The sequence below is a fragment of the Centruroides vittatus genome, unplaced genomic scaffold (genome assembly GCF_030686945.1).
Source record: "Centruroides vittatus isolate TY-2023 unplaced genomic scaffold, ASM3068694v2 scaffold_752, whole genome shotgun sequence".
Lineage (NCBI taxonomy): Eukaryota > Metazoa > Arthropoda > Arachnida > Scorpiones > Buthidae > Centruroides > Centruroides vittatus.
In genome coordinates this window covers 1-114,074 of record NW_027122716.1, presented here as the reverse complement: position 1 = coordinate 114,074, position 114,074 = coordinate 1, and the positions used below count along the sequence as shown (strand labels likewise).

Here is a 114,074-nt window from a genome sequence, read left to right as displayed (position 1 = left end):
TCATGAAGAGAGCTCTGGTGTACAGTTTTTTGAAGTTGACAATGATTGCTGATCCATTGGCTGAAGGATGGCAGTGGTATTTGCTGGCAGATACTGCACCTTGATGAAAGGATAGCTTTCTTCCAGGATCTCCTCCAGGTCTTTCAAGTGACCAGGGCCATTGTCCAGTATCAGTAGGGCTTTGAGTGGCAGCTTTTTGTCCAGCAGGTATTTCTTTACAGCAGGAGCAAAGGTTTCCAGGATCCATTCCTTGAAGACAACCTGGGTCATCCAGGCCTTTTGGTTAGACTTTCAATGGACAGGCAGGTTGGACAAAGAAGAAGACGGAAAAAAAAACAGCTTACTCTTCTGCAGCCAAAGAGCAACTGTTTTCAAAGGCTCCCAAAATACCTACACCAAGAAACTATTCTAGGAAGCCAAGAAGGAAAAAACATCTAAAAAAAAAAAACAGCAGATTGTCATTGGCAACAGCAAAAGAGTGGAAACATCATTTGCACTTGTTCGCAGAATGTCCGTTGTTCACCTCACATATCTGCCAAACGAAAACCTCCATTATACGAGGCACCACTGTAATTGTTTTTGACAGTTATAAACATCTAAAAAATTTTAACTTTCAAAGTAAATTTTCTACTCAATAACAGATTTAATTTAATATGTTCTAAAAATATCAACTTAAGCTTTCATAATTATTACAAATAATTTTATTTCTCACTGTTAATTTTATTTTAGTGAAACATATCACAGTTCTATCCACTATTTTTAAAAATTTTTTAGAGACGGCAGAATATAAATTTTCAGAATACATTTTTACTAAAATAAATTATATTTGAAAAATAATTCTGACTTTTTTAATAACATGTATTAAATTTCATTTTCTTGAATATTTTGTATTTGCAAAGAACTTTCTTCAATTGTTAGATTGCTTATAACTTTCATTAGATCAGAGCTCCTGAAATTTAATAAAAACATTTTAGATATAATAATTATCATAAAACTATAGCAATTGTATTTTTATAGAAATTTATCATTGCTACCATTTCTTATGAAATAAGTACATGGTTAAATATAAACTTATTTCTTTTTAACCTTGAATATAATTACTGAAATATAAATTACAATGAACTTAATTGTATTCTTGGCATTAATAAAATACATTAAAATTTTATTAAGTAACTATTTTTTTAATATTTATACAGTAGAGCGTCGATAAGTGGAACCAATTGGGGACTGGGGTCCTTCCAGTTAATGATTTGTTCCAGTTTCCGACTTTGTACGAAAAAATACATTAACCTGTCCGATGTTCAAATTTTTCTCCGTTGCGTATCGCTTCCTGTTGAATTTTTCTCCGTTGCGTGTCGCTTCGTGTTGAATTTTCGTCGATTTTAAGCCTAACAAAAATTTTTATAATAATCATCGAGGCTATCGTATCGTTAAAAATTATTTCTGCATTTTGTACAAACAAAATAAATATATTAAAGAATATAAAAAACATGAAAATTATACTTTAGAAGTAAATTTAATATCAAAAACATTCAATTCAGCACGACACAGTGCGACTGAAAATCGTTCCACTTTCCGGCCATTCCACTTACCGACGCTCTACTGTATTATAAAATCATATAAGTTTATATACATAATCTTCACAAAGAGTATACAGAAAACTTCAACTAGAAATTACCAAAAGTTCAGTCAATTATACCTGATTCTAAATTATTTAAAATTATTTGGCTGGAACAATTAAGATATACAATTTACTACACACAGTGTTATTTTTTTAAATATTTGTTACAATTAAAACAATGACTTCAGCTTATTGCCCTTTTTACTTTATAAGTTTTTAAGTTTTTTTTATTTATATTTCTTATGTGAAATATATTTTTTGAATCCAATTATAGAAATTCCATCATAAATAATATGAAATATAACATTACAAAAATGCAAAATAAATGGCACTTAAAATTTGCATTATCTAAATATTTCAATTGTTAAATAGAAATGTAAATGTGAAACATGAATGTGTTCTATCATTGAAGTATTGTTTTGTGTTTGTCTCAAAACATTCCTATTCTTTTCAATGGTGAAATATTCTATTTATACGAGGTTTTTTTTTTTTTAAACTGACGGTACTCAGAGACATCTGTAGAGCAATCTAACAGCCGGACTGTTGCCAAATTTGGGAGAGTGACTAAGGACGACATGGGAAAGAGATTCCGTGATGAAAAAATAGTAGTACTGAAATTTGCCAGTAAGGGTGGATTTGGCACTGTTTTAGCGAAACTGCTAAGAATTTGTTGAAGGTTCACAGATTGCACTTGTTGAAGGTTCACAGGGGACCATTGCTGGTAGTAGCAGTGCCTGGGGAGTGGCACAACAATTGGAAATGATGCCTTCAATGGTATGGCAAGTTCTGCAAAAAGTTCTCAAGTTCTATTTGTACAAGATAAGTCACCTGCAAGAATTAAAACCAAACGACCATGCTACACGGTTGACATTTGCTCTGACATTTTTTGCCAGGATAGACGTGGATGATGCTTGTCCATGGATAATTCTCTGGGGAGATAAGGGCCATTTTTACCTGAATTTAGGTAAAATGTCAGAGCAAATGCCAACCATGTAGCATGGTTGTTTGGTTTTAATTCTTGCAGGTGGCTTATCTTGTATGGATAGAACTTGAGAACTTTTTGCAGAAGTTGCCATACCATTGAAGGCATCATTTCCAATTGTTGTGCCACTCCCCAGGCACTGCTATCACCAGCAATGGTCCCCTGTGAACCTTCAACAAGTGCAATCTGTGAACCTTCAACAAATTCTTAGCAGTTTCGCTACAACAGCGCCAAATCCACCCTTACCGGCGAATTTCAGTACTACTTTTCTTTCTTCACGGAATCTCTTTCCCATGTCGTCCTTAGTCACTCTTCCAAATTTGGCAACAGTCCGGCTGTTAGATTGCTCTACAGATGTCTCTGAGTACCGTCAGTTTAAAAAAAAAAAAACACCTTGTATATCAAAATTCAAAACAGTTTCACTTAACAGATGGTTTCCTTTCTGATAATGATAATAAATGATGCAATACATTTTAAAAAACATACTTAAAATATTTAGAACATGCTCTTTGTTTTATTCTCACATCTCTTATTCATATTCTAGAAATTAAATAGTTAAAAAATGATTCCAATAAGTGTGTTATCTAAGTGAAAAAGGATTAGTGATAGATTATCAACTAATAGGTGTGAAACAATAACAATATAGAGAAAGTCTCACATTGAGGTCAAATGATAAAAGGCAAAAGAAAAAATATTTTATAATACTTATTGTTTTAAACTTTTTCTGAAAAGCAACTTTAGTTTTTATTTTATAGCAGTTCCCCTCTTCTTTGCAACCATGTAAAGTTATCTGTTTATTGAGAATTTATAAAGCAATATATAGGAAGTGAGTGAGATCATATTTATACAGCCAACAATGAAATATGCAACATGGACCATGAGTATGAGAATCAACCTTTACCCAGTAACATTAAAGAAGAAATCATCAAACTGAATACATTTTGATATTCTGGAAAATGCCTTACATACAATTTTCCTTGTAATTTAAATAAAGACATTCAAACCCCCAGTGTGGCTTCCTAATTTACAGAACATATCCATTTACTAAAAATTTCTAAAATAATCATTTTTATTCTTATTGTTTATATTAGCTGTATAATAAATAATGTAAAAAATGTTTTAAAATTATATTAGTTTAAATTCACTAACGTATGAGAACAAGACAATATAAAACTTTTATATTTGTAATATTTATTCCAAAATTGTCATGATTGTATGTTTTATCCAAGTTTTCAATTATCTGAGGCAACACTGGTCTACATTACCTTGAAAAATCAAGGTTCTGCTGTACATGGATGCATAGATCCATATTTTTTGTATATATGTGTGTTTTATTGATATATATGTATATCAATAAAAGTTCTGATTCTGATAAAGTTATAGCTGACATAAAATGTATTTACTAACTCAAAAATTATAATATGAAAAGAAATGTTTTGAGTATAGTGAACACATTGACTGGAAAAAAAATTTTTCTAATAAAAAACTGCAGAAACCAATTTCAGAACATGCTAATATATTCTGTTTTTTTTAATATTGTTTATGTGTTTGTGCATGTGTATGATATTTCGAAATATAGCATGATTTCAAGAAAGAAATTTTGTCATAGTCTAGAAACAGTCTGAAATAATATTTGATTGAAATTTCTTTTTAATTTCATATTTTCATTGTTTTCAGGAATATATTTCAGGTATATTTCAGGTATATTTATATAAAATAAAGTTAATTCTAAAAAAGTGGCTTATTTCATAAGAAATTATGCAAATGATTTATAAGAAAATATCTTACTTTTTTAATTCTTTCATTTCTGTTTCCATGGTGTGTTCAATATTTGTTAAGATAGATGCTAAATCTATAAGGGATTCTTCACTAGGTTTCAAAGAATTGACCATCAGTTCAGTTAAATATTCAGTTTCATCCAAAGTACATGCTAAATCTGTTGTTTTATAATAAAAGTAATAAAAATTTAATTTGAATATAAATTATAACACACAAAACCATATTGAAATACCTTTCATATCAGGTAAAAATATATCTTTTATGGGTAGTTGATGCCTAGTAGTATCAATTGCTTTAGCTAAATTTTCACATTCCTGCTCCAGATCGAAGAGAATGTTTGTTACAGGCTCTAATCTTTCTTCCTGAAATATATATATAATTTTATCTTTAGATATGTGAAATTTTAAAGATAACTTTCATTAAAAATTTTCTTTAAAACACTAAATCTTCTAACATGAATTACACTGAATACTGTTACTGTCTAATTATCAATTATTAAAAGTTAATTTGGATATTAAATACAAAATAAAAAACAAATAATTCTAATCTATTAATTAAACATTATAATATACAACACACAAATTTTAAAATATTTTAAATTTACTTTAAAAACTTTTAAATTATGGTTTCACATTTTACAACGATTAGAATGAAAAAAATGAAAATATAATACATATTATTATATAATAATACATTATATATTAAATTATTTGCTGTCTTACATAAGAGTCACATGCAATATGACAATCATTCCTTGGAATGTATCAGCCAATATTATAATTCAGAATAAAAGTATATGCCGTTTTCTTTGTTTCATTTAAATACTAAATTAATAATTTAAGATATGCATACCTGCTTTTGCCAAAAAAAATTCATTTATGTTACTTTTTTTATTATTAAATTCATAATGTGCCAATTAATGACATTTTTACATATTTTTTTAAAAGATGAACTTTGTTAATTAATACAATATAAAATTAAATATAAATATTTTTTTCGGCCAAAATTTAAAATTTTATTTGCATTTATAAATTATAGAGTAGTTTCTGTTACCTTTAAATTTAAAAAATTGTTTAGTAGTTGAGAATATTTTTAATATCTGATTTTAAAAGTTTTAGAATAAATCAACCCTGAACATAAATTTCTCTCATATTTCAAGTCTCAAACTACTAGATGACATAATTTTCAAGTTTTAAAAATATTTATAAAATAACGAAAAAAAAAAAAAATTCCACTAGAGCATATCCATATCTCAGATTAACACTATACCAGAATTTTTTCATTGAGGTATGCATTTGAATAAATTTTGTAGATCATTTTCTTATACAGATTATGTAGAGAAAATGTGTTTAGCCCTTTGTTGCATTTATATATATACAGTGAAAACTGCTTAGGCGACCACCTGCATTCGATGGCACCTGTCAAAACAGGCAAAAATTTCTGGCACAGAATAATTTATACATAGAGTCTTTGTATAAGTTACCCATATTAAACAACGACTTGTAAAATGCAAATGCGGGCATCGATTTTTGGTCCGAAACAACATACAACATACAACAACTGCAATAAGCGACCACTTCTGCGAATATATCTGGTCTAAACTATTGTTCGAACCCATCTCAACAATGCTTCCCCCACCTAGTATAATGAATTAGTCTAAACTCTTGTTTGAACCCTCGGGTACTTCTCTCACCCTTGAAATTAGGAGCAGGTGTTAATGAATTAGTCTAGCAACAAAGGAATTCATTTCAGTTTGTTCAAAATTGTCCAAAAAATGAAAGAAATGCAAAGTGCTGTTGTTAGAAAATCATGTTAAAGTTATCAGAAAAAGTGAAAACGGTTTATCACAATAGCAATTAACAGCAAAGTTTAACTGTGGGAAAACGAAATTTATTTTAACGTAGATCTACAGTTTTCCTTAGAGGTATAAAATATTGTACACGATACAGTTAATCGGCTGATCTCATCATTTAATAAAATTTATTTTATTTTTTTTTTACGCTCATATACAGTACATGTGCAATAAATAGTTTCTGTATCAACCTACCTTATTTCTATGATATTTTTAGAAAAATAATATCCAAGTAATTTTCGGATGTAAAATATTCAAAAAACAATAAACGCATTAATGCAAAAATCAGTTTTACAGGCAACCTTCCTTTTTTGATTCCGCTATTGTCATTGGACAATCTCAGAATGTAATGAAATCATACTATGAGAAAAAATAATAAAATCGTTTTATTATTAATTAATAATTTTTCTTATTGTACTTAAGAAAATATTAAATATTAAAAAAATACAGTATTTTTAAAGTTAAAATAAGATTAAACTAATGAAAACCAAAATCAAAGTGATGGAGAGATACGACAGGCTTGTATATTAATGATGTAATACACGTAACTGAGGAGTGAATAAAAAGAACTGAGTTGAATTAAGTTGAAAAAAAGAAAGTGTGCATTATAATCGAGAAAATGCGAGTATTGTATTAATCTTTAAAATATATGGTATTAAATCTGTCTTATAAAATCACGATGACTCCTGTAAATCGAGTTATCCGATAAGAATAAAATACAATACCAATATAGCTCTATCATTGAAAAAATTTGCTTATTTTTGCTCACCTCAAGTTTTGCTTAGTAGAAATGGCTAAAAAGTGCACAAAATATGTACGAAAATATGGTATTACAGCGATTGGACCTGTATTGGACGACCATCTGTCTAAAAGATCACTTTTTGAAGGAACTGTGGGTGGTTACCATAGACAAGTTTTACTGTATATATATAAAAACTAGAAAAGTTTCTTATCATTGACTTTAAATTGTAAAAAGTTTATTTTGTTAACAAAATTTATAAATAATTATATGCGATGTAACTTAATATTTCTGTTTTGTATTTATCTTTATCTTGTAAGATTCTGACCACAAAATATTTTTAAGAAAGTAATAAACTAATTTTAAAAATATTCACAGAAGTTTGTTATTAATTCCCATTATTATTGTTATTATTATTATTATTATTAACAAAAATAAAATTGAAGTATTTTAAATAGTTAAAGTACAAATATAATAATGAATTATCTAATATACTTTACCTGAGAATATAAATGTGAATTAACATGAATCACATTATCAGTTAATGCTATTTGTAAATCTAATTTATTTTCCTCTTCAGAAAGTTCTTGATTTAGTTCCCATAAACCATATAACTGTTCCTGTGAATAAAGTGAATTCAACTTAGAATAATAATGCTACATTTAAGTATTAAACAACAGAAATTATTTTATTCAATTTATAAAAATAAAATTTAAGTATACTTATAGAAAAGTGTCACTCTGAAATCAAAGTTATAGGACTTTTGTCAGATCAATATTTAAACTAATTACAAAAAGAGAATATAGTACTGCAAATAGACACGTGAAAAGCAGTTTTAACATTTACCTATTTAATGATTGAATAATATATTTTAATTTTTTAATTAATAACTTTGGAGTTAAAAAAAAAATTAAACTGGAACAGAATTTAAACCTGCAGTTTCCACATATCAAGTGGATTATATTATTAGTTATAATGAGCTGCAAACCAAATGCTCTTGTAGACAAAAATAATTTAGAAACTAATACATAACAACACAGATTACATTTCATCTCACTGACTCCAAGTTAAACGAGGTTCTATGGGTTCTATGACAGTAATCAGCATTACCTTACTAAATTACATATCTGTCAGTACATAACCAAAATTATTAAACTCAGATTTTAGCTATACTTAGAAGAAACTGAAAATATTGGATGATTATTTTTATCATATATTGATTTATATATTATGCTAATAAAAACTTGCTATTCCTGTTAAACACAATAAAATGTAAACTATAAAATATCTTTTTAAGATTCTAAAATTATTTGCAAGTCTAGAGAAGAATTTAGTTTGAGATTCAAAAAGCATGGCAAATAATATACCAACTGTACAATGTAGGAATTTGTATAAATGAGCCAAAATATTCATCAGATATATTTAACTATTATTTAAGTAATTTAAATCTAATTAATTTTTAGACTTTGAATTAAGAATGCAAATTGAGAAATGAATTTAAATTGAATTTTTCAATTTAAATTTGCATTCTTATAGTTCTTCATTTTGCATTCAATCAATACTTTTAATTATTAAAATACCTCACTATTTACTATTGCAAGAGTTTTTTTTTTTTTTTAAATTTACAAAATTTAAGAAAACTCTTAAAAAGACAACACAAAAAAAAATGTCTTCTCACTTGTTTTTCATATGCACATGAACAATTTTTATCAAATGTATTTATTTTTTAATCGATTAACATTAAAAGATCCCTCTGCCATCACCAGAGGGATCTTTTAATGTTTTGCATATAGAGGGGGACAAATAGCCTAAAATAAAAGATTGACTCTGCTGTGGAACTGCTATTTACCTCGTGTGTGTGTGTGAAAGAACAAGTGAGAGTAAGAAGACACATTTTTTGTATTGTCTTTTTAAGAATTTTTTAAAATTTTGTAAATTTAAAGAACTTTTTTTTGTCCTGGCAATTTTTATATGTTTAAATATGCAGCTTGCAACAATAAACTCTAACAAGTTAGTTAAGTGATAACTTTAAATATTTTCTTTCTAATACAATAGAAATAATTTTAAATTCTATTTAAATTTCAGATACTCACAAGTGCATTTTCAGATTTCTTTCTCAAAGAGTTTTTTGCTTTGGTTTCCAGAAACAGAGCTTGAAGATATTGGCAATATAAAATTTCCGATGGATTAAAGGCTGAGGCCTATAAAAATTATAATTTTTAATAAATTAAAAGTTCTGTCCATTAGATACATATATAACTAAATATCCTGCTTGTATATTTTTGCTTAAATAGGGTGAGCCAATAATAAGTTTCAATAGGAGAGCATTGCCATCAGAACATGCATTATGTAACACAAATGTATATGGAATTTTCATTCCAAAATTATGAATTAAGGCTGTTATGGAAAATTAATTCCAACAACAAAACTTATTAAAGCTGACTAATTTCTTTGTTATGCATGCAAACCCCAGCAGATGATATTAAAAAATTTAATGTTTTTTTTCTATGGAAAAATTCTTTTCCAAAAGTTCTCAAAAATGGAAATAGATAGAACCAAACAGTATTTTGTGTTTGGTTCTATTAACTCTTCTATTTGTATAAGGTTCAAAATTTTGAAAATTGAAATAGTTAATTTTCTATAAATTTTTAAAGTTGTAGAAATAAATGAATTTGATTTTTGAAATTCTGAACTGTAATTTAATGGAAGAATTAAACAGGATTCTAACAGGATGTAACATAATAAAATGTGGACAACAGAGGTCTTACTCAACCCAGCCTTTTGAGCAACTGAATATATAATTGTTTGGGTCTGTACAATAGCAGCAAGGACAGCTATCTGAGTATGTCTTTGCTACTAGATGTTGACAGTTTGGTTTCATTAATTTATTCACACTTTGCTAGTTGCCTGTCCTTGGGAGCTTGGAAGAATGTTTTAAACCAGCACATGGCTACTAATACTGTCTTTAATTGTATTTTGCTCATTTATAGTGCTTTTTTTTTATGTATTCATTTTATTTATCTATTCTCTCTTCATCTCTGAAGCCATTCTAAAACTTTGTAATTTTTTTAAATGTTTATGTATTATATATTCCATATTCCAATCCATTAACTGTTTGATCCTGAGGATGGCTGTCCAGTCAGTCAAAAATATTTGATAAATAAAATATTTCAGCTGGAATAGACTAAAACTGTTATAATTTATTCATACTTCATTTCACAAAATTGATAATTTTTTTATTGTAATAATGCAATACGAGGAGGTTTCAGTCAGTTTGGATAAATTTCATAAAAATGATTCGGATGTACTGTACATTGTGCAATACTATTTTCTTTTGCTTACCCATGCAGAACTTATTTTTCTGTAAAGTTAAAAATTGTAAATGCCATTTTTAACTTCAAGTCTACCTAATAGCCTTATTAACATGACCATTTTCTAGCAGTAAATCTTATCCCAATATTTAAATCAGCTCTGTACTTTCACAGATTATTTACATAAAGACCTAGTATTAAAATAAGAATAAAATTTACTGTAATCAATGTTCATACTGAACACCAAAACAGATGAAGAAAATGTGTAAAATTTTTTTCAGTTTTAATAGAATCTAAAAAAATTATCACTTATAAAAATAAAATAATAATAGTACTGAGAAGAAAAACTGCAATCTTCAGCATCTCCCAGAGTATATCTGCCATTATTCTGCTACAGTTCCCTCAAACACACTACTGACAAGAGAAATGGAACATTTTCCTGCAATGTTCTCCTACAGAAACTTGAGGTTTATATACATGGCAAGTTAGAAAAAAAGTGTGTATTTGGTTATATTTGTTTAAATATACAAGGGTTGTTCAGATAGTAGTACCTGTTTGCACATCATTTCCATGCAAGTCATGACCCCAAACAATTCAAAGTCAGCCAGTCTCAGACACTAGTTTGTCATATTTCTTTGCGAGTTTTATTAAGTTATTAGAATTTCTGTTGTTTCTATGAGTGTTTAAAATAAACAAGCAAATAAGAAATTCCTGTGTGGGAAATAAAATCTGTGATTCAATTCCTTAATGCAAAAAATATGTGACCACAGGAGGTTCATCATCAAATCAAGGTAGTTTATGAAGATGACATTATGAATAATCAACAGTATGGCAAGGGGTTAAATGTTTACAGTTCACTCAAACAGTTTAATGCAGGGAGGGAGAACATCTATGACGATGAATGAACTGAACACCCATCTAACATTACAGATGATTTTCTGTCATGTCAACAAATTCATCAAGCAGGATCAGTATCACATATTTGATGAAATCCATGAAAAATTCCCATATATTCCTCATATCATAATCTGTGAAACACTCAAATTTTTATCTTGCATATCAAAAAATTTGTGTGTGTGTGTGTGTTCCATCCAAGCTTGTGTGATCAACAAAAATGGGTGTTAATAATGGGTAATGATGTCATAAATCAAATGGGTGCTGCATTGTCTTTTTTCAGAGTGATATCCAAGGAAAAGGGAGATGAATTAATGACACACATCATAACACAAAACTTGGGTTTTCTAATTTATGACGGGAACAAACATTGATCAATAAAATGGCACTACCCTTGTTCACCATCCAAACCAAAGAGGTTCAAGCAAATATTCTCATGCTAAAAAAATTAAAGTCAAAATTTTGTTTTAGGATTTTTCCATTTCATCATCAGATCCAAAAAGTTTGAGTCATAAATTTGAACGAGAACATATGTATGAGAACATCTATTGAGCTTTCTGAGGAATTCAAAAGTGTGAATAGTTTCTGAAAAATTAAAACAAAACTTTTGTTTGGTTTAAAACATCTCAGTGTAATAGCATTTGTTTGTGATCATCATCAATTTTGTAAAATAAAGGATTAATGTAGTAATGAAATAAAATAATATACAGTAAAAAAAGAATAAAAATGAAAATAATAATGAAATAAAATAAACTAAAATAAAGCAAATATAATATCACAGTATCCTTAAAAATCTTTTTTAGTCCCAATTAAAAGTCCAAAAGAAGCATGATGAAAGCTCAGATCCCCAAGGGATGCATAGTGAGTAGTTTGTTATGGAGAAATGATCAAGTACAAAACCACAACTTCATCTCAAACTTATAGAAACTTTTTTGTCTATGATGATGAGACAGAAATCTCAAAAAACATTTAACCAAGTAAAAAGCTTTGACTCCAAAAATTAGCATTTGTGTTTCTCCTGATATTACATGGAATCAACACTCTGAAACTTGAGATATTCTCACCTGGAAAGCCATGCAATTGTTTTCTGAGACAAGAAAGATCCAGTCTTTCTTGAATACATCATGTCCAAAGGAATCACAATAAACATTCATGCATGTTGTGATGTACTGAAGTTATGTAGTGGGCCATTCAAAATTGCAGAAGAGGTCTATTTTCTAGTTGTGTCATTCTCTTCTACAATAGAGTACCAGATCATGTTGCTGAGAAAAAAAAAAAAGATCGTCCACTGTAAAGCCTGAATCTGTTTTATGAAACTAAAGAACTTTTTTGGAAGGAAAATGTTTTGTGACTTAGGAAGAGTTGAAGCAGTCACATTTTTGAATGGACTGGTAGCTAAACGTGTATGACAAGAGATACTGTCACACAGTACAATAAGTGCCTAGACATCCAGGGTAACTAAGAAGAAAAACAGCCTATAGTATGTAAATGTAAATTATAAAAATTTATTTTTATAAATCTTTATTAGTTATTTTTTATTGATGGTGTATTAAAACAGGTGCTACTTTTTGAAACAACATCATGCATAATTTTTTCAAATTATTATTTTAGTATAAATGAAAATGTGTTGAACAACCTCAACTAAGAATTTCACTTGTAGCATATTTTGCAGATAAAAATTAATTTCTGCATTATATTTTCTATATTTATATGAATTTTTGTGTATTTATAACATTACTTTACACTATATCATTACATTCTGTATAGTGATTTGATATTAAATTGAATTCTGTTTTATTCATGCCATACTATATTAAAAAAATTCTTTTATCAAAAATGTTTTTTCATGTATAAAGTGTTATACATACTTACCTTTCCTGAAGAAGGAAGTGCCACAACAGGATTGGTTTTCTGAGAATTTAAATGAGCAGAACTTATTTTATTTTTTACATTTCCTAATAATGGCTTATCTAAAAGAAAAACAATAATAATTTAAATAATTTTACACATATATAATATATATATTTTTGATTTAGGCATTCTATTGCAAAGAAAACAGATGAAGACTATATAAACAATTAAAAACTTCAAACAAAAGACGTAGAACTGGAATTATCAAAATGCCTGAATAATTGAGTAATATGAATGGTTAAATATATAAGTAATCATTCATAAACAAGTTTAAATAAATTTATATATTGGGTTGTTTGGAAAGTAATTTTGTTTTTTTTATTACAAGAGGAATTAGTTGTATTTTTACCAACCGATTTCATTTTAAACCACATTTTCATTATATATTTTGACAGCCGACATTTTAAGGCTTATTTGGAAAAAATTTTGTTTGATTCTGTACAATTGTTTTATTTTGGTGTCCCATCAAATATGGAAAATCAAAAGCACCATTTTCGGCATATTTTGCTTTTTTATTACCAAAAAATCAGAATGCTGTTCAAGCAAGAAAAAGTTGTGGTACATGTATGGAGATGTGTTGAGAGAAAGACAGTGCCAAAACTGGTTCACAAAATTTTCTTCTGGCAATTTCAATATTGAAAATGGCCTATTGAAGCCAATGAAAACAAAATAAAGGTACCGATTGAAGCAAACTGCCGAATAACAATATGTGAAATCACTGAGATTAAATTTGTTGAATTGAACCGTTTATGATTACTTGAAATGAATTGGTTTCATTTCAAAGCTCGATATGTGGGTTCCACATGTTCTTAAAGAGAGATGCTCTCTTTGGTGGGATTTTAAGAAATTTTTTTTTTTTGAGCTATTACCAGACAATTTAACAACTGATTCGAAAGTGTACTGCCATCGAGTAAACAAATTGAGTAATATCATCAAACAGAAAAGGCCAGAATTAATCAACAAAAAAGGTGTAGTGTTTTACCATGATAATGCCAAATTTCACACAAGTTTGGTAACTCGTCAGAAACTTACAGCTTGGATGGGATGTACTACCACACCCATCATACTTGCCAGATCTGAAACTCTCGTATTATTACTTGTTCCGGTCTTTACAAAAGTTTTTAAACAGTAAAACATTTACTTCAAATGAAGATGTCAAAAATCACTTGGATCAGTTTTTTGTAAGCAAAAATCAAAACTTTTATGAATCTGGAATCATGCTACTACCAGAAAGATGGCAACAGGTATTTGACCAAAATGGTCAATATATAATTCAATAAAATATTTATATATTATAAGAAAATTGTTTTTCCCCCACGAAAAAAATGAAATTACTTTCTGAACAACCCAATAGTTTACACAGGAATTTTCTAATAGACTATTATATTATCTTAATGCTAACACCTATTTATTAATTTAAAAAAGAAAATCTCAATGTCTAATAATAATAATAACTCTCCCATGGTCACCACCTGGTCGTGGTGGGAGAGCCCAGTAATTTTACTGATCCATAGGGCGTGCGTGGGTTAGGCAGAGGCTCACGTTCGAAAAATAGGCCACAGTCTCCCCTGGTTACCGGTGGCGAAAGCAGCACCGGCCCAAGCATGGCTACTGCAATGCCCTCAACAGATGTGAGGAACCAACCCAGCCTTGGTGTTTCTGTGGCAATGCATCCACAGACCACAAAGGCTGGAAAACCACGCCAACGGATGAAATGGACAGTAGAAATGAACGAGTTTATCATCCGTACTTATTACACAATCACAAAACTTGAAACAAACATGACAGCATACAGACAACAACTACACCATAAATTCACACAACAATATCCTCACCTCACTGTCACCAAACAAAGGGTTGTTGATCAAAAAAGAACAATTATACACAACAACCTTATTCCACAAACAACACTTGAACTTATCAAACAACAGGTTGCTGATCAAATACCTCAACAGACAGAAACATTTAACATTAATGAAGATCATGTAACCTGTCAGGATAATCCAGCAACAAGCATTGATAATAACACACACACAACAATTACCACTAATGATACTATAGACACTTCCTCATCCATCACTGATAACATAGACATGGATTTAGTTAATACGCTCTCACATATATTTCAGGAAACACTCACTAAATATACAGGCACAGATCCCACACAACGACCACGAATACCAAAAATCAACACGTCAAAAGAAGTAGGAAAAACACTAAATTATGTAAACACTCACTTACTACCACACTACATTCATTCAATTTCTACACTTGCAGACATTCATACATTAGTTTATGCTGGGGCAGTCACAGTAGTGACACACCATGGACTGAAAGTACAATCACAGACAAATACACAGAAAACACAATTCTATCACAAGCCTGCCTGGCAGAGAAGAATAGAAACACAAATAAATGACATTAGACAGCAATTAGGCAGGCTGACACAATACACTAAAAACAACATAACACCCAAATTAAGGAAACAGCTCACAAACATTTTCAAGAAAATAAAAACACACACAAAACATGAACATCACAACACACGCATCACAGAATACATTGATACACTAAAACAAAAACTTGCTGCCAAAGCACGTAGACTCAAACGATACAAAACATGTACACTACGAAAACAACAAAATAAATTATTTACAAACAATGAAAAACTCTTTTACAGACAAATTAATAACAAAGCAAACACTGATACACAGCACAGTGGCACACCAACAGAAGAAGAACTCACAACATATTGGTCTTCTCTTTGGTCCAATGCTGTCACGCATAATGCTGATGCAGGCTGGATCGAGGAGGAGAACAGAAACTTGCACAACATACAAACTATGCCCTGTGCTGAAATAAACATACATGATTTCCAATACACTGTTAACAGAGCACACAACTGGAAGACACCTGGTGTAGACAACATTCACAATTTCTGGTACAAAAAGTTTACATCACTGCACCAGGAACTAGCTAAACACCTAACACATATCATCATCAATCCACAAGACATGCCAAATTTTCTTACTCAGGGCATCACCTACATGAAACCTAAAAACAACAATACCACAGACCCCACACAATACAGACCAATTACATGTCTTCCAACACTCTACAAATTATTGACATCCTGTATCGCAAACAAAATATACAAACATATTGAAGAACACGACATTCTAACAGAACAACAAAAAGGTTGCCGTAGAAATCACACGGGATGCAAAGAACAGTTACTCATAGATTCAGTCATTCTACAGCAAGCACACAAACAACACAGAAACATACACATGGCATATATAGACTACAGAAAAGCATTCGACAGCGTTCCACACAGTTGGCTGCTACATATTCTACACATGTACAAAATACATCCATCACTCATTACATTCTTCCAAAACACTATGCAGCACTGGAGAACAACACTACATCTCAGGGTTCATAACACTTCCATACAAACAAACCAAATTTTTATTAGGCGAGGAATTTTTCAAGGAGATTCCTTGAGTCCTCTCTGGTTCTGCCTAGCCCTGAACCCATTATCCAACATGTTAAACAACACGCAATATGGTTACAATATCAGACATGAAAAAACAACACAGTTTACACTGTCACATCTCATGTACATGGATGACATAAAACTTTATGCATCCACACAAAAACAACTTCATCAACTCCTACAAATCACACATTCATACACCAAGGACATACAAATGGAATTTGGCCTAGATAAATGCAAAACACTTCACATAGAAAAAGGAATCCTGAAGAAAGAAGATTTTGCGCTTGGAAATGGAGGGACATTATTGAATCCATGGAAGAGGGCGAGTTCTACAAGTATTTAGGATTCCAACAGGCCAAACTAACAGAACATACACAAATAAAGCAAAGATTAATTAAAGAATACCAAAGTAGGCTAAATGCTATTCTCAGAACACAGTTAAATGCAAAACACACAGTTAAAGCAATAAACACATATGTCATCTCCAGTACTCACATATTCTTTTGGAGTTATACATTGGACTCACACAGATCTTGAGCAACTCCAAAGGAAAACAAGAACAACACTTACTAAGCATAAACAACATCATCCTAAATCTGCCACAGAAAGATTAACCCTTCCACGTAAAGATGGCGGACGTGGCCTGATTGACATAGTAACCTCACTACAAACAAATACAGTCACTGCGAGAGTTTTTCTACAAGAAACAAGAAACATCACAATTACATAAAGCAGTAACTCTAGCAGACTCAAATAACACACCATTAAACTTACACTCACATCATATGGACACAACACAACATATAAAAAGCATAGACACCATTAAGCAATCGTGGGCTCGAAAGGCACTCCATGGCAGGCATCCTTACGACCTGGCCCAGGATTTTGTTGACAAAACTGCGTCAAACAGCTGGTTAGCTCGGGGATGCCTCTTTGGGGAGATGGAAGGATTCATGATTGCCATACAGGATCAGGTCATAAATACTAAAAACTACAGAAAACACATACTCAAAGATGCAACACTCACAAATGACACATGCAGAAAATGTCACATCATGCCAGAAACTATACAACACATCACCTCTGGTTGCAAGCTCTTGGCACAGACAGATTATTTACAGACATAATCAAATAGCAAATATAATACACCAAGAGCTTGCAAAGAAACACAAATTAGTAGACATCCATGAACCATACTACAAATACATTCCCACAGACAGTATTGGAAAACAACACGCACAAAATGTACTACGACAGAGCCATAATCACAGATAAAACAATTTACCACAACAGACCAGACATCACACTCATTGACAAACACAATAAAATCACATACATTATAGACATATCCATTCCAAACACTCACAATATACAAAACGCATGCACTGAAAAAATTAGCAAGTACACAGAACTCGCCCAGGAAATAAGGCATCTGTGGAGGATGGATAGGGTGCTTATTGTACCTGTTGTTCTCTCCTCTACAGGTGTGATACCACACACACTACACAAAAGCCTGGGTACATTAGAACTGAATAAAAACACATACATCACACTACAGAAGGCCACTATATTGAATACATATCATATTGTGAGAAAATTCCTGAATACAGACACACACACTGATAAACTTCTTTAATTTCTGTTTTGGTTACTATGCCTTGACTTTGGTCCGGCATAGTACACAGCCACCGGTGTTAACCAAGTATATCTCACTTAACCCAACATAATAATAATAATGATGATGATAGTTACAAGGACAAGAAAGAATGCAAATATTTTCTGAATATACATCATAAATGCAGATCCAGGTAAATTTCATGAGCATTTATTTTAAAAAATATCAATTTGTAAATATACTATATATTTTTTTCTAGCTGTAAGAAATAAATATCATAAAAGATGATAAATGAAGCATTTATATTTACAACTAATAAAAAAATCTTACATAAATTAGTGTTTTCAGAGTCATTGATTCTCTTTAAAGGTGCAAACTTTTATCTATATATTTAAACTATTACATAAAAGTCATGAAATTTTCAAAAATGCAATTTATTGCCTTCTGGTAATTCAATTGATAAACAAATAGAATATATAAGACTATGTGAAATTCATCTATACTGTAAACTAATCATCATTTTCTTCAGTTTAATATTTTTTTCTCTATCAATCATGATTAGTATTACAAGACAATTTTGATGTCCATAATATTTAAAAGTATACATCGTCTTATTCAGGATCTTATTTTATAATTGTTATATAACTAACAATAAGAAAGTGTAAAACTAATAAATAATAAAAAGAGTTTTACATAACTGCACTTTTCTTATAAATTATATAAAAATGCAATATAAATAAACAACAACTAACTCGTTATAAAGCTATACGTCCACCAAAGCCGAATTATCGGGCTAGAGTCGGCTATAATAAATAAATAATTAATAAGACAATTTGGCACTAGAGCTTGGTGTTAGGCGCCATCTCTTACTAAATTTAATGCTCTAGTGCCAAATTGTCTTATTAATTATTTATTTATTACAGCCGACTCTAGCCCGATAATTCGGCTTTGGTGGATGTATAAAAATGCAATATTGAAATAAGAAGATACACAGATGAATGATAAGAGAAATATTACATTTTCAGAAATTTGTGAGTTTTAAAGAAATTTAAACATACTGTCTTAACATTAATATTTAGCTAAAAATTTTTGGGCTTGCATTAATCAGTTAAGATTTTCAAATAACATTAATTGATAGCTTAGTAAAGCAGTGGTATAATAACATGTACAGATCTAATTAGGAACTGTTTAAATAAGACTATAAATCTATATATCATCTTGTAATTAACCTTAATACCTAAACAACCAAACTGATTTGTTATTTACAAAAATATTAATTTTAAAATCTGAAAACTATATTGTTACATTTATTAGTACCATTATTTATTTTTTAAGTTAGCATTTGTATATTTTATTTAGTTGTTCTTTATTTTATAAAATATCCAAATTTAAATTTTAATCCGTAAATATATTCAAATTTTTCAATTAAATACATTTAAAAACCTTTTCCAATCACAAAATGAAGTGTGACTATTTCAAGCAGTTAAAATATGATTTTTTAATACATACCTTGTATATATTATTAAAAGTAAACCTGAAGAATAAATTAAGTTTAAAAAATTAGCATGTAGAAGGAACACAAGGTCTTCCCATTTGTGATTCTCGCACCACATGAGCAACAATATCGTATATTAAAAATTTTTATTTTGAGGTTCTTTTCTGCCTCAATATGTAAAAAATTATCTAAAATGTCCCTTTGCTTGTAGTACAATTTAAAAATTGCAATTATTAAATGTAAATCTGGGTGTTAAATTCATTTAACATTTAACAAGGTCTTCATTCCGCTTCAAAATAAAAGTTGACTTCATTATGAATAATGTTCCAGTAATGGGATTAATGTGAAGATCTTGTGTTTTTTCTATTTGTAAATTTATTTATATATTATATCACTTATTGAGCTGTAATTTGAAAAAATTGTAGGCCTATAAAATTCCCACTGTCATTAATTTGTCTGTTATCTTTCCTTAATTTCAAGAATGGCATTAGATAGATGAAAGATGAGATCACATATAGAAACCTTTGGGGCAGGAGGCCCCAATTAACTATATACGAACTTCTGATGCAAACCTGAAGTCATGTTATTTCAATTCTAAGATTTTTTCCAGAAGTGATAGATGACCAGCACGACTATTATTAAAAGGAAAAGTATGATATACAGAGACAAGCCAGTACTAATTTGAGGTGAGAGCATATATTTTAAATTAAATTAATTAAAAATTGCAACCCAGCATTGTGACAATGTCACAATAAATAATTGCTCAGTGTAATTAGAAACCATTTATAATTATCATTATGTTACTAAAATATTGAGTTTGAATTTAATTAAACAATAACAGCCAACTGACAAAACACACAACAGTTACAAGTCATATCATTTCAACAAAAATACTAGCACAATGATTAGAATCAATTTAAATTAAATCATCTAATTATAAAATATGTTTACTCCTAATAAGTTAAATGTTCATTTTCACCTTGCACTCAATACTATAATTTCAATTTCAATTTCTGGCACTTGTTACTTCATTTATATACAGGCTAGATGTTTGCTGTTGTTGAACACTGACCTTTGGTACTATTTAATTAAAGTACAATACAACACAGTTGTGCGATATGTAGAGGACAGGGGTTAATCCCTTCTGACCACTTACACTGCACAGGTTGTTGAAACCCGACCTCAGAGTCGTCAGATGGCTAAATTTGATAGGAGGGCAAATTGTTGAGTGGAGAGTGAGTGATAAGCTGATAGGTGTCCATTTGTCAAATAAGACAGGTTGACAGGTATTAACATAACAAAATAAAAGTTTATTCTATAACTAAATCTAAGATACACAGATCTATATAAGGTTAAATATGGTTACTTATACTCCTATTGAGTGGAGTGACAGAAGGTTCTATTTAGCTCACAAAGCACATGCTTGTCCTATTGCCCTAGTTCTGATGATTTTCTCGCAGAGAGAGAGTTTACAATAATCTACTTATACCTCAATATTCATTATTCAAGAATATGACGTTGCTCTATTGGAGGTCAATGACTGACAAGTCTTCGTGTCCGAGACTTGTATGGACCGGGATTTCTGTTAATGGAGATCTGCTGAAAGTGGCACCTTGTCATCGTATTCCTGGGCACTAATTAATTTCTTCTATGCAACATTGCCTTTCTTCTGACTGTGTATGGGCCGAATACACTCCTTCCAATGTTGTATGGGACAAACACCTGCTTCCGACTTTGTATGGGACGAACGCCCGGAACTTCGGCATCTCCACCTTTTATGCTGTTGGCCTGGAAAAATGATTACATGATTGACTGTTGATGGAGTTGAAGGTTAATTCCCAGGTGCGAGCACAAGTCTCTTCTGATGACTGCAATGACGTTTAATTGCAGCAGTCCCTCTTTCACAATTGGATGTTTCCTTTTGACACCTTGTTGTTACAATTCCCCTCAGTTTGTTTATAGAGAACGTCATTTGATCCTTCCTGTTGTGATCGTTTTTTTTTCTCATGCTTGCTTTAAGGCATTTAGTTACAAATGCGTAAATTAGTGCAGAATTAGCTCATTCTAGCTCTCAGAGTCGTGCTCGGGCTCATGGTCAAGCCCGTGGGCTCACACAGTACTATATTTATTAGTATAATGAAAGAGGCAAATAAATATAGATTTGTTCCTAAAAGATAGACTTAAAATTTTAGATTGTTATGAAAGTAATCAAAAATGAGCTAATGCAATGCTACTGCAAGTTGAAAATTTCAACTTGCAGTAGTTCTGCACAAATTTTAACAAATAAAATGAATCTAGTTTTGCGCAAATTTTAACAAATAAAATTAATATTGAAATGTTAACAGGAAAAAATGAAAACATGATTTGCAAGAGAAACTGAACTAGAAAACATAGTGAAATTGAGTTAGATTTAAAGCTTTGGTTTAATAATGTTCATGAAAAAATGCACCTGTTAATAGATCACTTATTTGTCATAAAGTAGATGAACTAGCCAAAAATATGGAAAAAAATATTTTATTTCTACTGATGGGTGAAGAAAATGAAAAAAATTTACTCATCAATCGCACACTGCGCTAAATAAACACTAACTTCACACAAAAACCAACAACGGAAATGGAGGGATTACCAACTGTCAACGCAAACCAACCAGCATGAGCAAGTAACAACAGATCATAAAGACAATATTCCGCTCACCTACAATCCATATTTAAGGAAGCTTTATTTGGAGATTGCCAGGAAGAAACAAGTCAGCATCACATATAAAAGATGCCCTAATATATATCAGCTGCTACGGAATGCTAAAGATGCCCCCAACCAAAACAAGCTATCTGGAGTGTATGCCATTCCGCTGAAAGACCACAGGTGTGATGAAGACTTATGGTACATTGGCTCCACTAAAAGATCGCTAGGAGCGAGAATTAAAGAACATAAAGCAGACATCCGTCACCAAAGATGTACAACCGCTTTGGCACGTTACGCCACGGAACCGGATATTCAGCCAAGGTTTGACGAAGCCAGGATCATCCACACCACACCCCATATACACCATTTGAGATAGATGGAGGCAATTCACATACACAAAACCGCCCGGGATAAACAATGTATTAACAGCAAAGAGGAGTTATCGTTATCCGTTGCATGGCAAATGCTCATATATGACGGATGACATTACAGAAGATTCCACTTTCACCCATGCGCAGCGATGACGACATCCACACGAGTAACATTTCGAATCTTTCGCATGGCTCTTTCGAAAACTGTTCCATCAAACGTTTTTTATAAGTTGTCCTTTTTTTCACCTGATGACGAACTTTTATGTTCGAAAACGTTTGTGAAAATGGTAATTATATGTGATAATGCACCGTTGTTGGTTTTTGTGTGAAGTTATTGTTTAAAATGAAAAAAATATTGTGTAAAGACATGCTTATAGTGAGAAGAAAAGTTCTGATTCTGATTCCATGGATAAACACAGAATGATCAATTGAATTTCCACCAATTGTGGTCTAATTACTTTCATTGCATAGTGTTATCATTTGATAGTGTTTCCAGTACAGACTAGTCCCAAAGTGATTACAATAAGTGGCACCTATTGTATATTGTCTTGTTAAAATTTGTTTCTTTGATTTTGTATAAATATTTTCAACAAAACAAAATACACCTATCCCTCGATTTACACGGAAGATAGGTTCCTGAGAAAAATGTGTAAATCGAATTTGTATCTTTTTGAATGTAAAATCGTGTAAATCGAAAAGTATGCAAAAAAAGCATAATTTCGTTGTTTATTAATTATGAATTTTTTTTTCAATTTTTTAAAGGTACATAAATCAAACAAAAATATTGAAAGGCAAAAAAATATATTCTTTTATTAATTAAATACAAAGCACAAAGGAACAAAAAATAAAATCTGAAAGATTCATAAAAATGTAATGTAATTGTGTAATGTAATGTAAAAAATGTAATTAAAAATAATGTAATCGTTTGTTACTTATGAATATGAAAAATTAAAATTTTCTGGTTTAAAACTATGTGCAACAAATGCAACTTCGTGCGTATGGGGGAGTACCCTATATCGGTTTATCGGTTACTATTTGATGGATTGAAATAAAACTGTCACCTAGTATCCTAAATATCAACTATAACATATAATTAAGGTAGATTGGAATATAGATGTAGATTAGAGTTAAAAATTGTTCTTTTTGATTATAGTCAGTTTATTTTCTACATATATTTTTTAAACCGTGTAAAAGCGAAAACGTGTAAAAAAGTACCGTGTAAAACGAGGGATAGGTGTAGTTTAAAATATGTCATAAAGAAATGATACAAAAATAGTTTAATAAAATAAAGTTCAATCAAAATTATAAACAGCCATGTATCTAAATTCCATCAATGCTTTTACAAATCCTGAATTAGTAAAGATGCTATAAATTAAAAAAATCATTAAATGTCAAAATTTCAATAAACAATGAAATAATATGTGAAATAAATCAAGAATAAATGCAAATTTAAGTAAATCTTTAAATTAAAATGTGGACACAAATATCATCAGCAACTTGCATTCTACATTGTGAATACATAATCATTCATACAGTTATGTTCAATCCAAGTACAAGTGTTGGCAATTAAATATTGTCCCACAAGTCATTTGACATCCAAGCTGTCTCTACTCCCAATCTAGTCAGTTGTTCACCCTTGCATTTGTTCCTGACTGCTTATAGCGGGGGTCTTCAACCTTTCAACCCTTCTAGTTTATAATATTCTTCAAGGAACCCTACATTTAAATAACAATTTAAGACAGTGTTTTCAAACTTCGGTTATCTACTCAAGTTCCACCTAAACATTCTTTTACGTATCATGAAAAGTTTGCAGAGACCTTCCACTATAAAAACCCGGGAACACAGCTCAAAAGCTCTATCTTACCACTAGGGGCATTCTAACACCTTGGTTAAACTTTAGCTATTCGAAGTTCTATTTACTGATGGTAAATAGAACTTTTGAAAATTTGGTACAAAGTGGTCTGCGAATGACAAACTAAGGATGTTGTCACATTTTACTGGTGATTGAATATTTATTTAATTTACTTTAGGGAAAAATTATCAACCGTGGCCGTGTCCAGCTATCGGCAATGCCATCTCTTAAGTTTTTGTTGAATTGCAAAGAAAGGCAAGTATGACATGAAGGAAACCTTAAAAACTTTTGCAAAACCACGACTGAAGAACCCTGGCTTATAATATAGCATGGAGTCATTGTTTTCTTGCATAAATTGTATTAAATCAATCTTATTAATTAAAATTTACCTAGTTTATGTTTGTTTATGTCATCAAAAACCAAAGTTTCTGCCACAATTGATGACATGTCATTAGATAATGGCAACAAATTTGTGCTAGGTGTTGATGTTACTTGGGTCTTTTTACTAGATGAGGATGTTGTATTTTTCTTAACATCTGGAGTATTTACATTATTATTTCCTGATGAATTAGGTTGATCAGATGAATCCTTCAAAACAAAAATCAAAATTTTAAATATTAAAATAATATTTAGTAAATAATAAATTATAATTAACAAAAACAATTTCTTAAAATATAAGCTAAAAAAATTTATGAAAAAATGGATCTAGCATATAGCATAAAACAAAGATTTTTCCAAAAATAAATCCAATAGTAGTTCATCAACAATTATAGTCACACTAATATTTTTGGAGTAAAACTTTGTTCTTCACTTTTCTCTTCCTCATTATTACCAATGTGTATTTCAAGTAGAGATTAACTCAAAATACACTATAACATAAAACTAAATCCAGGTTCATTCTGAATTACAATTCCATACAAATTCATTGAAAAAGCACAGTTTTTATTCAATTTAAATTTTCATATGATATGATTTTCTATTTTAGTAATTTAGTTTTAATTTTAAAACAGATGAAAACACTATGAAACTTGTATTTATAGAATTGAAATATAAAAATTATAGCAAAATTTGAAGCTATCGAGAAAAAAGTAACATTTTAATTATATTATTTAAATAGAGCTAATAAAGGTCAGTGTGATGGAAATATAAATTAAAGTGAAAATCCTTTTCTTTTAGAATTATTATTAAAAATATAATCAACTGACCTTTCTATCTTTCAATTTTTTAGTCAAAACTGGAGCTGCATGTCTGGATTTTTGTTTCGATGTAAGCATATATCTAGAAGATATCACTTTCACTTTATCTATAAATAATTGTAATATATTTATTATTTGTAAGAATTCAAAATTGTGTGTGTGAATGTACAGTACATACACATTATTACAATTAGAAAGAAAAATTAATATTTACCTTGTTTGATTTTGTTGTCATTTGGTAAATCATTTTGTGCACTATACATTTAAATAATAAAAAAGTTTGTTTTAAAAACAAATAAAATTTAAAACTTTATTTAAAAAATACCACATATGTTTATTAATAACAAAAAATAAAATTTCTCATGCCAAACTATATTTTCTAAATATTCAAGATCAAATATTTGCAAATTAGATCTGTAAATCACTGAATTACTATTGAAATTTGAAATTAATTGAACTATTTTTTCTGAACTATTAATAATATAGAGTTCTTTAGTGTTAATACAAAATTCGAAATGTTGAGTGGTAATACACACACACACAAGAGTAATGTCTAACATGAAAATCTGATTAACAATGATTTTTTCAAAATTTAAAATGATTCGTATTCTATAAATAGTAATTTTGACTATACATTAAAATTTTCATTCACAATTGAGTTTACAATAGTTAATAAAATCAACAAAAATAAAAAAAACGAAAGTTTTAAATTTCACAATTTTTTTAAGTGAAGCTGATTACTGTTGCATTCATTTAATTATGTAGATACTAATAAATTTGCTACAAATTTTAAGATTTTAAAAGTATAAATCGGTATGTAAAACATAATTATTTTATAGAATTCTAATATATTTTATATATTTTAAAATTTTATATTTGTCGATAAATCAAACATATTTTCACACATCTGTTCAATTTTTTATAATTTTAAGTAATTATTTTTGTTAGGAAGGTTTAAAAAGATTTCTTGCATAATCTTTATTTAATAGAAAGCAAATAATAAAATATCAGACAAGACATCAAATTTCATGCAAAATAAATAATATAATTTCTATAATAAAATGATTATAAAAGATCTGTTTTATAATTAAGTGATTATTTATTATAAAATAATTTCAATATTCTATAATAAAGTTATTTTTAAATCTATAACTTAAACAATCTAATCTTTGTCATTTTTAACTCAATCCATTTTGAGTCTAAATTACATATATCAAACAAGACCTGAACAATACATTTATCACAATTCTTTGATGCAAAAGCAATAAATTCTTTTATAGTTTTTTTAGTGCAATATCATGATTTATCATCAGTTTGCTCACAACAACTGTGTCTCTATTATCTTCTTGTTTCATTTTTCATCCAAAAAATTTTGATTCTTTAAATAAAAATTTTTTTGTTTATGAACTCTTACTGTTACAGAATGCCATAAATATGCAGACTTCTACATTGTGATTGCTTCACATCCATTAGTAAATTTACTACTACTAATCCCCTATCTTGAGAGACTTAGTAGGATCAATTTTAAGCCATTTATCTCTAAGAAAGTGAAGAGAGAGTGCAGAAATGAAAGAATAAATGTGTTCTAGAAATTCTGAGTATGTTTTCTCCAAGTATATTGTGATTTCTATATTCTTTATCAGAAAGGAATTAAATATAAATGAAATTCTGTAATGAATTTAGAAATATAAACAAAATATTTACCACTGAAAAAAATGGGAGTATTTTGGAATCAATGTAAAATATCGTATAAATGTGGAATATATAAATGGTACTCTGCCATACATGCAAAACTGTGTAATATTTATAAATATATTCTGTTTCTATAATTTATATCTGAAAATATATAGATATTACTTTTCTGTAATAATAATAATAATAAAAAAAGCTCAATCATTGCTAAAATGGAGAGTACTGAAATAAATCATAATTAAAATATCGAGTAGAAATTAATCATAAATATTAGATATATAAATATTTGAAAATAGTTACTTTGTCTCTTTCAAATTTTCTACACTTAGGCTATTTTTATTTCTTGGAAATTCAGTTTTACTTGATAAGACATCAGTGTTATCTACAAAAAAAATATATTTATCTGATCAAAAATTTTTCTTTATATCATGTAACTGATAATTAATAACATAGAAATTTGCTCTAAGACTTACGTATATCGTTAATACTATGATATTCTGAATGAATAATATTCACTAAATTATTATTTTCTGATACTTACGGAACATAAATAAAATGTAATTTAACTTTCTCATAAAAACTGATTTTATCAAATACTGAATATAAAAATTGAAAACTATTAAGTTAAAGATTTAAAGTACTACCAATGACTTTTAAAAAGCTCATTAACCAAATGCAATTTATCTTTGGTTAGCAGACATATAAAGGCCAAAGGATGAATTTTCTTGAAGAGAGATTGCAAAAAGATGAAAAATATTTTTCTATATTATAAACTATCATAAAAATGTATTATTTATTAATAAATGAAACTTTATACAAAATATAATTTATAAACCTTGCAATTGTATACAAGTTGCAGAATTGACTTTTATATATATATATATATTGTTAATTCTGAAATTTCAAGTATTGATCTTAGATATTTAAATTTATATAATATGACTATTCAGATACTATATAAAATAGTAAGACATCAAATACCATTTTCATCAGATTTCAGTTTTTCTTCCAGCTTGTTCTTGTTTGTCGCTACTTGAAAACCTGATTTCTAATAAATAATAATTTTATCAATTAAAAGCACAACTTTTAAATTTTTTAATATGTAGATAAAATAATATAAAACAATATACACAATTTTTTTTTAGATATTAATTTATAATATATCCAATTTGTTATTTTATTGCAAACAATAGTGTGTTTTTACCATTTGTTTTAATAATTTTATGTTCTTGTTATTTTGAATTTTATAAACAACCATTAACAAACCTTTAAACCTGGTAACAAAATGTTTAATAAAACATCCAACGAACGCTTTTTCCCTTACCCAAAGTCTGCTTCAGGTTAGAGAACCAATCGTATTCCAAAATTGGAATGCAGAACGTTTTTAAAACATTAATTTTAAACATTTGGAACATCAGGTTTCTAGTTCAGGTGTCACAAAAATCATCATCATCATGTGACAGCATAACCACATTAACTGTGACATTTTACAATAAATACTGGTATGCCATCAGTTTTTGCATCTTAATTCTTTCTTCTTGTATTACACATTACATTTCAAACTTTACAGTGCTCTCTATTGGCAACTTTTTAAGCTACTTTTCCCCTTGTTCCATTCTTCTTCTCTCTTCTTAAATAGTACATGTACAGTAAGACCTTGTTTAGCAGGATGTGTTCCTAGAAGACAAAGAACTAAATAAAACAGCATTAATTGAGGTCATTTTAACACACAGTAAATAGGGAAAGGGGAACATGTGACCAAAAATAAAACAAATTTTACTTTAATTTTAAGTTACTTTTATATTAATTTGTGTAATAATATATGTTACATAACACATAAACATATGCAAACAAAAATATAAAGTTCATTTTTGTGATGAAGGTCCTGTTTCTTCTGAAATTCTTGATTTTTTTTTGCAATGAAATCATCTAGTGTCATTTGTCACTTTCTTTTTCTTTTTTTAAGCAAATGTTGGTAGCAGAAGATCACATCCAAAATGCCTCATCTTGCTTTTGCACTGCTTTCAAAATCTAGATCATTTGCTACAATCTGATCAACAATTTTGGTTATCATTACCAAACATTTACAAAAAAAATCTGTAGCAAGTACTTTGGGTTCTTCGTTTTCAGAATCACTATTTTCCAATTCTACATGAATTCCTTGATCTGCAGGTTTTCGAAGGTCGTTGTTGGCAAGACTCACCAGAAACTGCAGTAACTCCTCAATATCCTGCTCATCTACATCTCCTAGTCTTGTTGTATTGATTAAGTTGACAATTTGGTCAATGATAGGCTCTTCTTGTGAAAATCCTTGAATACCTCTGGCCATACCTTCTTCCACACACTGTTCATGCATTTATCAGTTAATTCTTTTCAAGCAAAGTTGATATTGCCTATGGCATCCATAATGTTATATTTTTTCTAAAATTGCATCAAACAAACATAGATTTAAGGAAAGTACAGCATTACAATGAATTACCATCTTTTGCTGATTGGTTTGTGTTTGGGAATAATTGTATTATATATGAATCAATAAAATGCTGCAATAATTTAAATAAGCATGAATTTTGAGCTGTTTTTAAGGCTTCAGACTGCATTATATCAAATCAGCATTCATCAAGAAAGTGCTAAATGCGATCTTACTGTACCAATTTTGATTTTATTTGGGTTATTCCTTCAAGCTACTGACAGCTCCAAATAGAGATACAGTGGTACCTCGGTAAACGTCTGCTTTAGAATACGTCCAATTCAGAATATGTCCTGTTTGGACGAAACAAATTTTGCTCAGTATATGACTTTTGTTTGGTATACGACTTAATTCAATTATATGCACCATCTATGAACAAGTAGCACTATCGGTGTACTAGACCAGACTAGACGTTCGCAGTGCCACGGTCTATAACTTTGTTAAATTTCTTCTGATTTTAATTTGTAAGTAAAACTTTATTATTTTTATTAATCATGAATTGCAAAAAGGCAAATGAAAAGCAACAGAAAACTAAAAACATGACTAGAATCACAATGGAACTGAAAAAACAGATTGTTGAGAAATATGAAAGTAGCATGCGTGTTCGAGATTTAGCTGTTGCATACCGTATTCTGAGAACGACGATATCAACAACCGTGAAAAATAAGGACATTATTAAATCTGCTAACGTTGCAAAAAGGGTTAAATCAATTTCTAAACAGAGATCGGAGACATTAGATTATGTTGAGAAATTGCTTTTGCTTTCGATAACTGAAAAACAATGTGCTGGCGACAGCGTATCAGAAGCAATTATTTGCGATTATTACTGTAATAACTTTAAAAATCTATAATAAAATTTATTTTTTTATTAATGTGCTCAAATAGTGTTTCAATTATTTTAAAATCCCATTAATATACCATATCAAGAGGAGATTTTTTTACATGAGAACTGATTAATCATTTTTACATTACTTCTTATGGGAAAGGTTGGTTTGGTATATGTCCTATTTGGTATAAGTCTAAACATCAGGAATGGATTAAGGTCGTATACCGAGGTTGCACTGTACTTATTTTATAACTACCTGATACATGAACAAGTTTTTGGCTTTTAAATTATCTTGTAAACAATAAATTTCACACATTGCAAAAACAATTACATAATTCCAAACTAAAGAAAACTTCAGAATTCATGTTACAAGAACTATGTAAATTACTTATTTATAACTTTTATTTATGACATAACATGAATGAATTAATAAAATTAATTCATTCCCATTATATCTCCCATTCATAATTCATTCTTTAATTTCACCTTGACAAGAACTTCAAAGTTAAACTAACTCCAAAAAGTTATTAGTAAGTCAAACTTTTATCATATGATTACAGGAAAATGTTTCAGGATAAAATACTTCCACTTTCACAATGTTAGTTAGGGGGAAAAACAACAATTTTATCACCTGGCAAAATTGTTAAAACTAACAAAAATTCAATACTATGTTATTAACACGAATAACAAAAATTAATTTCTAAACATTATTCTTATAGATGTTACAGTCAAAACCCGTTTTTAGTTAGAACGTGTTTTAACTAGTTGAAACTAATTTATACTGGATATCTTTGTTAAAACCCGTTTTGTCTAGTTAATTTACTGCTGTACATGTTTTGATTTTAGATAAAATTAGTTTTAACTTTTAACATTAGTTAGAACTAATTTTAGCTACATAAATATGTTTGGGGGAAATAAATAAAGTTATGTGTAGTGATTCGGGGGAAGATACCTAACATTATGCTTATAAAGGAAATTATAGCAATAATTTGGGTTTTGGAGGCCTCTAACGAAAATATCATTTTCTTGAGCATGTTTTTCAAATAAAACTTTGGAGTATATGAAAAATAATTGTATATTGTGTTTGCAATGATGACTATTTTACCGTCTGGCATTTTAGGCATCCCACCCTAAGTATCCGGGTGAGATCCCAAATGCCATTAGGCTATGATAACAAATATTATTGCATAAAATTAATTTTCGAATATCTTAACCAAATTTAATTTATTGCATATGTAGTACAAAGTACTTCATAGTAAGTATAACAGCGCAGTATAAGTATTGTTAAGTTTCCGCCTGTTCTAACGTGCTCTATACCTAGCTGAAAGCTTTTTTCAGTCCAAAAACCTTTTTGAGAAGTCCTTATATAATTTCTATGCATGTCCTGCAATAAAACGAGAAAACAAAAATTTATTAAAAATAGGCATATTGGAATTCAATTAACAAAAAATAGGCATGTTACCCCATGAAAAATGTGGCATTTTTCAAATTTTTCAGGGTAAGATGCCTTGTGGAGTTACGTGTTCTAGCATGTCTGATCGGGATCGGCGGTAGCTCACAATAGAAACTTTAGAACCTTAACTACATCACATATTAATTTCGCAATTTTTAATAAATTCTATTTTAACTTTTAGTTTTAAAATGATTCTAGAAACATTTCACAACAAAAACTTCGTCCTTATCTTGCTTTTATTCTTCTCAGATGTAGAAAATGAAATAACGGTAGCCAACTACAGCTTTCTGCACTCAATATTGGTCCAATGATTCATCATACAAACACATGACAATATCTGATGTCAGTGTTTGAAAATATCAAAAAGTAGGCATCTTCCCCCGCTTACCATCTTACCCCGAATCACTCTATATGTTGCAGTCAAAACCAGTTTTTAGTTAGGATGCGTTTTAACTAGTTTATACTGGATGTCTTTGTTAAAACCCATTTTGTCTGGTTAAAACTAGAATTTACTGCTAGTCAAAATTGAATTTGAGTTAAAACTAGTTTTAACTAGACAAAACGGGTTTTAACAAAGACATCCAGTATAAACTAGTTTCAACTAGTTAAAACGCGTTCTAACTAAAAACGAGTTTTAACTGTAACATATACAATATATACAATACAAGAATAATTAAAAATTAAAAGTTCTATATTAGTATAATCCTGTGGTTCCTAACTTTTTATCAAGGTGAAAAGGGCTCCACAATTAAGTTTTAAAACCCTGACAATTTTTACTGATTATAAATTAAACAACAAATCCAAAATAATTTATTCAACATGCAAAAAAACTTAATGTTGGAAAAGTAAATAATACTAATTCAAACTGGTAATTTATGCAAATGATTAATTTTCACAGATTATTTCATATGTAGATGTGGTGGAAACTCAACTAGTGAGAGAATCAAATTGCTAAACACACACTCAAACACTAGATTATCATTACCCTCTAGGCCAGTGTTTCTCAAACTTTTTGGACTGCAACCCTCCTTCTGCACTTAAAATTTCAAAGGACCCCGATGTTACGATATGTACTGGTGGCGACACCAGCGGTCAACGAGGTCAGTCGTAGAAGTCAGTCGTAGTCGTCAGTCATGCAATTCACCACGTGTGTATTCACTTGTAGAATATCTAATAGTTAATAATAAATAGTTCTTAAATACTGATCGTCATATATATATCCAAGAGTCAACAACATAACACCCGAAGAATGAGTATGTGTCGAAAAACATCCCGGAGGGAGGGGGTTAGGCTCGTATTTAAATATTTATATTGTTTTTATTATTTATATGTGCAATTTATTAAGTAAAAATTATTTTATATACCTTTTTATTTCTATTATTTCTAAACATGAATCCATAGTAAATTTATAAAATATTTGAAAAACTTGATCTGCATCAATTTTTCAGCGACCCCCAAATATTGTTCACCAACCCCCACTTTGAGAATCACTGCTCTAGGCAATAGTTTCTCTGACAGGAATAAACAGTTTAATTTTTGAATACAAAAAATATTGAATACACAGGAAAGAATCAAATTTTACTGTCCAAATTTACTGTCCAAAATTAAGGCAACATGGACAAATTGTAGGATATTTGAAAAAGTATTTGGTGAATTAGGGAGAATGTTTGCAAACAGATACTTCATGCCATGAGGAATTAGTCAGTTATATGAAATGTAAACAAAAAATTAATTCTCAGAGATTTGCCAAAAATATTCAATATATGATTTAGCAGATTCCCAGGAAAAAAAAGGTTAATAGGGAGTGTGATTATCCCTGACAGCTGTACATTACCCATGATGGGTAGTCATGCTGTTTACAAGGTTCTGGAGAAGGCTTTGGGGCAATAAATTCCTTTCCTCTACAAGAATGGATTTAATTACATCAGCCCCTTTCCATGGTGAGTCTTGGAAAGGGGCTGATTTGATGTAATGGCCCTCCTCAGAACATCGCAGACATGATCAATGAAGTTTAGGTCGAGATTATTCCATCTTGTGAATATCCTCATCTTCAAGGAAATCCATAACTAGCTGAATTCTACATGGTCTAATTTTATCATCTATAAAAATAAACTGGGGTCAATGACACTTCAAAAAGTATCGCATATAGCTCACAAATCTCATGTCTATAGTGCTGAATAGTCAAAGTTCCTCCCTTGAAGACATTCAGGGGCATACAGCCATCCAACATGATACCTCCCCACACTAGAACACCAGCTCCACCAAGCAGTTGTTTTCCGTGATGTTTGAGGATTGATAGCATGTCCTCTGCTCTTTCTAGATGTTAATGTGTCAAGAATCAGTTAAAACTGATTCTTGACACATTAACATCTAGAAAGAGCAGAGGACATGCTATCAATCCTCAAACATCTTGACTCTAATGAGTAACTTGTATCTTGACTCATTAGAGAACATAACATGACCCACTGGTTCTGCATTCAGAGATGATGCTCACAACACCAGGAAAGATGGACTCTCCTTTGGGAAGGACTGAAAGGGACACATCATTGGTCATCTAGAATAAAGCCCTTTCTCTGTAAACCATCTATATATAGTTTGTCTCAATACCAATAAATGTTCCAATGGCAGCAGCAAGCTCACAAGACAACTGTCTGACTGTCATCTATGGTGCAAGGCAGTTAAAGTAAGTTGACCGTTTTATGAGTTGTTGTTGATCTTGGTCAATCTTGTCTGCTCTTCTGGTAATGGTTCCTGTTTCTTGGAATTTTTTCAATAGCATGCACATCACTTTTCTGGACACCTGCAACTATGTGACCACCTCCACTTTGGTCAAGTCTACTAACTGTCCTCAATCTCAATGCATCATCTAAATGACAACTGAATGTCAAAATTTTTATCAAAATTTAATTGACCTGAGCACATTCACTACTCAAAAACAGTCAAATCACAGCTTTACAGAACTCCAATTTTCCTTTTACTTTGTAATTTGCATGTCTTCTCAGATGCCATTTTCAACTGAAATGATAATTCAATTTGTCAAGCAAAATTGTTTATATGTTAATATTTTTAGAACTTTTACTGGTACCGGTTTGATTTATTGTGCTAAATGCATTTGTTGCCTTAATTATGGACACCAGTGTACATGACTCAATTCTACTACCATTTGACTCAATGGATTTTACTTTCCACAAACGTGTCATGCAGAATCTGTGCATAGATCCCTTTTTCTTATGGAATATTAATATTAATTTTTGAAATTTCATTTCAATAAATTTTTCACACATATTTTAACTATTAATGAGAAATTATTTCATATTATGAAGTTTAGACTATTTACAAAAAATTTTTACATTTTTGAGTCTATCTTTTAATCCTTTACACTACTCCAGAAGTAACAGTTACTATGGTTATTTTGAAGAATAAACTTCTTTTACAAAGGTAAAAATAGGTAAAAAATTCACAAAGTTAAAAACAATCCAGTGTCAGCCTTTTATTAGAGGTTCTGACACTTTTCCATTAAAAACACAAAGAATTCTTCTCACCATACTATTGTGGGAATGCCGGGAGGTAGGACGAAGTCGTACCTCCTTTTTTTTCGGTGAACAGGTCAGCAAGACCCACCCCACTGTCATGGATGGCTAAATTTTTATGATATCCCGACTTGTCGGGATTGGGTAATTATTTGTCAGGTCGAGTGGAAGAAGCGTATGGGTTCGTCGATAAGTTAAGGCGATATTCAAAGTAACGGAACCACGATGAAAACAAATAACGATTTATTTAGACAGGTAAACAAATACAGATAATCTAACGCGTCCAGTTCCTAACCGCGGGAGAGAGAGAGAGTTTACAAATTTCAGGGTCATACCTCTTTCTAGGATGTATCGGCTGTAATCGTAGGAATATCGCCTCGATAAGCTGGAGGATCAGTTGTTCTCTGGTCGTGGAAGTAAGCAGGAGGGTCGGTCGGGGCGGCTCATTGTCGGCAGGCTTCGGCGTTCTCGGATTTCAGCCCTCGATTCTCGGGACGTGCGTCTTATGCGGACCTTCGGCGACCCCGATATCAGCCTTTTCCCTTCTTATATACTACAGGTCACGTTATCTTCGATCACCAATCGCGATAGTTGATGAATCGCTAATGATTCGATCTTTGTGATACGGTTTGTATCCAAAGAGAAAGGAAGTGCTTTTCGACGGCAAAAGGCTGCACTTGCTTTGAATTTCGACCTTTTCTACAATTTCCTACGAGGGGATTTGAACAACAAAAAGAGATTTTGGGCCGGGTTAAACCCGGTCCTCACACTATCCTTTTCCAATTTATAACTGCTTCTAGCCCTCCGGTGGTAGATACGTAGTGTAAAGGATTAAAAGATAGACTTAAAACTGTAAAAATTTTTTGTAAATAGTCTAAACTTCATAATATGAAGAAATAATATCCCGAGTCAACATTGAAAATTGTACCATAGAGAAATTATTTATTGTGACATTGTCACAATGCCAGGCTGCAATTTTTTCAAATCGCAGCCCAATTAAGCTCAAAAACAAATTTTACTGGTGGAACTATAGGATTCCATAAAATACAAGTTTGTAACCATTGTTCTAAACTAATAATAGTCAATGAATTAAGTGCTAATTACAGAATGGTATTTCCTCAGGAATAGAGTAACAAAAACACTTTCTATGGATACTAGAATTATAGAGTTTTTCCTTTGCATTATTTACATATTTTGGAGTTGAAACATGTCTTTGAAATACAGTGGAACCTCGCTTAACGAGCATAATTCGTTCCAGAGTCTTACTCGTAATGTGAAACACTCGTTAAGCGAAACAATTTTTTCCATAGAAATTAATGTAAAATACGATAATGTGTTCACGCCGAAAAAATGCCGAAATGTTTTATGTATAACATTTATTCAAAAGAAATTGTACAATATACACTGTTAAGCAGTGTGAATCATCATCATCTTTTCTTCTAGCGCGGAATGAACCATCCTGGAATGAGAATTCGATTTGCAGAAACAAAAAAATAGTCGCAGCTAATATGTTTGATAAACACTTCAAACGATATGCCAAATTCTTGGGTTATGTAAATGCTATAATTAAATATTAGAAATTAATTAATTTGACTAGAGGTAGGCAGTTGTTTCCATCTCGTATTAATTTTAATTATAAATAGTTAATTTTAAATTCAGACATTTCTAAAATTTAATTTGGAATTGGTCATTAAATTTAATGACCCAAGAATTTGGCATATTTATTATATAACGGGCTATGGTTGTTGATGTTTATGAGTAATATGTATGAACACAAATTTGGAAAAATATGTGATCACAAGCGACACTAAGATGCTAGCAGAAGAAGTGCTAAACACAGACTGATGGAGCATGCCACATGCGCACAATTTGGGACTTTCCCTCTCCTCATCACTTGTTAGGCAAAATATTGCTTGTTAAGCGAGGCAAATTTTACAATTTGTTTTGCTCATTATGCGAAATACTTGTTGTGCAAGGTGCTCGTTAAGTGAGGTTCCATTGTATATCTTTCTTTCCAATTTAAGTATTTTAAGTTTGAGAAGAAGCATTACAAATATAAATTTTATCATTTTTTTCAACTTTTTTATATCTTTTTCTGCATTAATAAGAATATAACTCTCAATAAAAAACATCCAGCAATGAGTTGCTTAACTTTCCCAGCAACATTTAAAATTTTGATTGCACCATCTGTAACCATATTTTATTTAAAAAACTGTATGTTTTTAACTATTATAAAATGGCAAAAAGCTTAATTTTGAGGCTAGGAATGAGTTTTATAAAAAATTGCAAATGCTAATAACAAAGAAAATTGTCATTAAGTCTGACCCTACTTGAAATATGACACACCCTCTATCTCCCCACCCCTCGACCTATACCACCAGAATTTAATAGCATCGATCCCCTAATACACAAACCTACCTGCAAAATTGCAGAAATTTTTGACAAAAAGCACAGTAGTTATTAAGCTTCAAAGAGAATGAACAAAATCGTACCCTCATACACACATGAACATCCATATATACAGAGAAAAAACCTACATTTTTTTGCATTTCTCGATATTTCAAGGTTTCAAGTCTAAAAATGTAAAAATCTTTCGAGGGTCATTTTTTGACCAATCACCGTACTTTCCCTCTGTTATATGTAACAGAGCTGAGAAAGTAACACAAACCTGTCACAATGGAAAATTCTGGCTAGTACTGTCTAGTTCTGTTTTAGACAAGATTTACTGTATTAATAAAAACTGAAAATAAGTCATGCTGAAATAGTATTAATGAGAGAGAAAATGGCTCAAAAATGTATAAATTCTAATAAATGGAAATACATTAGTAAAAGCTTTACTATGTAAATAATAGTAATAACCAGTAAAATTTTAAAGAATTTGTGTGAATGAAAACTACAAATAAATGACAAAAGATCTGAATATGTAACAAAAATATAATATTTAGGTATAAAGATTAACAATAATAATAAAATGATCACAAATCAAACAAATAATTCTAATAAAATAAATGAGTATTTAAGTAATATTAAGTGAAATAAAAGGAAACAATAAGAATTAAAAATCAAGAATATATAATTTAACGCTAAGATTAATATAACACTAACATTTGAGTTGTGAAATAAGCACTGAAACAAAAACGTTTGACTGATTAAGGAAACCATCAATATGAAAATTACCGTATTTTACGGACTATAAGACGCACCTTAATTTTTAAGCAATTTTTTAAAAAAATACCTATAAGACGCTACGGACCATAAGATGCGCCTGAATTTTGGAGGCAATTTTTTAAAGGAAAAAAGTGTGTCTTATAGTCCGTAAAATACGGTAACTTTGTAATTATAATAATAATAAACAACACACTAAAAACTTTTTTTATATCCCAGTACAAATAGCTTTAGATAAAAACCTAAGTTTTGGTCGAAAACTTTAGTTTCTGACCAAAACTTGGTCTTCGTCAGTATAAAATTCGAAACTGGAATTTGAACAACGTGTTTAAAATTATTTTAAATCCAAATTATTTAAAAATTAGAAACTAATTTTCACCGTACATGCTACTGAAGTGATAAAAATATTGTTACATCCCACAAATAAATAATACAATGTATTGGCTGGTGTAGAAACATTAGCAACATGCTAGTGTTGTTTATGCTTTTTCTCATAGCACCACCTCCATGCATATGATACCTTCCCTGACACCCAATCTGGATAAATCCAGATCTCCTACTAAGTTGCTTGACAATGCAGTACACAACTTTATATCTGAGCACTTACAGGGGTATGATTGGAATGTCAAGAATTCCAATGATCTAATTGATAGTTTACGACAAGTTAAGGCAACAGATGTTGCATGCATTACTATCTTTGATTTTGTCTCCCTATACCCTTTGATTAAAATACAACTGTGCTTCTATTACTAAGCCACGAAGGGGCAGGTAAGCATTGTAAGCATGTATTAGATCGAACGCACCTCTTATGCTATACTTCATTATTCTGCTTCAACAACTCTACATATTTGCAAAAACAGGGCGTACCTATGGGCAGCCCCACCTCGGGAATTGTGCGAATTAGTTTTTTGACAATTGGAGCAAAAGGCCATACCTCTATTCCTACCCAACATCCTAGTTTATAAAAGGTATGTAGATGACATCTGCATTCTTTGGAAGACTGAGCCCAACATAAATGATTTCATGGAATATATGAACAACAACATGTTTGGCCTTAGTGTCAAACTGGAGCAGAAGAGTGACACAAATGCACGTTTCCTAAATGTCAACTTTCGCCTTGACGCAGACAGAGTGCAAACCAGCATACATAATAAACCTTGCTATGTACCAATATTTATTCCATTGAACTCTGTGGACCCTCTTTCTTACAAGATCTCTGTATTCCATGCGCTAACTAGAACAGCATACACACACCATATTAGATGGGAGGATACTGTGGCAGAACTAAAGCGCATTGAAAACATAGTGGTAAAGCACGATACATAATTTATTGCGCAGGTACGCCAACCTACTAACGGCACACCTCACACACAGCACATAGGTATCCAGCACCCATAATCATAGTAGCAACCAATCACATACAGTGGTGCAATACAGCCAACATCTAAGTTCCATTTATAAAGAAATTGCTAACCATAAAGGCACAAAGATCACATATAAGAGATCTAAGGCCGCGACTCCACTAGCCGTAAAACAGCTGTAAAACCCGTCGCTGTAAAAGCTTTTAATCACGTGACCTATTTGCGTTTGCGCTCGGATTGCGGTGGAGGTCCGGCTAGCAAAGCTTTTTACGGCGACAGTACTATTACGGTGTATACGTGATATATCGATATAAAGACAATAATTATATTCTACGAGTTTTCTCTATACTATAATTACAAATATAGTAAAAGTAATATCTTTACTTTCATATATTGACTTTTATTATTATATTATTAAGATAATATACAGCATTTATAAGCTTAGCTTTTTTATTATATACTCCTCTAAATTGAAGGATTTTCCTTTGGCCGTTCATATCGCGTGTTTTAGGCATCCATTATTATAATCGAGATACCTCTTGTCGTAGATACATGAATACTTTCGGATGTTTTCGATAAATCTTTCCAGATCTTCTAGAGTAGCCACAAGAGAACGTACACAAAAGCTCGTTTTCCGCCATTTTCGCACCGTGTCACGATGACCTAGATTCAACTGACTTCTGATTGGTGGATGGTACTGGTTTACGGTCATATTCACTTCGAAAGTTGAACACTGCTCAACTCGCTTTTACATTGGTTTTACGACCTGCTCAGGCGTAAAATATCATGGTCACGCGATTAAAAGCTTTTACGGCGAGGGGTTTTACGGCCCTTTTACGGCTAGTGGAGTCGTGGCTTAACACAATATATGGGCTGTTAGGTTTCCTCAGAGGACAGGAAAGTTGAGCACCAGGTGTCTATATGGCTCCTCTCAGAGACCACAGATTCCAGCGAGATCTAGTATACATCAAATCCACGAAGCACTCACTAAGCAAAAGAATACAGGAACATGGGTATTATATCACCAACCAAAGTCATACCACAGTCCTAGCCACCTATGCCATGGACGATGAAATACAAGCTGACCTCCATAGGGCCAAATTGGTAAAAATGTGAAATCAGGTTCAACACCTTCGCAACCTTGAAGCGTTAGAAATATACAAAACCGGCTGGCTGGCAACTGTATTAATGCGAAAGATGCAGCCAATATTTCGTATGCATGGAGGTGGTGCTATGAGAAAAAGCGTAAACAACACTAGCATGTAGCTAACGTTTCTAAACCAGCAAATACATCGTATTATTTTTTTGTGGGAATGTAACAATATTTTTATCACTTCAGTAGCATGTACAGTGAAAATTAGTTTCCAATTTTTAAATAATTTGGAATTTAAAATAATTTTAAACACGTTGTTTGAATTCCAGTTTCGAATTTTATACTGGTCAATAGCCTGACAAAGACCAAGTTTTGGTCGAAAACGTTAGTTTTTATCTAAAGCTATTCATACTGGGATATAAAAAAGGTTTTTAGTGTGTTGATTTATCCTTCCCAGGGATTGTGCAAGAAATTGGTTTTATAATAATAATAATAATGATAAAAAGGACATAGGATTAATTTTAATCTCTGATGAACTGTATTATAACAGCACTTAAGTACACTTAATAAATTGCAATTTTTATCATATTCATTGAATTTACAAAGCAAAACTAATTACTTACATTTTTTGGAATTTTAACTTCTGATTTCTTAATATATTTGGCATTCTTAACTTTTGAAGACTGAGTGAAAATTGTCTTTTGTTTCTCTTTAATTACAGTAACTTTTCTATTAGTCAACTTTTTAGGACCAGTACATGATTTACTCTTTGAAACTAAAATGTAAACATTGTCATTTAATATGAATCTTCCTCATAAATATTTTATTTCAATTTAAAAATGTATACTTGTATTTAATAAATAAGAAATATGTTAAGATAAAAACTCTGAAAAAGAATAATCAACTGTGAAAATTTTATTGAATATATCAATAATTACTTTTTAAAACAATACACCACATTAACACTTACAAATTATTTTTAACTAATGTAAGCAATGATTAGATGAAATTACATGCTGAAAATTAAAAAATATTTCAACTTATTTTAATTACATTTTAAAATATTATTTTAATATTAGTTTTTTTAACACGTTAATTTTTAATTAATACAGTAGAACCAGGTTAACTTGAACTGGGATATCTCAAACTTGCATTTACACAAAGTCTTTTTCTTTCCACAGGTGTCTAGCATACAGATTTAAATATTAAATCAAACTGATTAACTCAAATTCCTCAAACTGTCTAACTTGAATTGTGTTTGATACAGTATTTTCATAAACTCTCTGAAATTTTAATTTAAATAAAATAATCAACATTCATCCATTGAATAAACTAATCAGAAACTTTTTATAAAGTGAAAAAACCATGCACGACTAAAAATAAACGTGTCATGACAGTGGGCAGAGAGTTGCTGACTTCCAGACAGCATGCATGACATGGATACTGTAACCTACATTCAAACCTACTTGTTTTTGGTTTTATTTGATTTCTGATGGATTTTTACAACCAGCTGACATAATAAATGTACTTTTGATAAATTAATTTGAAAAAAATGATTATCATTCAATTCTATGCAAAAATTTTAACCTTTCCAGCAAAATTGAAAAATATAACAATTGTAGAGTGGTATGTTTGTGATAAAAAATAAAAACCAGAGCAATTTTAAAACCGAAATACGACACTTAAAAATTCCCTGTTAAAGAATTAGGAGTGAATGGATTGACCATTCAGGAAAGTATTTCTTGATAACTTATTTAAATTGATTAATGTCCCATCATCTGTAGTGTTGTAACACAATGGTTCAGCATACAAGTGGTTGTATCAGCCAAAGATTATTAGTGTTTTGCACTGCAATCATTTTGTCATATTTTAAGTATTTTTCATATAAAAATATAGAGGAATTATATAAATTTATAGTTCTTTTAGTATTGTGTACACTCCAAATTAAAATATCATGGAACATTGGCAGAAAGAAAGTTTTGAAGAAAAATGTAGCAAGTATTTAAAACGTTTCTGGTGACAAGGAGACTGAAAAAGCAGATATCAAAAAATTGTTTCTGATGTCTCTATTTGATGTTTTATTTATAATCATTAAAAATTTCTGGGGTCCAACATTTTTCATTAAGGTGAAAAGAATTCTGTAATAAAAATAAGTTAAGAACAATGTTTCCTCTAATTTTTTTTTGTAGATGAGCAGAACATATACTTCTCTGAGCAAAAAAAAATTTTTGCTGAGCAGATTCTGAGCAAAAAAATTTTCTGAGCATATAAAATCTTATTTTTTCCTATAAAAATTAAAATAATTAATTATAAAGTAGAGATTAAAATTCATTTTAAAACATACTTCCATACAAAATATCATCTTTTGTCAATGATTTAATGTATTTAATCAAAATATACGTAGCAATAATCATGCCGCAGACAGAGTGAGAAACAAGTAGACAACAATTCAAATCAGTGTGCATGCTTGCCTGCGTGGCACATAAATTATCATGCGCAGCAACAATTTGAGCAGTGCGCTGTCACGCAGCTTAGAGGGAACATTGGTTAAGAACCGTTGATATAATACAACTATGGAAACAAAATAAATTACAATAAAATATAATATTAACTGCAAAGAAGGTATGAAGGAATGTCCTGTGTATATTTTATTGAGTTATAAAAGGTCTTCCAACTGAAAGTAGAGGAAATGCCAGAAATAAGAATTCACACCTTAAAATGGGCTTCAGCAACAAATTTTAATGAAACACAAATGTTTCCGACCTAAGTTGATAGGTCTTCAACAGTTGAACATTCAAAAATATAATATTTAAATAGAAAGAACATTCAAATACAAAATAGAATAAATATAAAAATTTACTTACAAGAAAAATAAAAATACACGTGATTAATAATAAAACAACAAAATAGAAAATTAATAAATAAACAATTAACAAGAATGTGAAAATAATAAAAATATTAAAAGCTTAGCCAAACTTTTAATGATGTGATTTAGTCTATCTCTCTACTATTTTGGAAACAATTATATCTTATTCCTATTTGTTACAGTAGAGAATCGTTTATCCGAACAACCCCAGTCCCCAATTGATTCGGATAAACGACTCTCTACTGTATTTCCAATACTATTCCAGAATTTTTATCATATCTTTTTTTTCTTCTTATTACAATAAACTTCTCTTTCATTAGTCTTGAAACAAACATTGAATAAATAATAAAATTTTCCCTTTTATTATTCTTGAAATAAAACTAATGTTATCCTATAAACATCCATCACATGCTCTATGTTTTTTTTTTTTTTTTTTTCAGTTTAAAATAATAAACTAGATTTGTCCAGCATTCTAAATATAATTTTATTTACTATAAAAACAATAGGGAGAACTGGTTTAAGATATTATAATGTTTTTGACTGACCTAGTTAGTTTTCCAAACAACAAATCCTTGCTCTTTAGCCAGAGGAAAGAGCATTTTCATGCATTGCCTAGCTCTGGTAACCTAATATAAGGACATTACATTACCAGATAGACGAAATATTATTGCACATATCTAAGATAACATTTACAGAATAAGAAGTGGACAGGAGCATAAGTAGTTCACAGTTCATTTGTGACTCAATAGTAGTCAACAAATTCTTTGCGAATTACTATCCAAGCTATCTATACATTTTAAGCAATTGCTGTCTGAAAAATTATCTAATAAAAATTATCATATGTTAAATCACTTACTAGGACCTGTAATTTTTGCTTCTTGCTCTTGTTTTTCTTCATTTGAAACATTATCATTTTCAACAATTTCTTCAGAAGCATTTCTACAGTAAATAATATACATATTTTAATTAGTAGCAGAAGAATAAAGAGAATAAAGTTAAAGATAGATGTATTTTTATTAAATTAAATCAAATCAAACTGGATAATTATATATTTCCTGAAATTACTCAAATCAGCAAATGGAGAAAGTACTAGCTTTCATGTTATATAGCCACATATTTAACTAAACAAGTTTGCTATAACATGATTTGGAAACCAAAGTAGACATGGAATTAAATCTTGTGCTTGCATCTACAATTTGACATACCATTGGTGTTATAACTGTTTACTGTCTTGTGCTGAAGAATATGAAGTATTGTGCAATATTTTATCTTTGTAAATTTTTAAAAATTGCAAGACCTTGAATTCACAATTTCTTTTAAATTATTAATTATAGAGTTCTTAAGTTAAATGATACAGCATTAATGGATAATGAATAAATCACAGTATTAAATTTTAAATTGCTTTACCCCTCCATATATATAACCATGTTTTGAACATTCAGAGATTTTTTTTATTAAAAGAAATAGAATCTAGTAGGTTGCATCATAAAAATATTTTAGTACTAATACAAATTTTATGCTATACATTGTTTTTCAAATTCAACAGTAAGTACATACAATAGGGTATACTGATGAGTAGCCTCCTTTTAGAGGACTTGTGCAAATTGGTCATACATAATCTTAAAAAGAGAATATTGCCAGAATTCACACAAAACATAGCATTATATAATAGATATATAGACGACAATATCCTCATTATTTGGCGAAAAAAGCCAGATATAACCTTTTTTAAACAGAATTAACACAAATCCATATGGTCTTACCCTAAAATTGGAACAGCATAGAAACACCTGTCCATTTTTTGGATATTGAAATTGAATTTAAAAAAGGGGGCCTACATATTAATGTATATTACAAACCAGAATAGGTAAACCTTTATTCATTCTGGCTCACTCAAATGATCCATTTAGATATAAAAGTAGCTGTGTTTAGATCATTAGTTAGGAGGGCATTTACTCATTGCATCAATATTGAGGATATGATCATAGAGCTTAAGCCCATAAGGAGAATACTGATAGTACATAGGTACTCGATAAAACTTATAGTACATTTAGCAGAAAAAATAGCAGAAAAAAATATATATATGACAAAATACCACCCCAGTACAGAAAACATACAACCAGCTGAATCTACAAATATAGTGTAGTTGTGGAATATAACAAGAGGTTGAAACCAATATGTAAATAAATTACATGTAATGGAAGAACAGAGTTGGCATACAAAAGGGGCAGCATTATATACCAAATGCTGTAAAATTATAAAGATATTACAGATAGGAGCTCCTGGAATTTATAGCATATCATTAAAGAATGATAGATTTGACAAGGGTTTAATTTACATTGAAGCAACAAATAGATCTCTTAGAAGCAGAATTAAAGAACACAAATATGATATTGAAGAAGAAAAAAACAACACCGCTATCTATATTCCTTGAAGCCAGAAACTGAAGCTAAATTGGAGCAAGCAGCATTGATTAAAAAGTGTTTTACTAGAGAAGAAACTAAATTTTTAGAATAATATGAAACAGCCTCGAAGAGAATGTGCATTAACATACGAGATGCAGATTCGTTATCACATGCTTGGAAAGCTTTTTACAATAACCCGACAAACAATTATTGTAATAATTCAATTAATTAACCCATAAGATGTTAATATAAAATTAAATAGAATATATTAGTTGTAAAATTTAATTCGGTAAAGTTGAATTTTGTAAATTGCAAAAATAGTTGAAGTTTGAATTCATATCGAACGTAGAATGCGATAGAACATTCTAACTGACATGAAGAGGATAGTAAAGCTGCTCGAAAACGTTTGTCATTTTTAAGATATTACTGGAATAAACGTAAAGTTACCAAGATGATTTATACACATTTCCAGTTTTGTTTCTCTGTAACTAACATATAGCTTGACAAAGAATCACAGAAAACAACTTATTATTAAATTTTCTTAGAAATTTGAAACCACAAGGCCCCTCCGAAACCCAAAAACCCAACATCTGAGCCAGACCCACTGTCAACAATCTCCTAAAAATGTTTTGAAAATAAAGTTTTTGTGGACTCCTCAAACAAAATTTAGTGTTATGTTAACGTAGACACAGTATCTTTGTTTACCTCTGTATTTACCTAGAAAAATAAATAGTGTTAAACATTATTTTGGGAATTCAAGGAGTGATAATCTAATACGCGATCATCATGCAGTTGTAACGTTATCTTTTAATATAGTTTCTGAAAAGAATTATCTTACAGTTAAATTTATTCCATTCGTTTGTATTTAGTTTTTGTTTCATTGATTTCGTTATAAAGTATTTAACAAATATCTTTACATTTATGCCCTTATCTATTACTTAAAATCTGTCATTAGAACAATAAGAGTATTATTATTCATAATAAATTATTCACTCTGACTTATAAACTTACTTTCTGTCTTCCTTCTGCATTACGTATTCTATACGTGTTGTAACGTTCCCGCGTAACACTTTAAAAATAAAAAGCGCCCTCTGCAGTTACAAAATATGTCAAATCAAATGTTTACAATTTAAAAATGATCATTTTGAGTTAAAAAGATTCCCTCAAAAAGATCATTTTAAGATCTTTGCGCCAAAAAATTACGTCATTACAAATGCTTGGTGAAGTTTTCGAACATTCGTCAGTCAATTCGGAAGACGGCCGGATGGCCGAGCGATCAAGATGGCGACCTACCGCTCTAGGGAATCAGGGATCGCATCCGGACGGGTCGAAAAAATCCCCAGAAAATTTTCAGCGGGTGGCCAGTTCGGATATGTCGGGCCTGGCCGAACTCATAACGGGCTTGCTAAAAGAGGCCCTCTTAGTGCCCACAGGGTGAAAAGGGTTTTTAAAAAAGTTCAAAAAAAATCTCTTCAAAAGAAATGCATATTAAGAGAACACGTTGTACAAGTGTATAAAAATAAAGCGAACCACTCAAAAAAATCGGTAGCGGAGCACTTTTTAGCCGAAGGCCATGGCAAATCGACTATATATAATATTTTGAAAAAGTGTGAAATATCTGAAACACGGAAAAGAAGGCCAGGAAGTGGAAGAAAGCCAGTTGTTGCGAATGTTAAAAACCGAAAAACATTGCTGCGAATGTTTGACAACAAAGATGTAGTTTTTTTTTTTTTTTTTTTTTTTAACTCTTTCCGCCCTGTGGGCACTAAGAGGGCCTCTTTTAGTAGGCCCATTATGGGTTTGGCCAGGCCCACAATGGGGCGACCGGGTGGTGAGGGACGGGGCCCGACATATCCGAACGGACCACCCCCCGAAAAATTCCTGGGGATTATTCGACCCGTTCGGATTCGATCCTGGGTCCCCCAGAGCAGTAGGCTGCCACCTTTACCGCTCGGCCATCCGGCCGTCACAAAGATGTAGTTAGTCAGGTGGAAGTTCGATTATCATCGAAAGTACTGTGGTTGAAAAACATTGCTGTATAGGTTAGTGCAATTTGATCTTCAAACTTTTTTGACGGCATACCCCTAAAACAAAAATATTTATAAGTTTTACCCTATATAATATAATATAAATCATTTTGATTAAGTAACACAAAATAAAAACACTAGCGAGGTTGAGGCCGAAGTTTTAAATTTGAAAACGTGTACGTCGAACGTTCAGCGCCGCCTTCCTGTAAGCTTAGAAATTTGACAATGGTGTTTAGAATGACGCGCATGATTCCATTGACTTTCCAAACGCCATTGTCAAATTTCTAGGCTTGCAGGAAGGCGGCGCTGAACTCCGACGTACACGTTTTCGCGTTTTGTGATGAATTTTTCTGTTAAATTTAGTGTAGTAAGAAATTATCTGCGCACAAATCTCGCTCGGATTTTAGTATTGCTATCTCTTACCATTAAAGATCTTCGTGCTTATCGTATATTTCATCATACTTTCAACACTGGTGGTTTTTTTGTTTTTATTTTTGTTTTGTTTTGTTTATCGAGAACTGTCTTAACGTTACCCATTTTTGTTTTCTTAAGATCCACAATTTGGGCTGTTGGACTGTCTTGACACATCAGGTACCTGGGTTTTTCAACAGCCCGAAATCGATTTCAGAGAGGTAGACTGAAGTCTTAATTGCTCAAACATCCGACCGTCACCTTGTTATACTAGGTGTTGAAAGTAGCGAAAGTATGGGACCAGATAGAAATACCGAAGAAAATCAGGGAGGTACTAGAAAAAGGCCCTAACTTTGTCCCAGATGTTGTAAATAGTTGGGAAACCTCCATACAGGAGATTGAAAGAGGGATAGTTGGTATGGATTCCTTGGATAAAGAATTCTTTAGATGGAAGACGGTCATCAGTAACCGCCCAAAGAAAAAAGCAACTATTATTAAGAATAGAGACATATGGCTTACGAAAGAGCGGTTAAGAACGAATGACTTAGTGATGACCAAAGCAGACAAAACTAGGCATTTAGTTGTTATGAAGAGGCATACTTTTGACAAGGAATTACATCAAGAAGACCGAGTGTGACATTGTTGATGACAAGATTATTGGGTCTTTGAACAGAAGGGTCAAGAGGTTAGAACGTCGTTTTACCTTTTCTGAAAAAATGTCACAATTCAAACGCAGGAGCTCAAAGATAGTTTGCGTTTGCTAAGACGCACAAAGCCGGAAACGAATTAAGACCAATGATAGCGAAATGTAGGGGGCCCACCTTTGTCTTAGAAAAAAAGATTACACGAGTATTTATCCTCACAACTTGAAGTTGATAGGCTGGTGGCAAAAGATCCTCTTGTCGTAGTCAATGGAGTACAAAATATTTCTTTAATGGAAGATGAAGTAGCGACTATTTTGGATTATGAAAGCATGTGTCCTTCAGTAATGATTGAATCTTGTGTGGAGATATTATTGAATTTCATGTACAACAACAAACCACAGTTGCTTAATTACACTCAAGACCTAGAAGAGCTAGCCAGCCTTGTATGCCATCAATCTTGTTTTACTTTTTGTGGTCAAATGTATGTACAGGTACATACAGAAAAGAGGGGTTCCGATGGGAAGTCACTCTCCTGAATTTTTTGCGAGTTAGTAGTTAGAAGATTCGAAAGAAGAGTCCTGCGTGATTTTAAAGAAGATATTATACATTTCTGTAGATATGTGGATGACATTTTTATTTTATGGGGAAATAATAAGAGTCTACAAGTCAATACAAGAAATGTAGGGGCCCCTTTCGCTGTATCTTCGCAACGAAAACTTATGGCGGACTCCTCTATTTATTGGAGGACCAACCCTTTGTTCTACTTCGGAGACTGTGGCTGAGCAACCTATAACCTATTTTTGGAGACCCTTCTCGCTGTGTCTTTGCAACGAAAACTTTTGCTGACTCCTCAATTCGGGCGAGCAATTCACTAATATTCTTAACGTTTATCCAATCAAAACAAGGGATTTTTCTTACGAAAACAGGAAAGTTGGGGGTGAAATCTAGGGAAACAAAGTCTCGAATGACGTCGAAATCGGTTGATGACAGAGGTGATAACAACTGTTCGGTTTTCGTTTTAACGGAAAAGCAGGATAGTTTCCTTCCTCTTACAAAATCAATTAATTCGTTTAATTCCATCTTCAAATTACTAAATAATAACAATCTTTAGTTATTACAATCAAATTCACGTGATAACATAAATAAAAGGTGTTTCTTAAATTTAACACTTGGTAAACTTAGGCTTAACGTTGGTGAGGGGGAATAGACTGAAGGGTGAGTAAGTTCCGTTATTATCAACAAGGAAGTTTTAGACGGAAACGTCTTTCTTACACAAAATGTTGGTTTTAACAAGAAAATAAAATATTACTTTCCAGGTATAAAATATATTATTTAATTTGTGTTTTAATATATTATAAGTAATAAAGCGTATTCTCACAACTCTAAATTTATTTATTTATAACTTTTGCATTTCTTGTATATCATCAGAAATATTTATTTCCAATTCATATACTTTGCAGAAAGGACAAGAGCCTCGCAAAAATTTGCCGCCTGGAGCCTCGCAAGGATTAAGGCCGCCACTGTATAATAATGACATCTTGCTCATTGTAGCGACTGGCAACACGTCTGTACTGACTTGTGGGGATTCCCCGTATTTTATTTTGTGCTTGGATTGTTTATGCAGTGGCACAGAGAGAAGGATGCAAGAAGGTGTATCATGCACCGGGCGCCACTCGCAGAGGGGCGCCCAAATGGTCTCCGAGACAAACTATGTGTTTCTGGAAAGGGAGGGGGAGGGGGGAGGGGGAAAAGGCGCCAATAAAGTGTCGTGCCCCGGTTATGTTCGCTACGCCACTGTCGTGGACCAAAGTTTTCTGATCACGCGAATCTTCTCTGTTCGTCTACTAAATAATTATAAACAGGTGCATTCGGGAACACAAAAACAATGTAACATTTTGAAAAATAAATTCATATTTTAATATTTTCCATTATATTTATTGTAATTTATTTATGTGTATGTTGCATTTAAGTAATTTTATTTTAAAAACCGCGTAATTAAAAAAAAAAACAATTGAATTGAAACAATGCTCTAGAAATAAATATGAAGTTACAAAGAATTCTAACGTTTGTGAGAATTCTTTTATTGTAGAAAATTCATCTTCAGGTTCAACGTCCACTATAACATTTTCTTATTACGTGTTCCTCATTTTAAATATTAAAAGTTTAAGATGCGCGATGCCTTCATAACGAAAAGATAAGTGTAAATCCAATTTTTGATAATTGCAAGAGTTATTATTAATGCGAAATCTTTTCCTTTTCAGGTTTCGAGTAATCCAAAAGGGAAGTATTTGCCCATAATTAGCGCATTGCTGATTGATTACTTATGATTTCAGGTACGGATTTTCAGGTAGTGCGTTGCTCCTGTGATGCATCATTCTAATGTGTAATAATAATTTTAGACAAAGTTTCGAATCCATTATCGGCATTTGTGTTATGGAAATGGCGCGATTCCAGTTTTTCCCGTAATGTGGATGGTGCCTATTCATTACGGGGTTTCTAGACAAACAAAAAACCCACGGAGTAGGGTGAGAGCTGGACGATGGTTCCGTGGCTTCAAATGCGAATTTATTTTCTGTCACTAACTTCACCGGCAGAAAGGAATGAGAAATATTACTAAAATGTAGCTTTTTTTCACGTATATTCTTTGGGTCGAGTGAATAAAACAACTAAACGCTGGTATTTGGTCGTGGGTTCGCACCGGGACAACGGGCTGGCCACGCACGTTATCCGGGCTTTTATCACATATCCTATATTTAAATTTCAAACTCGCCAAAATTATATTCTTGTACCGTTTAACATGTTTTTACTTTATGTATTATAAAATTTGATAAAGAATTGCGGAAGGAAATTTTGATTGCAGCCTTTTTTCGACGTAGAAATATCAAATTTAGGGGTCCGAAATATGATATGTGTAAATTTAATTCACACAAATCTTTCCACACCACATCTCAACACATCTGTTAAAAATATGCAAATATTTTTGACTTGAAATATTTATTGTCCACTTCTGCATAATATAATCTAGGCAGAATTGCATATGCAAGAACGTAATCCGAGTTTTTTTTAGTCTTAAATTATTGTGTGTGGCAGGCATAAATGAGGTGTTTCTACAAACCTATTACAAGTACGATCAGGCACACAATGAGGGAATTGTGAGATGTCCGGGTTTACTCCCTCCAGAAAATTATGAACGTATTCAGATATAAATATATCATTGTATGTAATATACTGTATATTATTTTGTTTAACGATATATAAAAACGGTAGAACACCGTTTATACGTTCTTCGGAGGGAAATGAAGAATTTAAGCTAAATCCTTATTGAATGAAATATATTCTGAGCTAGATAATATATTTCCTTCAATAAGGATGTCTTTTGTATCATTCAGTAATAAAATGTGTTTAATCGCATCCTTTTCTAAAGGAAATATTCGGTAAAATGGCGTAAAAATTCTGATAATGTCTACCTTATTTGCACTTTGAATACTTCACTCTTGATACTCACGAGTTATTTCGGAATTTTCACAAATTTTATTTGCATATTTCTGTTCAAAATGTCATTAATTCAATCAACCTAAAATGTGTTTGCTTTAGTTTATTGTCGTAAAGACACTAATTAATATTAATAATTTCAAAACAAATTACAAGAACTGTAACAGAGAAAATTAATTGCATACGGGAAATTTTAAGAAATTAATTAAAAGTGGATTTTTCAGTTGGTAATAATCCTGCACGTCGTCTCCTGTCGTTCAGGCATCAGGCTATCGGAAATTTTCGGATACTCGAGAGAAATTGCAATTGAGAAATTATACTTTCTGCAATTGCCTTATGCGCAAATCTTAAATATAAAATAATAGAATTAAAGCTGCCGTAGTACATAACTTTTGATTAAATATTGAAGTTAATTGGGCTGCTATTTTCAAAAACTTGTGGATCCATAAATTACCACTGCCGTCGCCTGTCTGACCGTCCTCCTTTAATCTCGAGAATACCAGAAATGGAACACTTATAAGCTGGAGGCCCCGATAATCTATATATAAACTTACAGTTTGAGCCGTAACTCACGTTATTTAAACTCGAATATTTTCTCCCTAAAAAGGTATTAGATAGATCATTGGCACGACACTATTGTTAGAGAAAAAGTATGATGTACAGGGGCAAGCCACTACTAATTGAAGGTGGAGGGCATATATTTTAAATTAAATAATTATAAATATGATTAAAAAAAATGCAACCGGCATTGTGACGTTGTGACAATATCTTTGTCACAACGTTGTGACAATGTGCTCTTTATCTTTTAATTTTTCTACAGGAATGTCTTATTTATCAAAGCTGAAAAATGAAATATCCGAATACTTTAAACTTTAGTTATTTATATTAATCAAGATGTTAAATTTTGAAAATGTAATCAATTAATAAATAATTTGTTTTATTTTTTTCTACGTTTGCGTGTTTTTAAATTTGTTTTACATTGATTTTAATATTCAATTACAGTAGAGCGTCGATAAGTGGAATGTCGGTAAGTGGAAATGGCCGGAAAGTGGAACGATTTTCAGTCGGACTGTGTCGTATTGAATCGAATGTTTTTGATACTAGATTTACTTCTAAAGTATAATTTTCATGTTTTTTATATTCTTCAATATATTTATTTTGTTTGTACAAAATGCAGAAATAATTTTTAACGATACGATAGCCTCGATGATTATTATAAAAATTTTCGTTAGGCTTAAAATCGACGAAAATTCAACACGAAGCGATACGCAACGGAGAAAAATTTGAACATCGGACAGGTTAATGTATTTTTTCGTACAAAGTCGGAAACTGGAACAAATCATTAACTGGAAGGACCCCAGTCCCCAATTGGTTCCACTTTTCGACGCTCTACTGTATTAACAAAAAGATTAAAAGAGAGTACCCTAACACAATAATGAATAATGTCAAATATTAAAAATTTCCTATGAAAATTTTAACTGTAAGGTGAAAAAGGTATAGGAATTTTCAAGTTTCAAAGATCCAAACCTTTAAATGTTTTAAAGACCGACTTAAAATTTGATCTCGTTTAAATTTTATATGCCACGTTCGATTTAATAATTTTGGTTTTCATTTGCTTAGCTTTACATTACACGAAAGTGATTAGCCAATGGATGAGTGTGTACTTTTTTGGAAAACCTTCTCTGGAAAGCCGGCCCTTATTTAATCGTTACATACGTGTAGAAAACTCGGGAAACTACAAGTGCCAGCCCTCTGGCGCTTCGTCCCAGATTCGCGTCCGGTTCAGTGAGTGTGGAAAGCAACACTAAACAGATTCGTGTGTTTAGTGGTGTTTTCCACTGTTGGAGATTTCTAAAGTTTAATACCAATCACAATCACATGATGTGAATGTGATTGGTGTGTTTGACAAACAGATCAATCACAGTCACATCATGTTTAATGCCGAAATGTGATTTATAGTTTCATAATCCTCATGACGATTTTCTGAAATATTTTTTATATTCATAAGTAAAACCGTAATTTTCCGAAATAAATAAAACACATTTAACAGAATTTATTGCAATACGGAAATATAGACAGAAATCTTCACATAAATAAACATTTAAAGTCAACAATATTTGCATATTTTTAACAGATGTGTTGAGATGTGGTGTGGAAAGATTTGTGTGAATTAAATTTACACATATCATATCTCGGACCCCTAAATTTGATATTTCTACGTCGAAAACAGGCTGCACCAAAAATTTCCTTCCGCGATTCTTTATCAAATTTTATTATACATTAAGTAAAAACATGTTAAACGGTACAAGAATATAATTTTGGCGAGTTTGAAATTTAAATATAGGATACGTGATGAAAGCCCAGAAAACGTGCGTGGCCAGCCCGTTGTCCCGGCGCGAACCCACGACCAAATACCAGCGTTTAGTTGTTTTATTCACTCGACCCAAAGAATATACGTGAAAAAACTACATTTTAGTAATATTTCTCATTCCTTTCTGTCGGTGAAGTTAGTGACAGAAAATAAATTCGATTTGGTGCCATGGAACCGTCGTCCAGTTCTCACCCTTTTCCGTGGGTTTTTTGTTTGTCTAGAAACCCCGTAATGAATAGGCACCATCCACATTACGGGAAAAACTAGAATCGCGCCATTTCCATAACACAGTGTCGATAATGGATTCGAAACTTTGTCTAAAATTATTATTACACATTAGAATGATGCATCATAGGAGCAACGCACTACCTGAAAATCCGTACCTGAAATCATAAGTAATCAATCAGCAATGCGCTAATTATGGGCAAATACTTCCCTTTTGGATTACTCGAAACCTGAAAAGGAAAAGATTTCGCATTAATAATAACTCTTGCAATTATCAAAAATTGGATTTACACCTATCTTTTCGTTATGAAGGCATCGCGCATCTTAAACTTTTAATATTTAAAATGAGGAACACGTAATAAGAAAATCTTATAGTGGACGTTGAAAGTGGAAGATGAATTTTCCACAATAAAAAAGTTCTAACAAACGTTAGAATTATTTGTTACTTCTTATTATTTCTAAAGCATTGTTTCGATTCAATTGTTTTTTCTAATTACGCGGTTTTTAAAATAAAATTATGTTAAAAATGAAAATACTTGACAGGACTGCGAATTGTAATAACTCTTGCAATTATCAAAACTTGGATTATACACCTATCAATAATTTTGTCACATTTTACGAATAATTTTTAATTTTTTTCCCCAGGAGGGATTTGCAGTTTCTGATGAAACTGAAGATGGAGCAGTGCCTCAGAGTTTTGATGAAGAATATTAGCAAAAAAAGAATATATGTTCAGTTTAAATGCCTTACTGAAAAGGGAAAAAAAGTGCAATCTGAGTATCGTTTAAAAATTGATTTTGTATTTCATAGACTTGTTTAATCAAAATGCTGCATTGGATTTTGTACTGAAACTCATCTTAAATAATTTTCATAAATAATTAAGTAAAATTCTTTGTTTTACATATTACAACCCTAAATATTTTCAAAAATTTTTAAATTTGTGCTTGTTAATGTATTAAGTTATATTTGTGTGTTTAAGTAAGCCTCATTAACTGACAATTAGATATCATTAGTTCCCATGATTTATACTGCAATGAACATGAATTGTAGTTGACATTTTCATTGACATTCAGTGAGGAAAATGTCAGTCTATGAGAACATTGTTGCCTTAATGTTTTTTTATTATATCAATAGCATTTATAATTTTCTTGAATATTCTAAGTAAATTTTACAACCCGATCAAACTATTTTTTCACAAACTTTTAACATTATTTGTACAGTAAAAAAAATACTATTGCATTAATGACTTTTTCTAATATTTCTCACTGATATTATTGGGAAATTACTTTATTAGATGTTTTTAGAAATAATAAAATGCTGAAGGTTAGCACTAAAAATTATAAAGGTTTACTGTATTCAAATATTGGGAAGATATCTGTGATCAAATAAATGATTTAGCCTTCTTGGTTTGGTAACTTTGTTGTGAGTTCTAAAAAATAAAAGAATTTAAATATTTTATTTCATATTTAAAACTTTAAACAAGTTTTTGTTTCGTTTATTTTAATGAAAAGCAGTAGCAATAAATACAGAATAATTTAATGAAAATTAAATTTCAAAGTGTTTTTAAATTTTCTTATCTTAAAATAGGTAGCATTTATTTTTTTAATGAGATGTCATTAATGCCAATGTATGTTAATTCTTAGGCCCCATAGAATAAAATATCTTTAAAAGTGATGATCGTCGTCATCTCATGCTATAATGCTCAAATTATTAGGATAAATAAAGAATATTTTTTAAAGGTAATTTTGTCAACTGTTGTATTTCCTTAAGTAAAACTGTGCTGTGAATTTCTGAAGTAGAACAAATTGATTCTTACTGCTTGAAATGAAATATTCTAAAATTCTGTTATAGAAAGTTAAAATAAAAATGATCAAACATTCTGCATTTCTTTCTCTCTTTAATTATTATAAACATACTTTGTAGTTACCAGTTTTCTTAGAATGATACATAATAGCATAGTTCAAGCAATGTAGAATGTACACACATGCAAATAATCATTTAAGTTAATTACCATCAACAGAATTATGTAAAAAATTTACTTATTTTTATTTAAACACTTATTTATACTTGTCTGTTATAAGTGAATTTTGTGATTTTACCGGGACCTTGTTTAAAAATCACAAAATTCACTTATAACAGATATGCCAAAGGCATTATGAAAGAAATCGCGAACCGCAATGAATCATCAATAATTCTAAAAAGAGCCCCGAATCTTTATAAGATTTTAAGGAATGACAAGGATAGCAATAAGAAGGAAGAAAAAGCAGGTGTGTATAGGATACCGTACGGGAACGCACAACTGGGAATTAAGAAAGATTATATCGGCGTTACGACAAGGAGTTTGAGTGTAAGACTCAAGGAGCACAAGTATAACATCAGAAAAAGTTCCAACGCCACGGTACTATCCCAAATGGCTCAGACCGAAAACTCGGTAGTTAAATGGGATGAAGCGGACATTATCAAACCCGTGAGCTCCCCAACGTTAGCAAGGGACCGCTGAAAAAATAGAGATTTACAAAAGCAAACTGGAAGGGGCATGTATAAATGCGAGGGACGCTGACGGCCTTCCATCGGCCTGGAAGTATATGGTTAAAAACTCTGCAAGGAACTCTTAATTTACATGTTTATTTTATTGTTCTGCGTTAGTATTAGTTGATACTTGTATTTAGGAGTTTTTCTGAGTTTATTTTAATTTTTATTCCTTGTTTTCAAGTTTATTATTTATCATCTTTTAATCCGTTGTCAATTTATTGAAATTTAAATATTTGTATTCGATCCTTTGGAACGGAACTGTTCCATTTGTCGGTTTATTTAACCTGATGATGGCCTATGGAATAGGTCGAAAACGTTTGTTTTAAATTAAACCCTCCAATTCACATCTTATCTAATAGAAGGTCTTAAGTAATTACCAATGCCGACTTTGTGTCGCGTTGGTTACAATCAACCAAGCCCAGGTGCATCCCATAATAGTCATCAGTTTGGTCACGCAATGCTAACCTCATCAATATGCATGAGTGGGCATGAATTATATATACGTTTGAACCACTAGCGGATTCTATAATGATATTAGCTAACTTCTACTGAATATTACTTATGATTAATACCTCACTAAATAGTAAAAAGATATCTTATGTATATAATATAACTAACTCATTGCTCATTCTATCAAGTTCTAGGGCTTAAGAACAATCTTTAATTTGTTTCCTTCTTATTTTTTATTAAAAATCTTCGGAAATTTTTAATTTTATAAAGAAAAATTCACAAATGATGAAAAATATGCCTGAAATCAATTTATGTTACAGAGAAAAATACCTTAAGGCGATTTAATTCCCGTAACAATTCTTCTCTCTTTTATACTTTTATTTAAAATTAATATTAAAAAAAAGAATTATATTTTTAAAGTGAATTATAAGAAAGAATTTATTAAAATATCAGAATTATTTCTTAAATAAATTGTAGTTTCTGATGTTTTTATTTTTATTTTTTTACATATTAAATAAGTCTGTTTCTTAAAAAAAAGTCTTTAAAGTATTAATTTATCGTGTAAATTTTAAAGTAAGAGTGCCCAAAAAGTTAATAAATCGTACATTTCACGTGTACAAGATTCGTACACTGAGTCTGTACAACTTACAAGATCGTCTATAATAATTTTTAATAGGACAATAGGAATTCTAGGACACCCTGTACGGTACATTTCATAAATGCATCCTACTCTTTAACTCGTACAATAAATTTAAGCGTGATTTTAAAGATTACACCTTATTTAATACATAAAATCAGCCGGAAACTGTACGCAGGGTTGTCCAAAGCCAGTTAACCATTTTTTTTTTTTTTAACCTTTGTTTATTTAATATAATAGAATATATTATAAAAGTTTCTATTATACAGAAATAATATTTAATATATTGAATTATTTATTTATTCATTTTATATAAAATGTTATCGTTATTATTATTAATATTCAAGTTTAAAAAAATAAATGTTTTGCATTTTTTCCTCTTTAAGAATAGGAGAAAAAATATTTTTTTATCATAAAAATATTATTTATACTGATGAGTTTTCTCTTCCTATTTTTAAGAAAAAAAATTGAATAAAATTTATAATTCATTAAAAAATAAATATTTGAAAAGAATGTTTATTTTACTTTTATTTTATTTTTTTATTTATTAAATTTGTTAGAAGCTAAACAACATGTACACAAATCAACTTAATGGCTGACGAAAAGTAAAAATAAAAAAATTACATGGAAAAAGGTACAATGTATGTATATATATATTTCAACGCTTGCTAAAGCTGACAGGACTGTAGGGAAATTTGTCGTTGAGTTCGTAGAATAGGTTCTCCTGCACATTTTATAAGGATCAAAAGGTATATTTTTGGACTGTTTATGAACGTTAGAAAAGTAAAAATAAAATAGTTTACTATAAAAATACTCTCCTGTGTCACGCTCATTTTTTCTATTCATTCTACACAGCAGCTTACAATTAACTTAATTGTTATATATATTATAATATATATATATATATAACACTTAATAAAATTTGTATTTATTGTTTAATAAAAAAACTGTTCGTGAATCTCTAGGATAATCGCTGTTTCTGTAAGAGAGATCCTCCTACAGCTCACAATTTATTAATTATATTTCCAATGTCTCTATAGATCCTATACAAAAGCTCACAATTTACTCATGTGTATTCTCATTATTTTCTATACAGAAGCTCACAATTTACTTAATTGTTTTCTATATTTAACATTTTATTAAATTGTAAATAAAAATTTTATCAAGCAAAACTCTTCATAAATCTCATTGATGATATTCCTTCTATAGGAGCTATCCTTCAGCTCACAAATTACTCAATTATTTTCTATAATTGTTTATTAAAAACTTTATACTAAGAAAAATCGTTTCTTTATATATTTTATATGACTAAATTTAATTTTTTACACAGCAGAATAGTATTTTTTTTTAAATTTAAAGCTATGTACAGCATGAGCTTAATTGCATAACATCGTAAACATCATAATTGCACTCACTCTTACTCGTAAATGCAAGGAATTTAAGATTAATAAGGTAAACTGAGACGATGAAGTCATTTGAAATTCTTGTATTTTCATTAAATAACAAGGAAACGAGCTAAAATGTCGTAAACCTCTTTATATCATCCCCCTGCTCTTTCGCCACCTACAAATCTCACTTAAAAGATATTAAAATTAAAATTATAAATATTAGAAATATTCAGTACGTGCTCCACATTGTTATATAAGAATACAAAATTTAGTGTGACGTTAAAATATTCGGGGTGATAGATGAAAGGTGGCAGAGATTGTCATTGATAAAACGGAGCAGATGACGAAGATGGGATGAAGCTAGAGACGGCGGCACGCCATCTGGTGCACGAAAACAGAAGCTGATCATTCATCATAAACGTCAAGAGTGAAGAGCCAGAGAGCGTAAAAGGGGCTAAAAGTTAGATTCTAATTAACCGACAAATAATTAAGCACATTAAATATTTGTTTAATAAATTTTTAAATGTTCGTTAAAGCAAATTAATAAACATATAATTGGTTATCCGAAAGGGAAACCCTCGTTGATTTTAATTAAAATCTCCGTTACGCCACTTGCATCCGGAAATTGTCATTTAATTAAATATAATTAAGAAAAAAATTAATCTTATAAACGGTTAAATTGGTGATTTTTAATTTGATATTATTTACAAAAATTAGTTAATTACCTTGAAACATTTTTTTCTTTCCGTAATTAAAACTTTTTTCCCAACTCTTGCATTAATTGGAGAGGTAAAAATAAGGAAAACATTTCATTATTTTCTGATTTCTTTTCTTTTCTTTCGAAGACACAATGTAGTGACGTAAACTTAAACACTGGGCGAATTTTTCATCCTTTTTATTCGGTTGGAACGCTTTTTTATTACATAACGCGTTTCGGGCCGATGCCCCTCTTCAGCCAACTAAACATTAAAAAGTGAGAGATGACTATATACAAATATTTAAAATAAATATCGTGACAGTATACATAATTAGTTTTTTAGAGGTTGTTACCTTCTAAATCCTGGTAAGAGCTTGTATACCGTTAAAAGCTGGTCCGTACCTCATTCGGTAGTTTAGACGGATGTAATAGTCCAAGGGTACGAATCTTGATAAAAATTCCATAAAAAAGGAAGGTTTAGTATCAGTCTGTAGAAGTATACGGGGTTATTCTTTCACAAATCATATTCGTGAAACCATACCTGAGATTCGTCTTCCGGTGTGTTGTCTAACACTGAGCTCGTACTCCTCCACCTCAACTGCGGAGCACGATCTATTTTTAATTTGCATATGTCTGGTCGAGCATTAGCAGGGGAATGTTCCTTTTTTTTAATAGGTTTCTTTTCCGATAAAATTATTCGGGGGGTTTAGCGGTGATTTTTTTAGAACATAGCACGTGGCCATTGCTATTTTTTCCCGCTTTTAGTATTTTTAATATTTGTCGCTATGCAAATGACGTAACAGATCGTAAAACAGTTTTTTATTTTATAGTATATTTTATAGTAATTTAATCCAGTTTTCATTGATTTTTATGCTTAGATTAGTATTTATGCAGGTCTTATTTTTATTTTTAATGATTTCTACACTTTCTTTGAATTTTCTGTTGTATGTCTTCTTTTCTCTATGTAAAATGCTTGTTTTAGTATCATCGATTTTACAGTTATTTAACACACAATGGTCATGGAATACTGAGTTTAGTCTGTTGTACTTTAAATCGGCTATATGTTCTTTCACTCTTATTTTGAGTTTTCGTTTTGTTTCTCCTATATAGAAGTTGGTATTTTTGCAAGTGCATGGTATCTTGTAAACTATGTTTTTCATATCTTCTTTTTTTATCGTCTGTTTCTTTTTTCTTTGTTTCGCTTTAAGTCTAGATAACAGGTTTACGTATTTTGGGGCAAGTTTTATATTATTTTTCCTCATATCTATGTCGATTTCTTCATAAAGGTTCCTAATGTATGGGAAGCTGGTATATTTTGGTTTCGATTCGGTTTTTTTATCTTTTATTTTTGTTTGGTTATTAGTAATTTTATTTTCCCATTTATGAATCAGTCTGGTTGGGTACCCGTCTAGGGCAAACTTTTTCTTCAATTCGATGATGTGTTTGGGTTTATTAGTTTCTTTACTAGTTCTATTCTGTATTTTTCGGTATTCCATGTTAAAGATGTTTTGTTTTATATACAATGGTATATTTGAAGTATATTTTATTGTGGTGTTGATTGAACATGGTTTTTTAAAAGGTTCAAAATCTAATTCGTTTTCGTTTCTTGTTATCATGACGTCTAAGTATCGTATACTATTATCGGCCACATTTTCTTCCTCTATTTTAAATTGGATATCCTTATCTATATTGTTTATTATATGTTTTATCATGTTAGGCTTTACTTCTGCATCATTATATATAATTAGGACATCATCTACGTATCTTTTATAATATTTTATACCTGTTATATTATTAATTTCTTTGTCAACGTCGATCATTATTATTTCAGCTAGTTTCGGGCCTATGACGGACCCCATACTAATACCATTATTCTGTGTGTAGTATTCTTCATCTATCTCGAAATAATTACTCATATATGCAAATTCTATTAATTCTATGATATGTGATTCTACTTCTAATTTTTTAAGTTTATCTTCGATTAATTCCCATTTTATCGACGGGTACATATCAATCACATCCAGACTAGCCATTTTTGATGTTTTTTCTATTTTAACGTTTTTTAGACTGTCCAAAAGTTCCTCTGTATTTTTGATAGAGTGCTTCGAATTTTGATATTTCTTAAGTTTTTGTTTAAGGAATTTTTCCAGATTATATAAGGTAGCGAATTTAAAATCGACTATGGGTCTTACTTTTTCTCCCATTTTGTGGGTTTTAAGTTTCACATTCAGTTTAGGTGTTCTATCATTATCTTGATTAAGGATGAACTCTCGTTCTACTCTTGTAATTTTGTTAAGTTTTTGCAGTTTTATAACTCTCTTTTTTAGTTCTTCATATAGGGTTTCTTTCGGATTGATTGGTAGTTTTCGGAACTTTTTGCCTTCCACTATTTCTAGCTGTTTTGACTTAACCCATTTTTGGGTTACTATAATAATTTGTTTACTTTTATCGGCTCTAATGAGGTCTAGCTGATTATCACTTAAGAATTTTTGCAATGTTTCTATCTCGTCTTTGTATTTATAGTAATTTGAGTAGTAACATGATAAAACATATAATAAACAATATAGATAAGGATATCCAATTTAAAATAGAGGAAGAAAATGTGGCCGATAATAGTATACGATACTTAGACGTCATGATAACAAGAAACGAAAACGAATTAGATTTTGAACCTTTTAAAAAACCATGTTCAATCAACACCACAATAAAATATACTTCAAATATACCATTGTATATAAAACAAAACATCTTTAACATGGAATACCGAAAAATACAGAATAGAACTAGTAAAGAAACTAATAAACCCAAACACATCATCGAATTGAAGAAAAAGTTTGCCCTAGACGGGTACCCAACCAGACTGATTCATAAATGGGAAAATAAAATTACTAATAACCAAACAAAAATAAAAGATAAAAAAACCGAATCGAAACCAAAATATACCAGCTTCCCATACATTAGGAACCTTTATGAAGAAATCGACATAGATATGAGGAAAAATAATATAAAACTTGCCCCAAAATACGTAAACCTGTTATCTAGACTTAAAGCGAAACAAAGAAAAAAGAAACAGACGATAAAAAAAGAAGATATGAAAAACATAGTTTACAAGATACCATGCACTTGCAAAAATACCAACTTCTATATAGGAGAAACAAAACGAAAACTCAAAATAAGAGTGAAAGAACATATAGCCGATTTAAAGTACAACAGACTAAACTCAGTATTCCATGACCATTGTGTGTTAAATAACTGTAAAATCGATGATACTAAAACAAGCATTTTACATAGAGAAAAGAAGACATACAACAGAAAATTCAAAGAAAGTGTAGAAATCATTAAAAATAAAAATAAGACCTGCATAAATACTAATCTAAGCATAAAAATCAATGAAAACTGGATTAAATTACTATAAAATATACTATAAAATAAAAAACTGTTTTACGATCTGTTACGTCATTTGCATAGCGACAAATATTAAAAATACTAAAAGCGGGAAAAAATAGCAATGGCCACGTGCTATGTTCTAAAAAAATCACCGCTAAACCCCCCGAATAATTTTATCGGAAAAGAAACCTATTAAAAAAAAGGAACATTCCCCTGCTAATGCTCGACCAGACATATGCAAATTAAAAATAGATCGTGCTCCGCAGTTGAGGTGGAGGAGTACGAGCTCAGTGTTAGACAACACACCGGAAGACGAATCTCAGGTATGGTTTCACGAATATGATTTGTGAAAGAATAACCCCGTATACTTCTACAGACTGATACTAAACCTTCCTTTTTTATGGAATTTTTATCAAGATTCGTACCCTTGGACTATTACATCCGTCTAAACTACCGAATGAGGTACGGACCAGCTTTTAACGGTATACAAGCTCTTACCAGGATTTAGAAGGTAACAACCTCTAAAAAACTAATTATGTATACTGTCACGATATTTATTTTAAATATTTGTATATAGTCATCTCTCACTTTTTAATGTTTAGTTGGCTGAAGAGGGGCATCGGCCCGAAACGCGTTATGTAATAAAAAAGCGTTCCAACCGAATAAAAAGGATGAAAAATTCGCCCAGTGTTTAAGTTTACGTCACTACATTGTGTCTTCGAAAGAAAAGAAAAGAAACGAAAATACAAAACACGGTTTCCTCAAGATAGATTTTCTGATTTATTAATTTTTTTAATTAAATAGTACAAAAAATAACTGGTTATGAAAAATTACATCTTTCCAAACGATTAATTTGTAAATATAACAATATTTTAGGCTTTGAATCACGATAAGGTGTAGAATCGCCCCTGAAAGTAAGCTTCGCCCCAATACAAAAAGAAGCTCTAGAGTTCAGCATAAATTAAATAACTTGTATATAATTTTGAGATGCAACATTTAATATTTATGTAATTTTCAATAGTATAATTCATCACTATAAGCTAGTAAAATCAGAATTATAATGCAATGAGTGCAGAATGCGTGGAAGATAACAGTATTCCTAATGATAACTTTATGGAAACAGTATTAAATTAACGACTTTAACTAACTTTATAAATGATTTAAAATTATTTTATTCTGTTATAAACTCTATTTTAATCTTATATAAAGCATTAAGAAAAAGTTTTTATCATTATTTACTCTAAGAAATAACAAATTTTATCGTAAATTACAGTTTATTTTCAGTACATTCATAGTTTATTTATAAATTTTTACTTTAGAAAATGAATTGTTTATTTAAATTCATTATATTTTAAAATAATAATTTTAAAAATGTATTTTTATAAAAGAAAATTTCAAGCTTTCATCTCCATCGTTTGATGCTGAAATACGAAAGAATAATGACATTTAAAATGACACGTCAAAGGGCTACAGAGGAAGGAAGAGGAAGAGGAAGAAGAAAAAACCTATTAATGTAATAGTGAATGGTGACTTTCAAAGCTGTTTCTATGCGAAAATTGCATTCAATGTATCAGTAAAGAACTTAAAAATAAACCTTTTTTTTTCCGTTTCACCTCAAACAAAAGCAAATTGAAACGTTGACAGTTAAAGTTTACGATTTTAACTTTCAACTGCTAGCAGTGAAATATTGCTTTTAATTATTAAAATACGGTTAATTATGATATATTTATTAAACATTTACGCAGAAATAAAATTGATAATCATATTTAAGCAGCGCTTATACATAATTCATCAACTGTACATTAACTTAATAAAGTCTGTTTGTATTCTTTGTTATTGTAACAATGAATGATAATGGTTTCTTTAATTCTTTCGTTACAATAAGGATATATTAGTTTGATTATAAGAATAAATTCAGGTTGTTTTGAAGGCGACTCTCGAATACGAAGCTGTAAAAGGTAAGAAAAAATTCGACTTAATTACTTCCATAGAACGCGCATTAATTTACAATAAATTTGGGATAATAATAGGTTAAGTTGAGCCAAAATAATACGAATTTGTTCAATTTTCTGTCTAAAGATTATAGTTTATAAGCCGGATTTATGATAAATTCGATATAAACGGGTTAAACTAACGTAGTTTTGAGGGTGTTTTGATCTAATAGTTGGAGAAATTTCATGGGAATTAATATCTGGACTTTGTAGAGTTAGTGTCGTGGGAGGATTTGATAGAAACAACAAATTGCCAAAGCAAGCAAAGAGCTAATCAATGAAGGCGTGGTTGTGTCAGCTTTGATGTATAGTGTTGTGCTATGGGTTTATTAGGGTAGGCGTCAAGGTGAGACGAGATGTCTTTGAGATAGATGTAAGCTAATGTATTGTGCATTAAAATCTTGCCTTAATACAATGCTTTGGTGCTTACTTAAATCCACACATTTCAATAAAGAAAGGACTCTGAATATTTTATCATTACCAGGATCAAAAGAGAGTTAAAGAATAAAGTTTTTAATATTTTCACCAATACGGAATGAATATAAATCATTGAATTGTTTTCTGCTATATTCGTTTCTAAGGAAACTCGTTAATTTTTAATACTGCAGGGTTGCAATTAATTAACTAAATTAACTAAAAAAACAATTGCGTTTAAACTGTTTTCACCGATTTTGTAAAAGAAAAGCGCATGTTTCTAAACTCAGTTTTCGATTTATATTCACTGTTAACTGACATTTAGGCTACCCTATATAAGTTAGCGTAATTGTTCAAATTATTATAAAACTTATTCAAAAATATTTTTTCTTGGACTTTTAAACACTATATTTACGTTAAACTTGAATTTATGACTATTTACAAAAATATAAAATTTTTCGAGTCATTCTACTTCCTGTTTCACTCCACCACAGAAGTAACAGTGTATTGGCTTGAATAAACTTCAGTAGAACAAATGGTAAGTTATAAAAAAATTTCACACAGTTAAAATTGTTGTAAACTTTAAACAGTTAACTTACCATTTGTTCTACTGAAGTTTATTTAGATCAATTTTAGCTGTGTGAAATTTTTTTATAACTTACCATTTGTTCTACTGAAGTTTATTCAAGCCAATACACTGTTACTTCTGTGGTGGAGTGAAACAGGAAGTAGAATGACTCGAAAATTTTATATTTTTGTAAATAGTCATAAATTCAAGTTTAATTGAAGATGTCCTGGGGTGTTCATGTTATCATGTGTGCTTGTATGCAAATGAACTTTAGGATTACCCAAAACCGCCACCAGAGGGCCTGAACCAGTAATATATTGTGCTAAAGAGCAAGGTAGTTGTAATTGAAAGTTGTAATCATTGTTTTAATTTTAAAGGACGCCGAATCCTCAAATAAAAGGTCGGCGTTTAGATCAATTTTAACTGTGTGAAATTTTTTTATAACTTACCATTTGTTCTACTGAAGTTTATTCAAGCCAATACACTGTTACTTCTGTGGTGGAGTGAAACAGGAAGTAGAATGACTCGAAAATTTTATATTTTTGTAAATAGTCATAAATTCAAGTTTAATTGAAGATGTCCTGGGGTGTTCATGTTATCATGTGTGCTTGTATACTATATTTACGTATTTTTAAAAACTCTTTTCGCCCTATGGGCAATAAAACGCCCTACTGTGGGCTTGACCGAACCGGCAATGGGTTCGAAAAAAATTCCCTACCCATTCAGTCAGGTCCACAATGGGAGCAGCGTGCGGTGAGGTACGAGACTCAAATTATCAGGAATTTGATCACCCACGAAACATTCCTGAATGTTGCTGGCTCCGATTCAATCCCGGCTGCCCCAGGGCGGTAGGCTGACGCCTTAACAGCATCACCATCCAGTCGTTTATATTCATATATAAGTTTATAAAATATTTATTTTTATGTAGAAAATGAAGTTGATGAAAAAGACTTTTCTTCTGTTAATTTTTTTCTCATTCTGTGCTGTGGCATTGAGTTTCTCTTCAAGAGATGCCCAAGGTGATTTATATATATATATATATATATATATTTTTCAAACGATTATTGATACAAACGAATTCATAAACATTAATTATAATAATGATAATTACAATTATTATTATTATATAGGCAAGAAAACAGAAAAAGGACGATCTTACTTCACGTGCAAAAGTCAAAAGCTGCCATGCGATGATTTTAATGGTTAGACTTTAAATGTTTACTCTTTATATTATCTAAATTAGTTTTACAGAGTTTTGAATTAAACATTTGTTTTAAAACATTGTAAATTATTAAATATAAATCTCAAATTATAATAGTTAACATTTCTAGATATATTTGAAAATATTAAAAGATCCATCCTGAGCTTCGCTACTTGCATGAAGAGTAATTTCTCCACATTTCTCTTCCATTTGCAAGTATACACATCCATTGCACAACAATACTTCATCGAATGGATGCACGTAGCTTCGAACATCATTTGCCAATGGAGTCAAATAACCTGGATCATTATTAAGGAATGGATGTATAGAATATTATGTATTTTGGAAGAAAATATTGCAAAAATGAAGCTAAAATTAAAACCCGAAGTTCTGAAAATTGTTCATCCAAGACCGAAGCAATATAATACTGTAAGAGAGAGTGACTTTTGCGCATTTTGGAAAATACCCGGAATCATTGCATTGGCTACTATTTTAATCGTAAGTAAAATGAAAAAATAAGCAATTACTGTGTTTATCTGTATTAATTTTTTTGTATTTTGAGTAAATATAATTATCTTTCAGTGCTAAGGGATTGAAATATATTTTGGAATAAACATCATTGAGTTTCTTTTAGAAAGTAATTTTATCAATATTTACTACTTTCATTATTTTTTTCTTGTAGATTTTACTAAAATTAATTTATTTTTATTTATTTTTACAGCTGTACAAGATGCATCCGATATCCGTATAATGGCCTGAAATATAATCATTTCATGAAAATTTTTAATAGCAGAAATCAAAATCATTTAATTTTTAATATTTTTTTTTAAAAATTGATTTAAAATTTCACCAAAATTTAAGTTTTATCATTTTGATTCGCTTCATTTAAATAAACGCTAAAATTCAATAAAATAATTTTTTTCTTGATATTATGTGACTTAAATTGCAAATAAATATAACATACATTTTTACTGAATTCCTCTCCACGGGGGAGAGGGACAGGATTAAGGTTTAACACTTCCATATATTTTCTAAATTTATATTGCTGAATAATTTTTTAATCTGGAAATATTTAAAAAACACCACGTGAAGGGAAGAATTGAGAAGCGCTCCCCAAAAGGGAATCGGTTCACTCCATTGGAATACAAACTCGCCTACAACTCGCCATCTGCTGAGCGATAATGGAGAGTTTTAAAATAATTTTGTAGGAAAATCGGAAATATTATTCAAATTAACTTTTATTCTAATATATTTAATATAAAAATAAATATTAAAACAACAAAAATAAAAGAAATTTCTATTTTTAAGTTTTTAATATTTTCAGATTAATTTTTGATTTATGTTACCGATTGTAGCGCCAAAACGGTTTAAAATATTATTTTTTAATTTTTTAATCAAATTTTCATACGTAAATATTTTGAACTAGCAGGTAGGCCCGGCGTTGCTCGGGCAAAAGTAACGATAGCGAAGATTAAGATTATTAAGTTATAGTCACAAAAGAAAAAGAGTACAGTAGTGAACCGAAAATCGGAATCAATTGGGAACTGGGATTATTCAGATTAGGGATTTGTTCCGATTACGGACTATGTTCGAAAAAATATACGAGGGCTATTTTTTAAATAAGGTCCGTTTGTGAATGAGAGTGAGAATATATGAGCAATCACGGCAGTACGCATGCGCTTCTGCTCCAAGCAAGCTTGGCGCGCGTTTTGACGCCATTTGCAGCCATATCGACTGTCTGTATGCCGAGCTGTAGAAGTTTAAAATGTTTAAGAAAATTGAGTCTCCCGCCGACTGTGAGATACGATCTGTTATTCGATTCTTGAGTTCAAGGAACTTGGCAGCAGCAGAAATTCGCCGTCAGATTTGTGAAGTTTAGGGTGATAATGCTATGAGTGACAATAAAGTTCGAAAATGGGTAAGAATGTTCAAGGACGGGCGAGTTAATGTGCATGATGAGCCACGCTCTGGCCCACCTTCTCTGATTTCTAAAGATTTGGTTTCGTGATATGGAGGGCCGACGATTCACGATTTCAACGTTATCAATTGAATTTCCACAGATTTCGAGATCAGTTTTGTATACCATTGTTTCGGAGAAACTGAATTATCGAAAATTGTGTTTTCGGTGGGTTCCAAGACCTGCTTTCTGACGATCACAAAACAAAAAGATTGAACAGTGCTTTATCGTTTTTTACTCGATACGATCATCCACACAGACCTTTTCACTCAGTGATTTTCACTTGTTTCGATACTTTGTTTTTATTTTTAAACTCTTTCCGCCCTGTGGGCACTAAGAGGGCCTCTTATAGAAGACCCATTATGGGTTCGGCCAGGCCCACAATGGGGCGACAGGGTGGTGAGGGACGGGACCCGACATATCTGAACGGACCACCCTCCGAAAAATTCCTGGGGATTATTCGACCGTATTTGTTTCGATACTTAAAGTTCCTTGGTGGTCAACGGTTCAACGACGAAGAAGTGAAAACTGCAGTCGTGGATTGAGCTTCTTCACAGGCGGCAGATTTCTTTGACGTCGGAATTCAAAAATTGTTGAGCGGTATGACAAATGTTTAAACAAAAATGGAAATTATGTAGAAAAGTAGATAAAAGTATGTAGAATATGGAAAAAAATATATTTTAACGATATTTACAGTATTTTTCTTTTTATTAAAAAACGGACCTTATTTTAAAAATAGCCTTCGTATTAACCTGTCCGATGTTCAAATTTTTCTCTGTTGCGTGTCGCTTCGTGTTGAATTTTCGTCAATTTTAAGCCTAACGAAAAATTTTTATAATAATAATCGAGGCTATCGTATCGTTAAAAATTATTTCTGCATTTTGTACAAACAAAATAAATATATTGAAGAATATAAAAACATGAAAATTATACTTTAAAAGTAAATTTAGTATCAAAAACGCTCGATTCAGCACGAAACAGTCCGACTGAAAAATCGTGCCGATTACCGGCGATTCCGATTACCGGGGTTCCGATTTACCGAGTCTCTACTGTAATTTCATCAACAAACTAAGTATTTCTAAAGAAAGGTCGAATTTGAAAATCGAATGTTCTAATATTGTTCGATTTTCATCGAATGTTCTAAAGAAGAAAAGTCGAGAAAAACCGAACTAATGTGTTTAAATTTGAAAATCGAATGTGTTCTAACATATTACTCTTTTTTTTCCCCCAGAGCTCGTAAATCTTGCACGTCGCTTTCTCTTGTTCTCCATTGTTACTTAACACTTCCATTGTTGATGGGAGTGTTAAGCCTTAATCCTAAGCCTTAATCCTCTCCCCCGTGGGAAGGATTTCGAAAAATGCCTTCTTAGTGTGCGTTCTCGTACCTAACTATGTACCAAATTTCAACTTTAAACTCCTAACCGTTTGGGCTCTGCGCTGATGATAATATTAATCATTATCATCATCATCATCATCATCATGTCTCGATTATATATATAGATACAAATTGACTAAATTTAAAAATGTATATGATTCTTTTTTTTAGCGATTGCATACAGAGAAATTAAAAATTATCTTTGAAGTCAGCCCTACCGCTCTGGGTACTCGAAACATCTCCAGACACTTTTCGCTGATAATCTGTCTCGGATATGTTGGGTCCCGTCACTCATTACCCTGCAGCTTCTATTGTGGGCCTTTCAAACCTATAACGGACATGGAAAAAAAGACCCTCTTAGTGCCCACAAGGCGGAGAAAGTATTTTAAAAAATACTATCAAGCAGAAAATATGAAACCCGAATGGTTGAAGCTTTCATCTGACTCCAGAGGTTTCGAGTTTGAATTCTGGTCAAAAATTTTTATGATTGATTTGCTGTGAATTTGAAGTCTTTGTTCTTAATCATTCGACTTTTTCTGTGGTTCCGACCAAATTAACGAGCACACAGAAAAGACCCTTTAAGTGTCTAAAAAACGAAAAGAGTTGTAAAAATACATAGAAATCTTCTATTTTATAAAATATTTTGCCTAAATTAAGTTTTTTATAATTATTTAATTATAGAAACAACGTTTTATATACCATATTTAAGTAAAATATGTCTAGTTTATATATTAAAGTTAAAAAAAATTACATCATACCATTATATCAAGGCGATCTTGACTATGTTCAACCTTCTGTTTAATGTAAAGAAAGGCTCTTTTAATGCTCACGGAGGAAAAGAATTATAAAAAAGCAAGAAATTCTACTGAATGTCAAACATAGACAACCGGATGGCCGAAGAGATTATGTATCAACTAACCGCTCTGGAGAACCCGAGATCAAAAACTGCATAAATTTCTAGAGTAATCTATACCGCTCTCCATCAGCCGTCAATTGTGGGCATGGCCAAACCCATGATCGGTATGATTAAATGTTGTGATGACCATAGAGCGCGAAGTCAACAATTAAAAAAATAAAAGATTTTCAAACACATTTTGTAACAAATTTACTCAGAGATAAAGAGGGGAGGGGAAACTTAAGTTATATTTACTCGAAGCAGTTTTCTTCCATCCTAGATTAACGAATTATCTTGTAATCCTTCTCCATTCTCTGAAGCGATTGATTTATCTGACGTGAAAAACCATCTAAATCTCTTTTCCAGTAGTTTCTTTTCCCCTTTCTTTGCTAGAATTTTACGTCTAAGCTGTTATTTATTTCAGTTTTTTTGAATATTTCTTTCGAAAAATTCGTTAGAATTTACATTCATAAATAACTGTATTTAATAAAATAATTGATTTTAACATTCTACTGCTGTTTGATGAACAAGATAAATCATTTAGTATCATTTCGTAACCGCAAAATGCTTCCACTTTAGGTTAGTTTGGTGAATTGAAATCATAAACCTGAAAATTTTAACATTAAAAGTTCAAATATGTAACTACATATTTGAACTTTGTGCAAATTTACATGATAAATGTTAAGTTTATGCAGGCATTACGAGTATTGATCTTTAGAAATTTCAATTCTATGTCCTTTATTTAAGTTTCTTGTATTAAAATGTGCGTTTGTAGATAAAAATGTGATTAAAAACTCGAAAAAAATTTTAAAAAACACGCAAATTGTAAAGTAAGAAGCGCAAGAGGATATGAAGAATTATATTTAATAAATTATTCTATAATTTAATAGGTTTTTTAATTTTAAAGCTTATTTTAAAAACAAAAAAAGCTTAAAATTACTAATTTATGTGTCTATCAATAGAAAATCAACTCCAACTGTACTAGAATCATCCGTCTTATTTATCAATTATCCACGTATATAAATTGCATTTTTTTTCAATTATATATTTTAATTAAACTTTCCTTCAATTATAGTTAATTTGAATATATTTCTATATTTTCAATTAATAATTAAACGCAGAACTAATTGTTTAAATTAGAATTTAAAATAATTTTTAATTTTTATCACTTCTAAATTTATGTCTAAATAAATTGAAATAATTAACAATTATTAATATTATATTTATAAATATTGATTTAAAAATATATAATTTTACAGTATATAATATAAAAATGCATATAATACGAATAAATATTTAAAAAACAAAAAAAAAGTGTAATTTTGTCTGAGTAGTGTGGGATTTTTACGTCAGTTTGACGTCATTTTTAAATTTAAAAAAATTAAATTAAGTTTTACGACATTAAAAACATTTTAAGCGGTTAAATAATATAAGAAGATAATCAAATTCACTTCATTCTGTACAACATCAGCTCAGTTAAGCCATACTTTAACGCCATGCTTTTGTTCATTATACATTTTGTGACGGATAATAAAAATATAATCATCTAAGAAATTTTCTTTCGAAGAATTTTATATGTCAGCAATAAATATATAACAGCAAACAGAAGAAGAAGAGGAAGAAGAAGGGAAAAAGAGTATAGACAAACGTCTGAAATGCGTGATCAGACTGAAGATGCTGGAAATGCTAAGAAATGATATACGAGATCATATAATGTCTCTTGACAGAATCGAACTAGATACGTTTGGATAGAATCTTCACAGTTATTTTCTTGTGGTCTAATCATTTTTATAATATATGACTTGTATAAAGAGCATTAGAAAAATGAAAGATAAAAAAAAAGTATCATCCACTATACAACTTTCAACCTTTCATTCAACTACTTTATTCTATTTACTGATCCCGGGTACTCTTAACGCATTTCTTTCAATTTTATTAATTTTTTTTATATTTTAATATAATTTATATAAGAAATATATATATATATATATTCCCTATATTTTTGGGGGTACTTTTAATCTCGTGATTAATAACTATGATGATTTAGTTTTAATTATTTCGGTTATAAATAAAACTGTTGTGATTTTCTGCTTGTTAAAAATAATTATTTCTTCATAAATTACTTAGAATTTATTATTGCAGTGTAATATTTTTATTGAGTTGATTTACTGGTAAAAAAGTAATTGGTGCTAAAAGTCACCACAAGGTGAGAAATAGCGCTTTATTTGCCAATAGTTTAATTCTTGCACGTTTTAAAAGTGATTATTAATAATAATTGTATGAAAGAACGTACATTTGTCTGCAATATGAAGACAAAAAGTACGTTCTTTCTTACAATTTTTGAATTGAGAAGTAGAATTGTGAAATTATTCCTAACAGTATGTATGACAAATAGATAACACTACTGAGAATTGGTAGTTGATTGTAGAAACTGTTTACGCTTGACCAATGGGTTGGCATCGTACAGTTGTCCATGTTTTCTTCACGTGTCGAACACCTAAAGAGGTGCCAGTTTCATATTATTGTAAGCTCGCCGACTTTTAGGGGCAATAAGTTAGTTGTATGGAGCCAGACATTGCCAGATTGGGATTGGGCCTTTGCGCTTCTCTTATTTATGTTACATAGTAGATGATCACATAACTACGCCCTGCGATGGACTCCTCGGGAGAGACATCACTACAGCTAAGGAGTTCATGATTTGTTTAGCGAGAGAAAAATTAATTCTGCCTGAAGGAGAGGAGATCAACTTCTGGTCGGCTCCGGAGGTGAGGAACTCAACAACTCTCGCGCAGGTGAATAAAAACCGGGATCGTCGAAGTACATCTATCAACTCCCAACATGCGATCCCCAATGCCACTTTGTCTAAACCTACACCTACATCTTTAGAACACTCTCCAGACGTGATTTTGTTAGGAGACTGTAATCTTCCCTCGAGAACGGAACTTGTCACTATGGCAAAAATTTCAGGAATAAAGCAGAGAGGCAAACTAGGGATCATAGAATCCACAACCCTTAGTCAAGAGGGAAGTAGTGTGAGGACCGAATTGAGCCGGTCCGATTTTAAATTTTCATTATTGCAAATCCCCTCGGGAGATAACGATCGAGATCCGCGATAACGATCAAGTTTCGAAGGATGTACAATCTTCCGCCGTCAAACTCACTTCCCTCCTTCTCAGGATCCGACCTGAGTCACGGAATTCAAGTCATCATCCTCTATCGCGATTGGTGATCGTGGCGGAAGGACTTAGAGTATAAATAGGGGGAGATCTCTAAGAACGGGGTAGCTGACGTCCGAAGAAGACGAACTGCCCGGCAACACCGTATCCGATTCGAAGGCCAAGTCGAGACGCCGAAGCCTCCGCCGACAAGCCGATCCTGCCGCTCACCGCCAGGAAAGACGCCCGAGTCGAAGAAAATTCTCGATCAAAATCGATAACCGAGAGGTATGAATCCCCTAACAATTGTGAGCTCTCTCTCTCCCGCGATTAGGGACGGATGCGTAGCGTTTCTGTAGTAGTTCCTATGTTCCAATAAACCATTATCTGTGTTGTCCTGTTATACGGATATTGCCTTTCTTTATCGACGACCCCACACACACTCCTCCACTCGACCTGACAAGTAACTGACCGATCCCGACAAGTCGGGATATCGCGCAAAATTAGCCATCCTTGACAGTGGGGCGGGTCTTGCCGACCTATTCGCCGAGAAAAAGGAGGTCCGACTTCCGTCCTACCTCCCGGCGTTTCCCACAGTAGTATGTGCCGATATATTAGCCAAAACAAAAAGGGGAGGACAAGTACCTGTTCGGATCACTAATTTTTCCACCCAGCCTCGAAAATTGTCAAAAGGTGAATGTGTCGGAACCTTTGTAGGAGCGAAGGAAGACTCTTCCCTTGCTCTGAATCCAGTCGATTCACACTCTACTCCGAAGCTCTCAAGAGAGAAATTTAGTCAACTATTTGACTGGTCTCACATTGGAAAGGACCAAAAGCAGTCTCTATTAGATCTATTATATAGATATCATTATGTCTTTGCAACACACGACTACGATTTGGGATACTGCCAAGTGATGGAACATGAGATTCCTACGGGAGACGCCAGCCCCATATATCAAGCGCCATATCGAATACCTTATGCACAGCGCGAACAAATGAATAAAATTATTGACGAACTGTTAGAAAATGGAATAATCGCTCATTCCAAATCGCCCTGGTCGGCACCCGCTTTATTGGTTAAAAAGAAAGAGCCAAATTCATGGCGTCTTGTGATTGACTATCGGAAATTAAATAAAATTACCAAAACCGACCCTTATCTCTTGCCTCTAGTGCAAGAAGCGCTCAGTCTGATGGGACAAGCTAAATATTTTTCGACTATGGACACAATATCAGGATTTTGGCAATTAGCCTTAAAAGACTAGGAAAAATCAGCATTTTCTACGCCTGACGGCCACTACCAGTGGAACCGTATGGCTATGGGCCTTTCCGGAGCCCCAGCGTCGTGGCAACGCGCCGCCGACTTCATTCTCCATGGATTGAAAGGGAAAACCTGTCTAGTGTACAGTACATGGACGATATCTTAACCTTTAGCTCCGATTTTCAAAGCCATTTAACTCGATTGGAACAAATCTTCCAACGCCTCGCCGAAGCCGGGTTAAAACTAAAACCAAAAAAATGCCATTTCCTACAAAGCCAAATCAAATTCTTAGGGCACGATGTCTCCGATGAAGGAATAAGACCCGATCCCGATAAAATCAACTGCGTCTTAACCTTTCCCAGACCCACAAACAAACACGACATCAAGTCATTCTTAGGATTAACCGGATACTACCGACGCTATATCGATTCGTATGCAGCTATCGCAAAACCATTAACCGATATATTAAAAAACGATGTCCTCTTCCAGTGGAAGGATGAACAGGAGCGTAGCTTTGAGAGACTTAAGGAAATAATGACTTCCGCTCCACTTTTAAAGTTTCCGGACTTTTCTAAACCCTTCCTCTTAGCTACAGACGCCTCTAACGATGCTCTAGGAGCAATATTATCCCAGGAGGACGAGAGAGGAGACATGTCTGTAGCCTATGCCAGTCGCATACTTCGGAAAGCAAAAAAGAATTACAGCACTACCGAAAAGGAGTGTTTGGCAGTTGTCTGGGCCACTAAATATTTTAAACCTTATTTATATGGAAGGAAGTTCACAATTATTACCGATCACACCCTTTAAGATGGCTCATTAGTAATAAAGATTCTAGTCACAACTCCCAAATCGCCCGTAAGCAAAATCTTCTTACAGGAGTTCGATATTGAAGTCAAACATAAGGCGGGGAATTGCCATAAAAATGCGGATGCACTACGCCGTATCCCAATTCGACAGATCGGAGAAGCGACAGAATTGGAACCCATTTATTCAAAGACGCAAATTCGAGACCTTCAAAGAAAGGATGTACTGTGGAATCCTATCATTCAAAAACTGGAAGACGAATCAGCTCTAGACCCCCCTTTTGAAACCCAATTTTTCCTAGATGAGGAAGGAGCACTTTATCACCGACAACCGGGCGTGCAAGGAGATTCTCCTGAGCAATTAGTTATACCATCAGTCCTAATACCTTATACTCTACATATTTATCATGACTCTCCGATTGGAGGTCATTTGGGAGCACAGAAAATGAAGCAAAAACTTCGATCATTGTTTTACTGGCGAACTATGAATAAAGATATAACCATTTATTGTCAAAACTGTCAAAGATGCGCCTTACAAAAGAGAAGAGATAAACAACAAGAAGCGGAACTGCAACTATTTCCGCCTTTAACGCACTTATTTGAGCAAACAGCTATGGACATCGTGGGACCTTTACCTATCACTACGAACGGAAATAAGTACATATTGGTGTTTATCGACCACTTCAGTCGATACGCCACAAACATAGTAAAACATCGCCAAAACTTTTGTCACTAACGTCGTCTTAAAACATTCAACACCCATTCAACTTCTTATTGATCGAGCTCCGAATCTAGTCTCCAAAATGTTTAAGGAGGTATGTGAATTACTCCACATTAAAAGACTCTTAACAACCGCCTATCATCCTGCCTGTAACGAACTCGTCGAACGATTTAATAAAACTCTTATAGACATTATATCTCATTACGTCGCTGAGGATCAAAGAGATTGGGATGAATGGATACCCTACGCTCTATTTGCTTATAATACCACCATACACGCCTCTACGAATGACAGTCCATTCTTTTTGCTTTACGGTAAGGATTCCACCTACCCTTTTGATTTAGTTACTCGTCCTACTAGGACAAGATACGATGTCGATGATAACTTCGCCGCGGAACTACACCTTCGAATGGCCAATGCGCACCGGATAGCACAGGAGCACGCCGAACAAGCAGCGAAAGAACGTCAGGCACACCGACGTACTTATAAATTACCTACGTATCATGTAGAGGACCGGGTATTTCTCAACGAGGTCGTTATTTCTCAAGGCTTAAAGAAAAAACTCGCTCCAAGATGGCCAGGCCCTTTCCGTATAATAACGGAATTAAGTCCTGTCACCTTTATTATCGAAAATATTCAAACCAAGAAACAACTTCAAGTTCACGCCAATCGCTTAAAACCCTGTACGGCACAGCTCGAATTCGAACGACAGAAGCCGCTCCCTGCTACCCGACTCCGAAATCCTTATCAGTAGATAGTCCACTTAATATCGATCCATGGGATGAATTTATTTTAACCGAAGCCACCCAACACCCCGAAGAAACCGCTGAGATAGATGACGAATCGGAAGAGGAAGAACCGATCGAGGAAAGACAAGTAGACCCACTCTCCGACCGACTACTCAACCGGAATCGGGAGAGGAGCAACCAGAAACCACGCCGCCTTTCGCTCTTAGAAGCCGAGGTCCGGTGCTCTATCAACCCTGGATAATGCCTCGACCCCAGCGAAGTAGTCGAATCCCGCGTCGAACTCCTCGACCACATTCCTCCTCGCCTTATGCTCTTAACACGTGTATTCGATCTTTAAACTACAATAAACATTAATACTTAACCGTATATTTACGTTTGTGGTTTATTTTGACCGCGTTATCATACCTAAGAGAGAGAGAGTTAATATTTACCTTTGTAACTCATACACTACCCGCCATACGCAAATACATTAAAGGAGGATGCACACATGCGGCGCGGCAAGGAAAAGCGGCAGAATGACGTCACTTTTCCTCGCCGCAGAAGTCGATTTTGTGCCGCTTTTCTCGTGCCGCAAAAGTTGGTCGAATTCTATCTTTTGCGACCGCCGCCAAGACGCGTTTCTATCAGCCAATAACAGTTCGTCTAGTAGTCACGTGAGAAAATACAACCACGTTGTGTTTTAATGGCGGAAAGTTCGTCGCGATTAACCGAGATAACAAGTATCAGAATAAAGAGGAAAGGATAATAAATTTAACTCAAATTCTACACAAATAATCATATATAATTTAATTCAAAGAACAAAACATCCGAATCTTACTCGAAATAGTATTCTTTATCGAGAGATCTTGATCGAGGAATAAGCGTATTTTGTACACCGGTTCTTTCTCGATCCAAGAAAATATCTCTAATCTAAAATCTTCTAGCTAAATAAACCAAGCCGTACAAAACAAAATTTGTAAACACGTGGATATCGGCAGTGGCGGTATCGTTCGCCATCTTGAATACTGAACACATGCGCCGAAATTTAAGCGGATTGCCGCTTGTGTGGTCACGCTGCGAAGATGCGTTTGCGACACCGCTTTTCCTTGCCGCACCGCATGTGTGCGTCCGGCTTTAGAACTACGATAACGGTTCGTAAGTAACAACGACGCCGGATTTATTCATATTGTAGCTTTTTTTAAATACCGTATTTTCCGGCGTGTAAGACGACCCTCGACTTTCGAAAAGATTTTCCTGGGTTAAAAAGATTTTATAACCCAGGAAAATCTTTACTATAAAGTTTTGATGTATTTGCAGTTCTCAAGTAAACTGAAAACTTGTAAAAAAAAAAACATTTAAAGATTTTTCGACTCCCAAATTGAGGTTTTCTCCCATATTTACATACAAGTTTGTTTGTATATGGCAACGCGACAGGTGAGTATGACTTTCTATGGAAACTGGCCCCTATTTAGGTGTTAAAAATGTGGGGGGAAAAAATCTAGAAGACTCTAAGCGGTTTGACTCTTGGAGAGCCACGAACCCAGGAAGGCACTCCCCTTAAGGGATAGACTAGTTTACTGACAATTGACAGGGGTAAAGGTCGGCATAGTTTAACCCATCTACCCGTAGGGTATGTCAACCAGATGCTGACTCGCGCCATACCTCACCCCTACGAATGATTAGGGTGCCTTCCTGGGTTGGTCAAATTACCAATGCTCAGTGGTTTCCGCCATTCTGTCACTGACATGTGACTATCCAGCTAATTTCTGATTTTAAATTGTTAATGAAGGGGAGAGCGCGAACGCAGTCCCCAACTACCAAAAATTACACGCTCCATCTGCCCCAGTTTGGGGTAGTGGCAGGGGTCAACTCAATCCAAGTGCAATGATCAAACCTCGCCCTGGAGGCACCGCCCTCTTGACCACGGTTAGCCTCAACGTCAGGTAAGTATGTTAAATGTTTATTATCTTTCCCTTTTATCGCTCAACGCTACGGCCCAATCGCTGGTGTTTTAATACGGAAAACCATTTATTTATAAAAGCGCTTATCAAATTCTAAATCTTTCTACAAAATCCTGTCGGAAACATGTTTCTCGTATAAATTTCTTAAAAATATATCGTTTCTTTGAAAAATCGTTTCAAATTTACTCCTGAAATTTTATTAGATCACCCCCACATTACCGCGCCATCTAGTAACGATTTGTGGAAGTATTTTAAAACAAATTCTTTTTTTAAGGAACGAAACAAGTCAAACAAAATTTACTTTGTCCATAACGATGGGTTTCATTTGCTATGTCTCTGTTCATAACCACCCACAGCAACTGATTTCAGGCGTAGGACTATCATAACCACCCACAGCAACTGATTTCTGGCGTAGGAAATTCTACTTTGGCGAAATGCGAACCCACTAGTAATTACTCGTGTTCAGCAGTTTTATCTACTCGTCCACTAGTGGGCACTACTATTTTTGATACATAAATTTATACTTACTGTGTAATATTAATTTCTCTATTCTCCGTTGCTGTTTCTTTTAAATTAGCGATTAGAATATGACAACATTCTTCCATTAATTTGCTCATCTGTAAATTTATAGTCAACAAAGGATTTAATATTTTATTAAAATCAAATATTAAACTATGTTTTAAACTTAATTTAAATGTACAGACCATTCTTAATTTTCCAGAAGTGAAACTTGGCGACATCATGGTCCTCAAAGATTTTCATCTTTCTCCACTTTGCATAAATAACCCTTTATCTAAAATTCGATCGCCAAATCGAAGTTCCTATATATTATAACCATTAAAGAAGATAATAATTAAATCTTTGATTAATTAATTAAAATGTTCTTCAGCATAAGAAAAGTAAGAAGTTTCAAGTTAATAAATTGAATAAAATAATATACTGTTTGTTCAGGAAAAATAGAAAAATCTTTGACAAGAATATCTTTAAGTAAAAATAAATTATAAAAACATGGCCGACGGTAATACATTTGTATAAATAAATATATAAAAACAAAGTTTAACAAGAATTACTCTCCGTTTATTCGTCCGTCGTTCGCTCCAGTTGACAGTCCAATTTCACAAACACGGAGGCGACCTTTCTTTAGAGGCTACTGCCCCCGCAATAAAATGCAAAACAGGCACAGAACGTGTTTGTGAAATTGGACTGTCAACTGGAGCGAACGACGGACGAATAAACGGAGAGTAATTCTTGTTAAACGTTGTTTTTATATATTTATTTATACAAATGTATTACTGTCGGCCATGTATATTCCAAAATCCTATTAGGAAATTATTTTTGTCTTTATTAGTCTCTCTCACATTTTTATTTCCATTTTTTCTATCCTTATTAACCAATTTTATCAAACTTTTATTATAGTTATTATCAATGTCTTTGTTCTTATTAAAAAGATTTATAACTAACTCGGTATAATTTCTATTCCCGTCCTCTTCTAAGTTTGTTGTTTGTCTATTTCTAAAAAAAAACGATTTATTTGGATAATCTTATTAGTGTTAGTGTCGTATGTGTATATTATATTGTCCTTATATAGTAATCATCTCTTACTAATATTTTATTTTCATTAGTTTCCTCCAATTTAATCCTATCCCGTAGCTGATTTCTTCCAATCCTCGATCTCATACACAAATCAGTTGTAAATATTATTTTTTTCTCGGTTACGTCGACAAATTTCGATTTCGCTGTCCAAAATTTCTTGAGAACTAAGTTTCTAGCTTTTACGGTTTCCAGAATGGTTTTAACTATAGGGATATTCTTATTGTTTTTTAGTTGAATTAAGCCGTCAATTTCTATATTATTTATTCCTAAATCTTCTCTAATAAATTGTTTAATTTCTTGCAGAAAATCCAATGTTTTAAATGGATAATTAAAAATTATAATATTTTGTTAGTAGTCTTATTAACTAATTTATCAAATTCAAATTCCAACATACTTCAAAATATAATAATAATTTAAAAGGTGTCTTCCAATATTTGTATCTTATAAAGATCTGTCATAACTATTATTTTCTTCTTTCTTCTTGTTAACTTCAGATTTTATTGATTGAATTTCTAAGTTTAACTGACAAAATTTTTCTTGAATTAATTCGTAAATAGACTTTAGTGTATATTGGGAATCGTCGATACCTTGTATTTCAGGTTCTCTTGCTGGTTCGAAATAATCTCGGATATTTGAATTCCTCGTAATTCCAATAGTATCTTTACTTTCTTTTTCAATTTGGTATTCCTCACTTAGAAGTTCTACTAACTGATTTTCCCTTTCTACGTCCTTGATACTTTCCTTGCGAGGTCTACTCTGCCTCCTCTTTTGCGTATCTATTTGGCTTGACCGAAGTGGAGAACGGGGAAAGGACCATGATTTGTTTCAATTCCAGCGATTATTAACAATATTTTGATTAATTCCAAGGTTATTCTAGTTTTAAGGAATATTATCTTGACATAAAATGTTGAATTTATTCCTGTATTTTCGAATCCCGACTTGATCCACCAGCTCCTCAAAAAAGCCACCAACACGCTTGACGATCAGGACACACCCATCGACCCAACTCATAATGAGCTTGTTAAAGAGCCTCTTTTCCTGCCCATAAAGCAGAAACTATTTTTTACTTTAATATGATTTTAAATGAATTGTTGTAGGATTCAACACGCAAGTTTAGCTATACGAAAATCTGCTAAAATTATAAAATAAATGAATCTTGTACAATAAAATTGTACACAATCTTATGTCATTGATGAGTAATATTATGAAAATAGTTTAAACTGTATAATCACTCATAAAATTCGAATATTTCGTAAAATTAAATAAAAAGACACGATGTTCAAGATATAGGATATATACGACTTAAATATTTTCTCCGCCTTTAAAATTCATAACATATTTGCATAAAATGTATTAAAATTTTTTATAAAAACATGAAAAGATTAATTTTTTAATTACTGTTAAGAATTAATTAAATAAAACAGCGAATAAAGAGCTATTCGGTACACATATCAATAAAGATGTAAAGGATACATTTTACAGACTTGCGCTTGGAATCGATGTGTAAGCTTAATGTTACAACAATTACATTACAGCCTATGAACTGTTTTCATATTGGCAAGTTATTTACTTTTATAGTTATTTTGTCATTTAGTCAGCAATATGTATTCTATTATTTATTTTCATTTTTTATTAAATTAATTTATTAATAAAATTAATTATTTATTTTTATTAATAAATTAATAAATTAATTTCTGTGATTTGTTTTTGTATAGTTATTTATCTGGTCTGCAAAATTTTGTTTGTTAAGAATTTATAAATTATTAATATCATAAATCTTATATTAAAACTAAATTATTGACATTTATTATAAATTTTTCAGTGTCAACAGATGAAATAAAGAAGGAACATGATAGGACACTTGATATTGATAGAAATTTGTGTGGACTGAAAGGCTGGTCCAGTGATAAAGACAGTGACCAAACATTTAAACCAGTCAGAACATTTATCAACCAAACTATCCTGAAGAATGTAAGTCATTAGATGATACATTTGACGATGATGAAAATGATGCTTCAGCTATGTAAATAGAGGAAGATTTCTTGACATCAGTGCAGTAACAGACTCCGCCATGGCGCCATACAAATAGATTTAAGCCCTTGCTACCAGCTCCTGCATTTCAGGAGAAACCCTGAAAGGGTAAGGAGTGTAAGACTGAAGAATATTTCTTGAATTATATTCCTAAGAATCTCTTTGACGTTAGTGCTTGATGATGACATGCACAAATCTAATATCACTGATTCACCTGGAAAAACTTTTGAACTTTACTGCTGATGAAATGAAAACAATTTTTGGATAGCCTACAGAAGAGATAGCAGAGCAATAAAAAAGAGGAAGAAAAACACACTCCAATATTAGTAAAAGTGTCAAAATGGCTATTATATTCAGACAGTACAGAAAATAAAAAGAAAGAACAGTGAAGATGACGAAGAAAAGGAAAATAATTTAAAAAATACTCCAGATTTACATCCCAGAAAAATACAAGCAAAAGTGGAGCAAAACACATGCCAGAAATCATTGCAAATGGCAAAAATCACTGCTACCAAATGCACTGATATAAAAGTGTATGAGCTACAGTGTACTGTATCAAATGCAAAATCCATCTGTGCCTTGTGACAAATAAAAATTGCTTCAAAAATGTCATATGTAAATATAAAATGTCAATTATTGTACAAAAACAGTCAAATAAACCATTTTTACATGAACAGAACAGTTTGCATTTTGTACAGGTAGAGATCCATTGTGTCATATATGACACATACCATTTTTTAATGACCGAAAACAATAAAATTGAAAAAAAATGATAATTTACTAACGAGTGACACCCAAAAGTAAATAATATAACAAAAGTTCAATTAAAAAAAAGTTTTTTTTAGTAGTGGATCTCAAGAGGTAAAAAACACTTGACTCCAGATGTCTTGTATCGGCTAGTTGGGCGTAAACTTCTAGGCTATGTCGCCTCGTGGAAAAGTGTGACGTAATTGTCATGTAATAGTAGTTGCATGCGTTTCTGATGGTTGTTACGCGGGGAATATGCCTTCCGGGAGGTAATTGGCTCCTATTCAGGCGTTACAGACGTGGAGAAAACTCGAAAACTCCACGTAGCCAGCCCGTCCGGAAGAGGCGTGAACCCACGACCGAACTTCCAATGTTCAGGGAACGGAACCGCATGGCCACTGGTAGGCCGACTCTAGATGAAAGTTAAATTGTGTGTGGTGCCATCTGTCATGAGATGCTATTAAAGATAACATTTATATTATTATTATTATAAAAAAAAGCAAAATTAATTTTGAGGGTACAGATAAGTTTTTTAAAAAACATTGTAAATGCCACTAACAGTAAAATTTTTAAAATTAAGTCCGATTATGCCTATTTAGATATAATTAGATATTGGATATTAGGAACAACAACCAGATTGACTCTCAATAAGATGCAAGTGTAAAGCTATGGGAATTATACCCAATTCCGATTTGCATCTGCAAAGCTTATCACGTAAGAATGATGTTGATCGTCATTTACCTGCCTCTATGTTTAACAGCTGACTCCTATAAATTAATCGAAATTTACCTACCATGTACAGTACATCTCATCGTTATAATTGCCGCGTATCAAATAAAAGAAAATTAGCTCAGTGCACTTACCAGTTGTTCTTAGTTATTTAGAATTTGTAAACGCATTTCTAATCAAAGAATATTTTTACTTGAGCACAGAACATGTCCTTTACCAATGGAAGATATGCGAAATACATATAGCATGCTTTTAATTTAATTCAGAATATTACTAAATGCTTATAACTGTCTACATAAATAAACGAATAGTAAACAAAAGTGCAATGTATTTGTTTGATTTATTCTCTAAGTCTTCAAATTGTATCTGGAAACGAATGAATTTTTAATTTAGTAAATGGAACCAAAGTTAATAGAACTTTCATTGATTAGACTTTCAAATTGATTCCAAACAATTCCTATATTCTTCGGTCAAAGTAAAATAATCACGTTTCAGTTTACGTAAGTATTCGTATAAAATATTTAATAATTGGTACGATATAAATTCGTTTTATCTAAAATTCCATTTACCAAATTAAAAACTCATTCGTTTCCAGATACAATTTCAAGACAGAGGTTAAATCAAACAAATACATTGCACTTTCGTTTACTATTCGTTTATTTATGTAGACAGTTATAGGCATTTAGTAATATTCTGGATTAAATTAAAAGCATGCGATATCTATTTCACATATCTTCCATTGGTAAAGGACATGTTCTGTGCTCAAGTAAAAATATTCTTTGATTGGAAATGCGTTTACAGATTCTAAATAACTAAGAACAACTGGTAAGTGCACTGAGCTAATTTTCTTTTATTTGATTTTGTACAGTACTTCGAATGGAAATTTATGAATAATTTTAAATTTATTCTCCAATAAATAAACTTATGTTATTTCGATTGAAAATTGATTTGAAGTTGTATAAGATTATTGATAGATTCTAAGCACAAATCTGTAAAATGTAATCTTATCATATCTTTATTGATTACACGTCTACCGACTATCTTCTTGTCCCTTTTTTTCTTATCTAATTAATTCTTTAATTACTATTAAAATTCCAGTTATTTTAGGGGTTATCGTATTAAGAAATTTGATCATTATTTTATTATAACACCATCCATTGTAATATACAGTACATCATTTAACTTCGACATCTGAAATGCATTTCGGCGTTTGTTGCTGTGCCGAAATGAATTTTAGATGCATATAGTTAATGTGGTTCTCTTTCTCTTACAATTTTCATGTCTGGTCTCGACTTTCATCTGTCTAACTCCGTTCTAGAGATTAAGGAAAGACAGAGACGACCGGACCACAGTGGGAAATTATAGGTCTACAGTTTTTTCGTCCTTCAGTAACCGAGTGGATAAAACCACCGAACATAGGTCGTGGGTTTGGGCACGGCCAACGGTCTGCCACGTGAAATTTTCTGAATTTTCTTCGAGTTAGTAACACTTAAATTGGGGCCAGCTTTACATAAAATTTTTTCCAGGATGCATCCTCCTCGGCCGATGGCTGACGTGTCGCGTTGCCGTAACCAAATAAACTAAACTAATTCTAATAATTTTTCTATAAACGCGATAATTAATTGCACATGTTTAACTACTAAGAAACCTGGACATCCCTCAATAAATCATAGACCATTCCTCAAACTTTTTTCACTGATACTGCTTAAGATGTTCTAACGTTCATCCAAATTAATATACGTGCAACGATTTTAAGGCACAAAGTAGAGCTGAGAGTCTTTTACGTGCCGATGTGTATTTTTCTTATTTAATAGTAGACCAATATTAAGAAGTAGTCGTTGAACATCCTCTCTCTCTGGAGAACAACTAATACTTTTGTTCGAATTATCTTCTACCTCCATCTGCAACGATCCCTTCTTCCTATCGGACCCACCGGTATGGTGGCATTCAATTAGGAAAGTTAAATGATATTTTGTGCATAGTAATCATATATATACACGTATATATATATATATGCTAATACGTGTGTTTATATCTATATAAATTAACCTACCAATTGCATTTGTCACCTCTCAAATCAGAAAAATATCCCTGGAAAATGTTTTCTGAAAGAAACATTGATTCAGGTGACTGCCTCAGTTGGCTTACACATACGACGAATCTGTATTTGAGTTCATTGCCGTTGAATCTGTTAGTCGTTTCATACACAGTAAATTATATTTAGCGATAGGTTGCGCCCACTTACGTAATATCTGTTTAGAAATAATTTTCGTTTCATTCAAATTTCCTAAGTATAAAACTATCATTATTATTGTATTCGACTATGTTCAATTCTATCTCTGTAATAAAAGTTATATATATATACATATAGTGGCTTTTATTTTTGCATTTATGTATTTTTATGTAACACGGAAGGTCAAGTAGAAGTGCTTTTTTCGGACGGTATCTTTTAAATCGCTACACCGTTGCTACTTCCTTACCGTGTTAGGGTTTATCACACCAAACGAACAATCTAACACATTTTCAAAATTCTTTATTCCTCTACTTAACAAATTTTAAAAAATTTTAAAATGCGTGACATTGGGCACTTGGTGTTTTAAAATCTTACGTAAAATAACCTTCGTAGTTATATAAATTAAATACTATAATATAATATAAGGGTAAAAAGTACGAAAGAATCCAAAAATCATAATGTTAACTTTTGCCCGAGCAACGCCGAGCTCAAATGCTATTATATAATCAATAACTAATTTTTATCTAACTATCATTATTCTATTACTATTACTCTTCTATTATTCACTTATTTAACTATCATTATTCTATTTAAAGATTTTCAAGAATTTCCGAAGTTCTGAACTCTAATAAAAGAAGATGGTGACAATTCAAGTAGAGTCGCTCGATCTCTCAAATACGGGTTTTTGTCTCAGATGTTTTTTAAGAGATTGTTATTCTACTTCCTTAATATGGGGTATAGATCCTCTCGATCCTTGTCTTTGTAAGGATTGTAAATTTTCTGATAGTTTTCACACATTTCTAACAAAGATATATTTTCCGTCTATCGAATTATTTTTATGGTCTGTATTTTTTGTATTAACTTCAATGATGATCTCCGGCATTAAAGATTATGTTCCTTGCGAAGGAATTTTTTCATTATTCGGTCAAGATGTCATTTTTTTGAAATTGACATGGGCTACTTTGGCATTTATTATTTCATTAACTGTCAGTTGGACGAAAAGATGTAAGTTGAATCCAGTCCTTAAATTAAGAAATCTGACTCATTCGGAAGAGGCTAACCTTTTCATTAAATTTCGTAAAATGTGGCTCTTGTTGTTATTATTACTATTCGGTATCGTAATTGGGTTTCAAGTTGTAAGTATGTTGTTTTTTTATAGTAGTTACGAAAGAAACTCACGGTATCCATATCAAGGATTATTCTGTACAATTTCGTCTAGTCTATTTTTGATTTACGCTCTTGGAATACTCTTTCATTTCTTTTTAGTTTTGATAATATATTTTTCGATTTTGAAAGGAGAGTTTCTCAAATTAAGGAAAACGTTATTTCTTCTTCGTCCTAACGATTCGCGTATCGAATTTAAATTAGAAATGCTGATGACTGAACACGCAAATCTTTGGACAATCAAAGAAACCTGTAACTCCGTTCTCGATATTCTAATGACGAATACTTATCTTCTTATGTTGCTTGAAACGAGTCTTTGCTACTACACATTTTTGTTTGTAGAAATGGATATGTATATGAAATACCTTGCATTTTTAGTATCTGCAACTTTAAGCATTGGTTGCGTTATCTTTGCTTTTCTTTTTGCTTCTGGTGTTGCAGTGGTAAGTTCTATTAAATACCTTTAAAATTTGGTAATGTAGTAATAAAGTAAAATATTTCTTTGCGTGTAGACGGAAAATACGTTTCAAGACATTAGAAGGTTTGCGGAATGTAAACTTAAACTTGAAAAAAAGATGAAGGTAAGTTTAATTTTGCTCTTAAATAAACCGGAATTGTTAAACATTAATAAACTGTAAAATTTCCGATCTGCAAAAGATTTTAAACTTTATGAAAAGATTTGGAAAAGTTGCTTTAAGAATGTCAATGTGTGGATTTGTAGAAATCAACAAAAAATTTCCTGTCAAGGTAATTATAGTCGAAATGTTTATTTACAATTATTTAGTGATTAAAAATATTTAAAAAATTTCAGATGGCCAGCGCATTGCATTCTACATTTGATGGACTTATGAATTTCAGAAGTGTTGAAGAGAAGACTAACAAATGTATTCAACGTTTCACTGTTAACAGCACGATCAATCCACAAGCGATATCCTACTAGAACACGAACAATCTCTGACTTGTAAAACCTTTGACCGATTACAGCAAATGTTTTTGTAGTTACTCCTTAGCCGATATCTTCTGCAAAATGCAATCATATGAAGTTTTTTAATTTCATTCTCCTGACAATTAGCATACCATTGTTATGTTTACTGCGAATATAGTTAAACTTTCAATATCGTTTTCATTTTAATCTTTCTGCTGTGCTTATTTTTCGGTCAAAGAGCGCAAGTATTATTGCTAGATAATTTGTGAGTTAAAATTACTCAAGAAACAAAGAGGTTTATAATTATTAACAGAAATTTAATTGTTACACAAACCCAGTTTTTTCTTAATTATCAATCCTGCTCTTAATGGTGCAGTCGTAATTAATTACTATTGCGTAATACTTAATTATTACTCAATGTTAAATTTGTCCAAAACTTTTCACCACCAGTGGCCAAGCGGTTCCGTTTTCTAAACACTGGGAGTTCGGTCGTGGGTTCGCACCTCGCCCGGACGAGCTGGCCACGTGGAGTTTTCCGGGTTTTCTCTACGTCTGTAAAGCCTGAATAGGGGCCAGTTACCCATAAAAGACCTCCCGGAAGGCATTATTTCCCGCTCCCCGCGTATGGCCAAGCGGCAAAAATGAATCGTACGATCGCAGCATTGGAGAGAAAAGCACTTCAAACTAAATGCTTCCATATTAACCCACACAACGAATAGGTATAGTAGCTATGAAAAATTGCATCCACATCTATGTTTTAACGTTTGTCCTTATTACTTTTCGCCCCAGCAACGCCAAAAAATCTGCAATTATTTTAGTAAGAATAGTTTTGATAGTAAAACGAGATTTATTTTAATATTTTCATAAAATATTTGTTATCGTGCTGATCTCATTCGTTTAGGTCACTCATTTACATTAAATGAAATTAAATGCAAATGAGTTATAAATTTATATTACTTTAAACTCCTGTATCCGAAAAGACAAAATTATTTTCCAAGTTACAGTGTATACGAAATAATTTTACTACAGTACTAGCTGACCCGGCCACACGTTGTGGATGAAAATGTATCTATTATAAATGCATAACACTTCCCCCGTGGGGGGATTTCAAAAAATCCCTTCTTAGTGTACATTCTCTTGACGTACCCTATTAAAACGCAATCAAAAACGCATCTAAAATAGTATAATAAAAGCCGAGTTCTTCACAGTAAGCCTTAATCCCGTCACTTTTCCCGCTGGGGAATATCGAAAAATCCCTTTTTAGTGTATATTCTGTTGACGTAACCTATTAAAACGCAATTAAAAACGCAAAAAACCGCATGTAAAATAGTATAATAGAAGCCGAGTTCTTCACGGTAAGCCTTAATCCCGTCCATCTCCCCCCACTGGGGGGAATTTCGACATGTATATTATATAAAAACACGTGCGTATTCGAATGCAACGTTGTGTCAAAATTTCAAAGGAATCGGTAGGAACAAACGAACGTTATATTTTATTTATATAGATAGATAGAAAATGATCTGCTTCAGTCCATTCTCACAGAAAAGCATAATGCCTCACAGAAAAGCAAACTTAGGTCGTCGGAAGTTAGCGCCATCTGTTGGACATAAAAGCCTTAATCCATATATAAATATATTTTTGAAAGGGGGAAATGGTGTAGGGGTATGAAAAATAGATAGTAGCCGATTCTCAGACCTACTGAGTATGCATATAAAATTTGGTAGAAATCGGTAAAGCCGTTTCGGAGGAGTACGGTAACAAAAATTGTGACACGAGAATTTTATATATAAGATTTAGAATTGATGGAAGAAAAGGCAGTTATACTTTTGTCAAAGTAATGAAAGCTACATGAATTCATTACAAATTATTTCCAGACTCACGAAATCTCTTTTGTACATTAAAAAAAGTTTTAATCAATTCAATCTTTAAAATTAAAAACAGAATATATTCATGTCAATAACACGAACTTTTATCTACAATCATCAATTCTGAACCAAATGCATGTATATCGAATAAATAATATTTTGCTTGTTCATGTAATAAAAACATACAAATGTTCGATTATCCATAAAAATTACTGTTAATGCACGAGGAGATTTCGAATAAATTATAACTAAAAACATCTTAGTTCGTTGTTTTTATTATAAAATATTTCAATTTTTCGATAAATATTTAGAATTTTATATTCATTAAATGCCTAAATAAAACATAAATCAATTTATTTAATTTTTAATACCATAAATCACAATTAGTTCGTGAATTATGCCAATAGCAAAGTTTTAACAGGAAAAGTGACAATTTTAAGTTTTTTTGCAAGTAATACCCCCTCCTAATATTAATTTTCCTTATTAGGAATGTCTTTTTAAAATTATTCCGTAAAAACTGGCCTGATTTATCAATAAAAGAACACGTAAACATAGAATTTTGTAACGTATGACGAAAGCTGTAGGTTGATGCTCGACGTATAGTGAATTGAATAGGTGGGTGAAGTTATAGCTTTCCGAACCTTATCTTCATTAATTTCCATAATGCCTTTTCAAAATTATTTTTTGCCTTTTGTCTTTGCTCAGTATTAAACTTAATATATGGTGCTATGAAATCTGATTGTGTAAACGTGGACTTTTGTTATTTTCATTCCTAGGCTCTTATAGAGTTTATTATCTTGTAATGCTCTATATACAGTAATACCTCGGTTTTCGTCGATTTTTTGCGAAAAATTTGTCTCGGTTTTCGTCGACGTGTCCATGATTTCCACGTAACTTCCTGTGCTAATTTTGAGAAAACATAGGGCGACCCATGGTTTTCCTGCTCAGTGTGTCGTTTTTCATTGTGTGAGCATTACCCCGCGCGTCTAGCCAAACAATTCCATTACTTTCCTTTCCTTTTAGCTCTATCGTGGGACCAAAGAAAGTTTCCAGAGCCAGCAGTCTTTCAAAGGCCATGTTAAATATTCATTTATTCTTTACATTAGTCTTTTATATTCATTTTATATTAATTTCTTATTGTTTTTAGTATTACAACACTATATTCATTCTCTATAAATTGTATTTTTGGGAGTGTCTAGAATGAATTAATTGGATTTATATTAATTGGATTAATTCGTATGGAAATAAATGTCTTGGTTTTCATCGGTTTCAGATTTTTCTGATTGTTTTCAGACGGATTACAGTCAAACCTGTTTTTATGCGGGGGATAGGGACCGCATTAAAAAAACGCATAAAAAAAATCTCGCGAAACTTTACGAATGGCTGTAAAAAATAGTTTTCGCAACACAATTAAAAAATATTTTTTTTATGCGGTCAACAGGGACTGCATAAAAAAAGTCTCACATAGAAAATAACTCAAAACCGTACGAAATAGAATTTATTGACAACAGATGTCAGCACTTGACTGCATCGTCTGGTCTATCGTCTGTTTTACATATTTTTGTCCAGGTGGTGTTTTGTTGACTTAAAAAGTAAATTATTTCATTTTTCGCATATTCATGCAATAATATTGCTATAATAAGTGCATTTATGCTATAATAAGTTTATTTAGCTATAATAAGTCAACGTAAGACATGACGAATCGCACGAGACTAGTCGCCAACTATACCGCACAAATAAAAAATCGCACAAAAAAACCGCATAAATTAAAAATTCGCATTAAAAAAATCGCACAAATAAAAATCGCACATAAAAAGAGCGCATAAAAACAGGTTTGACTGTATATTGAAGAATATAAAAACATGAAAATTGTACTTTAGAAGTAAATTTAGTATCAAAAACGTTCGATTCAGCACGACACAGTCCGACTGAAAATCGTGCCGATTACCGGCGATTCTGATTACCGGGGTGCCTATTTACGAGTCTCTAATGTACTGTTTTTCTTATTTATTGTATAGTAACATGATTTTTTGTGCTTCTAACGCTTTTCTAGTGATATTACGACTTCAATATTTGTGTGGACAGACGTAAAGTCGAATAAAATGATTTAAACTTGATATATATATATATATATACACAGTAGAGCATCGATTAGATTATCCGACTTAATTGGAGTTGGTCGGATAACTGAAAAGTCGGATAACCGAAAAGTATGAAAAAATACATTATTAGTATAGTGTATTAGGCCTGGTTTAAATACTAGCCTCTCTTTCATGGTCTAGCCAGTGCTGCCAGCTAAAACATGCAAAAATTTAACAAAAATAATTAAAGTAGCAAGACATAACCAAATATTGTAGCGCCACATCACTAGCGGACATTTGAATTTGCCGACTAGAACGCGGTCGGTTAACCGATAAGTCGGTTAATCGGGGGTCGGATAATCGATGCTCTACTGTATATATATATATATATATATATATATATATATGTGTGTGTGTGTGTGTGTGTGTGTGTGTGTGTGTGTGTGTGTGTGTGTTACAGTAAAAACCCGTTTTTAGTTAAAACGCGTTTTAACTAGTTGAAACAAGTTTTTACTGGATGTCATTGTTATAACTAGAATTTACTGCTAGTCAAAAATTAATTTGAGTTAAAACTAGTTATAACTAGACAAAACAGGTTTTAACAAAATGGCTTAGTAAAAACTGTTTTTCGACCAAGGTCATTCAGCTAACACGTTCCTATAGTGTATGATGAATTTCGTATCGCTTTAACCCTTTTCGCTGAGAACAAACAATTTATTACCTAAAACTAGCGTTTTCGGCCCAATTTATGGGCCATCTTCAGGTTACAGCTGTTCGATTCCGATACAAAATCGAACACATTCAAAATTAAACCAAAATAGAACATACGTTTAAACTAAACCAATAGAACAAGCATAGTACAAAATAATAAATAACAAAAATTAAAATAACACGAAAAATGTAAATGAAATTAAAATACAAATAAAATACTGTGACTGGCCGCCAATCTTAAGGAACCATTCGTTTTGCATTAACCCAGAAGCCTACTGAGTGACGGCAGACTCATTATCACGTGTGTTACGTCTTACTATGTATTTCCAGGATGACGGTAACACCGTCGCATCCTTATAATTTAAACATCTGCCAGCCAAACTCGCTCTGTAGATTTCACATTTCTCAGTTATGGACGACAGCGTTGGCGAGTGTACTTTTACAAGAATTTTGGCATTTTCCCATTCTACCACTGAACCATCTGCTTGCGCCATTTTGGATAACGCTGTTGTGCACCTGTTTTTTGTGACATCGTACCGATGCTCCTTTATCCTCACTCCAAGGTTTCTATTAGTGACACCTACGTAGTCCCTATCGATTCCCAACTGGTCATTTTTGTAGGGAATTGCATATACTCCCGCCTGTTCTTTAACACCAATTCTTTCTTTGTCATTTCTAATCAACCTATACACTGTGGGGGCCCTTTTGCATATTAAACTGGCGTTTTTGTGCCTCGCTATTTGCTTCATAATCGGGAAGAGACATTTATTATATGTAAACTTTGTGAAGTTACCCCCAGACTCCGGTTTCTTCTTAGAACTGCTCCTAGGCTTTATGTACGCCGCTATTAAACGTTCTATAGTTCTTGTTCCAAACCCTAACTCCTTTGCTATCTCTTTGATTCTACCCAGCTCATTCATCGTGTCCATTATGTTTGAGCAATATAAAAACGCTCTTCTGATTAGGGCCCTAAATGCGGATAATTTATAAACCGTTGGGTCATTAGAACTCGCCGGAATATACATCGGATCATGTGTGGGCTTGATGTACACCTTCGTGCATAAAGCTCCATTCTTAAATTCAATGCCAACGTCCAAGAAGTGTAGCTCTTTGTTACTAACTTGCTCAAGGTTAAGTTTCAAGCCATGTTGGTTAGAGTTCACTTGGTCTAGGAATCGCTGTATCATTGTGTCATTCTTCCAAATAATTAGAACATCGTCTATATATTATTTTGTACTATGCTTGTTCTACTGGTTTAATTTAAACGTATGTTCTATTTTGGTTTAATTTTGAATGTGTTCGATTTTGTATCGGAATCGAACAGCTGTAACCTGAAGATGGCCCATAAATTGGGCCGAAAACGTTAGTTTTAGGTAATAAATTGTTTGTTCTCAGCGATAAGGTGTATTGTATGTTTCTACTGTATTCATTAAGAAGCTGAGTCTGAGCAGAAGATTAACCCTTTTCCCCGACATCTTGTTTACGTTTATTTTGCGATCCCTCCTAACGCAATATAGGTCAGTCAGGCGATATTATTTTAAAAATTCACCAAAAATCAAATTATTATTATATCTACATGAAAAATCACTTACATTTATTAATATCTTTAGTTTTAAACACGATATTTTTCAATACATTTTATTAGAAAAATTTATAAGAAAAAAATATATATATATCAGAACTGACACATAAACTTGATAATTTGTAACATTTTGTGAAAATTAACATTGTCTAGTTACATAGTTGATTGCTGGCACTGAGCCAGAAAGACGTAGAATATTGTTTTGTATAATTCGATATAACATTTATGCATGTATGTTTATTCGTTGTGAAATTATCGCACATTATATCAAACATTTGTTTGAAATCAAAATTTTATACTGCTATCAACTAATATAACAAATTATTATACTTTATTCACTTCATACCGAACGAGATTATATCTGTTGTTAATAAATTTTACAAAAATCGATATTTACCAAAGTAACGATGAATCGGTACCCTCGAAGTTTTGCTTAAAAAGCCAGGGTACCTATCGATCGGTGCCTTCAGGGACAAAGGGTTAATTAATGTTAATAACACAGATGTGTGACCAATATTTTCAATAAATATCATATTAAATAATAAATGTTTTAATCCCAATCATCACTTTATTTACTTCCCTCAAACATATTTATGTAGCTAAAATTAGTTTTAACTAATGTTAAAAGTTAAAACTAGTTTTATCTAAAATCAAAACATGTACAGCAGTAAATTCTAGTTTTAACTAGACAAAACGGGTTTTAACGATGACATCCGGTTAAAAACGGGTTTTTACTGTAACAGATATAAATCGGCCAAAATCTCCAAGTGGAACAGGATGGTACACTATTAGAAGACATCGTAAGACCAACCTATTCCAGTTTTTAGAAAATTTTATATTTTTAATTGGATAAATTTTGTGTTTTTTAACTAGAGGCGGCCAAGTAGCCTAAAAAGAAAGGTCAGGTCGTCCAAATGTTTTCATCTAAAAGCACGTAATAAATGGTGGCCTTTTGAATCGACTGTCTTTAATTTACAAAAAATAATTTAGCCATCCGACGGAAAAAAACAAAAACAATTACAAACAAAATTACAAGTATTTGACAAACAAAATTAACACAAGGTACGGTTCTACCATTATCATATTCGATCTGCCATGCATACAAGTTTTAAACTCAATCGATACATGTATCTTATTTTTTATAAAGGGAGTAATCCCTTTTACACACAGTATTTATATCTGGTATAAAAACAATGTATAAGAATATAAGCCGTATACAATAAAATATTTTTAAAACGTAAAAATTTTTTAAAAAGACTAACAGGAAGTAGATTAACCGATTACCTGTTGTATTGTACATAATCTTTTGCTTATTTTACGATATCCAGTTATCACAATATCTAGAAGATGTAGACCGTGGTTGTGTTCATATTACGGAATATAATAAGTGATTTTTCACAAGGACATAAAAATTCTTTTTCATTAATGTCTTATGGCTGTCTCTGCCTCATTTTCTGCGCTGCGGCATAGTATAAATTTGCATATTTTCAGAGTTATTATAGATATATATTATATATTTTCAGAGTTATTATTATATTCAATTTTTTTAATTATCAATTTGATACAATGTAATATTCGCAGTCAATCAAATAAATCGATATTAAGAGCGAACCTCGATATTCGCTTTCAATATAATTTGATAAAATTCAAATTCAAATACAAGTTTTCAATAAATAATTAAATTTGTTTTTTCACATTCAGATCAGTGCATAAAGTATGGAAAAGCATGAAAAATGGAGAAACTGAATATGTTCAGTTTGAGTAAGGATCTCTTTTCCTTCATCATTGCATCAAGTATCCATCTGCTTGATTTGGTCCGAGTTCGTCTCGAGTAAGTGTTTAAGAATGTGAAAATATTTTTGTATTTTATACTTAAGGCTTAGAAAATTAATAATTATGCATTGAATAATTTTCGTTTGATTTGTAAATAATGGTTTTTAGAAAAAAAATAAACTTACTCATTTAAAAATTATTAAATAATTGAATATTTTAAATAAATGTATTGATTATTTTCATTTTTATTTTCACAGATTTAAGAAGTTTTTTAAATATCAAAAAAAATTAAAAGAGAAATCTTCATAAACAACAAAAGAAACTTTTAAATTTATTTAAATTTAATTGTTTTTGTTCTAATTTTTATTGTTTTTACTTTATATTTCTTCGTTGTTAATTTGTTTCGTAGTTTAAAATGCTCAAAAAAACTAAAAGAGAAATCTTTATAAACAACAAAGGAAACTTTTAAATCTCAATTTCCTTAAATTGAAAATTGTATTTGAATTTAATTATATTTATTGTAATTTTCATTGTTTTATTGTATATTTCTTCATTGTTTATTTATTTTATATTTGAAAAAATATGAAAATTTTATAGAGAAATTGTTATAAGTAACAAAAGGATCATGTTCATCTTCAATTTTCTTTTATTTACCAGTACTTGAATTTAATTGTATTTATTGTAATTTTCATTGTTTTCATTGGATATTTCTTCGTTGTTATTTGTTTTATATTTGAAAATGTTTAAGAAAATTTTATAGAGAAATTGTTGTGAGTAACAGAAGAATCGTGTTCAATTTCAATTTTCTTTTATTTATTGTAATTTTCATTGTATTTATTTTAGACTTTTTCATTATTTATTTGTTGAACATTTTAAAATATTCAAAAAATTGTAAAGTTGAAAAATAAAAAAAAAACTTAATAAAATTTTTAAAAAACGAATTGTCTATATGTAAATGTAATAAATATTAACGTTGGTACAAAAATAAAATATTAAAGAAACGAAGTAAATATATTAATTCTAAAATTCAAATTATTTAGAGTATTAATCGATTTCATATGAAATCTTAAAGTTTCATTTTGTTATTAACTTTTTACATTCAATCATTATAAAATATTTATTTTTTAAAAAATTATTTTTTTTCTACTGTATAATAACGTTATAGACATATGTACTGTACTGTACGGGGACAACACTACTACTACTACTACTACTACAACACTCCAAGAAGACAAGTGCTGTGCACTACCTCTGGCAGTAATGGCATAATGGCATGTTTATTTCGCGCTAAATCATTGTGGCAGTAATTCAATGAATATAATATACATTTTTTAAAACTATATCTTTTTTGTAAGAATTATATTTAGTTAATTATTTTTAAATTGTTTCCGATAGATGGCGATACTTGTAAGAACAGCGATCGAAAGTAGACAGAAATTAATCCATAGATACAATATATAGATCTACAGACTAATCCAGTGGCATGTCGTCATTGGAAGCGGTGGAAGCGCCGCATCCACTTTCCAATGACATTCCCTTGTATTTTCTAAAATATAAATTTTCATGTTTTAACGTACTTTGAATTAATTAAAATTAATATTTTATTATAACTGCATTATGTATCTTATTAAAAAATTCTATACTACATGTGAAAAAAACGATAAGATTGCTATTGTATATTCGAATATCAGTGGCAGTAAGGAAGCGCTTACGAGACAGCTTCCACGGCGAGAATAACTGAATGGTGTAAAGCAGCCAGAGGGCATTGGCGCATGCGCTTTACAGAGCACCAACCTCAGCCGGTTTAGCCAGTGGAAACTACGCACGCGTAACGCTTCCAATGATTCTATCTTTTAGCCACTGGCAGGGAGCTATCTGACTAAGTGAATTGTTTAAGATTTAAAAAATAGAATATTCAATGTTATTTTTATGTACGTTTTATCGCAAACTTATATTTAATTACAGTATAATTAACCTCTTGGTGCGACTTTTTTAGAACCTTATATTAAAAGCAATAAAAAACATTTAAAACTGAAAAAAAAACGAAAGAAATGTGTTAATTTTGAAGAAAAAGCTTCAAAGTACAATTTCCTTTTTCTCGCCTTAGCGCGAAACTTCACACCAATGAGTCATTGTTTACATAGCTGGATGACCTTGAGAACAGCTGGTGTGGTGTTTCGTGGGACATTCTCATGAAACTCTCGGGAGGAGAAGGGTGAAAAGTAGGGTGAATACTAGATGGCGGTATATTTTGCAAACATTTTTTTAAACTACGATTTATATTGAAATTTCCGACCCCCCGACCTAATTAAACGTAATTATAAAAAAATCTATTAATTAAAAAAATTAAAAAATTATTGGATGTTGTTTTTGACATCAGAAAACAGCTTTAAATAACTTTACCGAAGAAAAATCGGCACGCTAGAACTTTAGAAAGATGAATGAAGTTCCATAAAAAAATCCCATAAAAAACAATTAAGCGTTAATCGCGCGTTATTAAAGGTTAATTAAAATCGCAATAAAATTTTTTCGAGCAGGTAAAAATTTTTCAAAAAATTTTAAGACAGAAAACATTTGAAAAATCAAAAAAAAAACAAATTTTCGGGGCCCAAAGTACCGTTTGTTTTGTAACGCTTTGTAACTCGCAGAGTTATATTTAAGTACAGTATAATTTAAAAAAAATTATAATTATATTGACAGATTTTCAGACATAAAATCTTTAGAATTTTTATCACTTTTAGATGTTTTTCATAATATTAAAATTATTAACAATTTTTCCGAGCGTGTTTTAATTTATTAAATTAAGTAAATTTTATGAGGAATTTTTTGATTTATCTAAATTACGTAGCAAATTGCAATATTTATATTCGTGTCCGGACTATATTGACGAGTAACTCTTAGACATAAAACATATAATTAATGTCGATCCGAACAAAGACGTAATACTAAAACAATTATATGATTTAATATCATTAATTTTTACAATACCATCTACCAGTGGGTCTGTTGAACGCAGTTTTTCGACCACGAAGCGAATTCATACATTGACCAGGAACACTTGGTCGGAGGAAATATTGTCGTCGCTAGCGTTGCTTTCGACAAAAAAAGAGCTTTTAAATACGTTGATGAGTTGAGGACCAGCGACTTTTATGATAAAGTAATTAACGACTTTGCGAAAAAAATCGCCGAATAGAGTTAGTTTATAAAAAATTAAAAAAACAAGTTTTTCTATCACTGTATCATATCAATTTGTATTATTTGTATTTTAGAACTAAAATAATCAATTGTTTATTTTTGTCATTTCCAGTATTTGTTTAAAACTTTTATGGAAATGTCATGTACCGGATAAGTCATGTCATGACCCGTCACGAAAGACGCGAAAAAACGGTTAATTTAGAGAAAAATTTATTAGTTTAGAAAAACACATGAAAAAGTCGTTTGTAGTCGGACACCCATTGTTTATATCAAACTGCCAGGCAGAAACCATAAATCGCGGAAGGAAGTCGTCCTACGATCGGTGGAAGATCGAATTCGTCTTCGGTTTTGACTTTTACTCACTCTCCAGGTAAGAGTCTCGTTACGTTTAGTAACCAGGGACCAACCACTCGGGAAGCGTGATTGAAAGAGAACGACCAATCAAAATGGATGAAAGAAGGAACAAAGTTTGATAAAATCTCTGACAATCGAGGACACCTGGCACTCGGTTAACGTTCCAAATAACCAAAACGCCGTGTGTCAACGAGCAAAAATAAAAAATAAAAAACAATTTCTTGTCTATTCTGCCAACATCTAATCCGTGCCACATCAGACATAGACCGTCTTCCCCGATGCCAACAGACGAAGTCTCCCCGTGCCTTACAGACTTGTCAACGCCACTGTCCCGGAGGCCACCTTCGATCGATCATCGAAGAACCACATCGATGCTAAGAACGTCCAAACGGCTGATTGTCCTAAAGCAAACTATTTTGTACATGTTAAAATAAACAATTTTTGTCAGATACTTGTCGTTTTTGTCTCTACAGTCACCACCCATGTACGAATGGACCCTAGACCATTACTGATGCGCAATTAACTGATTGCCCCTGGAAGTCGGCTTTTTACAGAAACACAGCGTTCCTATTATCAAATGTCATGGCAACTGAATTAATCCATAGATCCCCAAATCCAATTTGGGGTGAAATATATGACATTATCTAAGTTGAAAACATTTCAACGTAAGTGCAGAGTTTCGTAGCAATTGATCAAACAACGTAGGCGTGTATAAAGAACAAACAGAAAACAAAAAATCGAGACAAAAGTTTTCTCACTATCAAAAAGTGGATCTAAATCACTGTAACTCGAGTGATTATTATATCAAATTCAAAAAAATTTGGTTCAACTAAACCCAAATATTCATTTATTAATTTTAGATATAAAGAACGATTAAAATATGTATTAAAAATAATATAAACTGCAAAAAAATAAACAGTTAAAATTGAACATTCAAATAATTTTAAACCATCTTTACCTGTTGATAGATGTAAATTTATATATTCTTTGTGAGATAAAGAAAAAGAAAACAATGATCTTTGTGATGCCTGTACTATAATACTGCTTTAAAAAAAAACAAAAATAACATCTTTAATTAAGCCCGTTCAGACTCAAAATTAATTAAATACCGTTTAATTTTAATGTAATTAAACATAAAAACGAAAAAAAAAACAAATGTGTTAATTTTGAAAAAAAAGCTTCAAAGTACAGTTTCCTTTGTCTCGCCTTTCTGCAAAATCAGACACCGATGAGTCATTGTGTTAACAGCTACATGAGCTTAAGAACAGCTAATGTCATCTTTCGCGTAACATTCTCAGAAACGTCTAAGGGAAAAAAATAAAAAGTAAGGTAAATAATAAATAACAATATATTTCTAAATATTTTTTTAAAATTACCACTTTAATTAAAATTCCCGATCCCCCCCAACTTAAATACACGCATATATAATACAATCTATTGATTAAATAAATTTCAAGACTATTAAATGTTGTTCTTGACATCAAAAAACAGCTTTAAATAACTTTACTGAAGTAAAATCAGCGCACTAAAACTTTAAAAAAATAAATAAAATTTCATTGAATCCCATTAAAAATAAATTAAACGTTAATCGCGCGTCAGTAAGATTAATAGAAATCGCAATGAAATTTTTTTGCTCAAGTTATAAATTTTTCAAAAAATTTAATAACTTAAAAACATGCAAAAAATAAAATAAAAAAATGTTTAGTAGCACAAAGTACAGATTGTTTGTAACGCTATGTAACCTGCCCGAAATAACTCGGGATTAAGTCTTAAGTAGATACCCCTTAAAATATTCAAGCAAATAAACAATGACTAACAAAGAAATTTAGAACAATAATATAACTGGTAATAGTAATACTAGATATAGTAGGAATTAACGCCAACAAATTGACAATTTCTTTACTTATCATCGATTTCATAATGTAAATCGTTTTCAAAAATTCAAAACCAGTAAATTAGCCCTTAAAATCAGTAAAATCTGGTCACATTTTAATGTCTACTCTAGATGTTAAAAGAGTATTATGTCGTGTCTACGGTAAACCCGCCTCTTACCCGTCGCCGGCCGTTTCCGACCAAAGCGACACTCTGAGAATTCAAAGTCCGGTCACATTTTAATGTCTACTCTAGATGTTAAAAGAGTATTATGTCGTGTCTACGGTAAACCCGCCTCTTACCCGTCGCCGGCCGTTTCCGACCAAAGCGACACTCTGAGAATTCAAAGTCCGGTCACATTTTAATGTCTACTCTAGATGTTAAAAGAGTATTATGTCGTGTCTACGGTAAACCCGCCTCTTACCCGTCGCCGGCCGTTTCCGACCAAAGCGACACTCTGAGAATTCAAAGTCCGGTCACATTTTAATGTCTACTCTAGATGTTAAAAGAGTATTATGTCGTGTCTACGGTAAACCCGCCTCTTACCCGTCGCCGGCCGTTTCCGACCAAAGCGACACTCTGAGAATTCAAAGTCCGGTCACATTTTAATGTCTACTCTAGATGTTAAAAGAGTATTATGTCGTGTCTACGGTAAACCCGCCTCTTACCCGTCGCCGGCCGTTTCCGACCAAAGCGACACTCTGAGAATTCAAAGTCCGGTCACATTTTAATGTCTACTCTAGATGTTAAAAGAGTATTATGTCGTGTCTACGGTAAACCCGCCTCTTACCCGTCGCCGGCCGTTTCCGACCAAAGCGACACTCTGAGAATTCAAAGTCCGGTCACATTTTAATGTCTACTCTAGATGTTAAAAGAGTATTATGTCGTGTCTACGGTAAACCCGCCTCTTACCCGTCGCCGGCCGTTTCCGACCAAAGCGACACTCTGAGAATTCAAAGTCCGGTCACATTTTAATGTCTACTCTAGATGTTAAAAGAGTATTATGTCGTGTCTACGGTAAACCCGCCTCTTACCCGTCGCCGGCCGTTTCCGACCAAAGCGACACTCTGAGAATTCAAAGTCCGGTCACATTTTAATGTCTACTCTAGATGTTAAAAGAGTATTATGTCGTGTCTACGGTAAACCCGCCTCTTACCCGTCGCCGGCCGTTTCCGACCAAAGCGACACTCTGAGAATTCAAAGTCCGGTCACATTTTAATGTCTACTCTAGATGTTAAAAGAGTATTATGTCGTGTCTACGGTAAACCCGCCTCTTACCCGTCGCCGGCCGTTTCCGACCAAAGCGACACTCTGAGAATTCAAAGTCCGGTCACATTTTAATGTCTACTCTAGATGTTAAAAGAGTATTATGTCGTGTCTACGGTAAACCCGCCTCTTACCCGTCGCCGGCCGTTTCCGACCAAAGCGACACTCTGAGAATTCAAAGTCCGGTCACATTTTAATGTCTACTCTAGATGTTAAAAGAGTATTATGTCGTGTCTACGGTAAACCCGCCTCTTACCCGTCGCCGGCCGTTTCCGACCAAAGCGACACTCTGAGAATTCAAAGTCCGGTCACATTTTAATGTCTACTCTAGATGTTAAAAGAGTATTATGTCGTGTCTACGGTAAACCCGCCTCTTACCCGTCGCCGGCCGTTTCCGACCAAAGCGACACTCTGAGAATTCAAAGTCCGGTCACATTTTAATGTCTACTCTAGATGTTAAAAGAGTATTATGTCGTGTCTACGGTAAACCCGCCTCTTACCCGTCGCCGGCCGTTTCCGACCAAAGCGACACTCTGAGAATTCAAAGTCCGGTCACATTTTAATGTCTACTCTAGATGTTAAAAGAGTATTATGTCGTGTCTACGGTAAACCCGCCTCTTACCCGTCGCCGGCCGTTTCCGACCAAAGCGACACTCTGAGAATTCAAAGTCCGGTCACATTTTAATGTCTACTCTAGATGTTAAAAGAGTATTATGTCGTGTCTACGGTAAACCCGCCTCTTACCCGTCGCCGGCCGTTTCCGACCAAAGCGACACTCTGAGAATTCAAAGTCCGGTCACATTTTAATGTCTACTCTAGATGTTAAAAGAGTATTATGTCGTGTCTACGGTAAACCCGCCTCTTACCCGTCGCCGGCCGTTTCCGACCAAAGCGACACTCTGAGAATTCAAAGTCCGGTCACATTTTAATGTCTACTCTAGATGTTAAAAGAGTATTATGTCGTGTCTACGGTAAACCCGCCTCTTACCCGTCGCCGGCCGTTTCCGACCAAAGCGACACTCTGAGAATTCAAAGTCCGGTCACATTTTAATGTCTACTCTAGATGTTAAAAGAGTATTATGTCGTGTCTACGGTAAACCCGCCTCTTACCCGTCGCCGGCCGTTTCCGACCAAAGCGACACTCTGAGAATTCAAAGTCCGGTCACATTTTAATGTCTACTCTAGATGTTAAAAGAGTATTATGTCGTGTCTACGGTAAACCCGCCTCTTACCCGTCGCCGGCCGTTTCCGACCAAAGCGACACTCTGAGAATTCAAAGTCCGGTCACATTTTAATGTCTACTCTAGATGTTAAAAGAGTATTATGTCGTGTCTACGGTAAACCCGCCTCTTACCCGTCGCCGGCCGTTTCCGACCAAAGCGACACTCTGAGAATTCAAAGTCCGGTCACATTTTAATGTCTACTCTAGATGTTAAAAGAGTATTATGTCGTGTCTACGGTAAACCCGCCTCTTACCCGTCGCCGGCCGTTTCCGACCAAAGCGACACTCTGAGAATTCAAAGTCCGGTCACATTTTAATGTCTACTCTAGATGTTAAAAGAGTATTATGTCGTGTCTACGGTAAACCCGCCTCTTACCCGTCGCCGGCCGTTTCCGACCAAAGCGACACTCTGAGAATTCAAAGTCCGGTCACATTTTAATGTCTACTCTAGATGTTAAAAGAGTATTATGTCGTGTCTACGGTAAACCCGCCTCTTACCCGTCGCCGGCCGTTTCCGACCAAAGCGACACTCTGAGAATTCAAAGTCCGGTCACATTTTAATGTCTACTCTAGATGTTAAAAGAGTATTATGTCGTGTCTACGGTAAACCCGCCTCTTACCCGTCGCCGGCCGTTTCCGACCAAAGCGACACTCTGAGAATTCAAAGTCCGGTCACATTTTAATGTCTACTCTAGATGTTAAAAGAGTATTATGTCGTGTCTACGGTAAACCCGCCTCTTACCCGTCGCCGGCCGTTTCCGACCAAAGCGACACTCTGAGAATTCAAAGTCCGGTCACATTTTAATGTCTACTCTAGATGTTAAAAGAGTATTATGTCGTGTCTACGGTAAACCCGCCTCTTACCCGTCGCCGGCCGTTTCCGACCAAAGCGACACTCTGAGAATTCAAAGTCCGGTCACATTTTAATGTCTACTCTAGATGTTAAAAGAGTATTATGTCGTGTCTACGGTAAACCCGCCTCTTACCCGTCGCCGGCCGTTTCCGACCAAAGCGACACTCTGAGAATTCAAAGTCCGGTCACATTTTAATGTCTACTCTAGATGTTAAAAGAGTATTATGTCGTGTCTACGGTAAACCCGCCTCTTACCCGTCGCCGGCCGTTTCCGACCAAAGCGACACTCTGAGAATTCAAAGTCCGGTCACATTTTAATGTCTACTCTAGATGTTAAAAGAGTATTATGTCGTGTCTACGGTAAACCCGCCTCTTACCCGTCGCCGGCCGTTTCCGACCAAAGCGACACTCTGAGAATTCAAAGTCCGGTCACATTTTAATGTCTACTCTAGATGTTAAAAGAGTATTATGTCGTGTCTACGGTAAACCCGCCTCTTACCCGTCGCCGGCCGTTTCCGACCAAAGCGACACTCTGAGAATTCAAAGTCCGGTCACATTTTAATGTCTACTCTAGATGTTAAAAGAGTATTATGTCGTGTCTACGGTAAACCCGCCTCTTACCCGTCGCCGGCCGTTTCCGACCAAAGCGACACTCTGAGAATTCAAAGTCCGGTCACATTTTAATGTCTACTCTAGATGTTAAAAGAGTATTATGTCGTGTCTACGGTAAACCCGCCTCTTACCCGTCGCCGGCCGTTTCCGACCAAAGCGACACTCTGAGAATTCAAAGTCCGGTCACATTTTAATGTCTACTCTAGATGTTAAAAGAGTATTATGTCGTGTCTACGGTAAACCCGCCTCTTACCCGTCGCCGGCCGTTTCCGACCAAAGCGACACTCTGAGAATTCAAAGTCCGGTCACATTTTAATGTCTACTCTAGATGTTAAAAGAGTATTATGTCGTGTCTACGGTAAACCCGCCTCTTACCCGTCGCCGGCCGTTTCCGACCAAAGCGACACTCTGAGAATTCAAAGTCCGGTCACATTTTAATGTCTACTCTAGATGTTAAAAGAGTATTATGTCGTGTCTACGGTAAACCCGCCTCTTACCCGTCGCCGGCCGTTTCCGACCAAAGCGACACTCTGAGAATTCAAAGTCCGGTCACATTTTAATGTCTACTCTAGATGTTAAAAGAGTATTATGTCGTGTCTACGGTAAACCCGCCTCTTACCCGTCGCCGGCCGTTTCCGACCAAAGCGACACTCTGAGAATTCAAAGTCCGGTCACATTTTAATGTCTACTCTAGATGTTAAAAGAGTATTATGTCGTGTCTACGGTAAACCCGCCTCTTACCCGTCGCCGGCCGTTTCCGACCAAAGCGACACTCTGAGAATTCAAAGTCCGGTCACATTTTAATGTCTACTCTAGATGTTAAAAGAGTATTATGTCGTGTCTACGGTAAACCCGCCTCTTACCCGTCGCCGGCCGTTTCCGACCAAAGCGACACTCTGAGAATTCAAAGTCCGGTCACATTTTAATGTCTACTCTAGATGTTAAAAGAGTATTATGTCGTGTCTACGGTAAACCCGCCTCTTACCCGTCGCCGGCCGTTTCCGACCAAAGCGACACTCTGAGAATTCAAAGTCCGGTCACATTTTAATGTCTACTCTAGATGTTAAAAGAGTATTATGTCGTGTCTACGGTAAACCCGCCTCTTACCCGTCGCCGGCCGTTTCCGACCAAAGCGACACTCTGAGAATTCAAAGTCCGGTCACATTTTAATGTCTACTCTAGATGTTAAAAGAGTATTATGTCGTGTCTACGGTAAACCCGCCTCTTACCCGTCGCCGGCCGTTTCCGACCAAAGCGACACTCTGAGAATTCAAAGTCCGGTCACATTTTAATGTCTACTCTAGATGTTAAAAGAGTATTATGTCGTGTCTACGGTAAACCCGCCTCTTACCCGTCGCCGGCCGTTTCCGACCAAAGCGACACTCTGAGAATTCAAAGTCCGGTCACATTTTAATGTCTACTCTAGATGTTAAAAGAGTATTATGTCGTGTCTACGGTAAACCCGCCTCTTACCCGTCGCCGGCCGTTTCCGACCAAAGCGACACTCTGAGAATTCAAAGTCCGGTCACATTTTAATGTCTACTCTAGATGTTAAAAGAGTATTATGTCGTGTCTACGGTAAACCCGCCTCTTACCCGTCGCCGGCCGTTTCCGACCAAAGCGACACTCTGAGAATTCAAAGTCCGGTCACATTTTAATGTCTACTCTAGATGTTAAAAGAGTATTATGTCGTGTCTACGGTAAACCCGCCTCTTACCCGTCGCCGGCCGTTTCCGACCAAAGCGACACTCTGAGAATTCAAAGTCCGGTCACATTTTAATGTCTACTCTAGATGTTAAAAGAGTATTATGTCGTGTCTACGGTAAACCCGCCTCTTACCCGTCGCCGGCCGTTTCCGACCAAAGCGACACTCTGAGAATTCAAAGTCCGGTCACATTTTAATGTCTACTCTAGATGTTAAAAGAGTATTATGTCGTGTCTACGGTAAACCCGCCTCTTACCCGTCGCCGGCCGTTTCCGACCAAAGCGACACTCTGAGAATTCAAAGTCCGGTCACATTTTAATGTCTACTCTAGATGTTAAAAGAGTATTATGTCGTGTCTACGGTAAACCCGCCTCTTACCCGTCGCCGGCCGTTTCCGACCAAAGCGACACTCTGAGAATTCAAAGTCCGGTCACATTTTAATGTCTACTCTAGATGTTAAAAGAGTATTATGTCGTGTCTACGGTAAACCCGCCTCTTACCCGTCGCCGGCCGTTTCCGACCAAAGCGACACTCTGAGAATTCAAAGTCCGGTCACATTTTAATGTCTACTCTAGATGTTAAAAGAGTATTATGTCGTGTCTACGGTAAACCCGCCTCTTACCCGTCGCCGGCCGTTTCCGACCAAAGCGACACTCTGAGAATTCAAAGTCCGGTCACATTTTAATGTCTACTCTAGATGTTAAAAGAGTATTATGTCGTGTCTACGGTAAACCCGCCTCTTACCCGTCGCCGGCCGTTTCCGACCAAAGCGACACTCTGAGAATTCAAAGTCCGGTCACATTTTAATGTCTACTCTAGATGTTAAAAGAGTATTATGTCGTGTCTACGGTAAACCCGCCTCTTACCCGTCGCCGGCCGTTTCCGACCAAAGCGACACTCTGAGAATTCAAAGTCCGGTCACATTTTAATGTCTACTCTAGATGTTAAAAGAGTATTATGTCGTGTCTACGGTAAACCCGCCTCTTACCCGTCGCCGGCCGTTTCCGACCAAAGCGACACTCTGAGAATTCAAAGTCCGGTCACATTTTAATGTCTACTCTAGATGTTAAAAGAGTATTATGTCGTGTCTACGGTAAACCCGCCTCTTACCCGTCGCCGGCCGTTTCCGACCAAAGCGACACTCTGAGAATTCAAAGTCCGGTCACATTTTAATGTCTACTCTAGATGTTAAAAGAGTATTATGTCGTGTCTACGGTAAACCCGCCTCTTACCCGTCGCCGGCCGTTTCCGACCAAAGCGACACTCTGAGAATTCAAAGTCCGGTCACATTTTAATGTCTACTCTAGATGTTAAAAGAGTATTATGTCGTGTCTACGGTAAACCCGCCTCTTACCCGTCGCCGGCCGTTTCCGACCAAAGCGACACTCTGAGAATTCAAAGTCCGGTCACATTTTAATGTCTACTCTAGATGTTAAAAGAGTATTATGTCGTGTCTACGGTAAACCCGCCTCTTACCCGTCGCCGGCCGTTTCCGACCAAAGCGACACTCTGAGAATTCAAAGTCCGGTCACATTTTAATGTCTACTCTAGATGTTAAAAGAGTATTATGTCGTGTCTACGGTAAACCCGCCTCTTACCCGTCGCCGGCCGTTTCCGACCAAAGCGACACTCTGAGAATTCAAAGTCCGGTCACATTTTAATGTCTACTCTAGATGTTAAAAGAGTATTATGTCGTGTCTACGGTAAACCCGCCTCTTACCCGTCGCCGGCCGTTTCCGACCAAAGCGACACTCTGAGAATTCAAAGTCCGGTCACATTTTAATGTCTACTCTAGATGTTAAAAGAGTATTATGTCGTGTCTACGGTAAACCAACGTCGTGTCTACGGTAAACGAGTGGCTGTGTGCAGATCGTGCTCCGAAAAAGTTTGCGTTTTTCGTGGTCTGGTTGTTATTTTTTTTGCGGTTTTTGCTTTGATCTGGATAGATCTTACCGAGATGCTTCTTTTGGTGTAAAAAATTTTTTTGTGGACCCATATTTTGGCGACTTATTGAAGAAAGAATACCTGTTTCTTTGAACCGTTTTTCCGGACCTCCTTCGACCGTTTTTTCGGACTTTGCAACGGCTTTGGAGACCTTCTGTGGTGGTGAGTAGACCTCCCAACTTTGGTTTAAAAAGGACCGTTTGTTTTTTGGCAACAGCGATTTCCGTTCCGGATCATCAAAGGCCCGCATCGGGCTTTCTCTGTGGCGCACACCTTCAATCTTCGGGCCTTCTGGAGAGGGGTAAGGATCCAACCTTTCCCTGCGATTTGGTTTAATTACGATAACTTTAAACTTAGATATAGCGGTTTATATTTCTTCAACATTTTCACACTCTGGGGTCATCGACCTCTCTTTCAACGGTTCTTCAACGGCCGCTGCTGACGTCAAGAGACGGAGTTCGCATTACTTTACGTGTTTCTGTGTTTTTTTCGGAACTGGAAGCGGAAATTACTTGACAGATGAAGAAATTTTGTTATGTAATGAAGCAACATTGCTGATTTTGTCACGCGAATTAGAATAAGTTTGTATAATTACTGTAACTAGTTTTTAAGGTAATTTTATTCTATCCTTTCACCTCTGCACCATCAGGTGCTAACCTGACTGTGCAGAGAGGTTTGGAACTTCGGTTCCCGCTTTCCGACCACTCTTCAGCTTTGGGTTTAAGTACATTACACAAACACTTGGGCACACTCTCTACACTGATCGATTCGCATCGTCCCTGGTGTCACAGTCAGCGACCCTAGCTGCTTCAACGGACTTCAACGGACACTTACGCCTAGTGACGTCCTTTGTGCACTGTGCTCGCTAGACCCCCGGCTTTTCGCAGTTCGGAACACTTTTTATTAATCTGTGTAGATACTTAGTTTGCAAGTCGCTCGTTATAGCGAACGTGGATCAACTGCGTGATACAACTAAACTGACCTTGTACATGGACATCACATTTATCAGCTTATTGGTAGACGCAATCTCCTGGAACGCAATGACTTATAATTCCTTTCTGTCCCGTTAGTAGGCACATATAGTGTAACTAAACACGTGCGATACCTGCTAGAGTTTCACACATACATAATCAGCGAATCTTATTGATAAATAGAAACTATACAAAAACCCTATGTATAGACAACCAAGGATAAAAGATAAAAGAGACCAGCAAGAATCACGGATAGACCAACATGAAGAAAGATATAAAAAACAAAAAACAAACATTACTCAGTTAATAGAGAGAAAAATATATATATTTACAGAATATAATTATACAGGCATAGTAAACTCAATATTAGATTGTAAAATAGATACACTAAACAATATATACACATAAGCACATAAAATCAGCTAGCATATTAAAAAGACATTTACATAAGCTACAAAAATCAGATAACAATCCCAACAAACATTAAGAGATGATACACGATTAGTCATCACTACAATATGATCTGATATAACATTTATAGCCAAGGTGCTTACATATAGATGTATGATATTGATGTGCACTCTAGATTCGATACTGACTGATCCGAATCTAGATTCCGGATTACTATCTCATCCACATTCCTCTAAAAAGGGACAGGAAAAAATGAAAATCTATATATGACTCCTAGAGGGAGTTCC

At 32.6% G+C, this 114,074-nt stretch overlaps 2 protein-coding genes and 1 non-coding gene across 5 annotated transcripts; all 3 read right to left on the bottom strand.

Annotated features, from left to right (window-relative positions):
- Nucleotides 1-699: 699 nt before the first annotated feature.
- Nucleotides 700-47,725, bottom strand: LOC136989728 (HAUS augmin-like complex subunit 8). 3 transcript variants are annotated; one of them, XM_067287975.1, is made up of 14 exons: nt 47,672-47,725; nt 45,112-45,194; nt 42,013-42,164; nt 28,476-28,542; nt 27,795-27,876; nt 26,017-26,057; nt 25,812-25,909; nt 24,996-25,194; nt 13,051-13,148; nt 9,067-9,174; nt 7,474-7,593; nt 4,615-4,744; nt 4,392-4,539; nt 700-949 (listed from the first exon to the last, which is right to left on the bottom strand). In XM_067287975.1, the coding sequence occupies exons 1-14, from the start codon at nt 47,689-47,691 to the stop codon at nt 862-864; spliced, it is 1,434 nt and encodes a 477-aa protein (XP_067144076.1). In that variant the 5' UTR covers nt 47,692-47,725; the 3' UTR covers nt 700-861. The 3 variants fall into 3 exon arrangements, with proteins under 3 accessions (XP_067144076.1, XP_067144077.1, XP_067144075.1); XM_067287976.1 differs by lacking the exon at nt 47,672-47,725 and adding an exon at nt 47,378-47,457 and having other exon boundaries at nt 13,051-13,133; XM_067287974.1 differs by lacking the exon at nt 47,672-47,725 and adding an exon at nt 47,378-47,453.
- A 34,048-nt stretch (nt 47,726-81,773) lies between these two features.
- On the bottom strand, nt 81,774-81,938 carry LOC136989741 (U1 spliceosomal RNA). Its single transcript, XR_010882952.1, has one exon. It is a non-coding gene; the product is annotated as a U1 spliceosomal RNA (small nuclear RNA).
- Nucleotides 81,939-96,299: 14,361 nt separating this feature from the next.
- LOC136989659 (uncharacterized) lies at nt 96,300-97,214 on the bottom strand. Its single transcript, XM_067287883.1, has one exon. The coding sequence runs from the start codon at nt 97,212-97,214 to the stop codon at nt 96,300-96,302; it is 915 nt and encodes a 304-aa protein (XP_067143984.1).
- Nucleotides 97,215-114,074: the final 16,860 nt, after the last annotated feature.

Bases quoted from the DNA above. Each gene is read 5' to 3' on its own strand.
- LOC136989728 (XM_067287974.1), bottom strand. From the start codon at position 47,403: ATGTTTAACACTATTTATTTTTCTAG. The intron at 9,175-13,050 runs GTAAGTATGTAT...TAATTTTTATAG, and splicing joins CACTTCCTTCTTCAGGAAAG to GCCTCAGCCTTTAATCCATC. The intron at 4,540-4,614 runs GTATTTCAATAT...ATAAAACAACAG, and splicing joins ATTTTTACCTGATATGAAAG to ATTTAGCATGTACTTTGGAT.
- LOC136989659 (XM_067287883.1), bottom strand. From the start codon at position 97,214: ATGATACAGCGATTCCTAGACCAAGTGAACTCTAACCAACATGGCTTG.